We start from the raw sequence: 144,179 nt of genomic DNA on the forward strand, positions 1-144,179 counted from the left end.
AAGTGCTGGAGCCACTTTCCTGTAGGAAAGTTTGTTGGATAAGGAGAAGATGAGTTTTCTCGAGATGTGATGCTGAGCACAGATTTGGGGTGGGTCTTACACCTAAGTAGTCAAAGGATGAAACCAATTCAATAGGGTTCTCCCCAACCAATATACGTCTCATAAATGGCTTTGGGACACCATTGAAAAAGACGATGTGCTTTGTCTTAGTTTTGTTATGCTCCAACCCACGCTCATCACACAAGTATCTAAAATTATTCAATAACTGTTGGAGCCCTTGAGGGGATTTAGGTAACAATAGGGTTTAAATGGCGAAAAGTAGGACCAGTGCCCTCCTCCCTCCAACCCTTGGGGCATTACACCTATCTCTAGCCATGTGGTCCACGACCCCATTGATAAAATAGTGACAACAAGGTGGGGGCTAGACACACCCCAGCCTGACTCGACGTCTGATCTTAAAGGGTTCAGTAATCTGCCCATCCTATCCCCACCTGACCTTAGTCCAGTTGTCTGCATGAATTTTCCTTAGAACGGCCAACAGGTTAGGGGGAATTCCCATCTCACCCGGCACCTTCCAGAGTTTACCCCTGGGCACCAAATCAAAGGCTGTTCGCAAAACCATCAGCACTACACAAAGTTTGCCCTTATTTAGTATCACTGCATCACTTCTTTCCAATAGATGCAAATGAAACAAAAAACCTGGTCCAGTGTACTGATATTGGCCTGACAATCAGAAGGGATGTTTCCTTCTGACATCCTCTTCTGAAGACGTGCTAATGTTTGTTTACAACAAAATGATTGCAAAGAGTCTATTAGAGTAATGGGCCTGTAACTTCCAGGGCCTGCCCTGCCACCTCTTGAAAACTGGTATGATCTCCACCAGCTTCCAAGAAGCAGGGATCTCCAGTCTCAAAAAGACAGCATTGGACAGAAAGTTAATGTAGGCTCCCCACACCTCTGGACCTTCCATATATAGATCATTTGTAATCCTATCTGGGCCAGAAGCTTAAGCTCCAATACATGTCCTAATTGCTGCAAGGGTTTCTTTTTTGTTGATACTGGTTGTTGTAAATAAGTTTGATTCTTCCTCTTCCTCACCACTTCCACAACCATACAGTCCACCAAAGAGTTTCACCCACTTATGGGGCTAAACAAGAGCAGCCTTAGGACCTTTCAAACATATCCCTGCTTTCTTTCAAAAATACTTATTGTCTTTACTTATCAGGGTTATATGAAGAGAAGCCCTGAGCAAACTGTCCCAATCCCTCTTGGCACGATCAAATATTTGTCCATACCTAGCCCTACAGCTCACCAGAACCTGTCGTGAATTGGATCTGGCTGCAGCCAAAAGCTCACCCTTCACCTTCCTACATTCCTGATTATACCCTACCGCCACCTGTAGGAAAGTACCATCTTCCTTGGCATGTTACCCCCATTTTTACCTGTATGTCAGTGTGTATTTGCCTGTCTCACTGGGACCCTGCTGGCCAGGACCCCAGAGCTCATAGTTTATGGCCTAATGTGTGTGTCTGTATAGTACTGCCTGTGTCACTGAGGCTCTGCTAACCAGAACCTCAGTGCTTATGCTCTCTCTGCTTTTAAATTTGTCACAATAGGCTTGTGACTTTATTTACCAATTTCAATTGGCACACTGGACCCCCCTTATAAGTCCCTAGTATATGGTACCTAGGTATCCAGGGTATTTGGGGTTCCAGGAGATCCCTATGGGCTGCAGCATTTCTTTTGCCACCCAGACAAACCCTTCCACAGGCCTGCCATTGCAGACTGCATGAAATAGAGCACACACTATTTCACAGCCATTTTCACTGCACTTAAGTAACTTATAAGTCACTTAAATGTCTAACCTTCACTTGCTGAAGGTTAGGTGCAAAGTTACTAAGTGTGAGGGCACCGTTGCACTAGCAAAGGTGCCCCCACATAGTTCAGGGCCATTTGCCGGGACTTTGCGAGTGCGGGGACGCCATTACATGCGTGCACTACATATAGATCAATACCTATATGTAGCTTCACAATGGTAACTCCGAATATGGCCATATAAGGTGTCTAAGATTATGGAATTGTCCCCCCATTATAAATCTGGTATTGGGAGCCAATTCCATGCATCCCGGGGGCTCCACTATGGACCCCCCGGACTGCCAAACCAGTTCTCTGAGGCCTGCACTGCAGCTACAGCTGCTGCCACCTCACAGACGGGGTTCTGCCCTCCTGGGGTCTGAGCAGCTCAGTCCCAGGAAGGTAGAACAAAGCATTTCCTCTGAGAGCAGGGTGTTACAACCTCTCCCTTTGGAAATAGGTGTTACAGGCTGGGGAGGGGTAGCCTCCGCAGCCTCTGGAAATGCTTTGAAGGGCACAGATGGTGCCCTCCTTGCATAGGCCAGTCTACACCGGTTCAGGGACCCTTTGCCCCCTGCTCTGTTGCGAAACTGGACAAAGGAAAGGGGAGTGACCACTCCCCTGTCCATCATCACCCTAGGGGTGGTACCCAGAGCTCCTCCAGTGTGTCCCAGACTTCAGCCATCTTGCTTTGCAAGGTGTGGGGGCACTCTGGAGGTCTCTGAGTGGCCAGTGCCAGCAGGTGACATCAGAGACCCCTCCTTACCTGATAAGGTAGCCAATCCTCCTCTCAGGGCTATTTAGGGTCTCTCCTGTGGGTTCTCTTCAGATTCTACTTGCAAGTTTCCAGCAGGATTCCTCTGCAACTACTACTTCATCCTCTGACCTCAGATCAACCGCAGCCTGCTCCAGGAACGGCTGTAACAGCAACAAAGTATCCACAAGGGATATTTTTCTTATGCAACTTCAGCTCCAGCCAACAACTGCAAGTTTCCACAGTGTGCATACTCTGAGGACTCCCTGTCTTCACCCTGCACCAGAAGGACTGAAGAAATCTCCAGTGGGGTGACAGAGTCACTCCCCTGTTCATGCAGGTACCTTCCAAGTCAACGACCGGTACTCCTGGACTCCTCTCACAGCGACGAGCGTGCTTCTAGAAACAGAGGGTGGACCCCATCAACACAGACTGTCCTGAGGTCCTGCTGATGCAATTTGGAGGAGGTAAGACCTTGCCTTCCCTGAGAGCAACAGTACCCCTGTGCACCGCGTCTTCTTCATCTCCTGAGGCCTCTGTGCATGATTTTCAAAATTCCTTCATGCACAGCCTGGCCCAGGTCCCCAGTTCTCTATCGTACGACTCTCAACTCACTGAGTTGACCTCCGGCGGCGTGGGACCCTTGTTTGCAGTGTTGCACCAACCACGTTCTGCACCTCCTTTGTCCCCATGTCCTGGGACTACTGTGGTTGCTGTCTGGAATCCTGAGGTCTCTCTAAAGTGCTGAGAGCCTCCTCTTCCTCCTCATGCAACGTTGAGGCCCCCAGGTTCCTCCTTGGTCCAGCCAGACCCATTGTGACACAAAACGCACATTTGTCGTAACCAAGGCTTGTTGGCGACTTCCAACATGAAATCACGTCTGCATCCATCTTCACATCGTGGGACATCTTTTGCATCATGCAGGAACCTGTTGGTATCTTCCTAGGGTGCATTCCTGCAGTCTTTGTCCAACCAGTGATTCTTCTTCTGCACCCTCTTCTGGGTTGACAGGGGCTCCTGTCCTTCCTGGAACTTCTTTCGACTTCTGGACTTGGTCCTCTTCTTTTGCAGGTCTTCAGGTCCAGTAATCCAGCAGTTGTTGTTTGCAGACTTGGTTGGTTACTGCAATAATCCATATCACAAGGTGTAGTGTGTCCTAAGGAAACTTGCAGTACTTTACTCCTGCTTTTCTGGGCTCTGGGGTGGGGTAATTTACTTAACTTTACTGTATTCTTACTGTCCCATCGATTCTGCACTCACTACACTTGTCTAGGGGGGGAATTCATGATTCACATTCCACTTTCTTAGTATATGGTTTGTGTTGCCCCTAGATCTATTTTCTCCCATTGCATTCTATAGCATTTCCTATTATTTGCACTATTCTATGTCTATTTACTTGCCTTATTTTGGTGTCTAGTGTATATATTGTGTATAATACTTACCTCCAGAAGGAGTATTGCCTATAAGATATTTGTGGTACTGTGTCACCCAAATAAACTACCTTTATTTTTGGTAACACTGAGTATTGTCTTTAATTGTGTATAAGTACTGTGTAACTATAAGTGGTATTGCATGAGCTTTGCATGTCTCCTAGTTCTGCCTAAGCTGCTCTGCTATAGCTACCTCTATCAGCCTAAGCTGCTAGAACACTACTACTTCACTAATAAGGGATAACTGGACCTGGTATAAGGTGTAAGTACCCAAGGTACCCACTACAAACCACGCCAGCCTCCTACACCACCTTTGCCAGTTTCCTCCTAGCTTGTTTAAATTGGCCAAGAGGGTTATGATCTGCAAGTACAATATGTCATGAGTGGTTCTCAGTCTTGCTTGTCTTAGTTCATTGGGAAGGGAAGACATGAAATCTATCTCGTTTGCCACTTTATGCTTCACTGTATCTAGGGCCACCTGAGTTTTTTCCACCCAATCCCATCGTTGGGTCCTTAAATTATTATCTTAGGACAGGATGCCCAAATCCCCGAGGCCCCTGGGGACAGCTTTCATCCCTACCATATAAAGCATAGTTAGACTTAAAGCATTGTGATCGCTATCTATTCTTTCAATCACTTCCATATCATGTACAGCCAACCATAGCCTGGATTCGACCTAGCAGTAATCAACATGACTTGAGCATCCAGGTCTATTGTACATCATTTTACCCTTGCAATCCGAGTTGGTCCTTCCATTTGTGGCCCTCAAACCATACTGCAGAGTTAGGGCTAACACATGGGCTGCTTTCAGTCCATCTGACATTAGGGAGTGCAAGTTGAGGGATGTTCTGCATTCTATCTCACTCTAGGGACAGGCCTATGGGGATGTCTGCAAAGGTGAAATTGAAGTCTCCTGCCACCAATATTGGATTACTGCCCAGATATTCTGCAATAGTGGAGTCAAGAATCACCACTGTGCAGTTTTCTGATCCCGCCAATTGTATGCATTGTAAACTCTTATCTTAAAATCCATGGGGTGGGCCAAATAAATGGCCAGAATATCCAGAGAATCAACCGGCACAATCCTAATGGTGCACTGTAGTACAACTTTTACCCATATTGCTAAGCTCCCTGATGGTCTACCTTTAGTTTTCTTGGCCGCATTTAAGCAGCAAAACGTAAACCCACTCAAATGAAAAGGGGCCATACTCCATGTTTCCTGGAACAAACACACTTTGTGGGAATCTATAGATTTGCCCCACTGCTCCTCTTGGAGCATCCTAGAGGTCCCAACTATGTTCCAGACCTAGATTTTGAGCTAGGTTTGGATTAACAGAGCAGAAAGGCCCTGATTTTCGGTCACACTGCAGTGGGTCTCTGCAATAGATTCATTACTAGCCCAACCCTCATTTCTTGATCCCCCATGTCCGTTTACTTGGTTGGCTACTGATATAAGGAGATTCTTAGACAACTCCACACCTGCCAGACAGTCCACCAGTGGCTAAACATGGACCCTAGACGGTTATTCCCTTGCTGCAATACCAGCGGTTAAGTCCCCCCACCCAATCCGCCTGTGGCAACTCTCACCCCCTGACCGCAGTCAGACCTGCTGTTCCATTGGCCCATTTGCTGTGTCTTTTCCACCTGAGTCGGTGGCCCTTTTATTCAAAGAAGTCTCGTCCAAGGTTACATGGTGATCGATGTATTAACAGTAGGGATTGTATGGAAATCTATGGCCATCAGGATAACAACTACTATGGGCAAAACATACTTTCACCATATCGCATCTCTTCTCATGAGTGGTAATCCTCTCAAAAAGACAATGCCATCCCTTATATTAGAATAACAATGTCTAGTTTCACTAAACCAGTGGATGACTTTGTTTTTGAGTGAATCGTGCCCTTCCCTTGCAGCACTTGTTAGCTCAGGCACCTGCATTAGGAAAACTGCTGTTTCCTTCCTCTGGTCTAGGTTCTTGATACAAAACCTATTCTTCACTATCCCCTGAACATGAAATGGGCCAGTCTCAAGGCATAGGTGTCGTCCCCTCGTATATCCATCCCCACTTCCTTAATTCCCCTTCCCAAACCTCCACCCTGAAAAGCCCTTTGAGAGAGTCATAAAAACCATACCTTTCCATGACTGGGCCTAAGGAGGGCAGCAAGGGAGCAGAACAGGGACAGGTGCAGTCCATAGAGGGTTGTTGGTGTTTAGTTGGCGGACTTGTTCTGCTAAACCCGGGAGTGGAGCTTGCCTGCAGATCATTTAATTGGGAGACCCATCACATCGATTTACTGTTGCCTCTTCTTGGTGATCTTTACCAATCCTATCCTCCAAACCCTCCACCATTTTTTCAGGGACGCTACCTGAGCCCTGAGGCCTTCAATTATGCCCCTCAAGCTTTGGAACCGGGCTAGAACTTTCCCTTTTGGGACATCAGCCCGAGCCACATTATGCACCTCTACACAATTGTTATCTACAGATAAAGCTGCATACCTATTGCAACATTCCAATTGTTGAGTAGTTAACTAAAGCCTGAGCAATACAACAATTAATGAACTCCTCACCACCGCCTAAGGTACTGGTGCCTGTACCTATGCAGGCACGCCGGCGAGAGTTGATGAGCATTTTGAGGACACATTTGGTGGTTTTTATCTTTTGCAGGGATGATGAGTAGAACCTCTGGTGTAAATAAAGTTGTAGCATTTGAGGCGTTGGAAGTGATGGGGAGATGGGGGTTAACAATATCATAGCATTCAATTAACAGTGAATCAGTCCGATCCATTACATACTTAACAGATTCCCTTAGAGCACCATTTTGGGGCTTGAGCTCCCCCTACCCCCTTCTTGCACCTTCCTTTTACCTATTACAACACAAATAACGTTTTGACATCCCCAATATTTCCAACATTACCAAAAATGGGAGCTGGAATAGGGTCCATACAAAAAAGGATGTAACTCCGGCGATGCAGCTTTATCAACAGAGGGGGGCCATGCAGCGAGTTGGGCTGAAAATAAACCCTGTCTATCAGAGACATGAATGCAGCTAGGAAGCAGTTAGCAAAAGTACCTTTGGGACAAATACATTTTGTTCTTCCTTTCCAGCAAAATACAGTTAATACTTCGGTGCAGGACCAAGGGGTTGGCCCTGCCTCCTTCTGACGTCAACAGGTGCAGGACGGGCTCGCCCTTGGCCCGGGCTATGCCTGGGCACGGCCCGTGCCACGGGAAGTCTCAAAGTGCTATATAGCGAAGAAAAGGTTCAGTGGTTGGTCGCCCCTCCTTTAGCAAAGCAGTCTGGGACAGTTCAACCCTTCGCCTGGCCCAAAGCATCTTGCAAAGTAACCTGTGCTGCGGGAAGTCTCAAAGTGCTACATAGCGCAGCAAAGGTTCAGTGGCTAGTGGTCCCTCCTCCTGGGGCAAAGCAGGCTAGGACTGTAGTCCACTCGCCTGGACCAGTGTCATGCAAAGGAATGATTAATCAGAGCAGACACAGAAATGCATGGATACATTAAGATCGGACCAACTGTTTTACACATGGACAATAGAGGCTGAGCAGGCAACATGAACAAAGAAAGGAGGGGAGACAAGTAAAAATGTGAATGAAGTGAGTGGAGAGAAATAAAAAAGCGATATGATACTGCCAGCGGTGTCCGCATCATAGCACCTTTTTTTTATGGCAGGTGTAGGGGCAACACGGACAACTGGTGGGAGGGCGGGAGATAGGGAACAATCAAACACAGACAACGGAAGGTGAGAAGGAGCAGAGCAATTAACATGGACAAGGTGAGGGAGGATGGTAGGGAGCAGAAGGACAGGGTAGAAATACAGGAGGGAGGGAGCTGCAAAATAAGCACTATGTTGTACAAAAATAAAAAAGCAGCCCGAGAGCAGGAGTAGTGGAAGGTCGCAAATACTTGGGGCATGCTCCAGTACAGGGCCAAACACAAGTAAAGGAAGTGGTGGTCGCATGTGCTGACAAAGGAGAATCAAGCAAATGAGAGTGGCGCTGAAGCCATCCAATGTTAAGCAAAGAGAGGGCTCTAAGCCCCCTATGTAAACAAAATGTCTTGCAAGTGCGTGCAGTATCTCAAGCGAGTCCTGAAAATGACAAAGGATTGACAAATGCTTCTTTGAAATCTTCAGGTTTAGGTCAGACAGGTTAACTAAGCTGTGTAAACCCAGATTAGGTACGCTTTTGTTCATTTCAATTTTGTATTAATTTAATATTTCCCTCCAATGACTGAAAAAATATTTTGCATAACAGTGGTGTTATTAACTAATATTATCTGAATTAATTTATGTGAATTTGAATTTCTTATGGTGTGAATCTTCTCCAGGTCTGTTATTTTAATTTTAGTAAAATGATATGAAGAATATTTACTTAAAAAGGTGTTCAGACAGCCCACGTCATCCCTTGGTCTGTTGTTGCGTCGTGAACATTTTTCTTCTGGCCACTACAGCATACAGCCTACAGCCTACAGCAATGGGGTCAGTCCACTTCATATACTTCAGCCATTAGTTATTTCCACTGTGAAGGACAGCTTTCTTTTCTTACACAAGGAGCACATCCACACAAAAGATAGGTCCCTTCAGTGCTAAAGACTATTGGGCAATGTGTGCTTTCTGGGACTAAAAGAACGTTTTTCTGTTTTTGCATTTTTACTTTACTATTTTCTAGAGCATGACAGCTCTCACAACTATGTTTTAATAAAAAAAAAATCTAAACAATCATTGGCAAAGCCAAAAATGCTAGCATCCATAGCAGACCAATTGTCTTTGAAATTCTTGTGATGAGATTGTCGATCTCAACAAGATCACTCAGTAAGCTTGAGTCAAACCTGTGAACTGGAACTCATGTTTTTGGGTTGTGGTTTGGAAAGGAGTAGGAGTGAGACATGTTGGTTAATGAAGAGTGTGCAGTGTAGGTCCAATATAGTCAATGCAAGGCAGCCTCCATTAGCACTGAGGTCTTATTTATCACCTGCAGGTGCAAACTGGTAGTGCAGTAAAAATGGCCTGTCTGTCCAGCAAAATTTCTTGTCGCAACCACATCCTCCACTAGAACTAGGGACTATCAATCACATGGTTCTCCTCTTAACCATTTCTCTAAAACCACTTTTGACTTAAGAAAGATTGTTAGTAACTGAATGGATGTTGCCTGAAAAATCTTTTGGTAATTTGGAAAGTAGTTAAATTTCGTATACGTTTACGAGCTGCTAGAAGAATCCATCTCGGTTACGGAAGCACTTGGAGCCCACAGTAATTGCACATTTGTGTTTCTTTTCAATTTTCTAAATCTGTGACCTCAGTTGCAATAAAAGCACAGTTTCAAATTACCATCTTGCAAAATTTAGTGACACGTGGATGACCTTCGGGCTACCTTGTAGTCACTTGAAGAGCCCATGTGTCTAGTCCTGTGGTTTCAGTTGATAAACCAAGGTATTCTGGGAGATGCAGTGTTGATTAGTTTAAAACGTACCAGGTCGTTATGTCGTGGGAAATGAAAGGGCAAGCCTAAGGCCCATATTTATATATTTTTAGCGCCGCGTTTGCGTAATTTTTTGACGCAAAAACGGTGCAAATGCAGCTCTAAAAAAGTATAAATATGGGCCGTGGTTTCTCAACAACTGCAGAAAATCGAAGACAGGTTTCTGAAAGGGTATTTAGCAGTGCTCCTCAACAACACATCAACACTAATGTAAACTACTCGAAGCCCCAGTTAGTCTGCAACTATAACAAGATAGGAGGCATATTTATGAGCCCCTAGCGCCACCTTTGCAGCATTTATTTTGACGCAAATGTGTCGTTAAGGTGGCATTTCCTATGTGCCATATTTACAAAGTAGTGGATTGCTTGCATTGCACCACTTTGTAAACCCTTGCGCCACATTTTTCATGCACCAGGCATAATGTATGGAAGGTGGCATTCCCCCGTTAGGGTGGGTGCTGAAAAAATGGCTCAAGGAAATCTGAGATTTCCTTACGCCATTTTTTCGGCACTTTTAACGCCTGCTTCAAACAGGCATTAAAAGGAAGCTTCCATTATTTAGAATGGGCCCCTATGTACTCTGCAGGAGCAGCGCCAACATTTTGGCGCAACTTGTGCAGAGTACATCAATAGCGTCACATAGAATGGCGCTATTGCCCCCTTCCAAGCGCCACGGTGTGCCGCAGTTTAAATACGGCGCACACATGGTGGCGGTAGAGGGGTGCTGAGGGGTGTAGGGAAAGTGGCGCTGCACTAGGTGCAGCGCCACTTTCCATCAATCTGCCTGTATAGTCACAATGACTTGGGGCACATCCTTCAAGCCGGACAATGCGTGCACCAGTTTTCCAAAATCAAATGTACCTGAAGTAGTAAAGATCTCTCGAACACTACTAACCGCTCGTTCAAACAGGCACATGAAAGCAGCATGTTATTTACAGCGACACTGCTGAGTGTAAATATCAGAAAATGAAAATCAAAACAATGTCCGACTAGTGAAAGGATCCTCGTGACCAGGGTGTGAAGCACCTGACCCACAACAGCGTTGTGAGGCCATGCCGAAGCCATAATAGGCATTAAGAAAAACTATGTACAATATAACATAATATAACTTAAACTTCAATAGATTGATAAAGCCACCGCTCGGTTTATGGAGGATGAAACAAAGCGAACCATGTGTACGTATGTATGTGTGGGGTCGTATAGTGCAAACCTTGCTACTTATCAGCTGAGCACTGTAGTTAATGAAACAAGTGAAACGGCACACCTTTCTTCATGCACTAATCAACCCGTCAAGCAGAGACCACATTACAAAGTGGCAGGATCCGTGCAGGAGGCCACTACTGACAAAAAACATTCACTCTTTTGGAAAGACCCTTCGTGAGAACGCGGAATACCATCTTTTTGCCTAATAACCGAAGGAAGCTCATAAGGTGATCACCATCAGTGGAGGGCTCCATTCTCTTGGACACATTGACGAGAGGCTCATAACCTGGGCTTCCCTTTCCATGATTCATAAATCAGAAGGTATTGGACCCGGCCAAGGGATGAGCTGAGATAGCTCGCACCTTTTTGCTGCTTCCTTAGACAGAGGAAAGAGTTTTTTTTATCTCTTAACTTATTCACGACTACAGTACATAAAGACTGGAACTGGTTAGGTATGGAGCACACTGCCTTTTTGCTTTTTGGCTGCTTTTGTAATACGGAATGGCGCAAAGTCGTTTGCTCCACTTGTTTGCCCTGTCATTATGGTTTCTTTCTCCAGTGCAAAATGTTATATGAAAGGCTAGAATGCAAGTTAATTGTTCATAAAAAGGTGAAGACCTGGCTGTTTAGAAAGGCATATTACAAAGTACCAACAAATTGATCTGTAAGGGGTGGGAAAGTGCTGCGAGTAAAGCAATAAAGCAAACGGTATTTCACCTTAATATCAACTACAAAATATTGTGGCACTAGAATATTTTGATGTGGTCTTAAGAATAATACATGTATTTATATCTATATACTCGTACCTTTTGAATATGTTTGTCCTCGATATTTTGACATACTATTCTGGTACCACGATATAATTGCTGTCGATATTTATACCTACAAACAACGCAAACAACTAGTAAAATATGCAAACAAAACAATACCTGCATTTTTCATTTTTGGTGTTTTGACTAGCAATGTATGACACCCTGTGATCACTTTAGATTGGCAGCCCTCTTAAATCAATTTCAATTGTGGCAGACCATATTTAAGGGCTGCACTTTAAAAAAAATGTTACTTTCATTTAACAAACAAAAAAAAAATGGAAAGACTTGCTTAGCACAACTGATATACCGTTAACAAGATATGCATTGAACTTCTCCACAAAGAATGAGAGCCAAGCCTGTCAGATCTTTGAGAAACCTTGATTGTACATGTTTTTATTGTGGAAGTGAGCTTTAAGTGGGAGCCGGTGATCTGATCATCTGCAGCTACAATGTATAGCACCTTGTAGCCCGGAGGTTCTCATTGCACATCTGCACAGTGATTGTGCCTTTCTGTTCGTGCAAACGTATTCACTTCCCACAGTGGCTTTTGTTTGGTTCTGAAGTTAACTCTTGACCTGTAATCATTTGACTGCCCTTGCCGGGGCAGATAATACATAGATAATGTCCCCTTGCAATGCCCCCCTGTGTTTTGCTTCTAAGCGCTGTCCAACACATGACTGGAGAAGCTGTCCCACCCAATGGTGCAAATCAACCATTTTAACCACTGTTTCATGCTCAAAATCCTCTGTGAAATAACTGAATACATAGAAATTAAAGTATGAGAGTAGGAAACGTTTATTTCCGTATTTATGCTACAAACTTAAAATCAATGTTCCTTTGTTTTAGTCATATGGTACATCATTCTCCACCCAGAGAAGTAACTACCCATCGTGCTGCATTCCTTTTGTTAGTCTTGGGCTGTTAATGGCACTTTTTATTGTCGCAGGCCAGCAGGTCGTTGGCTAACGGATAACCAAAAAGTCTCAGTTTCTCGGTGCCAATAGCCCATCTTGTGGTACATTGTCAGGTCTGGTCATATGATACAGTAGCAAGTTCTCACGTTGTAGTAAACTAGCAGGCCCTTTTGCTTGTGGTTCACAAGCCGCTCCTCATTTCATACAATAGCATACCCATGATGTGGTACACTTGCCGGTTCTGGTCCCTAGCAGTTCTTGAGCTGTGGTACATTGCAGGTGCTTTGCTTGTGGAACACAAGCAGGCCATCTTTTCATGGAACAATAGCAGGACCCATCCTTGTGTATCACTTTCCGGTTCTTGTCATGTGTTAAGACTACCAAGTCTTGTCCAAGTACTGTGGTACAGCAGCAGGTAGACGGCACTTACTACACTAGTAGGTTCGTATTTCTTCCTATAGTAGCAAGACCTCAATTTGTTGTATACTAGAAGACTGGTCACGTGGTACACTAGCGAATTTACATATGTGTGTTACACAAGCAGTAGACTAATAATTCCCCACCATAGGGATCGCTAGCCAAGTGTATTATTATGGGACAACAGCAGGTGAATTCCACGTACTACATTAGTAAGTTGTGTGTTGGTACACTAGCACATCCAAGTCTATGTTACATTAACAGGTCCTCGTCTCACAGTACACTAGCAATTTCTCACCATGGAATACTAGCCAAGCGTGGTCGTGTGGGACACTGTCAGGGCATGTTTTATGGTACACTACAAGGTCCTCACCTCATAGCACATTAGTTGCTCCTCACGGAAACCTAGCACGTAAAGCGCCTCACTTTGAGCCACACTAGCAGCTAATGCTAGTGTTGTTAATCTTGTGCTCAGGAAGTGAATAGTACTTCTCTGAAACTGGATCCAGTAGAACACTGTCAATGTATGGGCTTCGTCCAGTATTTTAACCTGGCCAGCAAGTTTTAAAAGTCACTCTTTAATTTCCATCATTCTTCTACGAACTGGTACATGTTCAAGTTTACGTCAAACTTTGTGCTACAGTGCAAGTATTAAAATGAAACAGAACATAAAATCTCTTGCCAAGAGTCTATAGATGTTTTGGAATCCTTCTTGCTAAGAGCAGATTCAACAATAAAACCCTAAAAGAATAAAAGAAAAACTGTACAAAGCGGCCCCTTGTCTTCCTTCCAAGCATTGACAGCCACAGCTGTTGAGGCTGCACTAAAGGGTCTTGGCGCCACAGACATGACCTTGGAGAACCTTCTGCCTCTGAACAGCACTAGTCCTGTGACAGCAATACGACCCAGGCCAGGAGAGCTGTCCATCAGCCTCAAAAGTTCTCCTCTTGTAACTGCACAGAATAGTCCCTCATCTCGGGGTCTATGTTCGTCCTTTGAAGGTGTTCATACAGGTGTAGGATCCCGAGAATCGGTGGATTTCTTCCAGGGCCGCTGTAGGCAGGATACTGCAGAGGGAGGAAGTGATACAAACACAATGAGAAGCCATGCCAACCTCAGAGTGCCCTTGCAACACTAGGCAAGGTTATCAATTTGGCCACAGACACCCTTTTTAACTATCCGAGACATCTCATGCCTCCCGCTTCTGATAGTAGACAAAAAGGTTTTCTGCCTAAAACAGGGCTCTATTTAAAATGCTAGCACTACTGATCAAGAAACTGCTGGAGGCTGCTCTATATACGTCCCCATACGCTCTCTCGTTGTACTATTACGTGAAGATCACACTATACAGATTGCGACCTCCTAAGCATCTCTTGATGATCCTGCACAACCTGCACATTATGATCGTTTAGCCTCCAAGCTTCCCTGCACTTGTGGTCACTGAAAGCTGCGTGACAAGCAGTCACACCCCTCCTCCCTCCAACACTAGCCCAGAAACTGACCACCTTCTAATGTAGGACCATAACTGAAAACTGTCATCCACCTCTTGTGCCGAACCCCCTCCATTCATGTGACACCTCTTTCTAAGTGAGAACCACAAATGAAAATAGCCAACCACTCCCTTGTGCACAATCACCTTCATCCACCCGAGTCTTCCTTCTAACGCCACTGGTGGAAGACTGTTTGCAATATTATTAATGCCTGCTGGGGATCTCCCTTAAGTGCAAAAACGGGGGAGGCGGTTGCATGAAGAAGGAACAATATGCTTACTGCAGGTGGGGCTCCTTCGCAATGGCAAAGGCACGTCACCCCACGGCTGAGAGCCAGCAGCTGAAAAATAAATAGCTTACTATCGTTTTATTGTTCAACTGCTGGTTCAGCTAGTGTGTAAAGGGAGGGGCAGGGCTGGGCCATGGGAGGGAGGAGGAGTAGTGGAGTGCACTAAGTGCACATGTATGTTTGGCCAGCCATCTTCGGCTGGCCAAACAGCACACTTAGGTTTCTCAAGCCGTGCTGCACAGCCAGGTTGGAGACACTGCACAGACTCCCATGCAGTGTCTGAGCAGCAGAAAAAGCGTCTCAGATCAATCCTGGCACTGCTATAATGCTAGGTATAGCAGGAGAGCAGCACCAGCATTGCATGTGGAGCCTGTACTGGTGTCCCAGGGAGTCCTGGGACACCAACACCATCTGGAGGGAAGACGAGAAGCGAGGTGGCAGACAGGTAAGTTTTTTTTTATTATTATTTTTTATTTTATTGTTTTCCTTTCTTCTTCCCCGTGACCCCCTACCCCCTTTGAAATTTGTGGTGGCTGCCACTGGCCTACTGGCGCCCTAAATAATTTGTTCCCACTCAGCATACTTTTTATTTTTCTTTGATTTTTTTGACTTTGTTTTAAGAAAAAAGTCACCTGCCCTGACATGCACGGAGTTTTGTCTATGTGTGTCAAGGCAATTGTGAATAGCTGCTACGTTTCCAAAGCCCATGTGTGATGCACCGCTCCAGTTCAGGTTACTTCTTTGAATTCTGGGACTTGTAGTCCTGTTTTATAATGAAATAAACAAGACTACATGTCTCAGAATTCAAAGAAAATACCCGGACTGGAGCAGCACATCATGCATGGACTTGGGAAATTGGCAGGGCTGAACTGTGTGTTTTTCCTTCCCTGGAACAAAATGCCACGCATGGCATTTCCTGGCAGGGAATTCTAGTAATGGTTGCACCTACCTTAATAGTGTGTGCCAGTCCCACTATGACTGTGGACTGGGCTTCGGTTCAAGGGAGGGATGCAAGCTCTGCCAGTGGAAATCTGGCAACTCCACTACTCTAAATGGGGTGAGGGAACTAAGTAAGAGGTTGGGCATCGTGGCCCGCATCCACCAACTTCAAATGACTCTTACATCACCAAAACAACAACTTTTAGTCATTTTTCTGAACCAGTACCACAACTCCAAGTGTGCACGGAGTCGTACAATAGAGCCCAGGAAAGGACCATTTGCCCCAAGTGACAGATTCTTTTGGTGGCCTTAAACAAACAAGAGGGATCCTGATGGGCTAAATGAAGCAGGGTACGGAACTTATGCAACACTCTGTGGTCACAAATGCAAAGCGAGGAAGTGGCACCAACGTCCTGCAAATACGAATGAGCTTTGATCCAGTTACTCACACTAAGAGGAAGGACAGCCTCACTTCCTCTACTTGTAACAAGTTGTTTTTCTACAGTTTCACAACTCGGCTGCTAATCTAGGCACTTTGGTTGGTTCATTTATGTGGTTTATGAAGTGAAGCCCTATGTTTACTGCAATTTACACCATATTAACTATGGACACAAGAACTCGATACAAACCTGAGGGCTTCATGGCCTCTTCCGGGGTGTGAAGCGCTATGTAAATACTACAGTGGTGTACACAACATCTCCCTTGTCTTTCCCCACTCAGAAGCCGTATTGTATTTTCTATTTGCTTTAAAAAATCCACTTTAACTACTGGGCCAAACAAATCAACCAAAGTGATCTCCTCTTTGTTCAGGTTTTCTCTATGGTCAATTTGAGTAATTTGTATTATTTTTTCAGGTTTTGATGCATATTTTAACATCTGAGCAGGGTGGGGATTGCTAATCAGCACTCTGACAGATCCAGAGCAGCACAGTTCTGGGCCACTTCTGAAAAGAGGAATCATTTAAATGGGAAATTGGCAAAACAAAATCAGTACAGCCCGAGGCAGACAAACAGGCTGCATCATGTGAAACAGTTTGAGTCACTGCGTGGAAATGTAAATAGGAACCATGGAACTGAACACAGGATGTGAATCAGGAACCAGGCTGGGGGCAGGACTCTCGAGTCTGAGCGAGATGTTATTACTGGGCAGAAGCTCCAATTCCATCCCATGAGCCATGTGATCTTGACAAGTTCCATGAACTACAAGTAACCATTCAGGTCAGTGCTTCAGTTTCGGTACATTATTGCAGAAAATAGATATTTTCTTCTACAATGTTTACAACAGAAGAAAACTGAAATTGGTAAATCAATCTGCAAGAGATTTATGCAGATCATCTGTGCCATGCGTCTGCTAAATTGAGGAAAGGTCTGAAATGCGCATGCAACAGTGTTGACTGAACAAATACTGCACTGAAAAGCAGAAACGATTAACATGCTCAGTGGATTAATGGATGGCTGTTATTCCCTTGTTTAAACCTATCTTGTGGCAAATATTCTTTGTGGTGGGTCAAAGATAGTTCAATGAATTGCTGTTAGAATGGATCGGCGATCTAACTATTTGAACTGGCATTTAGTAATCAGGTCGCGAGTTTAAACCCCACCATGATTAACTTTGGCATACTTTCGAGGACAGTAAAATGAGTGCTATTAAATTGAATAATTGGGACCCCTGTTATTTGCAAGGCTTAAAAATTGCAGCAATTGCAGCTGTGTACTTTAAAAGGCTATGCAAAGCAAATTATTATAAGTAAGGGTCAATTTTTAATACTTGGTTATCAGTTACATGTGCTGGGAAAAAAACTAGTTTTCTACAGTTGTGAAAAGTTATCCTGCGGCCTAGTTTCCTTTAAGATGTGACAATCCAAGATTCCCCGAGTTTTTTTGAAGTCCAGAATAATAGCTGCTTCTTAGTGAAGCATATTTATTGTGCGTGATGGGTTTCTGCTGTAAACATTCAGAAGGGTTGATAATATTGTTCTGGTTGTGATTTTCAGGGCCAGCAAGTTAAGAATGGCTTTCCCTCCCATTTTTGTGGTAGTGATAGATGCAAAAGACTGGCATACTGATTTTACGACACATCTACCAAGTTTTGCAAACGACATCTTATGTAGCAGCGAAAGATTATTAAAGTCTATTTGACAGCTTCGGTGATTGTTGCTTACGGTTTATTATGGTGCAAATTCCTAAAATACCCAGACGTGTGAGATGGTCATGATATCCTCATATAACATTTGAGAAACTCGGTGAATTCTCTTTGAATGTAAGAATGTCCATATTTGCTATAGTTCACTTTTTATGCTAAAGGACTATTTGACGTCCATTATAACTATAATATGCTCAAGTCACAACATAAAGTGCTCATGAACAAAACGTAGTAAATATAGCTCAGTATTGTTTATTCTGAGAGATGCGACGCTACAGTATCAACCACCGCTACATGCTCGTTTGCTTCTTTTTAAAACGTGTCGCTCATTAAGCTTAGACATACTTTACACTATATGAATTCACCAGAAAGAGGCAGATAAAAATTGCTGCTAGTTACTTTGCTAGCCCATAGGGAGCCCCCCTTTAATACCATCATTCTTGAGCATAATCATGTGTTTTTAACGTTCCTGCTGTTGAAAAGAGGGTCAGTTCTTAGAAGGTAATTTGCCATGCTATTTGGGAAGCCTTCATAGGACAAGAGACTGGACAATTGCCATTCATCCTTTATGCACTAGGTTCGGGGAGGATATTTACCTTTTTAAGATAACAAGTAGATGCATGGTCCAAGGAAGGAGGAGAATGGCCTGGTTCAATTTAACTGCTTCCACAGTCTTCCGGGCCACCATCTCTGGTTTCAGGGATGGAAAAAGGTTGGGAAACCTAAAAAAAAACGCAGCACAAGTTATTTTAGAAACGCCAATGGTGTGGAATATTGTTTTAGCTGTGAATCAATTTGTGGACTTTATAACTGATATCAGGGATTTCAAACTTAGCCACGCACTAGTAGCTATGCCGTTCTATATCAGTTTGTTTTCTACAAGTAAAGTTTCTGTGAACTGTCAGAGCAAGTCAGGTTCATTCACACAAGTCTGTTGACCCCCATTTGAGGTTCTTCTTCACATCCAAATGACATGTCTGCAGCCTACTGTACTCTGGTGGCTGAAGGGCAAAGTTTTGAGACACATATAAGGCCAATTTAGCAAGTCAAATATTTTTCATCACTCCAAGTCTCCTCCACTCTTTCCTTACCAAGCCCAATACCACTCCGTCCCGAGTGGACAGGAGTGGGCTGTGGCTATACCATGGACACAAAACAATAACTATACTTTTCTGCACCTCTGTCACATGAAGTTCCTTTACACCTGATGTGTGCCTGAGTAACCTAAAGTATTTTAAATTTCCCAGAAGCAGTAAGGGGTGCTTTTAAAGCATTCAGGGTATTGTATACCTGCATTTATTTGAACTTCCTCCAACTACAAATAATGAGGCATTTGTAAAGGCCACACTAGCACACACCCAAAATTGTAGTAATTATCCACTATACATATAGTATAGCCATGCTTGTGGTTCATTTTTAAGTCCCACGTAACCACTCTGAGTAATAAAAGCACATGTCTGCTGGATATGCCACCGTTTTGGAGGAAGGATTGTGGAAGGGGCCAAGATATTAGATGCTATAGACCAGTTTCCATTTTATCACTCCTCTGTCTTAGTAAAAGGGCTATATTTCATACTTCAGCATGCAATATGGGGCCTCCCTGCTAGAGGCAGAGTTAGCACCGACTCAGTTAGCCTCCACATAGCATTTGTCCTTATAAGAACCAGAAAAGCACAGGCATGTTTTTTACTGTATAAGATTTCACTCTCTTTCAATAAGCAGATGTTTCTAGTCAAGTATGACTGAGATCCCAGATATTCGCACTTGTAAAAAAGTAGGTAAGAAAAACCTAAATTGATTTCTGGAAGTCGAGCTTGAGCTGTAGTAAAGGAGATTAATACACAACAGTGTAAGACAATCAGTGGTGGGACGAAATCCGTTGCTTATTGGTTGTCGGACTAATGGGCTGAGCTGGCACTTACCTCACTTTCATGCCTTGAAACATCTCCGTGCTGGTGTGGAATGGTAAGACTGTGGTGGCATGGACACCGGGGCAATCCAACAGCCCTAAAGTCAAGCTCTCCATAAAGGCAAAGGAGGAGGACTTTGACGTGCAGTAATCGATGGCACCAGGAATGGCAGATAAGGCCAGGACGGAGTTCAAACACACAATGTGGCCGTTTTGCAGCTCCAGCATTCTTGGGAGGAAAGCTTTAGTGGTCTAAAACAACGCAGAAAAATGCTGTATGAGCTCCAAGAAGTAACAATAGTGTCACAACAAGTTAAGCGAAGCCTGGATCTCTGGGTGTTTCAGTAACATCTGATGTTATCATAATAGTTGATCTTAACTGAAACAGGCTTTATTTTCCAGAAAGTAAAACTCGTGTAAGTGACCAGTATCTGTTTTTCTCACAAAATGAGGTGACCATACGATTTCTGCCTGCCATGGATTCTTCTTCCCCTTTTATCTCTGGACTCTCTGACCTTGTGCTTGGGATGTGGACATTCAACAATGAATTGTGATTGATATAGCAAGCATCTTAAAAGTTAATATGCATTTATTCTTTAGGTCTGCTCTTTCGGGCTACAATGGTACATATTGTATTTTTTACTATATGCCAAAGGGCAACTATGTTACACTTTTCTGATCTTCTCCTAAATCTGTACTTCTAGATAGTATGCGTCCTACTCCACGTTATTATTAGCTCTCTCAGATGTGAAAATCAGATAGCATTAATTGTTAGGAAAGTCAGTAGTCTTAGTTTTATCATCAGGTCACAATTTCCGATAACCTCAAAAATCCACACAGGTGAAATCGGGGCAGACACTAGCAGAATACAGTGATGAACAATATAATCGAAAGGTTCAGCCCTACCAGTGTATGCTAATGGATATGTGCCAATGGACAGGATTTAGGCCTTTCCAGGGAAAACAATGTCCAGAAGTTCCTGGTTAATGGAAATTGGACCTAATTTGAAATTACCTTGTGTTGCTTAGAGCAATGAGTATGACAATTTTCTGCTTTACCTTTTGTCTTCGAAAGGGGGTCTGCTTGCCATGTGGAACTAAGTTTTTGAAAATTGTGTTTTCAGTTAACAAGCGTCAACCTTTCGAGGCCAGGGACATTTGGAAAAATGCACTGGAACCATAAATTCAAGACCACTGTGTATAAGAAAAAAAACACTTCACAAGTAGATGTCAGGATTTAAAATGATTAGTGCACAGACTGAAGTCTAGAAGTAGCATAATTATTTAACAGTCGTTCGCTTTTAAAAAAAAAAACATGCTGAAGCGATTATGTAGCTAAACTCTGAATCGAGCCTTTGTGCATTCCTAGCACGTTCAAATACAGGGAACGTAAGCCAAGTTTAAGCCTGTGCATCGGTGCTTCTGAGAGATCCGTCTCCATATGTTACTTCGCTTAGCTGTGCAATGGAAAACACACCGACCGCAGGCGGCATATTTTATTTCATAGGCTATATAACTTGTCAGCTAACGCTCTCAACATGGGCGCCCTTCCTTCACTATGCAACGGCCATAGAATGCGAGGGTGACATACTGCTGCGTTTGGCGTCACTGGGTCGTCTGTCTGACGCGGCCCAATGCCGAGCACACCGTGGCACTAGCCACACACAAATAACACAATTTTATGCAGGCAGTAAAGGAAGGAGCTTGGATTCAGTTGCCACTGTGTGAAAACAATTGACTGCAACTTGGCAAATGCCACCGAAATCCACTGAGCATGTATTTTATAAATCCCAGTTCTCCTTTCACAACTTACTGAATTACTAAAGGCTCACACACCATGAACAGGCATAATTGATTATTGAATCAAATTCGGAATTTTGATTGGGTGGCATAGCCCGAGTGAGACAAATGTCTTTTTCAAGGTCGTTGTAAACCAGACCACACTTTCTCCATCTCAGCCAACATTTCGAGCACAAATCAGCTCCAAGTCCTTCAGGGAAGGTTGACTGGTATGCACATACAACGTACATTTCTTATTTTCTCTTGAATGAATGGAAATGGCTGTTAGTGTGGAAGTGTGCAATCTGTCAGTAGTGAAGTAGAGCACTTACGTTGGTGTCTCTTAATTCTAATCATTAACCATGCTAACGAATGCCCGTGATTGGTTGACTGAAATGTCAAATTAAAGAGGTTGGTTAACAGCCTCTCGAAATTCATCTTAAAATAATAGTTATCAGTTCTCTTCACTTGTGTGTAGACATCATCCTTCATGACAACTATACTTTGTTCTTTCTTTTTTGCACAGCTTAGATATCGTGATGCATGCTTTTTCTACATGTATTGTTATGGTATGAGGCCTTATTAAAAGAATATAATTCTCTAAGATTTCTGCTGTGCATGGACAGGCAGTTGCTGCTTCAAGCCATCTGCTTCAACGTGCTGTCGGGCGAGGTTAGGGCTAGAATTCAGAAGGCCTCCAGATGACTAGAGGAAAAAATAGAGACTATTTTTGTGTGCTGGATGCTGGACTTGTATTGTGATAAAATGTTATTCAGAGTGGCATGTGCAGAGTACAACCATTGGACTGTGTTGGACAGATCATCAGTGAAACTGCAGCAGCCACAAAGGTTTGTGGGCAGGAGCGCGGCCCAGCCCGTGCACAAAACCAGGACTACTGTGAGGGAGATGGCAAATTGCTTATCCCAACTTCTCTGCCCTCCACTGTTGTGACATCCCATACCCCATGGCCCCTGACCTCCATTGAACCAGTCTTGGTATCTTCCACCTGCTCACAACAGGCAGAAAATGTCAACAGATTTCTTCCTAGAACTGGCTAATAAACACCTGAAAAAGTCCTACTATTCCAACACTTTCTACCAATTCCAACACAACACTTGTACATGCCATATTTTACCACTGGGATTCAAGCCGAATCTGGAGATTGCACCCCCTCAGAATTCTTGTACCAAACTCGTGGTAAATGAGATCATTAGTCTCCTGCTCTGTTGTGTGTGCATAAGCACAGTTTAATTCCGGTGCACTATTTCTACTTGCTGGATGTTCTTGTTCTCTAATACACGCAAGCCCTGAAAGAATTTCTCCTGCAGATGTGGTTTTATTCTGAATATGTGAGGAAGGAGGCTTTGAACGAATTACATGCGTCTAACCCAGGATAATGATTATATTAACTACTTACATGGCACAATTGCAACACAACAACAGTATGCTAATATCTTTACTCCTCTTCTTACCCAAAATTGACCCAGCGTGTTAACATGTTGGGATTTAAGAAGTGCATCATCGTCACTGTCCATCAGGCTTTTCCCATGAACCACTGCTGCGTTGTTGACCAAGATGGTAACATCGCCCACCTGCCAAAAAGAATAATACGGACTAGTTAAAAACAGATACTTCACCAATCTTTTGCAGCATCCCCTAACATGGCGTTGTTTCATATTCTAGATATAACAACTGTTATCTTTGTTTGAACCTCTGAAATTTATTAAAAAATACAGCACTTGCTGGGCCATAGATACCTATTTTTTCCATCTAAGGATTCTCCATGGAAAGATTAGCTTCTAAACAGCATCAATGCATTTCCTTTTGCCGAGTCAGAAAGTCTACACATGATTTAGAAAAAGACAACACCCATGAAAAAGTCCTCAGTAGAAAAGTAAAATAAAATATAAATAGAAGGAAGATGGAGCCATATCAGTGGCTTATTTACAAGATCAAATACAGTTAACAAATATGTATACGTTTCTGTAATATTATTCATCCAGCACTATGCACCCTCTCCATGAACATGTGCCAGTGTGCATCAATCAAACGATTTACAATGTAACCATCAAACATACATACAAAAAGCAAACTACAAATTACAGTAAACCGAGTTTGCCTTTGTTATATAGATAGTGCAAAATGCTTTGAGGTCTTTCTTGGAGGTGACATGTAGTTTCCTTTTTCTCAGATTTGGGCTTAATCATGTTCCTGGTGCAGCATTTGTAGCTACATTGTTCAACATATCTTGCAATGTATTATCTAGCCTGGACAATGCTGGTTTTAAGCTTCAATTATTGAGATTTATTCCTAAAGGGCACTTTTATTAGACTGATATTAAAATTTGACAGACTGTGTTCAGCAGACAAACACGGTATTGAAATTTTTGACGCAAGTTTCACATGGTTGGGACCAGCTGCGGCCCGTCCTAAGGGGTGAAGGGGCCTCGCCCCCTAAATGTTTGCCAAACAAGAGAAGTCTCTGTGAGGCTGAGCAGACACTTTGGCCCATATTTATACTTTTTTAGCGCCGCATTTGCATTATTTTTTGATGCAAAAGCGGTGCAAACTTACAAAATACAAATTTATTTTGTAAGTTTGAGCCACATTTGCGTCAAAAAGTGGCACAAATGTGGCGCTAACAAAATATAAATATGGGCCTTTATTTTCAGGTCAGGCAGCCAGGTGCTAGACATGAGTAAAATGCCAGGCTGAAGATGTCAAAGCTCCTCTGGGCATGACCTCCTAAGTGTGGCACAGCACCATTAGGCCCTCCTGCTAATAACGAGGGTGAGAATCACTGATTGCCTCGGACCTGGGTGCTTTAGTTTTAAGCCCTAATGTGCCCAGAACATCAATCACTGACACCCCGTCACAGAGTGGAGTCGGCAACTCTCACTGACCCCATCTCACTCTGTAATGAGGAAGGAACTGCTGCCTCCCTTATTGGCTGAGCTATGGTCAACCAATGAGAGAAGGTAGCAGTCCCAACCCGCCTGGGACCTCCAAGGCAGAGCTGCGCAGGTGTGATGTTTACTTCAATTTTTTGTGCAAGCATGTGTGTCTATGTATGAATATTTGGGAGTGAGTGTTGTGAGTGGATATGTGTGCGTGTGTGTGTGTGTGCACCCATACATTTATGAATGCATAGGTGTGAGTGGGTGTTATGCATGCGTCTGCCCACCTCTGTTCTAAAATGACTGGCCACCACTGGTTGGAACACTTCAGAACTCAAATGAGTGTAACCACTCAGACTTTCAGCACCTGAAATGAAACTTATACTTATAGAGCACACAATTGCCCAGAGGTGTCTTGACGCTGCCACTACCTCAAGATATAAAGATGGAGACTTGACAAGAATAACTATTGAAGAACAACCACATTTTTAGAGCTTTCTTGACCTGGTGGAACTCAGTCATTTTCTTGAGTTTAAGAGGAAGGCTGCTCCACTGTTTAGCAGTGCTTGAACGTTTTGCTATAAAGCTACTATTGATATTTTTCTAAAGGAAGGCATATTATTTCAGATTTTCCATAATTATTATAGGAAAGTAGCACATTTCTAGCACAGTTACCCCTGGTTGGTGTCAGTGTATTTAGATTGTGGTACACTGGGATCCTGCTAACCAGGACCCCAAGGTCAGTGCTCTCTCCCCTAAATTTGGTTACATGGTAACTTTTACACCCCACAGTTGGTTGGCATGCTGGTGCACCCATCTAAGTCCCTGATATATAGTACTAAGGTACCCAGGGCATTAGTACACCAGGGGTCTCCCAAGGGCTGCAGCGTGTATTATGCCACCCATGGAAGCCCATGCTAACTGTGTCTGCAGTCCTGCCATTGAAGCTTGCGTGAAATTGAGCATTCACCTTTCACTTTAGATATAAGGCTTGCCTTATATCACAGTCACTGCACTCGGACACTGTAAGTCACCGCTATTATAGGCCCTTCAGCCCAAGGGCAAGGTGCATGGTCCTGAGTGTGAAGGCACCCCTGCATGAGTAGAGGTGCCCCTACAAACCTCAGACACCATTCCCTGGGCTTTGTAAGTGTGGGCAAGCCATTTTAAGGTATGTAGTGGACACTGGTCAACACGAGTAGTCCAACTACATAATTGCTTCAACGAACCTAGGCATGTTTGGTATCAAACATGTCGGAATCATGCAACTACACAATTCCAGTCTTAACTGCATGATACCATGTACTCTGGGGGTTCCATTGCAGACTCACCCAGATCTGCCTGCACAGATTTACAGGGTCCGCATGTCAGCCCGCACTGCTGCCGACCCTAGAAACTCTTCTGCCCTCCTGCTGATGAGCCTAACTCAAACAGGAGAAGGCAGAACAAAAAATTTCATGTAGGGAAAAAGTGTGATCACCTCTCCCCTAAAAATGGGTGTCTCCGGGCTGGGTGGGGTGGGCGCTCAGCACCACCAGACTGATTTGAAAGGCACATTTGTTGCCCTCCTTGCATAAACCTGATTTGCACCTGGGAGCATCTGACTATTAAGCCAGGTGGGTGACGTCACTGACCCCCTCTGATAGGTGGGTCACTGCAGATAGTTTCCAACCCCCTTTTAGGGTTACGTAAGGGCTCCCCTGAGGGTGGGTCCCCAGATTCGTCGAGCAAGACTCTATAAAGGAACTCTCTGCAAGACTTTTCTTCCCCTGGCCTTCAGAACCGGTGCTGGTCTGCCCTACGAACTGAAAAAAGACATTTCCAGTTGGGAGGGCTCCCACTGCAACATTATTTATCTGGCTCTTGCAAGAATTCTGCAACATCCGTGGCTGTGCATCCTCCAGGGTCACAAGGACTCTATGTGCATCATGAAGCAAGAAGGAATCTCCCTTGGAGTGAAGACGTCACTCCCCTGTATCCACAGGCACCTCAAGATAAAAATGAGCGGCTAGTGGATCCTGCTGTACCACAGACATTGAAAGGCTCTGCACCATAGGACGTGGTTCTGTGATCCCCTCTGGGTCCAACTTGTCTTATGACCAACTTGGGAGACAGTGGGCCATTGTTGCAGCCACTGGAACGGAATGGAACACCTGTGCACAGCTGTTGCTCTTACCAAGGCTTGTTGGCTCTTCCTCTAAGAGATATTCAAGCTCCAAAAAGCCTTAGCTTCCTGCACCCTGCAACTCCAAGAACAGCCTCCATCCTGCAACTCGTGCCGCTGAGTCCTCCCTGTGGCGGCTCCAATGATTCCTGGTGGCTCTCTAGTGTGCTGAGGGTCAGCCCTCACTCACCTCCAAAGGTTGAGTCTCTTGGACCTTGTGGTCCCCAAAAACCTGAAAACTTCTCTGCAGCTTCTTTTGTATTTGCCAATGCTTGCTGGTTGTCCTGCTGACCGCTGACACTCCTGCAATCTGGTGACCTAAGTGGAACAGCTTGTGGGCAACTCCAAGGACTGCCTGCATCCCCTGGACTCCGCAGCCGGACTTCTTCCTTCACCGACCGGCAGAGACTTCACCTTTTAGGAGGGTGGGCATTGCCTACCTGCACCACCTGGACATCTCATAGTGTTCTGGACTCTGTCCCTTTCTTTTTCAGGTTCTTCTTGTCTGGAATCCATCCCTGGGTTCCATCGACCTGATCCATGGGTCGCAACAGCAGCTGGACAAACAAGGCTCCCATTGACTCCAACGAAGGTTTCCAACGTTACTTCACCCCTGGGCTTCCTGTTATAGATACTCCACTCTTCTGTCTATCCACGGGTGGGGGCGGTATCCAAACTTCCTTGTGCTAACTGGCTTCCTCGGGGTCCTCTGGGAAGGGTCCTGAATCCTATCAACTCCAACAGCGACTTCCTATGTTAGCCTATGGGATGACTGGGAAGAAAACCACTCAGCACCCGGCACTTAGCACACTTCTGGCACTTACCTTGGGTGTTTTCATACTTTCCGTGCTCTTAGCCTCCTAACAGTATCACTATGGGTTGCCTGGACTCAGTATAAGGTGCCACACCAAAAATGTACACTATAAACTGAGTTAGTCTCCTACAATTATAATCAGGAATTTTAAAGTGTTCTGAAAAGTGCAAAACCTGCACGAGTTATAGAAAAACACACTGAAATCAAGAAAATTAGTACATGAAGACAAGTCAGATCAATAAGAAAAGCATGGAACTCCCAAATCTCTTGCCCATCATGTTTGACACTTGGGCCCTCGTCTGGCGGTCTACTGACCGCCAGACTTGCGGTGGCAGTCCCACCGCCGCCGGGCCGAAGGTGAAGACCCCCAATATTACGAGTGTGGCGGTTTGGCCTGTGCCAAACCGCCACTTTCCGGTTCCTACCGTCAGGGCGGTCGGACCGCTGGGCCGGAGGTAAGCATCTCCGACCTGGCGGTCCACCAAAGACCTCCTTCCACCAAGGATTTCGTGGCGGTAGCACGAAATCCCTTGTGGAAGGGCTACAGATGACAGGAATTTGCATTCCTGTCACCGGTAGATGACCCCCCCATCTACCCAAGATTCCCCCATCCCCCTTCCCTTACATTACCACCACCCACCCACTGAACCCTCAGTACCTCCACACCCCTGCTCCCAATAACTCCCCTACCCCCGCATACACGTACTTACCCCATCCCGATCCCTGTATTAATCCCTGCATACACGCACGCACCCACAGACATGCACACCCTGACACTCACTCACTCTCACAACACCCGCTGTAAGGAAATGCCTCCTTGGCATGGTTATCCCCTGACTTTTTGCCTTTGCTGATGCCAAGTTATGATTTGAAAGTGTGCTGAGGCCTGCTAACCAGGCCCCAGTACCAGTGTTCTTTCCCTAAACTGTACCTTTGTCTCCACAATTGGCACAACCCTGGCACCCAGGCAAGTCCCTTGTAACAGGTACACCTGGTACCAAGGGCCCTGATGCCAGGGAAGGTCTCTAAGGGCTGCAGCATGTCTTATGCCACCCTGGGGACCCCTCACTCAGCACATGCACACAGCTTGCCAGCTTGTGTGTGCTGGTGGGGAGAAAATGACTAAGTCGACATGGCACTCCCCTCAGAATGCCATGCCAACCTCATACTGCCTATGGCATAGATAAGTCACCCCGCTAGCATGCCTTACAGCCCTAAGGCAGGGTGCACTATACCACAGGTGAGGGCATAGGTGCATGAGCACTATGCCCCTACAGTGTATAAGCAAAACCTTAGACATTGTAAGTGCAGGGTAGCCATAAGAGTATATGGTCTGGGAGTCTGTCATACACGAACTCCACAGCACCATAATGGCTACACTGAAAACTGGGAAGTTTGGTATCAAACTTCTCAGCACAATAAATGCACACTGATGCCAGTGTACATTTTATTGTGAAATACACCCAGAGGGCATCTTAGGGATGCCTCCTGAAAACATACCCGACTTCCAGTGTGGGCTCTGTAGTTTTTGCCAGCCTGCCACACACCAGACATGTTGCTGGCCACTCGGGGAGAGTGCCTTTGTCACTCTGTGGCCAGGAACAAAGCCTATACTGGGTGGAGGTGCTCCTCACCTCCCCCTGCAGGAACTGTAACACCTGGCGGTGAGCCTTAAAGGCTCACCCATTTTGTTACAACGCCACAGGGCATCCCAGCTAGTGGAGATGCCCGCCCCTCCGGCCACTGCCCCCACTTTTGGCAGCAAGGCTGGAGGAGATAATGAGAAAAATAAGGAGGAGTCACTCCCCAGTCAGGACAGCCCCTACGGTGTCCTGAGCTGAGGTGACTCTGACTTTTAGAAATCCTCCATCTTACAGATGGAGGATTCCCCCAACAGGATTAGGGATGTGCCCCCCTCCCCACAGGGAGGAGGCACAAAGATGGTGTAGCCACCCTCAAGGCCAGTAGCCATTGGCTACTGCCCTCCCAGACCAAAACACACCCCTAAATTGAGTATTTAGGGGCTCCCAGAACTAAGGAAGAGAGATTTCTGCAACCTAAAGACGAAGAAGGACTGCTGACCTGAAGCCCTGCAGAGAAGACGGAGACGACAACTGCTTTGGCCCCAGCCCTACCGGCCTGTCTCCCCACTTCAAGAAAAACTGCAACAGCGACGCATCCAACAGGGACCAGCGACCTCTGAAGCCTCAGAGGACTGCCCTGCATCTAAAAGGACCAAGAAGCTCCCGAGAACAGCGGCCCTGTTCAACAAAACTGCAACTTTGCAACAAAGAATCAACTTTTAAAGACCACACGTTTCCCACCGGAAGCATGAGACTTTCCACTCTGCACCCGACGCCCCCGGCTCGAACTGCGGAAAACCAACACTACAGGGAGGACTCCCCGGCAACTGCGAGCCCGTGAGTAGCCAGAGTTGACCCCCCTGAAAACCCCACAGCGACGCCTGCAGAGGAAATCCAAAGGCTCCCCCTGACCGCGACTGCCTGCTTCAAGGAACCCGACGCCTGGAAACCACACTGCACCCGCAGCCCCCAGGACCTGAAGGAACCGAACTCCAGTGCAGGAGCGACCCCCAGGCGACCCTCTGCCTAGCCCAGGTGGTGGCTACCCCGAGGAGCCCCCCCTGTGCCTGCCTGCATCGTTGAAGAGACCCCCGGGTCTCCTAATTGATTCCTATTGAAAACCCGACGCCTGTTTGCACTCTGCACCTGGCCGCCCCTGTGCCACTGAGGGTGTACTTTCTGTGCCTGCTTGTGTCCCCCCGGTGCCCTACAAACCCCCCTGGTCTGCCCTCCGAAGTCGCGAGTACTTACCTGCTGGCAGACTGGAACCGAGGCACCCCTATTTCCATTGAAGCCTATGAGTTTTGGGCACCACTTTGACCTCTGCACCTGACCGGCCCTGAGCCGCTGGTGTGGTAACTTTGGGGTTGCCTTGAACCCCCAACGGTGGGCTACCTTGGACCCAACTTTGAACCCTGTAAGTGTTTTACTTACCTGTGAACTTAACATTTACTTACCTCCCCTGGGAACTGTTGATTTTTGCACCCAGTGTCCACTTTTAAAATGGCTTATTGCCATTGTTGCCAAAACTGTACATGCTATTGTGATAGTTCAAAGTTCCTAAGATACCTGAGTGAAATACCTTTCATTTAAAGTATTGTTTGTAAATCTTGAACCTGTGGTTCTTAAAATAAACTAAGAAAATATATTTTTCTATATAAAAACCTATTGGCCTGGAATTTGTCTTTGAGTGTGTGTTCCTCATTTATTGCCTGTGTGTGTACAACAAATGCTAAACACTACCCTCTGATAAGCCTACTGCACGACCACACTACCACAAAATAGAGCATTAGAAGTATCTCTTTTTGCCACTACCTTACCCCTAAGGGGACTCTGTGCACACTATTTCTTACTTTGAAATAGTATATACAGAGCCAACTTCCTACACCCGTACACTCACACTCACATACGCAACAACCCCCAAATCCATACACACATACACGCACAACACCCCCACTCACACACACCCTCACTACTTCACCCCCATTGACACACTCCACTCCATCCCCTCCTTTCCTCAACGTACATACACACACAACCGCCACCCCTGTCTACATGCATGCACACACGCACCCCGACTCAGCATTCACATTCACCCACACGCATCACCATCACCACATTTACACACACACACATGCACGCACAAACACTCTCCCTAGCTCCCCCTCATTAATGACACACATATACACACACTCACATACATTTATTCACACACCCCAGACCCCTCCCCTTGCAAACGACACTAACCTCGCCCGACAAGGTGCTCCTCCCTGAGGGGACGGGACCCGGGACCCGGCGCTCACACCGCTGCAGCACTCCGCCATCAGGACACCGCCAGACTGTATTACAGGTCGTAATAAGGCCAGCGGAGTCCACCTCTGCACTGCCGACTGCCAGAATGACTGCTGGTGACTTTCTGCCTTAAGAATGGTGGAAAGCTGCCAGCAGTCATAATAGGGTGGTCTGCAGACCACCAGCACTGGTGGTCTAGTGGTGGCTTTGGTGGTCTTGGAAATAGACAGTCAAAGTCATAATGAGGGCCTTGGTGTTAGAAGTGACCTTGATGGATAACCATAAAATCATTAAGTCCTTTCTCTATGAAAAAGGCACTGGAGAAATCACACCTAAGGTGTAATATTAAGATTTTCCTGAATAAAGGTAAAGATAAGCTTAACAGTGAATTATATCAGTGTATTGCATTGCAAAATGTCCAAGTTAAGATGTATTCTTTGGTCCATTGCCAACAGGCTCAACAGTTGAATAGCTCAATTGGTAAATGCTATTCAACATTAAGTTTACAGACAAAAAAAAGTAGGATTGTTATGTGGAATGTCCTGTGGAATGCAAAGCTGGGAGTTCAGTTGCTATACATCCCAATAAAAATGTTTATGCATTTGTATAGTTTTACATGCCAGTATTGTTGCTTCTAAGCTCTGTGAGAAGATAGACAATATGCTTTGATCGTCTTGCAATTCCATGTCAGGTTGGCAAAGTCCACCTGCTCAGCTCTACACTTGGGACAATGATTTGGTCTAGTGGGGTCAAGTTTAGCTAGGACTTTGGGGGTGGTGTATGCCCTCTGTCGAAAGGTGTAATGACAGAGCTTGTAACGATGGTTGGTCGATACAAGTTTGGTCTGAGAACAACAATAGTACCATGTCTTATCCGGGAGGGGGTGTCCCAGATCATGTTCCCAAGCTGCCCTTGATTGCTCTTCACTGACTGGCCGACATCCGCACCGAAGTGCGACAGAGCTTAGATATAAGAAGGCAGCGGTCCGGTGTAGTGATTACTGATGTGAGTGGGGGAAAATCTGGAGGTTCCGCAGAGTAAGTCGGTAAGATGTCACAGAGCGTGCTATGTAAGCGGTGGTATATAAATCCATCTATATGAGGCTGAGGCCCCTCTTCCATCATCGTAGAATAGGCTTGAGCACGTTGTTGACAAATAGGTCACAACACCTCGTATGTTATGTGCAACAAGGGACCGCTGCACCAGACGTTTCTGAGTGAAAGGTAGCCATGGGTTGTTTGTAAAGGGTTGATGTGGAGAGTATAGGATATGGCTGCCCAGGTAACAAAAGTTTAGACCAAGATTAGCAGGTGGTCGATAAGGTTTGTATTTCAATGGGGTTCCGAGAGAGACCATTTGACAGCAGAAGGAGAGAGGGGAGTCTGGCACCTGAGCCCACTCAGGTTTAAGGTAAGAAAGTCTAGCGTTGGGATGATACCAGTAGTGTGCAAAATGTGGCTGGGCCACTAAGTAGTATTACTGTGGGTTGGCAGTCTAAACCCCCCCACGATCATAAGGAAATGTAAGCGTATGCCATCCAATGTGGGATGGCGACCAGCCCAGATCAGTCGCATGAGTAACCCCCTCGGGGTGTTGAAGAAACTATTTGGTAAGGCAATAGGCATATTCAAGAAGAGGTAAAGAAATCATGGAAGGACCACCATTTTAATGATGACCACGCTCCCTGCCATTATTAGTGGCAATTTGGTCCAGCGCTCAATATGATTCATGAGTCTATCTATAGTTGGGGCATAGTTACGTTGTATGACCTCCGCTTTGTCCCTGTGAAGGTATATGCACAGATATTTGGTCCTGCCTGTACACCATTGAAGGTGGGATTCTACGGCACAGGGAGTCACGGCATCAGTAAGAGGAAATACCTCTGATCTATTCCAATTTACAGATAGCCCAGAAAAGGTTCCTAAGCATATCACCTCGCATTTGAGGGGAGCAGATTTGTTTGGAGGTTGTGGACAAATAGCAATTTATCATCAGCGTACAGAGACGCCAATATGTATCACTGCGGAAGCCAAGACCTCTCTCCAGATGTCTCTCCTGTAAATGCTGGACCAAAGGGTCCATAGCAAGAATGAATGGTGGGGTGTGGGGGCAACTTTGTTGGGTGCCTCTCGTCCAGGTGAATGGTTTAGTGATTGTACCGTTTAATTGAAGACAGGCCATAGGGTCCTTATAGAGTAACATAATGAGATGCCCGAAGCCATGTGAAATTCTTGATTTAGTAAAATTTTTGATTTAGTAAAAGTGGCAGCGAGGAAGGGCCATTCAAGAGAACAAAACACTTTTTCAGCGTCTAGTAGTACTACTTCAGCAGATATAGTGGGCAGATCTGGTTTATCACTGCAAAGAGAGTACGGAGATTTATTGAGGTAGAAGGATGCAGAATAACCTGATTGCATGGGGGAGACTATACGTTCCATTAAAAGAGAAAGGTGGGTAGCTATGACCTTGGCCAATATTTTATTGTCATGATTCAGTAGCCATAGTTGCCTGTATGAAGTGCAATGCTGGGGGGCGGTTCGTTGGTTTTAAGGAGCAGGGTTATAATGGCTTTGCGCATTGTGGAGGGAAGAGTCCCTCGTTCTAAAGATTCAGCGTAATTCTCTAGTAAGTGCAGGGCCAGAATCGCCTTAAAGGCTTTGTAGAAATTACCAGTGAAGCCATCCAGACATTAGTACCGCTCAGGGCGTTGATCGCTTGTGCAATCTCCTCGCAGGTGATAAATAGAAGCTGCAAGGAATTATTGCTGACCAGGCTCGAGCCAGACCATTGCTATTTCGGACAGACAGTCGGCCAAGGCTACCTGACTGCCATGCACATGGGACGTTTAGAGGTGTTTACTGTACACCAAGATTTTTTCTACGCGCCGTCAGTAATAGCTGTAACATCAGTCCGTTGGTAGACCGGTCACATGCATAGCCTAGTATGGGGGCCCAAGAAGAGGGGCTAATCAACTATTACAAAATGTTTTGGATATTCATTTACTGACTTATTAAAATTACATTACAAATTCAAATGTTGGGCAAAATCTTTGGTTTTATTCTCTCACTCTCTCTAGAGCACTCTATTGAGTTAGGATTTAGAGATGGTTAGAACCCGCACTATTACCCACAGTACTCATACTTTTACTATAAGGGGACTGAGTGTATTGAATATACCAACCTTTTCCCGAACGGCCTTCGCCTGTCTGTACACCTCCTCTCGGTTGCCCACATCGCAAATGAAGTAGTGACATTCTGTGCCCATCATCTTCACTTCCTCACAAGTTTCTTTCAGACACTTCTCTGTCCGTCCCCATAAAATTACCTGCCGTAAAGGAAGCAATGGTGTGACAGAGTCAGTGTTGCGTGTGAAGGGAAAGGTTTCTTGATGCATGAAGTTACAGAAATTACCAACACGCTGATTACCAAGTAGCCACTAAGAAGCAAATGATACAGTAGCATGCTTGCACAAATTAGCAATTTTTTCATTTAGAACCTGCACAATTTGCTTTTTATTTTATCACATAAGCTTCCAAAAATGTTTTAAAACTAAAATACAGAATACAAATATTATGTGTATACATAATACGTATGACAACAACTGTGATTGTGACTATCCCAAAACATACATCCTTAGATCACCTTAGGCCTCTCAATCGTTTTGCATTAGGTCTGGAATTGGACAAGTCCTTCTCATTTAAATAAGATTACATACAATCACATAATATGCTAATTCACAGGGGCTTTCAGTCAGCCCTCTTCATCCATTCGTTGGTTGTTGTGTCATTTAAAATTTTCTTCCGCCCACTACAGAATTTCTGCTTTTAGCCAAAGTTGATTATTTTAGTGGGAGCCTGAAAGTCCCTCCAATAATAAAGCTGTAAAAAAAAACCAGTAAGGGGGTTATTCCAACTTTGGAGGAGGTGGTAATCCGTCCCAAATGTGACGGATTTACCACCAGCCGTATTACGAGTTCCATAGGATATAATGGACTTGTAATACGGCTGGTGGTATATCCGTCACTTTACCGTCACTTTTGGGACGGATTACCACTTCCTCCAAAGTTGGAATAACCCCCTAAGTGTTGACAAAGCTAAAAGACGGCAATCAATGCCATACATATCTATTGGCTTTGTCAATGCTTGTATCGCTTTCTTTTGTACTGGAGTGCAGTTTCAGTGTGTTCCAGTGGCAACTAGGCAGCATGCCAGCACTAATCTTTTTGGTTCTTGATAGGGCACAAGCCTAGCTCCAAGGATCATATTTAGAGAGAATATTATTTTATTTAGAGGAAGCCCTATATGAAAAAATTTGACAACCTGGATCTGATTTGAGACTGGCTCTAGAACCAGAATGTTTTGTGGGACCAAGGGGTAGATGGAAGCATGTATCTGCAACAATACACATTAGTGCATTGTACAGTTTAATCTTTTCCCATTCCACATAGCTACATAACGTTTGCATGTGAAAGAAAGGAGAGAAGACTGATTTTCCCAGATCAGATGCAGATTTGCAATTGCCAGGGCCTGATATTGAGTCAAGAAATTCACACCTTTCCCTTGGGCTATGCTTGTATTTGGAATCTTTTGGGACAAGAATGGGCCCTAGTACTTTTGAAATATTTCAATTTTGCAATAGAAATTCAGGCTTTAATTAACCAAATTTGTTGGAGGTTCAAACAGTGTATGGATAAAAATCAGCGTCTCTTATATTTACAGATTACATTTAGAAATTCGGCATGGCAGGGTGACCTTCCAAGTGCCCAATACATTTGAAAGTTTGAGAAGGCCGATCCCTTTCTGAGCAAACAGCCTCTCCAAGGAGCCTGATATGCAGACAAGCCACAATTCAACATACACCAACTCGTGTAACCTTAAAGAGTGTGCCTCTGTAAGTGCCACCAGTCATTTTGCCTAAATACCAATCAAATACTGTGCCTAAAATAAATCTGCCTAGGGCTAAGCACATGCTGCATCCTAAAAAGATTGTGATTTTTTATAAATGAGGCATGGGTGGAACCTCACGGAATTCCGGAGTTGATTTACAACTTCGTGGAATTCTGCAGATGCGGAGTTCCATGAGGGAGCCACTGCACCTGCCCTAGTGGCACCTTGTCCTGAATGCGCCCTATCTGGGAAGAGCTAAGCAGGGCCAGACCCGACCCTGTTTAGAGCTTCCGAGTTCGGGCGCATTCAGGAGAGGGCGTAGGCAGTAAAAGCTGATGTTTCACATCTCTTGTGCACTGGCCTGCCCCGTGTGCACTGTACACCAGGCAGGCCAGTGCACAGAGTCCTGGACAGACCAGTGTACAAGAGGCCTGAAAATGCAGCTTTCGTTGCCTACAGCCCTGGCGCTCATTCAGCTGCCGTTTCAGGCCTCTTGTGCACGAGTGTGCACATAAGAAAAAATAAAAAAACAAGGACCTAACTGGGTCCTTGTTCTCGCGGCCTGGCTCTCTGCCTCCCTCTGCCCCCTTCTCCTGGCCTGGGGTACTGGCGGAGGGAGGCCTGGAATCCAGAGTTGCTGAGCTGGGCCACCAGCGAGTAAGTCCATCGCTGACGTTGGATGAGTGAGCACTGCAGCCCAGTTATGGGCCACACAGCGCAAGCACAGACTGTCTGGCTTGCTCCGTGTGGCCCATAACTGGGCTGCAGGCCGCACGCTGTGAGCTCCGTTCCGCTGGCAGGGCTAGCGGAGTTTTTTGCTGAACTCCACACACCAAGCAGAGCGCAGAGTGCCAAAAACTCCTTTGATGCTGCCAACGGAGCAGAGCTCACCACCCTCACCTAATATAAAGGCAACAGCAAAATACAAATCGACCAGGATGACCTGAAAAAGATAGGACGGGACATATAGCAGCCCTCAACTGTGCAGGCTCCTTGAAAGAGGGGCTCTCGCCACGACTGGTGGAGTGCATGGGCATGTTGTTCCCAATTGTTGAGGTGCTGGATTTGGTTATTGTAAACTATCACCCTTCCCCCCCTCACCGTGCATGCAGGGCCTAGATCGTTCTTGTCAGACACATGCCAGCTAGAAGCTCACACACACGCACACATACCCAAGTGACTCTTCCAAGTCACCTATACTATGAACCTCTGCATTCTCCAATGTACTGGTCCACGTGATACATCTATTTTCCTAGGTGCCCTTTCAGCAGTCAGATTATCTGCCAAGTGCCACAAAAAATACCAGTCAGGTCTCATAATCTTGCCCACACTAAGGATGGAAACATGCCATCTTGAACTCAAGCCATCCTAGACAAGTGCCAACTATACATTGGGAAGGTTTCCACATCTCTGTTTCCGGAAGTTGAGTAGGATCAAGTGGATAAAGGTAAGGGTGTCACCTGGGAGCTCTGTTTACTCACGCAGTCCATTGCCTCTACAGCCTTCTTCTGTCTTTGTTTCAGTAGTCTGCCTTTGTAGGTTGTTACAGAGACCTGTTGAGCACCAGCCAGGTTTCCTGACAAGCCAAACCACTGCTTCATTACACGTATGCTTCAACTCATACCTTTTCTGCTTCAGCCACTTTAGTAGCTGCCACTACCACTGCACCAAAGTCTGTGGTCCAACAAACTTCCATAAAGATTACTCAAGATATACATTTTCAAAATTATGTTTGCACTTTTTTCTTTTGCTCAATGCAGTCACTGCAATTACTTTATTTTATATCCGATTCTTTCTGTGCAGTGCTTCCTTTTTGTGGGTCTAGTTGATATTTTATAGAAACTTTTTTTAAATAAAAACGTTTTTCTGTGATTCACTTTCTCGCATGTCATCTTTTACCTTCCTCATCACACCAAATCAGACACAAGCAGCAGGGCAAGTGAAGTAAAGATGACTTAAAGCTGCCTTCGAAAATACAAGGTATCTGTGACTCGTCTCGTCAATTTTCTTCAATGTGGAGGTCATAGTGGCAGAAGTCTGTACAGACAGATGTAACTTCACCCCCGATTCCTTAGCGCTCTGGTACCATTTGAAGGAAATGGCAGCAACTAAGGCAAAGCATCCAAGGAATAACAGACTAAATAGTGACTCTTCATTAGTGTGCCTGGACAGGCTTGCCACTGTGGTGGTGCCCTTCTAGAGCTGTACTGACCTGGAAGAAAACATGTCCAGAAATTGACATGGATACTACACACATAAATACAGAACAAGGACTAGAGACGCAACAATAAGGCAGGTATCACAGCCAGTGCAAAAAAGTGAAAAAAGGTTCCCACTCATACTACCCTACCTCGCAAAACCTGGCGAGGGCCCACTAAGATTTCAGTTTCTCAGATGTAGAAATGCTTAACTTCCAAAAGGCTGACTTCGGCTGAATGGGGTCACTGACTAGAGATACCCTTGTGCAGCAAGACTGTGATAGACTGATAATACAGATAATGTGTGATTTCAAAGAAAAAGTACAACACTAGGGGTAACACAGGAAGGTGTGTGCAGTTCTAAGAGAACTGAGGATAACTGAAGCAATTTCAGCAGTGCTTCATATATATATATATATATATATATATGATATATATATATATATATTAGTAAAAGGCAAAGGACACGTATTTTTTAAAACCCCACTGCCACAGATGGCCTATGAAGACTTCCGCTGCCTTACAATTCATCCTGAGCCCTGCTTTATCCCTTTGCCTGTTTTTCTTTCACTTCCTTCTGCATGTTGTTTTTTCTATAGTACTCCCTTTTGCTCTCTGTCAAAGTTTGACGATGAAAAACAAGTGACAGACCTCAAGAATGAGTCTCTGTGCCAACTACCTGCAAATATAGACACAAAATCAGAAATGCATTCGAGAGAGATGTTGGGCTTTCAGTATTGGAAGCGATTTGAGTGTCAGTCTCGGGATCAGGAACATTTCTAACCAGACAGTGTGTGCTATAAAGGATTCCACACACTGCTTATAGTAAAATCTGACAGCTTGCACTACCACAGTCACCTTTGTCTGACCTTCCCCATCCTCCACCCAATCGCCCAACACAGCACACTACTCTTTGAAGCCCTCCGAGCTCATGTCCTTAGGGAAGTGAAGTGCTGAAAGAAGCTGTACAATGGGGACAGAAGCTCCATTACACAAGTCCTTGTAACTCAATCTTTCAGTCAAACCAGGAACAGCAGCAGCAGAAGGAACAGCCGAGCCAGACAGGGCCATTCATCACCGGCTGACAGATCTGCAGGCCAGGCAGCCCCCCAAGGAAGAACCAACAGACAGCTCACCAACCCGGAGAGCTGTGCAGATTCCCAGGAGCACATTAATGTCCAGAGGGGCAACTCGTGGCCTGTTCCTTTAATTAATCACCTTTAAGTGTTTCCCCAAAACGGAATTTAGGTGTAGAGATTTCTTTTACGTATTTATTTTTGAGCCTCAGTACGCATTCAAAGCTGAAATGCAATTACATCTGGCAGGAAAACTCAAGTTTCTCACGTAGCGTCAGATTCCATTCAGGATGTATTATAAAGGAGGAAATACCGGGGCCTTACTCTTGATGCCAAGTGAATGCGATTCCATCGCAGTGGACTAATATAAGCCCTTGTGCTCTGCTTGTGGTTAAATACCCTAGCTTGTAACTAGTGCACACGAAAGGACTGCATGGCTTCAACTGTACGTGCAGATCAACTGAGGGTAACAATCCATTTATTGCCCCAGCTGCTCGCCACACTTAACCCTGGTGATAAATAGACTATTACATTGTGCATATCAGCACAAACACTATATAAATATACTAAAAATCAGTTAATTTCCTGACAGGCCATTTGCATCTGGCTGTATGGAGAAGGCCAAACGTGACACACAATAAACACAGCTATAAACCAACTGGAATGAACCTGGGCTCGTGCACAATATTTTAAGTGCAAGGTACACACGTACCAATAATACTCACTGCGAGGTACGCTCACTTAAAAAAAACCTGTCATGGAAAACGTGTGCTGTTACTCCCAGGCGGTGAGCTGAGCACTCTGACAATCTGGAACCAATCCAAACCCTTGTCTCCCCGTCACCTTCTGCGGCTGACACGCGGCTCTTTTGGAAAATGTAGTGACCAGAAAATTGGCAGGGGCAACGGGCCTGGTGATGCGAATAATTCCTGCTGAGCAGGGCTTCTTCTACAAGCTTCCTGCCCTGCGCTTATGCCCAGACGACCCTGACGGCCATGTGCCGAGGCAGTGCTCGTGCCCAAGTAACGCACCCTCATTATCAGCCAGAACTTGAGGGATGCAGGAAACTTGACATGCATCCGAAAAGCGGGAAATATTTATTCTCAAGGGGGTGGATCAAATTGATCCTCCCACTGCCAAAAACAAACTCATGTCCTTTGTCTAATAATTCCGAAATGTTGCTCTATGTTGTGTGACTTGTTTCTACTATCTTTCCTTTCAGGAAACTGTTTGTTTAACATACATTAGTCAATAAAAGCTGTTCGTTAAGTTGTATTTTGATTCTACCGTGGTGGGTTGGCCATTCTGCCCGTCAATAATTTGGTGGTGGCAGTGGACAGTGCCACGAATGGTGCAGGAAGAGCACATGGGAGGGTTTGGGGACCGGGAGTCTACTTTTTTCCTTGCCGCAGAGCCCACGTTCCTATTAAGTAAATAGACTACAAGTAGCGAATTGGCCCTGATCACTTTTACTCTTAAAATATTATATTTTGTGATGGCGGGTATGTGATCAGGAAGGCCCCCTAGGTCCCCTGTGGTGTTTAAGTTAAGCGACTCCAGGGTTGCAAGCAGCTGCATACACTTTTGATGTCTCACGCACATACTTTTTAAAGTATAAAATTACTTCTTTGCCTGGGTAAGGCGCTTTTATTTTGAAAGAGCCTAGTACTTATGTCTGCCCCGATCTCATCTTCGTCCCTGGAGCCTTAATGGCTTTCACCACACACTCCCCTGTGACATGGCCTTCCTATATAGATGCTGAGAGAACATGCACAACCGGGGGCGGGGCAGCGCAAAGAGCTGACGCGGCGCTTAGAATAGCGCAGAGATGGGTGGGTAAATGAAAGGTCAAGTGGGAGTCAGGCCATTACACTCCGATGAACCCAAAACACGGGGTCACCCAGAGGGCACTCGGCAACAACAGCTCCTTGCGCTTATCTCCCCCGCCTGCAGTTTGTCATCTAGTTTGTGGGTTTGTACAGCGCAACACTGCTACTTGCTTCTAGGCTCTTTGAGGCCGTCTGGGCCAGGCTGCACATTTATAGTTGGACTGACTTCACTTTTAACTGTTTTCCTAATCGCAGATCGTCCTCGCCGAGTTCGAGGGGTAGCAGCTGAGGTGGTGATCAGTCCTGGATTCAGGACCTGTAGTCCTGCTTATTCATGTCGAGCTTTCACAAAACTCAAAGCTTGAAAATTAAGGTTTATGCAGTGGCATAGCTGAGGCGACACGGGCTGCGATGCAAGCACAAAATACGGGAATCCTAGCTCCTTGGAGGATTTGGATGCAAATACTGACATAATCGACGTGTACTGGGACACTCGCCGCATTGGGGCCTGGTGGCACTGCACCTGCTGCAGCATTGATAGCTATGCCATGAATTTTAAAGCAGCCTAAAAGAATTAACAACTTTCAAAGAACTGGTGTAAAGTTTTAGTAGTATTTGGAGCCTTTGACCGGCGTAGATTTCCAGGAGTAAACATGTGCAACCATTTGTGCATGTCATTGAAAACGTAATAACATATAGAGAACAATGCGTCTACAGTTCATTGGCACTATGCGACTATTTTTTGTTTGTTTTCTCTTAAAAAAGTGAACACATTTTTATTTGTGGAGAAACCAAACCCATCGTACTCTTCTCTACTTTTGCGGTGTTACGTTTCCATTTTCTTCCAGAAACTGATTTCTTCTTGTCTATTAAAATAATAAATATCTCAACGTTTTAATGGTGAAAAAGAATAAGCAACAGGTTTATGAGTGAGAGAGTGAGTTTTTGACGTTCATCAACGGTTGCAGGTGTAACCATCTACAAATCCATCGTGATAAGCAGATCACCTCACAGAATTATGGTGCTCTTTGGATGTAATTTATGTTTAAGAACATTTTATTTGTTAGTGCAAAAGCCAACCATTTTTAACGATTTTGCGTCGATACGTGATGTTATTTTCGCTTTACGTTTGGAAATAGCTTTTTGAACTGGGCTTTCAATGTTCAGCTTCTCTAAAATAAACAGCTAACACTGGTGGTTTATTGGCACTATGCCAAAAGTAAAATGGTGTCTGTAGGAAAATGCCACTGTTGGCATGGTCCCCCCCCCCCACACTTTTTGCCCAGTGTTGATGCCAACTTTGAGCACGTGCTGGGACCCTGCTAACCAGGCCCCAGCACCAGTGTTCTTTTCCGAAAACCGTACAGTTATTTCCACAATTGGCACAACCCTGGCACACAGTTAAGTCCCTTGTAAGAGGTACCCATAGTACCAAGGGCCCTGTGGCCAGGGAAGGTCTCCAAGGGCTGCAGCATATATTATGCCACCCTAGGGGACCCCTCACCCAGCACATGACTGCCTTGCAGCCTTGTGTGTGCTGGTGGGGAAAAAAAGACAAAGTCGACATGGCACCCCTCTCAGGGTGCCATACCCACAAACCACTGCCTGTGGCATAGTTAAGCCACCCCTCTAGCAGGCCTTACAGCGCTAAGGCAGGGTGCACTATACCACAGGCGAGGGCATAGCTGCATGAGCAATATGCCCCTACAGTGTCTAAGTCAATCCTCAGATATTGTAAGTGTAGTGTAGCAATATTGAGTATAAGGTTTGGGAGTCTGTCATTATGAACCCCATAGCTCCATAATGGCTTCACTGAATACTGGGAAGTTGGGTATCAAACTTCTCAGCACAATAAACCCACACTGATGCCAGAGTGGGATTTTTTTTAAAAATGCACACAGAGGGCATCTTAGAGATGCCCCCCTGTATGTTAGCCAAACTGCTAGTGTAGGACTGACCAGTCTGTGCCAGCCTGCCACTTTCACACAAGTTTCTGCCCACACGGTTGAGTGCCTTTGGCACTCTATGGTCAGAAACAAAGCCTGTCCTGGGTGGAGGTGCTTCACACCTCCCCACTGCAGGAACAGTAACACCTGGCTGAAGGCCTCAAAAGCTCAAGCCTCGGATTACAGTGCCCAAGGGCACTCCAGCTAGTGGAGCTGCCCGCCCCCCACCGACAAAACCCCACTTTTGGAGGCAAGTCTGGTGGGAAAAGTAGGGAAAACAGGGAGGAGTGATCACCCCAGCCAGGACCACCCCTAAGGTGTCCAGAGCTGAGGTGACCCCCCCTCCCTGCAGAAACCTCCATCTTGGTTTGGAGGACAGGGACCAATAGGATTAGTTTTGTGCCTCCCTCCCCAAAGAGAGTGGGCAGAAGGAGGGTGTAGCCACCCTCAAGGACAGTAGCCATTGGCTACTGCCCTCTGACCCTTAAATCTAGGATAAAAGGGCCTTCCTCAATCCAGCTCACTAGGTTCCTGGTGAGCTAACAAGAAGAAGCTGAAACCCCAGCAGAGAAGGAGTAAGAAGACAACTGATTTGGCCCCAGCCCTACTTCAAAGAACCTGCAAAAAAGATAGCGACTCATCCAGCGGGACCAGCCACCTCTGCCAAGCTCCAGAGGACTACCCTGCACCCAAAAGGACCAAGAACTCCAGTGGACAGCGTCCCTGTCCAAGAAGAAACCAACAACCAAGGACTCCCACCTCACTCCGAATGCGTGAGTCCTAACTACTCTGCATCTGACACCCATGGCCCGTGTCCAGGTGGTCCAACCAGCTAGAATGGATCCCCAGGCGATTCTGAGCAAGGGCCCACCCTGGATTGACCTTTCCACTTCTCCATGACGACACCTGCAGAGGGAATCTAGAGGACCCACCTGACTGCGAAAGCTCTGGACGAAGATATCTGACGCCAAAGGACCCACTGCACCCACAGCCCCCAGGCCTTGGAGAAACCAACCCCCTGGTGCAGCCACATTCGGCAGGTGGCCCTTCTCCCTGTCCAACTGGTGGTGTGACGGAGACACACCCCTGGACCTCGCCAGAGTCTCTGAGTGACCTGGCATCCCCTCATAGACCAGCATTGGAAACCAAATGTCCTGTTTGCACCCTGCACCTGCCCCCCGGTGCCGCTGAGGGTGTATGTTTGGTGCCTACTTGTGGCCCCTCAAGTGATCCTTTAATCCCCCCTTGTCTGCCCTCTGAGTAGCAGGTACTTACCTGCAGGCAGGCCCGAGTCAGAGTACCCCCTGTCTCCATAGGAGACCACGTTAAATTTGCTCATCTTTGACCTCTGCACCCGGCTGACCCCGTGTTGCTGGTGTTGGGTGTTTCGGGTTAACTTGAACCCCAACCAGTGGACTTCCTAAAACCCAGAGACTGAAACAGTAAGTGTTGTACTTACCTGTAAAATGATTTAACATTTCTTTCCCCAGGAACTGTTTCTGAAAATTGCAGTGTCCATTTTTAAAACAGATTATTGACAATAATTAAAAAACTGTATTACTTACCAATTTCAAACAAAGTACTGTTGATACCTGTGTGAAATATACATATTTTAAGGTACTTAAATTAAGAAAATATATTTTTGCTGTATAAAAACGATTGGTCTGCTGTTAAGTAATTGAGTATGTGCTTCTTCTATTGTCTGTGTGTGTACAACAAATGCTTTGCACTACCCTCTGATAAACCTAACTGCTCTTCCACACTACCACAAAAGAGAGCATTAGTATTATCTACTTTGGCCTCTGTAAAGCCTCTGGGGAAGCCCTGGACTCTGTGCACACTATATCTCATTTTGATATTAGTATATACAGAGCCAGCTTCCTACAGTGTCTCTCCTGAAGCTATAACTTAGGATGTGCTTTACTGTACAGGAAGGTCTTCCATAATGGAAGACAGTTACAAGGATAAATCTAGGGAAATAATCAGGTCCTCACCAATTTATGTAAAAGATCTAAAGAATGGACAGTGAAAGCCAATGTTCCATACTATGGTGGTGCACATGGAAAATGTCTGTCCTCCTGGCTGTAACATTCTTTAATTTGGAATCCACCGCCAACCAGCCAGCCTGCCTCTGACAGAAGCTGCACCTGCTGCACCAATGATAGCTATTGCATGAATGTAGCAGCCTACAAGAATTAATAACTTTAATAACTTTCCAGGAACTCTTGTAAGGTTGGGGATATAGTCAATTTCACAACAAGTTAAATCAGTATTTTTCAGTAGTCGTCTGGGTGGATTACAACAGAAGCACAAGGATAGCCTTAAAAAAGCAAAACAGCTTGCAAAATGTGATTCCTATGGCGGAGTCCATTAAGCATATCTGTGGTTGCTTATGTTCTCAAGCAATTGGGGGGTGGAGGTAAGGCACAGCTGAGTATACCAAGGAGGGGCCAGGGGTAATACACACTAGCCCCAGATTCTCATTTAGTACTACTGACACTGCCCTTGCCTCACCTTGGTCTGCGGGGTTATTATGAAAGAATGTGTTTCTAGTTTCCATTGCTTGCTCTTCCCCTAGACCCTCAGCGGCCAACCGTGGAGCCCTTTAGGGACTATGAGTGGGACAATGGGCTATTCACGAATGTAATCAGAGGTCAGTCCAAGGGTGTGTAATCTTACTTCTGCTACCACTGGCATTTTGGTGAATAGACATCTTGGCCAATAAATAAGTGCTGTGGCATGGTAGTAAATCTGGAATGCTTTCCATTGCTTTCAGCTTAAATTCTTGGGAGAAAATTAATTCTCCATGTATGAAATGTCAGTTCGCAAAGGCTGTGTTTAGTGGTAAAGTTCAGATGGTGACACAGCGCCTGTTAAATACACACAACAAAGAACCATACAGCAGTCTGTCATTAGGATCCGGAGGCCTCCAAAACGGCCCATACTCCCCCCGCCAGGAATACACGAGACGACAAGCTTTACTCGTTGGAAGAAGTATCTTTTATTTCAAAAGACATAATTCAAAATGACTCATAACTTCAATAGGCCAAACATCAAATAGCAAGCATGGCAAGGTTAGTCAACAGGAAAAACAGTTTTTATCTACATGTTACTGAGAAATTCTTGTGACCATAACCAATCTGACAGGATCCCTTCCTGTCCTGAACCACCATTTGGACCACACAGGTGACCCATGTGTCACCTGTATCCCAGGAGGGACGGTTACCCCGACTACACGGTACCTTGTCCTCCAGTTTCGGGTTCCGCCCCCCCTCCAAACACCAATCAGCCCTGGGGTGTAATGGGGGGAGCCAAGAGCTGGAGCCCCATGTTCTCCCCCAGCGATCTGAGGTCTCTTACCCCCTGATCTGGTGTGTACATCCGCTGGTTGGCTCAGAACTTCAGGATCCTATCCCAGATGTCCTCCTGGGGGCCCCACCTTGGGGAACCCCTCCTATTGTTTCTAGTCACATTTTTTATCTCAATTTCCCAACTTCTTTCCAAACTACTAAACATAAAGGAGAGGGTGGGTGGGACAATCGCGGGCCGCACGCCAGGTCCCGCCGCCGCACACAGGAAAAGAAGGTCTAGCCCTCTTGGGGGGGCCTTTAAATAGCCCCCCACCAGTATGCGCCGGCCGGAACCGGCGAACGCCGGCCCCACGTCATGCCCCCTGCAGGATTGACTTCCGCCCTAACGCCTCGCGAGGCGCCAGGGCGGAAATCCGGCCGAACTCCGGCACCCCGGCAGAAGGAAAGGGGGGGAGTGCCCCAGGGCCTTGGAGGCCCCGTCTCCTAACGGGACGCGCCCCCCCACTGCGGGGCGGGCGCTTTTCCCAAAGGGAGGGTTCTTATACCATTAACCTCTTTCCGCATGTCCAAATGTTCTATTGAATGTAGAGCAAGAAAGCACAAAATCCTGAAGCAAAGAATGACTGCTGCTTAAAATTCCAAAATTTAGGAGCAAAATTCTTTGAACCGGTCTTTTGTAGGGGCAGAAGTCAAGATCTGTAATAACATTCCATCAGGCCTGAGGAAACCTCCCTCAAATATCATATTTACTGGTGGAATTAAAGAACATTTATCCCAGCAGTAAATTATCTCTTACTGTCATTCAATTTCTTGGACCATGCCCGATTCTCTACTGTAGTATTATAAATATCCAACATAACTATCTTTACTCAAGTTCCTGCTCTATCTGTGACCTTATATCCACCTTAAACATTTGCTGACGCATACTTTAAACTTTCACTGTTATGCTGCTTAGACCAGCTCTCTAGGGCAACCGTTTATGAGAAGTACTGTCTGCTCAACTGACTTTCTATAAGTACACTATGATTTGCTTATGTCTTTATGTTATATATTTAAGGAAAATGTTCTCCTAATTGTCTCTCTCCATTGTAGAACACTCTGATGTCAACTTAATATGGTGTGCTCTAGACAAAACCTCAAATTAATAAATAAAGCTCATGAACATTTGGTCTCTCAATCTGAAAGTGCACACTAAATGAGAAAAATACAGAACCCACTATGGTAAAAGCAGCAGTAGACTGCAAAAGACGCTAAAGCTAAGTAGTAACATGCTGAGAAGTAGAAGTACTACCAATTACACTTTCTAAAATATAATGGATAATGCAGGATTCCATTGCTATCCTAGGCCTATACTTTGCGAGCTGCACCATACCAAATCGTAATGATAACACTAATTTTAGTGTAATGACTTGGGTCATGTGTATTACAGATCATCATTTCAAACTTAACTAGTGTGACAACATTTTAAAAACATAACGCTGGGAACATTACACAAAACAGAAGTAGGACTACACGTTTGCATCAAATGAAAGGCACAGAAAGACTTGTCAGCGTTTAAGACAGAGAAAATGAGGCATTAGGTTATTAAACATAACATTTCTACATAATATTACTTGAGTTAATTACATTTCTTTCTGAAATGGGTCCACAGGTCCCCTAACGCCTCGTCGGACCCAGGTGTTAAATAATGCTACAGAGCAAGTTTAGCACCATTATTTAGCCCCTCCTCTCCCCCGTGCTTCATTTTAACAGGGGGGATAAATATGGGTCTAGCACCATTTTTTAGATGGAAAGGCAGACCTTGCATTTCATTGACGCACAGTAGGTGGACGCATCCAAAAAATGGTGCAAACTCCTATTTTTACGTTAGACGTGTCTAATGTAAAAATATAAATTTGGAGTTAGGTTTGCTCAGAATTAGGTGCAAATTCTGCGCAGAAGGAGTATAAATATGGGACTAAATGTCTTGATGCTTTGCCGATGCCATTCTGTTGACAATAAGAGTCACCAACACAAAGGAGTAAAAATACTGCATGTACTCCATACACCAATGGAAACCATTCTTCTCCACCCTTAACCCACATATGGGGGAATTTAAATATATACTGATCTTCAGTGCTCAAAAGTAGCACTGTCCATGGTTACAACACTGCCCCAATTACACTAGGCTACTCACTTGTGACAAAAAAATTACTCAAGAAAACTCTGCCAAAATCAGTCTACCAACTAACCAAACTAAATACCTGTTAAACTCTTAAATCAAAAAATGTTGTGAAATCTTAGAGAATGATCCCATGAAGGTGAATGGAAAATGAACATTTTTTGAAAGGTGATATACATTTGAAAAAATCAGGTCACCCTACTTTGATTTTCGATCAAGAGGGCGAATATAAATGAAAAAGGTTGACACAATGCATGTGAGTTAACGGGCATAATTTTAAGGGCTAAGCGTGGCCAAGGGCCGAGGAGCCGGGTTCTGGTACAGATGCTCACCATGGAGCTTCTAAGCGCTAAGCCCCTTTCTGTCCCCCAGAGAGGAAGCCTGCTAGAGTTCATTAACTTCAGTAATCCTGGTAGGTTTGAGACAGGGAATGAATAAACTAATTGTAGGAAATCTTGTTTCACTTCACAGGCGTCGTGCCCCACGCACTGCTTCCAATGGAAACAGAAAAGTGTGGGTGCTCACTACTCAAGAATACCCACCTCCTTGCCTCTGAGAGGTGCTAGTACTATTTAAAAGTATTGCCCCCGTGCTGAGAAGCTTAGGTACTCTCCCGTTCAATTAAAATAAGTGCATGGAGTCGGTACCTGACAGTAACTGCCCATAGAAAGCACTGACCCAACGACCGTTATTTTACCGAAGTGCTCGGCACCCCATCATTTTAAGACCACCACAACGGCCTTTCAAAGTCTTGCTCGTCAAATACTGTGTTTTTTGGTGCCGTCCACAGCCAGGTTAATGTACCATTTGATGTGAACTTTGTACAGCATTTCTGTACTGCATGCTAAACAAATAAATACGCAGTAATCCAATAAAGTGCATGCAGCCTGGATCCTGACAAAAAGTAAAGTCACGGATTTACTTTAGGGCGGAAGAGACTCGGTGATAAGAGATTTCCAAACGGCATCTGATCCTTCAGAGCTGCAGGCTAAAGTGACAGGCTAAGTGGAGCCGGCCCTCCCCTGTTCCCTCAAGCCCAGAGGAGTACTTCCCCTCCGCGACTGGTAAACAAGGGTAATGATGTCATTAGGAGCTGGCTGACCTGCCTGTGAACTCTGGGCTGTAAATGAGATGCAAGGTACCACGCCCCTCGACCCGCCTTCTCCCGCCTCTGACACAATCACCAGTGTCCCCTAGGAGTGCAGAGCAGTCGAGTCTTCGTTTGTTGAAGCCCCGACGATGACTGCTTGCGCCGGAAAACAGCTTAACACGTGCGCAGCTGACGAGTCATTTAAGTGCAGGTGTTTAAAAAATGCATTTTTATTAATTAAGGAGCTATATCCAGCATCAGCAAGTGTCGCCTCGCTGTCACTTCGTAGATTCGCACGGATGCACCGAAATGTATTTGGTTTTCTTTTGCATTGAAGTTGGTTTTATATAGCGCTCCACACCCGCTACGAGGTTCCCAGGAATATTTGCGGGTGGCTAGCAACTTACTCAGGCCCGCACAGGGCCATGTCGTCTGTCGTGCGGCCTGAAAGGGAAGTGTTTTGTAGTGCGACAGCAAACGTACCAAGCTGCAAAGGGAGTACGAATTTAGTTTCTCTATTGACTTAAATGGAAGCAGATACAATTTTAGGAGCGAAATGGGTAGAATAAAGGCTGTTTGGGCTTAAAAAAGTTGGAAGCCTCCAGCCTAAATCGGGACTGCTGGCATGTGCATGTGTGGTTACCAGAACTGTGGTCTTATGATCTGTCGCTGCTCATAGACATGAGGTTGACGCAAAAAGGAGCCTGGGAATAGAGGCTTAATATTATAAAGCAGGTGAGGGGTGGCTAAACAGTGTGTTAAAACATTATGAGCTAGGTGGGAAATGGGGGATCTTGTGGGGTAGCATCCATCGGATAGCCACCCCGGGCAAAATCGGGTGAGTGGTAAATCCCAGGCCCGTTGGGATATTCTGACTGGCTGTCCCTGCTGGTGTAACATTTGTAAATAACCGTTAGTTTTGAAGTGCGTCATTCCGACACTGTGGCCCAGTAGTGCAGGAAAATAAAATTTTGCCCCCAGGGTTTTGGTATTTTATAGCACATAAGCTGTGGCGGATAAGGCAGTGGCTGTTGTAGAAGCACTCAGTGTGCTTTGTGAGGCAGGTGGGGGGAACTTATCCAACAAGGTGTTTTGTTGCAAGCCTGGGTTGGATTGGAACGCCCCAAGCGTGCTGGCGGTGTTGTGGGGGTGATATTAGCGTGCTCGCCGCCGCAGCAACGCAGTAATAAAAATGCGAATGCTCGTTGTCTAGGGGTCGACAGCAGAAGGGTGAAAAAAAGAGGAGGCAGCTCTGGTGCCAAGCAGCTTACCGACTCAGGCATCTCCTGTTTGTGAATGGAGGCGAGGCCTGGGCCGCAAGTGCGCACCAGCGGCTGCTGGGTGAGGCCTGTGAGCGAGGGGTGGGCCCCGGGTGATTTCAGTCAGGAGAAGGATAGCGGTCTGCGGCGTGCAATGTACTAAGCAAAGGGCAGGAAGGGGAGCACGTAAGAGAGCAGCTGCTCTGTAGCGTGACGACACAAAGTGGGAAGGTGAATATACACATTTTCAAAAGCCTTCTGCAACGAACAGATAATATTACAGAAGCCGCTCCAAGCATGGAAAGAGCCTATGAGGCCTTCATGAGGGGAGGGAAGGGCAGGAAATGAGAAGCATCAGAAAGTCAATTATAAGAAAGGGAAAGATACCGGGAAGGGTATGGCGGGGTCCCTGAGGGTGTAATGCAGAGTGAAACTCCCAGTATAAGGAGGCAAAAAGAATGTATAGGGACAGGGTTCAGCGAAGGACTGGTTGAGTACACTGGTGGCTCTTCCTCACAGTCTGGGTTGGGGAGATAGCTTTGGGTGCCTGAGTCTAGTGAGGTGTTTAAGGAGATCTCAAGTCAGGGCAAATCAAAGGCCACAGTCCCTGCAGGTTTTGGCAACTTGCAGGGTGAAATAGGGCGCATGCTGCATGAATAGAGCATATGTAGCGAGGAACAGCCGGCCAAGTTTGGAGAGACTTGGGGAAACCGTCAGGTAAGTGAGGGAGAGGTTCGGAGGAACCGTCCCGACAACGAGGGAGCACCAGCCGTCATCATCTGCATTACAAAAGAAATGTATTGACTGGAAAAGTTTTGATGGGGGTGGGTTGAAGATGGGGAGTGTCCAGGTGTGAGTTTTGCTGAGGGTAATGAGGTCAGGGAATGCGAGTTAGACTATGATGACGAAAGTGAAGAATTGGAGGAAGGGGAGATTGGCAAAAGGATGGAGAAGCAAAATACATTTTGAAGAAAAAGGTGTCGGGGGAGGGACGCTAAAAGCTTGTCCAAGGGTTACATTTTACAGGTTGGAACAAACAATGCTGACAATGCAGAAAAAAGGTGGGATGTTAAGAGGACAAGATGGAAGAATGAGCGGCGCAGAACATCACCGGACACAGGAAGCAAATGGAGTGCAGGTGCGACACAGTGGTGGTGCAGTTGGAGGGGAAGTAATGAACGGGATGAGATTGGTGAATGGCATAAAAGGGCTTTAAGGGGATCAGTGAATAAGAGTGTGGGGACTGAATCTGGGGTTGAGGACAAACCAACGGGTAAGAAAATAACAGAACTAGAGGATAAAGAGGAATCCAGGAGCAAAAGTACAGAGAATGGCAAGGACAAAGCTGGGGGGACAAGGTAAAGAAAGCTGAGGAAGAAAAAACACAAAGAGCAGGACAGAATGTTTGAAAAGGCTGCCATACATGGGGCTATCAATCCCTTTAGGAGCGCACCTGAGCATAGGGATGAAAGAAAAAATGTGGGAAGGGGAATTTGTGGATGTATATAAGCTTCTGCATAAGGAAATACAGTTGAAAGAGGGGTCTAGAGAAGAGGCTTGGGAGTTGGCTAAGAGACCTAGGGAGCGAACTACATTGACACATGGACATCGGCATTCTTATTATTCACCAGTGGGTATTTTTAAGTATATTGACACGATTAGGAAGGATATTATAGAATTTGGAGGATTTACGTAGTTACATTACGATGAGGAGTTTAGGGCTAGGATCGTCCTTTTGCCTGAGAAACCATGGGGGAAGTGGATAATGAGCTAAGGGGCCAGTGGATGTACCCACAAAGGCCTCTACCTATGATGCATACAACTAGTGGTTTGGCGGTGCAGTCTTGACCTTTTCACGGGAAGCCCACCCTGTGAGGGTGGGGGGTGGCAGGAGGACGCATGGTGATGGGGTCAGAATGCCAATTCAGGAGCATGTTGGGGTTTCAATGGGGGTTACTGCCCGACAAATCCATGTAAATACAAGCACAAATGTTTAAAGTGCGCTGGCAAACATGCAGTCTTGGAATGTTTAGTGCGCAAGGTTTTGGTACAGATGGACAAGCTAGGGGAGGGGTGGTCCTTTCAATCTGGACACAAGAGCTTTTACTTCAATTAAGTTGGGAATTCTGAGTTCCTGGTTAAAATTTTACCCCAACAGGGAGGATGCAGTGAAGTTGGAATGGGGGCTTAGAGAATGTTTCAGGTTAGGTTACCAGTGTCCAAGAGCACGGAGTTTTGCTGATAATTTGAAATCAGCACAAGAGCACCACTATATCATAAAAGAAAAAGTGGACAAGGAAGTGGCAGAATGGCAGGCCCTTTAATTATTGGCCTTTACAGGATCTAATGATCTCTGCTTTAGGGGTGTTACCAAAAAAGAACAAGGGCGAGTTTCGGATGATACATCATGTTTCCTGGCCAGAAGGTTTATCAGTTGATTACAGAGCGAAAGAGGATGCTGCAGTTCAATTTGCTACAGTAGATGTAGCTATGGCGCTCATGCGAGCAATGGGTCCAGGGGCTGAACTAGCGAAATGTGATATTAAGTTTAGACTATTGCCCGTGCGTTCTTTGGATTTTTCATTGTTGGGAATCCAGTTTGAGAATCAGTTATACGTTGACAATGTCTTACCAATGGGTTGTGCCATTTCTTGTACTTTGTTTGAATCTTTTCGTACCTTCTTACAGTGGTGTTTTACTTATTCAACTGGAAATAATTCATTACAGACTATTTGGATAATTTGTTGCTGGCAGGTTCAGGTGGAAGTGGGGAATGTACAGAGTCACTGCAACAGTTTCAGTCCATGGCAGGAGCATCTGGGGTACCTCTAGCTCAGGAGAAAACAGAATGCCCGAGTACTCGTTTGGTTTACCTTGGAATTGAGTTAGATACAGTGAAAATGGAAGCAAGGCTCCCACAGGAGAAAGTCTTGGAGATTATTGAGACATTAGAGGTAGCAATCCAAGCACCCAAGTTGCAGTTGCATCAAATACAACACTTGCTTGGTCTCCTTAATTTTGCCTGTGAGGTGGTAAGAGCTGGTAGGTCTTTCTGCAGGAGGCTTGGTTTTGCGATGTCAGGTGTCAGTTTGCCACACCATAGAGTGAGGATCACAGCGGCCATGAGAGCAGGCTTTGTGGTGCGGTTAACATTTCTAAGAGGTTTCAATGGGATAACCATGTGGTTGCCTGACTCAGACTTCGTTTGGATGGTTCAGATTTTTTCAGAGGCAGCAGCTGCTAAGGGCTTTAGGGTGTTTTGGGATGAAAGATGGTGTGCAAAAGAGTGGCCAGAGAGATGGATAAACGAGAAAAGAAGCACCACATTTTTGGAGTTTTTTCCTTTGTTGGTTGTTTTTTAGCAGTGTGGCGAAACGATTTAGAGAACAAAACAGTCACTTTCAATGTAGACAAAAAGACAGTGGTACATTTGGTTAATGGTCAGAGGGTCAAGATAAGCACTTCTTAAGAAAGCTACAAAGGTTTATGCTGGGTTGTCTGATGTTCAATATTATTTTCAGCGTCAAGCATGTGCCAAAAGTAAACAATAATATAGCAGATGCATTATCTCGTTCACAGTGGCGGAGATTCCGTGGTTTGGCGCCAGGAGCGGATTTACTGAAAACACAGGTCCCAAAGGAGGTATGGGAGCTTGCCGATAGAGAATGTTGACACTGATTGAGAAGTCACTAGCGGAGGGCACTAGAAGGGTTTACAGGAGAGCTTGGGAGGAATTCTTGAGCTTAGATGCGGCTCGTAGGCCCCATGATGAACAAGGCTGTTTACAAAGGAGAGGTGATGTGCTGACCTTTATAATGAGCAATATTGAAAAAAGATTACGGCCACAACTACTGATGGTAAATTAGCTGGTTTGAGTTTTTATGGAACATTTTTCAGGGGATATGAGCCTTCAGCTGGGGAAATGAGTAGGAGATTACTGCAAAGATGGGCAAAAAAGAAACAGACAACTCGTTCAGCTAGGGATCCTATTTTCATGAAGGTGTTGGTAAGTTTGTTAAAAAGGTTAGGACAGGTATGTTTTTCATATCATCAGCAAATATTGTTCAAGTTATGTATGTCATGGTTGTTTTTTGGCGCATTTAGAATATCTGAGCTATTGGGTAAAAATCAGGAGGGTGGGTTGCAGGAAGAACATGTCAGGGTTTCTGATGAGGATGTGTGAATATTTCTGGAGCAAACTAAGACAGACCAAAATAAAAAAGGCGCAACTGTGTCGCTGAAGAGGATTAGAGTTATAGTGTGCCTAGTAAATAATTGGCTGAGTTTCAAGGCACTTAAAAGAGGTGAGTTGGGTTTTGTATTTATTCATCAGGATGGCAGTAGATTGACAGCCACACACGTTTTGGGGGTAATGAGGAAGGCGCTTTGTAATGCAGGATTAGATCCATTTCTGTTCGGCATGCACTCTTTCGGTATAGGCGCAGCATCTGAAGCGGCAAAATTGGGGTTTTCGATCAAAGAAGTGAAGAAATTGGGTCACTGGTCATCTGATTGCTGCTTTCGATATATTAGGGATATTGAGGATACTTAACTTGTATGGCATATCTAACATTTTTCTCTTATTTCAGGTTGTTTAGTTGGCCCGGGGGTAGCTTTCATGTCAATTTGGATAGTTGGACATTTGTTCGTTAAGTGTCCGGCAAAGCAAGCTGACAGAAGACCATTTGGAAAAAATGTGGGTTTTAGGAACAATGAAGTAAACATTGAATGGCAGGGTAGAGGAGGGTATGAGATTGGGACAGTTGCTTCCTTGTTAATCAAATTTGGTCTCTGCATGAGTTTGCCCTGATGTGCTTATTTTGAATTTAAGCATAAATTATTTAGTACAACTGTCAGGTTTGGTCTTGATTAAGGAGATGAATAGGGATCTGGACATCATTGGGAGATCTTGGTCTGGGACGAAAGTGGTGGTCACAGCGTTAGTGCCCAGAAGAATTTAGAGGGGGGCGCAAGGTTAACAGGGAAATGCAATGCTTCTGCAAGAACAGGGGGTAGGCTTGGTTAGAGCATCATGACATTGAGAAAGAAGAGTTTCAGTTTTTTAGACAAATGGGGGTTCATCTTTCATTCATGGGGACAGAGCTATGTCTTACTGAAATAAGAGAAAAATTGGCATCAACTTTAGCTATACAAAGGTGGTGCTGGTAAAATAAATACTGGGGGTCAGATTATAGCATTGCTTGAATCAAATGCAAGCCATTTTAACGATGTCTAGCTGCTTTGGCAGCAGTTTCTGTTTCAAGCAAGATTGCTAGTTGTCAAGTCGATTTACAGAACTTACGGGCTTAATCAAAATGTTGTGTTGGGGGGGGCAGGAAATAACTCCTTATCAGGGTTTTTCCTGGTGGCGCAGTATGTAGGAAGGATTGGGGGCATTTCAGAGTAGGGGTTGGCAGAGGATACACCGGGAAGCAATGGGGGAGTCACAGGGAAGGTTAGTGGAGAAAAGAAAAGGAATGAGGAAAAATGAAGCCTGGAAGACTGCTCTGAGGATTTCGGTTGTTTGGGTGGGAGGTTTAAGGGTGGGGTGTTAGTTTTGGATTTTTATTAGTGAGGCCATGGATTATACATTGTAAAATGTTTTAAAGATTTTGGAACCGTTTACCTGTCCAATAAAGCAACCTTTTACTCTCTTGAACACAGCCTGGTTATTTTGCCCTCTCGCCCGATGGGGGCTCCTGGGAGTGGCATCTATCAGATGTCCACCCCCGGGCAACTTCGGGCTAACGGTAAATCCCAAGCCCGTTGGGATATTCTGACTGGCAGTCTCTGCAAGGGGAGGTGGAGTAACGGTTGAAAATAAGCGTTAGTTTTGGAGCGCGTCATTCCGATACTGTGGCCCAGTAGTGCAAGTAAAGAAAATGTTGGCCCCTCCCTCCCAATTTTGACAGGTACCTCGCTTTGCTTTGTTGATTTCAGGTCTGCAGTTCAGAGTATTAGATGTCATTGGACAGGTGGCAGTCAATAGGGGTGCAGTAAGCAGGAAGGATTGGGGCATAACAGAGTAGGGGTTGGCAGAGGGGACACCGGGGAGCGCTGGGGGAGTCACTGGGAAGGTCGTGGAGGTAAGAAAAGGAATGGGGAAGATTGAAACCTGGAAGACTGCTCTGAGGATTTGGGTTGTTTTGGGGTGGGGGTGGAGGAGGGGGTTAATGGTAGGGAATCAGTTTTGGTATTGTATTAGTGAGGCCATGGATTTCACATTGTAAAATGTTTTAAAAGTTTTGGAACTGCTTACCTGTCCAATAAAGCGGCCTTTTACTATATTGAACACCTCCTGGTTATTTCGCCCTCTCGCCCAATGTTTCATTGTAAGCACGTAAGGGGGCTAACGCCCACGTCACTGCAGGATTGAGGTTCTTCCATACAGACGTGCTCTAGGCAATGTGAGAACAGACGCGGTCATACAAGCATACAGGTACATACCATCCTAAAATGGCTTCCATAATACCGTTGAAACCACACTGAACCTCAACTGCTAATTTATCAATGGAAATAAGTGTGCAGGTGTAGTATGGTATATGTAGCAGTTTTTGGATGTTATGCATGTACGACGAGGCTTTGCAAACTGTGGTATATACAAGTGCGTGGCTGTGCTTTCCAAAGCATGTAGGAGCAAAGTGTGAAGTCAATCATAGTTATGTATGTGGATAAATATCTGTGGCATTCTCTGTGTGCACCGTTTAAACCACAAGGCATATGGGCCTAAGTAAGTTCTCACAAATGAAAGGCACCATCTTGAGGAGGTGCAATCTTGCATCAGTGATAGAGGTGGGAAAGACAACAAATTACCAGGGACAGCTGAGCCAGAGCCGAGCCAAGTGTCTAACCTGCTTCTAAGAACCGTTGCACACCAGCCGAACCCTGGATATGTTTGCCACAGAAATCATGCAACAATTATCACATCAATTATGATTATTTTTTTGCTTTAAAATTTAAAAAACGCATTTCGTTAATGTGTCAACTTTGACATTAATTAGTCAGACAGGTTCACTGAAAGATAAAAGGGAATAATAGTGAAAAAAACTATTTGGCTAAAATCATAAATTATGGTTAAGTGGGGAAGCTGGGATTAATCTCAGGTGTACTAGTTTCACTTCGTACAAATCAGCTACTAAACGGGTACCTGTCTCTCTTTACCTCAATTTGTAATGCTTTGTTTTTAACTTAGTGCACGAGGGTAGACCGAGGGTGGCAGGCAGAAGCCACATGAAAGCTCGGCTCGTATTGGGCTAGAGGTTCCAAAAGAACCTCAAGCTAAGACAGAGCCCATCATGTGGCTGGAGCCTAGCTCGAGTTTTAAGTAGTTCGCCCAGCTCAAATCAGTGGGGAGTCAACAGAGGAACATGAGAGAATCAACCTTTAGGGACTATACAACCAGCTGTAGTAAACACTCTAGGGGAGCCAGCGATAAGTGACAAAGCCAGCGGTGTTCGTCCACGCCTCACAAGACATATGGTGCAAGTGATCTGTTATGTTCTTGGCTGCTGAATTCACACCCCTTACACGCGTTTTCTAAAAAAAAAAAATTATTTCGCGGTAAACGGAGTACCATTACATTGAGTAATAATGGCAGCTGATTTATTTACAGCCTAGTAACGGAATCGCCTAACGAAGTGCTATATATAACAAAGTATTAACACGGTCTGCCTTGCTTCCCTTGCTGGATGGCCTTCTAAGGTCCAAGCATGTCAGGTGTTTTTAAGGAGCACCTGCAGGTCATTCTTGGCACCTGTAGGTTTTTCATCAAGTTAATGAATAGGGTGAAAGGACATAATTCTTGGCATACTCCAGAGCACACGCAGAATACAAAAAGACCTCTGTGGCAAACAGAAGGCTCCTTATACTGTGCGTATCCTGAACTCTCGGCCTGACATGCAAAGTTTCATTGAGCGCCACTGTACCCTACTATTCTGGTTGTCCGTCCAGTTGCAAAAAGAGCTCCTGGGGCTAGCAACTCCCACTTGTCACAGTTTACCCCCTATTTAATATTTGAAATATCCTGCCATGTTGGTTCCCGTCAGTCATGCAGTGTGTGTTGTGCCAGCATGACACGTTTTAATATATAGGTTGATACCGCTTAACTAACTGGGTGTATTTGTGCTGCCTAGCATTCACAGTGCTTTGATACTCTCGGAGGCGCTCTCTTCAATCACGACCGAGAATGCCGGGATTTTACCTAATTGGTTCAACGTCCGCATCTAGGTGTAAAGTTTATACCTTTGCCAACAGATAGCGAGCCTCCCACCCCCAACACTCTAACACCGAGGCACAGTCCTATGGTGTAGCGTCAGTTTATGCGCTTCCGCGCGCCTCGTTAGGGGTATAAAGCGCTAAGGCAGGTATAAAACTATAAACTCAGCGTGCAGCTTTGAAATGCTTTGGCTGCAGCATCGACAAAGCACCCAGCCAACTGTGACCAGCGATTAAGGATCACTTTAATCTGTGCTGGTCAAAGGTCGGGCTGCACAGAGATGTGCCTCTGTTCTGCTGGCGTCAGTGCTATCGGCCTCCATCGGCCTCTGAATCCAAGCTCTGTGCACCCGGAGATCCAACTGGCGGTATCTGAGGACACGAAGCCCTAGAAGAGGCAGGGTTATACAGAAGCACTCCTGTGTAGGCTGAGGTTGCCCGGAAACATGTACCCGCGCGCGAGCTCACACACGCGCGCAGTGTCGGGGCCTGCGCCTGCTGTGCTGCGCCACTATACGCTGACGGCCACCTATGTAACCATGTACATGACATTCAGAGTGTGGCCGCGGAGCCTTCAGCCGCTGTACACTAACTGAACGTGACACGTAGGGACAATTTACATGTATCCGCATACAGGAACTGAACCTGTACATATACAGTGTAAGAACGGCTCCTTGCACTGCTGTACACGGTGTTAACCTGAGATGAACCCATAATTTACAGTGCGTTTGCACGCAATGCCCTTACACACTAGCGATGACAGGGCGTTTGCCGTGCACGCTTAGAACAACCCAACCTTACGAACTGTGCACCGAAACCTAGCACATCTACACACTGTCTGAACCGTACCTAAAGTTGTAAATGGATATTAGCGCTTTCTGCACCACCCTTCAAAGTGGCAGAACCTGAGGCACGGGGCATTTAAAGTGAGTGGATGGAACCTTGTACTTCCTACAGTAGTGGGCGTTTACAGTCTGTGGACTGAACCTTGAACCCTTACACTTGGACCTGAACTGTTTTTTTTTTGTATTACAATTCTTCATTAAGATTTTTTCAAAATTACGTAAACAATAAATAACTTTCAAATATCTTCACAATTTTTTTTTTTTTTTGTCAAGACTAAAGTACTCAATTGAAGTGAATTAAGTAAAGTAAAACAAAAAAAATAAGGAACAAAAAACAAAAAAGAAAAGGAAATTTAGTACCAATATCACTGTTTCATACATTGACAATTGAGTGGCACAACAAAATGAAGATATATGTTCACAAAATAAAGAGATATATTCGTTCAAGAACACAATCCCTAGTGTAAACTGATTGACAAATAAGTGTGTGAAATATAATCAAAGTCATCTTGAACTTATAAAAGGACCCCTTGGCATTCACTGCGTGCGTAGAGATAAGATGCCTGTACCCCATACATTTGGACTTGACCTGATTAAAAAAAGTGCAGGACATTCAGAGCGTGTGGACTGAATGAACCTTGTATCCCGTGCAATGAGACTTAACCTGATTCAAAAAAGTACAAATAATGTTTTGTGTGTGGACTGTGTCTGGTACCCATTAGACACTAACTTGAATCTGGCCTAAAGATTCAGAGCGCTCGCGCTCACTGCCCCTAGTGATTTGAAGATGTTCCATGGATTAAAGGGTGTGCATTGAACTCTGCATCTTTGCACTCTAAATTAATCTTGGCTACAAGTGATAGAGAAATAGCAATACTTCACCAGATCTCTAACGTGAGTCACAGCACACTATATGAAGGCAGTGTTGTATCCAGAGAGAAAGTACACTACTTTCAGGAAATAAGTCATTTTTTCCATCATGGCAAATTTTCAAAGGTTGCGTACTAGTTCAAGCGCAGCCAAACCTGGGAAGTTTAAACATGCGCCGGTCAGATGCCTTCGGTCATGATTTTATGAGTCCTTAACATTTGGGATACTTTCAAAAAGTAAATCCGCCCAGCCCTAGAGGCATAGTCAAAGTAGGAAGTCTCCATGTGAAAGGCATTTCTGAATTTGTTTGTTCCCCCACTAAAGAAAAAAATGGCTTATTTGGCAAAAACTGATTTCCACCCAGGCTTTCAACTGAATTAGGCTATGTAATTCATTCGGGCATGAAACAGGCCTGTACCAGGATATTCATGCTGTCTCCATGAAGAACAAGCAGTATGAAATGTTCTAAAACAGGGTATCCATGTGCACCCCATAAATCTGTCTGACCAGTGCTTGAAATGGAAAAATTAAAGTGCCGGTACTCTATATCAGAGTACCTGCTTGTTTCTAAGAAGTGCCGGTACTCTCCAATTGAAAGTATTACGTTATTCTTGAGATGTGCCGGTACTCTCCCTCTCAAAATAAAAAAGTGCCGGTACTCAGTACCGGACAGTACCGGCCCATTTAAAGCACTGTGTCTGACCATGTAATGCTAGGTACGATGTCTTGCATTGAGGGATAGCCTATGCAAGCAAACGCCAAATAACTTCCATTGATAATACAAATCTCATCCTTAGTACACTTGGGTATGTCTGCTCACCAGTGGGACTTTTTGCTCACGATGAAGAGCATGAATGTGATTTATTTGCAGTGTTTTAACTTTTACTGTTCTGTAGAAATCATGTATTGTTCACGTTAAACTGTCTCCCATGGGGCCCCAGTTTTCAATCAATGAACATGCTGTTAATGCTAAAATGTTTTTTTTTTCACTTTTATGCTGCTCTCGGGTGTAATTTTTTTCTGAATTTGGGCACAGTACACAGACCTGGTACCCAGTGCATGTATACAATGTATACAATGTTGCAGATACTCTGGAGGTGTCCCTTAGTTTCAAAAGGTTCGCTTGATTACGCTGGTGTGGAACCCTAAGTATTTCGGGTAGAGGGCAGAGGCGAGGCCTAAGGTGCTAACTTACACTATAAAACACTTCATAACAAATAAAACAAAGAAATGGTCAGCCCAAGTCCCACTCACTGTTGTGTTTGACCGCTGAAGCACCTGCCCCTGGCCCCACACTGAACACCACAGTACCACTGTTGTTGCTTGGAGAAAGATTCTTAAAGCCCAATCAATCCAAAATTTTGGCTGCCTGATGATACTGATCCAACTGCTTCAAAAATGACAAAACATACAATCCAGAAGCTGCAATCAAGAATGTGGAAGAATGCAGTCAAGAATAATGACAGAAAAACCGAACTAAACCAAGGTAGAAAAAACTACCACCTGCCCCCCAAGTTACTAGGCATTAGGGAAAGGTGGGTGGGCAAAAACATCAACATGGATGTCAGGATAAAGCAAGCACGTTGCTGGGCTGCAGTGGGACCAGAAGGAAACGTTAAGGCTTGCATTTGGCCCAAACCAGCTTTAATGCTGCCTGTACTGGGTTCCTTTAGGCCCCCCAGCGGCCATCCCACTGGCAATCCTGCTACCAACACCAGCCAACAGCTGCACACCACCTTTGTATGCCTTTTCCCATGCCTTACAGAAAAAGACAACTGCAGTGGCCGTTGGACATTCCCTCCCACTACCAGGTGTGACCCACACCTGTATGTTGAGGTCCGACTTGGCGGCATCTCCCTTTGCTCACACATTGCATATTAGACCATGCATGTTGGTATGTCTGTGAACCCTGCATCCATAATACATACAATGGAGTATGTCCTAAGGAAGAGGTTTCAAAGTAAGCATAGGCATGGTGTCACCAGTTTTGCACCTGTGACACCCACTTCCTTTGAACACAGGTACAGGCACACAGTACTGTGCAGGTGGTGACTGCTGGTGCTGAAAGCCGCGTGGGCAAGGAGCTTTGCGGGTAGAGGCTGCTTTGTCTGGAGGAGGAATATTACCCTTACACTGAGACTGAGCTTATCCTGACTCTTTTCACTCCAGCAGCCACCTTACATGGCTGTGTGCCACCCAGTCAGCCCCACCCACAACCTCTGCTGCTATTTTGCGGAGACTGCATATTTAACCCATCGAGCCTGCATCTCAATTCAGAATTCCTGGTGTCTGTACTAGGTTGGGTCTGTTAGGTTAGTCTATTGTATTTTAGTTGGGGTTTTAGACTGTAAACTTAGTATATTATTTGGTAGTATTTGGGTAGCGGAGTAGGCTCCTGGTTGGTATGAACCAGGCAAAATCCACATAGCATACTAGGCAAAATCCACATAGCATAGTAGGTCGGATACTATATTACTTGATTGGTTTTACAGGTTAAGGAAAGGTTATCAGGTGCCAGGTGTAGATTCATTATGTGGGTGGCTTTGTCTTTCTAAAGAAGGCCAACTACAGTCCATAGAGTGGGCAGAAATGGACCAGCATCAGTGGTTCAGGTTTTTGGCCTGGTTGCCTGGAGACACCCCATGTAACAGTTGTCAAGGGATGCTGTGGTGTTGTCTGGCATGGTGTGAAGGTCCTTATACTTTCTGGTCTCTGGCGCCTGTTAGATGAGTTAGAATTCTAAGGTGAATTTAACCCTGATTGGAAATATGGCTGAATTTTGCACTTTCACTTGACGATATGCAGTGTCTGATGAACATGAAAGTTCAAGTGAATAAGTTGTTGTTCCACTGCTTGGCAACAGTTAATGTTTTTTTTTTTTTGTGCAAGGTATGTTTTGTGTTTTTTTTGTAATTAACTACGACCTATGATGTTTTCCTCTGTGTCTCACCACAATAGAATGTTTGGTCTTGGATTATTTATATTTGCGTCAGAGACAGCTTCCAAGGAACAGCTCTTCCGTTTCTCATCACTACTGTCCGAAGGCATCTCTCCTTCTCGCCACATGGTGCAGTTCCTGCACCCCCACCAGACGCCCTCCACCCCCCTATTAGCAATGCGAGTACAGTGATAGAAGGTGATCTCTGCGCTGTCTGTGGGTACTATCCACAAATTACAAGCGCAATGCGCATGGTTCCCATTAATACACAATATTGCATATTGTGTCTCCAAAACGTGACACAAAGCTGCCTTGTGTGTGCCTTCTACGCATGACACAATGTTTCAGTGTGTCTTCACTTCATAAAAGAAAATGAAAGCAGTTTGTGGATTACATAAATTACACAATGTTGTAGTGTTTAGCAGACAAACTTTGAATTGTGTTAGTGTGAGTATATAAATGGCACCTGTAAAGAGTCGTACGTTGTATGTGTGTGCTCTAGTGCTTATTACACAGGAGTAAAACAATAATATGATATTGCAGTGCCTGGCTTCTGTTAATGACAGTCGCAGAGTGCACTTCCTGCCATGACATCATGTGCCATATGTACAAACACATTTTCCCATAGACATAGAATGGGTAAAACCCTTTGATACATCTGGCCCTATGTTCCAAGGAGGTTATGTGTGGGTGCTTGCTTGCATCTGGGTGGTTCAAAAAGGCAAATACAGCACAAACTGTAATTATATTAAAACTGAAAAAACTGTCTGTAAATACATCACCAAAGAGAAATAGTATCTATGAAAGAGTAAAAATATGCAAGCCTATGTAAAATAAAATGCAAGGCAAAATTATTAGAATACCATAATCAAAAATAAAGTGAAACACTTACGGCAGGAAAGCACCCTTTTTGGCACCGTTAGCCCACCACTTTTTGCCTAGTATCTGATGTAATTTCAATTGAAAGTACACTGGGTTCCTGTTAACTAGGTCCCCAGTGCCAGATCTATTTCCCCTAAATTTGCACAGTTGTTTCCACAATTGGCACACTCTTAAGCACCCTCTGTAAGTCCCTAGTAAATGGTACACCTGGTACCTAGGGCCTGGGGTACTAAGGAAGGTCCCTGAAGTCTGCAGCACTAGTTGTGCCACCTCAGGAACCCCTCACCAGACCGACAGAGAGCTGGCATTGCAGACTGCGTGTGTTGGTGCAGGTAAAATTTAAAACACGACCTGTCAGACACCCCTTTGTGCCAGGTGCCCTACCACTGCATGTGCCAGGTATAAGTCATCTCTAAGGCAGGGTGCATCAGGACACATGTGAGGGCATATCTGCATCAGCAAATATGCCCCTGTTATGTCTCCGTCGATTCTTAGACATAGTGAGTGAACAGGGAAGCAATTTTAAATGCATGTGCTAGACACTGGTCACTACTAAGAAGTTTCCAGCTACATGGTGGCTTCTCTGAACCCAGGGATATTTGGTATCACACATCTCAGTTTAATAAACTGTCACAGATTTCAGTTAGTGAATTTTTAATGAATGCACCCACAGGGCACCTTTGAAGTGCCCCCTGAAAATCTACCTCTTACTAGTATGTTGATTAACTGGTCCGGACTACTTTGTCACCTTAAGACATGTTTCTGCCCAAAGGTGAGAGCCAGTACTCTTGGCTCTTAAGGGCCAGAGACAAAAGCCTGCACTGGGCAGGGGTGTTAGCACCTCACCCAGACACGATGGACATTCCAGGGCAGGAAACTTCAAAGGCCTAGCCACCTTTGTAATGCGACTCAGGTCTCTCTAGATGGCGGAGACTATCTCCCTGTCCTGACCCCACTTTTGGTGGCAGAATAGGCAGGAAAATTAGGCAGATTAGGAGGTGTGCCCACTTCATGCCAGTCCCACCCCTAGGGTGAATGAGCTGAAGTGGAGACCAATCTTAATATTCCTCCATCTTTGTTTGGAAGGGTTAGGGTTATGCCCACTTCCCAGTGGAAGTGGTCATAGAAAGAGTGTAGCCACCCTAAAAGTGTTCAGCCCATTCACTACCACCTGGCACTCCCTGTAAAACCCCTAAAATGAGTATTTAGGTGGCACCTCTGAAACCTAGAACTCAGATTCTGACGACCTATGGAGAAAAGGACAAAGAAGAGATGCACCCACAGAAGAGAAGAAGAAGAAGCTGACCTGGTACCAACCCCGCCAGCTTATCTGCACTCCTCGTCAGACTCTGCATCAAAAAGATGCCTCGTCCTGCAGCTGAACCTCCAGAAACCTGGGAGGACCTCCAGCCTTTAAAAAACAGACTAAAGTCTTCTGTGAGCAGCGGACCTGCTCTCCTACCAACTCCAAAGAAAGGACTTTGCAGCCTCCAGAACCACAAAGACCCGACACCTGAAGTCACCACTGCACCTGTCGTCACCAACGAGTGAGAGTGGACCTTCGGTGACAACAAGGTCACCCAGCTGTCCAGTGTCTGAGTCCATCGAGGTTTCACCCCTGCTGGACTCTCTGAAGTCGCCTGCAGCCTCTGCACACAGGCCCCCTCTCCAGCAGCTACTACAGCGAGAGAACCCGAAACCTAAGGCAACCACTGCAAGTACTGCTGCTGACCTGAGTGGACCCCTGGTGTCAACAACATCCCACAGCTCTGCTGCGCACAAGTCCACTGTGGTTTCACCCCTCCTGGACTTCACGACGATGCCTGCAGACTCAGACCACAGGACCCCCCAACCTCAAGTGCTCCAGGACAAGGAAACCCAATGCAAAAGGACCCCCCCCTTCATCCATCACCACTGTGCACTGGTGAAGAGGACCAAAGGTGCACCTATGTCTACGAGCACCCCACATTTGTGTTTGTGACCTTCCTGCTGGTTGCCCACGACTGGACGCCCCAGCCGGACCTACAGCCTAAATTCACAGAGACCAATCGCCACTGAAATACACTGGGCATCAGACGCATGCTACACCTCTGCACCCAGTTGCCTTAGTGCTGCCTGGAGTAACCTATTGGTGTGGTCCTGACCCTTGCCCAGTATTTACCTTAAGTCTACAAGATTGGTCCTGTGAATCATCAAGAAGTGCTTGTTTGATGACTGTGCTTTCCTCCCATACGTTGACACTGAAGAACTTAATTGCACAGTCGATTTTTTAAACTAAATAGTATCTATGTTTGAAAACATGCTTACATTTTAACAAATTTTATGTGTTTAAAGCATATATAAAAAGAAGTGTTACACTTCTAAATTGTTCTCTGATTTTGAGTGTGTATCTCATTTATTGCCTCTGTGAGTACAACAAATGCTTAGCACTACCCTCTGACAAGCCAAACTGCTCACCCACACTACCACAAAAAATAGAGCATTAGACCTATCTACTTTTGCCTCCGCAAAACAATTGGGGCTCCACTGGACTCTCTGCACGGGGTACTTCTTTTTAGTACACCATATAGAGAGCCTGCTTCCTACCCTTTGATTTAAAACGAAAAATAAAAACGAAGAGCAACTTCATACCAAATGTAAATCATATGCACGCTTGGATTGGCCTATGGGGCAATGTGGTAGGGCTATAAGGGCTGGTCCTACAGGTCAGTGTGTGAATTGTTTTTGGCTGCCCGTGAGCCTCTTTTATGTGCCAGTGAGCAGGTTTTTAGTTTTGATTTCTCGTATTAACACCACAAACATTGTTTGCAGCAGTCACAAATGCATGCAGTCTCCTATACCATGTGAAACACCTACACTTGTTTCTCCCAAGTTCAACACTGTGCCGATTTACAAACGTGGGACACTTTAAGATATACGATTTGCTATTGGGGGGACTTTTATTTTGATGACGGACCCATTTTATATCTCAATCTGGCCCTCCTCAAATGTTGTTGCACATAGAATAAATGTACAAATTCGTCCACTCCAGTTCTGCCCTAGGATCCTGCAAGGCCCAGCCCAGACTTCTCTTCAATCATGCATTTTTACCAACATTAGCACCACCTATGCCCAGCACGGGATCACAGTTCTGACTAGTGGGCCATCGGACCATTAGTAAAGACAGGGAAAAGACAATGTTTACTATGGAACGAGACAGAGGTCCTGAGTGTAATCTTTCAGGGGTTAATCATTTGAGAATTCCTCCATTAAGTTTTTTCTCTGTGTTCCTAAAGTTATACAATATTGGTGACGTTTCATGAATTGCAAAGTTGAAGATATGTACAAGCTGGAGATGCAAATTTTAAACACAAGAGAGGGATTCATCAAAACTATAAAAGAGAGACACTGGACAGGGAACAGCATGAAACCACCAGAGTCACACATCAAATGAGGAGTGTGCAAATGTCACTTCTGGGAGAGGACATCCAAGCAGAGCACCTTGGGTACAGATGCAGGTTCATAAGGTTTTAACCTTCTGAAGGCAGGACTTGAACAGTAGATTCAAAAGGCTATTTAACGCTCTGGCCTGTACAGCTCTCCCGTCAAACAGCTCTTCCATTATTTTGCCTCATATTTAGCCCCTCAAAGGTGGCTGCCCAGATTGGATCCCTTACTATATATACAATGGGTTTGAGCAGATGATCGTCAGAACTACCAATTAGATCTTACGAGAGGTTGAGATTGGAACATTTAGGATCTTGACAAGGTGTGCTGCCCAGAGTTGAGGAAGTTGACTGAGGATGGGTTGGCTTCAGTGCTTAATTTGTAAAACAATACCACTTCCCTAGAAGCCCTTCCTGCTGCTGCAGAATGTCTTGATCTCAATAACAAGGAAGGCAGTCTTGATTGAATGCCTTTCATTCACTTCCCTTTTATCTCACTCTTTCAGATTCTTTCCCCCAAAACAGAGAGATGGTGGGCCCCACCTCAACTACCTGTGCAAATTAAGTGCTCAAAGTTTGATGTGGGATCCAGTGGGTTATCAAACTAAGCTGTAAATTTCCAGCCAATCAGTTCCTTTGTAAAAACTGCGCCAACCAACCCGGGCTGTTCTGGAGCTCACCAAAGTGCGCCCACCTTTTCCCATTTACAATGAATGTATGGTTGCACAACTGACTGTACATGATGACGAGTGAGGGGACAGGGCATCACCTGCTTCCTGCAAGGCAGCGTACCCGCTCCATGCCACAAGCCAAAATGATTGACAGGTCCACAGACTTGTAGTTTGGTCTGGGGTTGGAAACAAGTGCCACAGCTTGTGAGCCTCCTCTTAATTTATATTTTCACTGAATCCTGCTTTTAAAAGAAAACAAAAGGCTTCCGCTACACACCAATCATCATCACTGATACCGCCAAGCAATTGACAACATTTAATAATATTGAGTAAAAAATATAGAAAGATGTCAAGGTCCAAGAGTCCACGCAACAGATTAGCCGGTTTGGGGGGAAAAACACTTCAACAGAAAAGGTATCCTTCCGGTGCATTCCGGGGCCTCGACTGTTCCAGCGCCAACAGGAACGGATATAAGGAGTTTTCGGCCCCAGTTTTAATCTAAGTAAAGTCCATAACCTGCACCGTCGCTGCTCCTGCCTTTTGCACATGTCCACGTTTAATTCTGACCTATATAAATTGCTTTAAATGTACCTTCTCGCCCGTCGCTTTTCCTCCTCCTCAGCGGACCCCGCCACTCCCCTCACTCCTTGGTAACGGGAGAAGGTCCACATCTACCCGGGAATAATCACACCGTCTGCCTAGATGCTTGCTGGCTGAGTTTTGGAGGGGAAGGGGCTTGGTCGCCGAGGCACCCTGTTTCTCGGAGCCAGGGCTGGCCCCTGATCGGGATGTCCGCCACTGCCACCCAAATCCTTACCAGGGGCTAACAAAGTCTTCTGGTACCACCGATCCCTGTGCCAATCATCACGCATCCTCTGAGGGCTTTGAAATGCACCATACAAGTCAAGGCCACCGGGGTTAACTGAGCATTACATGAAGGGAACCAGATGAGGGGCGTGACTAGGCGGAAAGGCTAAGAAGGAAAGTGAGGCCAGGACTGGGTCACCTGAGTGTTAGAGGAGATTAAATAAGCGCCTGCTAAAATGGTGAACCACAAAACGTCACTGTGGCCTCATTGGCCGCGTCTCTTCCTCCCAGTGGAAAAGCCACAATAAAACCATTGAAATATAGGCCGCAGACTCTGCAGACAGGAACAGCAAGGGAGCCAGGTGTTTTAAGGTTTGAGGCCAGGGTTGCAGACCGGGCCCAATGGCACTCATTTTTAGGGCCAGGCACTTATTTTCCCTCACCAGACTTTGACCCAGAGCAAGAGAGACAGAAATACAAAAGAGGAAAAAAAAAAAGAACGAGAACAACGGAAAAACCGCAGTAAAGAATGAAAGCAGGGCGAAAAACAACAAAGACGAATGAGGCAGGAAGTCTGGTGGTGGATGAAAAGGCATTAACCATTCCACCAGTAACTGCAAATACAAACGACATAATACTAATGGGGTGATACTAATTATATTCCAAACAGCTGGGATTATGGGATTCTGTAGCCCCTTCATTTATATATATTGACGAACTGCATTTGTCAAATAACTCAACATCTTCTGCATAATTTGCAGATTTCAATAAAATTCTGACTCTAAGCATTCCACCTTTTCTGCCTTTAGGATGAATTGCCCCTATGCCAAGCCTACTAAAGTCACTTTAAGGAGACTTGTGGAGCTAAAGGATAATATACACTAACAAGACTTCTTTGTCTTAATGCTAGAAAGGAATGCTTCAGAACATAGAAGTAGGGAGCACATGGTGATTTGGAGTACCTTTGTTACTCAAAGACCGAAATATTTTATTAAGATGAACAAACAAAAAGCGACTGACAGAGGTTCTGTTGGGTGCTGGCATCAAATTAACTCATACCTAGTTCTACACTGGCTATAATTGGCAGTGCTTGATTATAATAAAGTATGTCACTTTTAATGAACGTATTCAAGTAACATTTTGATATTTATTAATTATTTTTTTGCACTGTTGTCCTAAACATGCTTGATTTACGTTGAAGTTATGAGTTTGGTTTGACTTTAAATAAGAAAGTATTTCAGATCTTGATAAAACAAATATCCTAAACTGCTTATGCATAAATTCTTTGAAATATCCTCTTGGTCCTAAATACGGCGAATTTAATTTGTCAAAGTAAAGGCTGATGGTTTCCTCTGTTTTTGAAGGTCTGTCATTAGCCATTTTGAATTCGTTAAAATTATGGCCCGTATTTATACTTTTTGACGCTAAACTGCGCTAACGCAGTTTAGCGTCAAAAAATTTTGCGCCGGCTAACGCCATTCTGAAGCACCATGCAGGCGCCGTATTTATTGAATGGCGTTAGCCGGCGCAAGCAGACCGGCGCTGCCTGGTGTGCGTGGAAAAAAACCACGTACACCAGGCAGCGCCGGCGTAGGGAAAAATGGCGCTAGGGCGTCTTAAAAATGGTGCAAGTCAGGTTGACGCAAAAAATCGCCTCCACCCGATTTGCGCCATTTTTAACGACGCCCAGACGCCATTTACATGACTCCTGTCTTAGTAAAGACAGGAGTCATGCCCCCTTGCCCAATGGCCATGCCCAGGGGACTTATGTCCCCTGGGCATGGTCATTGGGCATTGAGGCATGTAGGGGGGCACAAATCAGGCACCCCATGCCACAAAAAATATTTTAAAAAAAAATATTTATACTTACCTCAATGTCCCTGGGGTGGGTCCCTCCATCCTTGGGTGTCCTCCTGGGAGGGCAAGGGTGGCAGGGGGGGTCCCTGGGGGCATGGGAGGGCAGCTGTGGGCTCATTTTGAGCCCACAGGTCCCTTAACGCCTGCCCTGACCCAGGCATTAAAAAGTGGCGCAAATGCGGGGTTTTCTGCCCCGCCAACTCCCGGGCGTGATTTTTGCCCGGGAGTATAAATACGACGCATTTGCGTCGCAGTCATTTTTTTGGACGGGAACGCCTACCTTGCATCTCATTAACGCAAGGAAGGCGTTCACGCTAAAAAATGATGCTCTTTACTCATACTTTGGCGCTAGACGCGTCTAGCGCCAAAGTATAATTATGGCGTTAGTTTTGCGCCGAATTTGCGTCGTAAAAAACGACGCTAATTCGGCGCAAACGGAGTATAAATATGCCCCTATATCTATAATGCACTTATAGGGGCATTCAGCTAGCCGTTTCACCCACTGGTCCGTTATTGTATAATTCACATTTATTGTCAGCCTATTATGGCCTACAACATGCAGCAATGGGTCAGCCCTCTACAGCAATTTGCTTGCCACTCTTGTGAGTGCAATATTCTTCTCTAGCACAATGTACATTTACATAGAAAAAGTAATCCTCTTGCACAGTTTTAAAAAACAACATTCACAAACATTGGCAAAGCAAAAATTTGGCAGCCAATGCCAACCCCATTGCCTTTTCCAATGCTTGCTAACCACTGTTTTTGCTTTTCTGCTTGCCAGTAAAGGTGTTTGAAGGACAGTGTATGCATCTCACAGCTGACACACTTTTTGAAGTGCAGGGCCTGTGAGTTTTGCCAAAATTAAATTTAAATCACACTGGATTGAATTAAGAGTTTATTAAATCCATACGTTTGACACAGCTTTTATTTTGGTAGCTTATCAAGCGCCAAATGGGCAGCCATGATGTTCAGTGCTGTGCTCTGGCCACGTGCTCAAAGCTTTAATGTGCTGATGGGTTGAGCCAATGACTCATGTGCCATTGGCACATTGCAACTGTCAGAGAAATATCAACGGTATCTATTTTGAAAGAACATGTTTTTGACATGTCTGAGGCAGTGGCAACAAAAATAGCTGTCAAAGTCATACATGCCCCAGTCAAGCAAACCCACAAGGGTTAGATGTTATTGAATTATCAAACAAGGAACCACAGCTGGGGTGAGTCTTGTTAGGTTATAAAACATAACGTTCAGCAATCCCTTTTTATCTTAGCCTTATTGGGAAACTGTGTGTAGACTGGCCCCTGCAGGTTGTTGTTTTCCTAATGGCAGGAGATTGAGGGGTCGGGTCTAGCATCCGGCTACCTTACTTACCCAGACCTTTGTCAGCTGCAGTTTCCAAGTTATTCCCCAAGAGGGGGCTACTTGGAGGTCTCCTGTGCACTTCTTCCTAATTACTCTGTGTGATCAGTGGGGCCTTGTGGTGGTGTGATGGTTGGGTGATATTCCGGCTGTTTGGTTCTTTTACTATTTTCTGAAGCAGTGACTTTACTGGGTTGAGGTAGAAGTTCATTATTTTGTAGTGGCCAAATTAAATTAGAGTTTCAGCTTTCAGCTTCAACTAGAAATCTGTCTGCAGAATAACATTTGTGTTCATTATGCCATCCTTTTCCAACTGTTGAGCAATGTCTGTGTTGATGACAAACACTGGTCATGTGTCTTCACTGGGCAAAGGGGTAAAAAAGTGACATTCTGTCTTCAACTAATATCTATAGCTGATTGGAAAATGGTCAGTAAACCCTATGCAGGTCGGAGCAATAAAGAGACGTCAACAAAATCTTTCAGATGCTGTTCACAAAACTGTAAAAACTCCGAAAAGCATCATAAAAACCATAACCTAACTGAGTACATTTTTACATTTATTCCTGTGATTTGCAGCACACACCTTGTGGAATGAATGGTTTCCAGATGCAATCCCCTTTCTGCCAGTGTGATGCAGGCATGACCAAACTGAGGTTAGGCGAAAGGCCTTCCTAAAGTGATACCAGAAAGTGGACACCTACAATTGGAAGAAGTGGTTTCCAAAACTTCACTGCCCGAATGACTAACTAGGTGGTGTTAAGAGGGTGGTAAACAGAACGTTTGGGGTCAGATGAAGGTAGGCATGTCTAAAGTGAATTATTGTTAAGATTCGGAAGTGGCGGGATTTCTAGATCCTCACACAAGATTGTGAATTTGATGTTTGCTCACAGATGGAGCTGAAGACACCCTTAGCATGAAAATGGGCCTCAGTTTTTGAACCAGGGATAAACTGCCCAAATCCTTTTTAGATATCTTTGAAGTAGTACGTGTGTAAGTGAGTGTAAGGGAGCCAGACTGTCTACTCCAAGCTCGGATTGAATTTACATTGTGGTAAAGTCATTGATCGATCTAACCACACATTCATTGGTAATCGGGGAAGGGGTGGGGTTAGTATGCGTTTACTTACTCGGAACAGCCCCCAGCACAGCAGTAAAGGTCAAATGTTTTTAAACTAAGGTTGAGTATCATCCCCTTTCTTTCTGTTCCATGGGATACTCATCTAGATTGTAAGCAAGGTTGGGGAGGATATTTGCTTTTTATGATGCAACATCGCTGTGACATGTTGGATTTGTTTTTTATCTTCGGGGCCCCGTGATTTTACCGTTGCCACAGGAGGAAAATCATCTTACCCTGAGAAATAAGTTAAAATTCATATGTTCCCCTCCTTCTGTCACCTCAGTCAGGAAGCTCCTGAAAACGTTGGGGTTCACAGTATGGAGCTACACAAGTCTGCTTTCGTCATTTTTAGGTTGAGCATAGCAGCGCGCAAGCGCAGCTCTTCTCGACATTTTGTATATCTTCACATCACACTTTTTTAAAACTCTGTTTATCATATATTATGAATTGCTTCGCTAGTCTGCCAGACATTTTTATGACATGTATCATTTATACGTAGCATTTGGCATTTCTTATCTTCACTTTTTTTATTGTAGGTTAAATTGTTGAATTGTAATTTGTGAATTCTGGTGACCTGAGTTTGTATTTCTTCTTTCTTATCTTTGTGATTTTTTGAAAGGCAATTTTTGTCTAACTAAACAGAAATTAAAATGTAAAGGTCACATGTTAATTTTTTTTTTACGGTTTCTCATTTGTTGTGCCTAAACTAAGATGTAGCTAATGTTTGTACAATCCAGGGGACGCGGGGGTGCCGAAGAGAGGATGTGAGGCATTGTTGTTTAGAGTAAAACATTTTACTATCGACATTTACCAACTAAATATCGGTCTGATGACTGATAGTAATGTAATGTCAGAGCACTGGACCATGTTTTGCCCCCTCCCCCACAGGAGAGGTACATGACCAATACGGTATGCTCACAAAGTGAGTATATGTGATGCATATTGGGAAAATTGATCCATCATATTATGAAGGCACATATGTGCTATATATTGGCTGTACAATTGAGATATGTATTAAGACAATTTATACTTTAGAGTATTTCTGGGATCAGAATTAAGCAATTTAGCGCCTCACATTCTGGGATATTCTGCACTACAAACGATTTTTGAGGTTATACAGAATTGGAATTTGGGTGCCCTGCAAGTCATATGCAATTGTAGTCATTTTTGTTGGATATAGATCAGTGGTCCCATAAGTGGAGTTAATACATGTGCTCGCAATCGGTCCACTTCACAATGCCTGCCTTTATTTATGGTGGACACCGGAATAATTGCCAGCACATAGGAATACTGACATAAATAGTCTGGCGTGCTGCCGGCATATTCACTGACAGGTGTGTCCGCTGGAACAACCCAGATACACCCAAAGTGACAGCTCTTGCACCATAACAACACAGACACTCCACCTAGTTTCCATCTCATTAAAGAACCTTGTGGAACATCGTGAACATTTGTGAGGAAAACACAGCACAACAATATCTGTATTTTTACGTGGTGCACCAGAAACAGCTGATGGCAGTGAATATGTTGGCCTGGTTGTTGGGCTCCAAGCCCCTGGAAGAGTGAATCTCTGCTCATACAAAGTTGCAAGACTAGAGCATACTTGTTTTGTTTCATATCCATGCCATGATAAGCCCAATGAAAAATGTGGCCCGAGAATCTTTTTGATGATTCACTGCCAGGCCTTTTCCTTCTCTTGTGCCAGGCCTTTTTTTGCCTATTTGGAATAGTTCTCGCTTAGGCCCTCATAACGTTTTGTCCACATAAGCTACCCACGCCAAACTTGCGTCCTTTTTTTCCAACATCCTAGGGATTCTAGAGGTACCCACACTTTGTGGGTTCCCCTGAAGGAGACCAAGAAATTAGACAAAATACAGTGAAAATTTCGATTTTTAAAAAATAAAAATTGGAAAAAAGGGCTGCAGAAGAAGGCTTGTGGTTTTTCCCCTGAAATTGGCATCAACAAAGGGTTTGCAGTGCTAAAATAATCAGCTTCCCAGCTATCAGGAACAGGCAGACTTGAATCAGAAAACCCAATTTTTCAACACAATTTTGGCATTTTACTGGGACATACCCCGTTTTTACGATTTTTGTGCTTTCAGCCTCCTTCCAGTCAGTGACAGAAATGGGTGTGAAATCAATGCTGGATCCCAGAAACCTAAACATTTCTGAAAAGTAGACAACATTCTGAATTCAACAATGGGTATTTTGTGTAGATCCTACAAGGGTTTCCTACAGAAAATAACAACTGAAATAAAAAAATATTGAAATTGAGGTGAAAAAAAAAACAGCCATTTTTCTCTACGTTTTACTCTGTAACTTTTTCCTGCGATGTCAGAGTTTTAAAAGCAATATACCGTTATGTCTGCTGGACTCTTCTGGTTGCGGGGATATATAGGGCTTGTAGGTTCATCAAGAACCCTAGGTACCCAGAGCCAATAAATGAGCTGCACCTTGCAGTGGGTTTTCATTCTAAACCGGGTATACAGCAAATCATTTGCTGAAATATAAAGAGTCAAAAATAGGTATCAAGAAAACCTTTGTATTTCCAAAATGGGCACAAGATAAGGTGTTGAGGAGTAGTGGTTATTTGCACATCTCTGAATTCTGGGGTGCCCATACTAGCATGTGAATTACAGGGCATTTCTCAAATAGATGTCTTTTTTACACACTGTCTTATATTTGGAAGGAAAAAATGTAAAGAAAGACAAGGGGCAATAACACTTGTTTTGCTATTCTATGTTCCCCCAAGTGTCCCGATAAAAATAATACCTCACTTGTGTGGGTAGGCCTAGTGCCCGCAACAGGAAATGCCCCACAACACAAAGAGGACACATCACATTTTCTCAAAGAAAACAGAGAGAGGTGTTTTTTGCAAAGTGCCTAACTGTTGATTTTGGCCTCTAGCTCAGCCGCCACCTAGGGAAACCTACCAAACCTGTGCATTTTTGAAAACTAGAGACCTAGGGGAATCCAAGATGGGGTGACTTGTGGGGCTCTCACCAGGTTCTGTTACCCAGAATCCTTTGCAAACCTCAAAATGTGGCTAAAAAAATACTTTTTCCTCACATTTCGGTGACAGAAAGTTGTGGAATCTGAGAGGAGCCACAAATTTCCTTCCACTCAGCATTACCCCAAGTCTCCCGATAAAAATGGTACCTCACTTGTGCGGGTAGGCCTAGTGCCCGCGACAGGAAATGCCCCAAAACACAAAGTGGACACATCACATTTTCTGAAAGTAAACAGGTGTTTTTTGCAAAGTGCCTACCTGTGAGTTTTGGCCTCTAGCTCAGCAGCCACCTAGGGAAACCTACCAAACCTGTGCATTTTTGAAAACTAGAGACCATGGGGAATCCAAGACGGGGTGACTTGTCGGGCTCTCACCAGGTTCTGTTACCCAGAATCCTTTGCAAACCTCAAAATGTGGCTAAAAAAACACTTTTCCTCACATTTCGGTGACAGAAAGTTCTGGAATCTGAGAGCCATAACAAGTCTCCCGATAAAAATGGTACCCCACTTGTGTGGGTAGACCTTGTGCTCACAACAGGAAATGCCCCAAAACACTATCTGGACACATCAAAATTATCAAATAGAAAACTACCTGTTTTTGTGTGTGTGTGTGGGGGGGGGCGGGGTTACCTGCGTTTTTGGTCCTAGGCTAGGGAAACCTACCAAACCCAGACATTTCTGAAAACTAGACACCCGAGGGAGTCAAGGGGGGTGTGACTTGCGTGGATCCCCCAATATTTTCTTACCCAGAATCCTCAGCAAACCGCAAATTTAGCTAAAAAAATCACATTTTTCCCACATTTCTGTGTGGGATCACTGCACCGAGACAAATTTCCTACCACCCAACGTTCCCCTCAGTCTCGGGGTAAAAATGATACCTCACTTGTGTAGGTGGGCCAAGTGTTTGTGACAGGGAAGACCCAAAAACACGTTGAAATTGAGGGGGAACCAAAGTGGGTCCAAAATGGCAGTTTGAAAAAAAACATTTTTAGGCTGACAAGTGCAGCAGAAATGTCATCGGTATAGATGAGACAATGCTGGGTGGTAGGAATTTTGTGGATTACTGAAGATTCTGGAAGGTTCCATCACAAAAATGTGGGAAAAATGTGTGCTTTCCAGCAAAGTTGCAGGTTTGCAGGGCATTGTGGGTAAGGAAATGGTGCGGGGTGCAGGTGAAGCACACCACCCTGTAATCAACTAGATGTTTAGTTTTCAGATGTGTCTAGGTCTTGTGGATTTTTCTACATGGCAGCGTCCCAAAGTAAAAAAAAGTGCAGCCCTCACCATTCCAAGTGGGACGATTTTGAGAGTTACCAAGCTCTCATGGCCCAAATGTGAAACAAAAACCAAAAATAATCAAATGTCCTTTTGCTTGCCATGGGATAAGATGTTTTAGTGTGCGGGGAGAGCTGAAAGACTGTAAGCCCCTTCAGTTCGGGTGGGGGCATAACCAGGCCCATTCCATACTGGTTGGTAGCCACCACCTCACTATTTTCTTTAATTTTTTTTATTCCCTGGCATCTAGTAGACTTTCTGTCCCCCCGGGGTGTGGATCGGGGGTAATTGCCCAATCTGCCCACTGGTGGGCAGAACAACTTTGGCCCCATTTATTTGGGGTGGGGGTATGGCTAATAATATTAGCCCAATCTGCCCCGGGGGGGGGGAGCAGAAATGGCCTAGAAATAATTTGCCGCAGAGGAGCGGCCCTTGCCCAAGGGGCCGCTCCCCTTACTTGAAATAGCCCACACAAAAAAATATTCCCTGGTGTCTAGTGGTTCCTGCCCCCCCATGGCAGATCGCAAGGCCGATCTGCCCCCAGGGGGTGCGGAAATGGCCTAATAATGCCGTCCCCCAGAGCTACCCTAATAATATCAGGTCGATCTGCCCCGGGTGGGGGGGGGGGCAGAAATGCCAAGAAATTAATTGCCCCCCGAGGAGCGGCCCTTGCCCAAGGGGCCGCTCCCCTTAGCAGTAAATGTACAAAAAATAATTCCCTGGTGTCTAGTGGCATATCTGCTGCCCGATCGCATCGCGATCAGGCAGCAGAAATGCTCAGAGAAGCCTGAAATTCCTCTCCTTTCAGGCTTCTCTGTCCCCTCCACATGAAAAGCATTTCTCCTCCGATCGCCGAGGGGAAGGCCTCTGATGAGGTCAGCGCGCAAAAGTGCACTGATGTCATCAGACGCCATGGGGGGTTACGGGGGGCGGGGTGGAAGGGGAAGCGGTTCCCTTTCCATCCCTGCCCAGGGGAGGGGGGTGCCTGGCCATCGGGGAGCGCTAGCGCTCTCCCCGGGGGCCCATAGCAGGACGAGGTGGTCTCGTCCTCGGCACCGGGGAACCGGCGCTGAGGACGAGGTCACCTCGTCCTGGGCACCCAAGGGGCTAACTACGCTTTGTTTGCTGCAACCACAGAAGATGTCTCCTAACTTGGAAAATGGATCACCTCAAGTGAAAGTTTGACAACAGCTGAAGAACAACATAATTTAAGTAGTACAGTTATCTAGATCCTGTGTCATTACAATCCCCATTTGTATAACAAGTACAAATGGCAGACTTGATGGGCCGTGTGGTCATTTTGCTGTCATCATGTGGCACACTTTGTCTAGTGAGAATGGAGGCTGACCCAGACAGACTTCAGCAAGTCCAGGAAATCGTTGGGAGTACATTACTGCAACCTATGAGTGTCAGTTTATTACTCATAAACAAGAGCTTTACAACTACTGTGATTTTAACTCTCTATGTATGTGACCTAAGAACTGTGGTGTGACAAGGATTTCATAAGCTGTTATGCATAAAAATGGGGACCTCCCCCCTAATTTGGTAGTTACAGGTGGCCATATATGCTCCTCAAACACTCCAGACCCTGCGTCAGTGAACCTACTCACTAATGATAGCTACACCCATGCTTAATGCTTCTGTTAGTGGCAAAGGTTCATGCTATGCCTAACACATGACTCTGAACGCCCCAGCCCCAGCCCTGTGTCTCTATCATAGGTACCAAATCAGTTTGCAACTAACTCTATCTCTCATGACATGGTACTGCTCAGCCTAACTCCGGAAAGGCCAGTTCACCTCTGAAAACACTAACCAAAGCTACTGCACAAATGAAGGTATTTTTTTTACCATTATTGATTATCGTAAGCCGCAAACGTGTGTGGTGTGCCGTATTTTCAGAATACCTGCAATCTATTCTGTGGGCTTTAACCACGCACATTCCACGCCCATCAGTTTCATTGGTTCCTGGTCCTGCCTTTTAAAAATCCCTTGATGTTGTTGGTAAATGCTTTACATGTGTCCTGTCTTGAGGCTGGTTTGTTACCGCCTTGTAGACTGACCCTTTTACAAGGATCATTGCACGATCGTCCATGTTAATGTGGTGCACTATTTTTCTATTTTGCCTCACTGCTTCGTGCTTTGTGGCCATATGTTGTTTCTTCCTCTTCCTTGTTTTCGGGAATCTAAAATAGCGCTCAAATAGCACTGCTTTCTTTTTTTAAGAGGCCCCCACTTCGAATATCCCCCACAGTCGCTGTCACAGGTGCAAAGGGCTTCCCCATCATCCTCTGGACTCCTGTGTATAATATCACAGCGAGTCTGTAGGAGTGAGGCAAAAACACTCCCAAGATCGTGGCCATTTTGCGTACTCTCTCCTGCAGCGACAGGCCTGGGAGGGTTGCTGTGGCACCTGACATACATCCACTACACTCTAAACCAAAACACATAGGTAAATTACATTGTCATTTACAACATCAATAGCTCTCGCTCTCACAAATGCAAGACCTATTACATTGCAAATGCTTGTTTCATTTACTGTTCCTCTGGGGTGACAAGTTTCTCTCAGCACCTGCAAGCTGGCTAAAGACCTAAAAGCTCAAAGGGCGCCTTAAGCACAACTTAAATATGGGGAGGGGGACTGCATTTACTGCATTACGTGTTTGTGTAAATTGTGAGTTTTTGATGCATGGTAGGTGGCTGCAGTAAACGTTTACATAGCCGCTCGAGACAGGATTACTAGATGCCATTATGTAATCAGGGACTGCTTATTCCAGCTCCCGGCTTCTCTTTTAAAAGTCTTTGTTTCAATTTGTGTTGGTGTAATTGACTCGAGTCAAGAGAAACAAGACTACAACTCCCAGAATGCATTTGGTTGTTGAAGGAACAACCAAACCTGGATATGGTGTTCCTAACCACACAGCAATCTGTTAATCAGGTTTATGCAGGCGGATGCTAATAAATTCAGAGTTAAAGAGCACTGCAAAGTTTACACCCTTTTCTCCACTGCGCAGGACGCCTGATATTTGGATATAGCTGCTATGAATGTGAAGAGCAGCAACTGCACACAAAGATTGTTGTTTGTTGTGGTAGAACAGGCGGGGCACAGAGCAGAGTTATGAGAACGACAGTAGCTGGTGTTACACCCAGTTAATCAAGCTGTTTTTCAGGCACACACGCAGGAAAGAAAACGGAATATCTGGCTCGTCTGTTTCTTTCCATGGTAATGAAATATGACAACTAAATATTTAAGACTGCATAAAATTATTATTCCCCCCCGCTCCAATACGTTGACGACTTCAAACTAAAGGGAAAAAATACATTTGTAGCTGAAGTTCTCTCTTAAACGCTGCCTAACTATAGATCCTGACCTAATTCTTCCAAACCACAAGAAAACAAGGTGAAAATATCACACCAAACTTTATAAAAAGTATCCTCGAGATAAATAAGTAAAAATGGATTCGACTGGCCAAACGGAGAAAATCGTGCACGCCCTCCACTGGTCAGTACTGGAAAAACAGGTTCCCAAATTATTTGGCCTTTAGTGTTCCAGCCCATCCTATGAAAAGATTTGTATGAGAGGCTAATACCTCAAATATGTGACTTAATGTTAAGGGTTTATTTGAATTTTAATCAAAATGTCCATAAAATATTGCGAATCGCGTGTTTTCAAAGCACATGGTCCCCAGAAGGAAATACCAAAATGAATGAATCTAATGAGGAGTACTGGAACACTGTCGAAGGTAGGCAGCTGTGAGGCGATTTAAAATTGAGAGCACAATTATGTTATCAGATTCACCACAGGTGGTACCAGGAAAGCTGCTCTCTCGTGTTGTCTTCGCTACCAAATTAGAGACATTAAATTGGGCCCACCAGTTTACACCATGCTGCAACCGGACGCAGCGTTACAATGTTGGACCAACATAATATACTAAGTTGAATGATCACCTCGGCTTTTAGGAATACTCACCTTACACAGAACCGTCGTTCTAAAGACCGGTCCTTTCTATTGACCCATCAGTCTATTGAGCAATCAGTTTAAAGACATGTCAAGCGACAGACTCACAAACAACAGAGCTCTAATCCATTTATAGATTCTTTGCTTTTATGGATTGCTCCCTTCTATGCCTCTATCAGTCTATGGATTAACCCGCCAAACAAGGTAGTCATCGATTTATTGCACCTTTCACAGATCAATTCCTACTGAGGAGCCATAAATCAATAGATCAATCCATTAAAAAAACCTTTAAGTGAAATTACCCACTTCTCTGAATCCATTCTCACTACTGATTCATTAATCTACGGATCTGTCCCTTATCTGGGCCTGGTATTTTTCCTTATGTGCTCTTTTAATGGATCTTCTAAGAATCTGTCCCTTTTATGGAATTATAGCTACTACCAACATGTTGACTATATGGATCTGCCCCATCTACACAGCTGCATTCCCTGTATTCTCTTCTAACAGCTCACCCTGTCCTTTCTGGAGATCTCTTCTTTCTGCAGAGCCACCCCTTCTAGGCAACGTGTCCATTCAAGGGATCCATCTCTTCTTGGGAGCAATACCTTCTACAGGTCAGCTCATTTTAGGGATTTTTCTCTTTTAGAGATGCCTCTACTCCAGCGGATCTGTTCCCTTTAAGGCTACGCCCCATCTATTAATCTATCTCCTTCCTAAGCTGCATAAAGTGATGACCCTTTACTTCCAAGGACCATTACACCCATAGAATTGATCTGTAGAATAGACCTGTTTGGTCCCACCCATAAATTGTTGGTTAGCTCAATAAAAGGGACCACAGCCACATGGATTTAACGCTTGCACACACAACCACACAACCGGTAAGAGGAATGTGTAATAAAACATATAACTCATTAATAGTGTGACAGATGCAATCCCAGAAGCAAAAGTATGGGGACTGAAGGGTGAAGGAGACGGGTACTCAGTGGCACATGGACCCTGGCCATCAGCTGTATTTTGAAACCATTGAAGTCAGCCAGACCTACCATTTATTTTATGTACTGAGTGGCGACATTGTACTATGACCAAGTTAAAACAACATGCCCAGTTACCCAACTCCCAAGTATGTATCTCGTTTGTTTGGTCAAGAACAGGCTGTCCCTGATTAGACAGGTCATGTTAAAGAAGAATGAGTGCCTAAAGAACATTTTTGTTTAATTTGGCGCATGCCTCTTATTACCAACATTCCACCTATTTCGCGGCTGTGTGTTCTACTGCAGCAGTTTGTGTCCTTTTATCTGGCTTTGGGATACTGACTTTAATACACTGGTGGGGAAGACCGTGAAATGACCATGAAGATTTGCTTGAGTTCAGGGAGGCCTTGGTCGTCCTGAGACCTTCAGGACACACAGGCAAAGACTGGAAGGAAACCAGCTGGGACTCTTTTTGACAAAACCAGTGCTCTTGCCTTTAGATTTAGACTGACAAAGACCAGTTGGTCAAAGTGAGGATGATCAATGAGTCACAAGCGTTGCCTGTCTCACTTTGCAAATACCTCACCCTCCACTCACTCCTACAATTGCACATCACAGACTAATGAGTGCATCTTCCTTTTCAGACCATGTAGTACAGCACTGCATGAACAACAGTCCCACAGCTGTCACCCGGCCCAGTGGACTTGTAGTTTCACATGTTCTACACAAGTGTGTACCTACAAATTCCAAAACACATAATTATGGCTATAAAGTAGGAACTCGCTAACGGTGACCTCCAATAACATGGTAATGCCACACAGCAAAGCATCCCAACTGCACTGGAACATGCCAAACATTGGCTATGTCTAGGCAAGTGCACTACCTCTACAGCGAATAGTGTACTTTGTAAGCTACAGTAGATCTTACTATGGGAAACAAAGTATCCCCTGCGCTCCCTCCACTCCTAACGTCCCCCCAGTGTGAGAACGAATGATGCTGCTTGGAGCTTTCATAATGTTTTGAATCCTGCCTACTATGATGTCCTCAGAACAAGTTGTAACTGGCACAAAGAGTTCACCACATTAACTTCACTCCTTTGCTTCTGTCTGGCTCCGAGGAGATACCTGTCACTTGCTACAAAATGTCCTTCCATATACTGAAAGTACATGTTACCAGCATTTGTGTTGACGCTTTGCATGTTAAAATGTTGCAGTGCAGCCTTTGAGCATAGAGAGATGTGGAGGAGGGCGACTGGGGGTGCACTGGATAAGGCTGGTCAATGGAAGGTGTGGAGAGGTCTATGGCACAAGGTGTGGAGGAGATGTGGACTATGGAAGCCACTGTAGGAGAAGATATGGCAATGTGGTTCGAGGGGAGAACTGGCTTAGGAAGGAACTGTAGGAGTAGGTGTGGTAGAAATGATGCCTATGGGAGATATGAAGCCTGGATTCATGATTGGCCTTCTGGAGGATGTGTGGGAGTGGTATGATCTGCGGGAGTGGTGATGACAGAGATGTGTTCAATAGCAACACCCCTGGCCAAATGGAAGGAGCTTTTTGTGGGACAGATGTGCTCTATATATATAGACGTGGGAGAGATAGTCCAGATTTATGCTAAAGTGGTGCAGCACCGTGCCACTTTCACCAACACAAGCATCCTTGCACAGTAGTGCAAGGGTGTCTGTGCTTAGAGGATAGATTGTTTATGTGCAGGAAGGTGCACACACAGAAAAAGCAGAATGCAGCACACTAAGAAAAAGCAAAAAAACAAGGAGGAATAAAAGCATCCCTCCTCGTTTTGCCAGGCTAATGGCACCCCTGGGATGGCATTAGTTTTTAGCATTGCCTCAGGTTTAGGGCAACTCATAAATCTGAGGCAGCATTGCCTCAGGTTTATGACAACTCATAAATAAATCTGAGGCAGTCGAAAACAATGGGTGTTGCGGTGGAACGCTCAGAGAAACATCCATTGCATGCCCCTCTAGCACAGAAAACTGCGTTAGAGAGGTTTTACGTACAAGTAGGCATAACACCACAAAAAAGTGGTGTTACATTTCCTTATAATTATGGAGCAGTGCTTACAGCCTCGGAGCCTCACTAAAAGTGACGATCCGGTGGCGCTAGGTTCTCTTGAATATGCCTCATAGTGGTTATGTAAAGAGTTAAGGGGTGGTGTGTTTTAAGAATGGAGCTGTGGAGACAGATGGAGTAGTGATATGGTGCTTGACTTGCTCACTATGAAACTAGAACGCCCTTGTTGCAATCTCAACATCCTCAATTTGTTTAAGGTTTCTGGTATTGGGCAAGTCAGGTTATCTCCCAGCGCTCCACTCACACTCCAGAAAAAGTGTCTGCGTGCCAGTCTATTTTTGCGTTATTTAGATCACCAGGCGGGCATGGTTCCTTCCTCAGCCTGCTGTCAGCGGAACCGCGGGCAAGTTGTGCCCCACTGACAACTGGCAAGAAAACACTTTCAGCTGATAACACCTGTACCTCTACTCAGAAGAAACCTGCCTGCACAACAAGCGGTGGATATCGGATGGGAAGTACTGGCCCTGAGATGCAGATCACTCAGCACCCCTTGCAAATGGTAAACAGAAGCGACCAGCGAGCTGCCTCAAACCTGGCTGCAAAAAATGAACGCGTTTGCTTTAAATCCAACAAGTTCACGAGCACAGCACTCTTGCTGGCAGGGGGTCTGGCGCATCGGAGAGGCGGACTTGGAAATCACCAGTTAATGCATAATAATAGCAGGCTGCGCTGCCTCTTCCCCTGAATGCCCAGTGCGCCCCTCTCCCCCTGGCACAGAAGACGTAGAAACCAACAGTAAACGGCGTGCTGATGGAATGTGTGACATCCACATGAGAGATGGGAAAAAGAACTCAAGAGATTCGGGGGTGCCAAGCAGGCTTTTAGTGGTGCGTTGTCCGTGAAGTATGAGTGCAACACAAGCTGCTCTCTGGGGGTGTTGTGTGAGAGGGAAGGGTGCAGTGCGTCCTGCTCTGTGGTGGATCTGCGTGAGGTAAGGCTATAATGTAGGAAAATCTCTTGGGGGGGGAGGGGGGGTCTGTGTGAGGTGGGGAAACAACGCTGGTTGCTCCGTGGGGGAACTCTGAGAGGTGTGACGGCAAACCATACTGCACTGTAGAGACAGAGTCTGAGAGCAATGCAGGGCACTCGGTGCAGGTGGTGTGCGTGATGGCAATGTCGCCACCACCGTGGTGCTCTGTGCGAGTACAGGGAAGGGTGTGGTGAATCGGTAGTGTGGGCAATGAGGCACCTTGCAGGATGCTTGCTCTGTACGGTGCTCTGTACGGTTGTCAACCAGGACAGTGCATGCTCCCCTGTGGGTGGTTTGAAAGGTGCACTGGAGGTGTACTCTGTCTATGTCAGGTGGGTGTGCAGTGCATCCTGCTCTGTGGGGACTCTCCAACACGGCGGATCTGCTGGTTGCATTGTGTGTGCTCGTGAGGCAGATATATAGCCGACAGCCCTGCTGTGTCGGTGACTACGGTGCAGGTCTCTGCTGGGTTGTACTGAGGGGGCGAATACAGTGGTTGCTGCTCTGTCGGTACTGCTTGTGGGTGGCACGGGGCAGGCTGTTCTGTGTATAGAGCCAAGTCCGCCCCTTGGAGCGCTGTGGAGGTGGCTCGACGGCAGGGCAGGGTGCTCTGTGAGGAGTACAGCATGCCCTACGGTGTTCTGTTTGTGGATGGCTACACTACAGACTAGCCTGTGTCGGTGGTGTCTGCGAGGTTCGGAGCGCCAAGTCTGCTGTGCGTGGCGCTGTGTGGGGTCCGAATATAAGGGTGTTGTGAGACCCAGCGCCCCTTCCCTGACCTCTTACCTTCTTAGCTCTCTGTCTGGCGAACTCGTGGGCCAGGTGGCGTCCGATGCCCCTTCCCCCGCCCGTAATGAGGACCGTCTCCCCGCTCAGCTCCCGGGGTCGGGGCGGCCGTACCATGCGCACCGCCGCTTTCAGCACCAGGTAAAGCATGTGCAGGGGGAAGAGCAGGAGGCTGCCCAGAGCACGGCACTCCATCCTCGGTGTCCCCGGAACAAGGTCCAACTGCGCAGGGTCAGGACACCCAAACAAAGTCCGCCTTCGGGGGATGAAATGACCACAGGGGGTGGGGCACTGCTGCGCAACGTGCAACTCTTACCGAGAGGCAGCACCAAAGTACCTAAAAAAACACCACATTTCAAGTGTCCAAAACGAAACCTCCGGAGATGTTAAGTGCCGAGCGGTTTGGTGCAGTCCTGAAAGCCCTTCTGCAGGGGGGCGGCTGGTCGGTGAGGGTGGTAGGCCCTCTTGGGGCACAGTCAGGAGAGGAGCCCTCACCCGGGGGAGGTGAATGCTCGGCCTGCTGCCTCCCCTGGCACAGAGCTCAGCCTGCCGTGCCCGCCGCTCACTATTCTTGGAGCCAGGAAATGGCTGAGAGAGACCCGGGTGCACAGTTTAAAGAGAGGCTGTTCACTCTCTGCTCCGTAGATGCCCCGGGCCAGGGAGGGGGCCCAGTAAATACTGCCTCTTCCCCCCTCTCTGGCGGGGGCCTAGAGAACGCTGTCAGCGACGGCTACTGCCTCCACCCCCTGGCAGCCCGGCCAAGTTCAGATTTCAGGATTTGTAGAAAATAACTGCCACCGTCTCATTCATTGGATTACCCCCGCTCTCTTCCTCTTTCGCGCTCTGTTGCCGACGCTCTCTATATTTTTCGTTTATTCCCCTCTCCTTTTCAATATCGTTCTCTATTCTTCTTTTTTTTCTTCGCTGCTCGCTTCCTTCTTACTTGTCTCTCACTTCGCCTGTGTTCTCTCGGTTGCTTGCTACTTGGAGTTTTATACCCCATTAAGTCTGATTGACAGTTAAAGTGTTAAGAATATTTCACTACTGTTTCTGTGAGTGGCTGCTGCCTTCTGCTGGCTCCCACCCCCGCCCTCCCTCGGCGCTATCTCTGCTGCGCACACAGAAGAGGGTGGGGTATAAGGGGCACAGCAGCAGCGTGCCCTTCGGAGCACGCACCATGACACCCCCCCCCCCCCCCCCCCCCCCAGGCCATCCCAATGCGCTACCCTCCTCACCCAGAGCAGACAGCTAGTCAGCGGGGGCTGAAGCTGGTACTGTGCACGAGACACAACGTGTTAGGCGCAACACTCCTGCCAGCGGCGTCGCCAATTATATCCTTCTAATATATTTATTATTTTAATAGAAATCGTCAAAGTAATAACACGGAGCGCGCCCCTGCAGCGTTGCGCGCTGTTACCGCTCCCATGAACGCCTGTGCCACGCGAGGCTGGCATGTATTTGGTGCTCGCCTTGAAGTCTGTGAGTTGTGAAGGGGGGATTTACCCTTTTGCAAGCCAGTTCTCGGGGTCGTCATCTCCGAGTTGGTCACGTTTGTGCGTGCTTAAGAGGGCGGGAATGATTCTCGTTCCGGGGCCAGCTATGATAGGGTCGTGTGAGTGATTGCTTTAGCATAGTGCTTCGTACTCTTGACGAAGCAACAAAGCACATTATCGCAGAGGTAGCACGCTGCGCTACACCATTAAAGAGTGCTTAGCTGAAAGGTTATGTTTACAGTGAGGTGCATGTCGCTAGCAGTTTTTGTGTGAGAGGCTACATTGGTGTTCCCATGCAATGGGGTCGTGGCGTTCAGCGGCGTGATGGCGGGAAAAAAGTGGGAAAAAGCGTTTGCCGACACCCTCTGATTCCAAACTTACCTATGCAGGTCTGATGGAATTTGTGACTACCCCAGGCTTATGTTCACTTTAGGTACGAACACAAACTATCAACTTTACCTAAATACACGAACATAACCCCTAAAATGCGCCATATATTTATACTACCTGATGTTTAGTGGTTGGTATAGTGGTCACTGCAGAATTTAAATTCTTCTAGGCACTTAGAAGAGGGGAATATGGGAGAATACTCCGGACTTCTCACCGCAAGAGAGTGGGGGAAAAAGCATCATGCAGAGGATCGTGGTCGTTTTATAAAAGTGTCACAGATCTTTGCGACAAATCTTTGAATACAGGCACTGAAACAACTAGGAGAGATGGTGGTATGCAGTGTATTGGGATACTTAAAAGAGATATGGTGTGATCTGCTTCACCCCAGGGATCTCATAATTATCTTGTATTTAGGATTTAGACAAGGAAACTTTCATCTTAGACCTGAAAACCTAAAGGTGTTTAGAGCTGGCATGGGGACACTAACAAATTTAACAGCTCTTTGTCTCTTAGTAGAGAATGCCATACACTGAAAATCACGCCCATTTGCTTGCTTTGTAGACCTCAAGTCTGCCTTCGATCGGGTCTCTAAAGGCTGACTTTGGTCTAACCTGGACAAATGGGGAATCCCAAAAGAACTCTTGAGGTCAGTTATAGTACTATACTCTGAAACTTGGGTACAAGTCAAAATAGGGGATGGCAGCAGACTAATGAGTAAAATACCGCTAAAATTGGTCTAAAGCAGGGTTGCGTCTTGGCCCTCTACCTATTTCATTTATACCTGGCAGATCTCGCTGGGGCTCTCTCACAGGGCAACAGCCACCTGCTAGTACTAGCCTCAGAAACTAGGATGTCCACAATATGCTGATAATATCGTTTTGTTGAGCCAAACACCAATAGACCTGCAATGCAGCATAAATGCCCTAAAAGGGTTTTTGGATCTGCAAGTTCTTAAACTAAATTTGAAGAAAACAAAAGTGATGCAGTTGTTGGACTCTAAATTCAAGTAATTTGTCTGGTTTTAGAAGGCAAAAAAGTGGAAGTGGCCCCTACATACAAACACCCAGGAGTACATCTGGAACCTCAAATGATGGGGAAACACCAGCTAATAAATAGCTATGCAAGTCATAACATTTACTAAGCACTAAAGAAGAACCTTAATTGTCCATCTCTGAGTCTTCTTTTCACAGCGATGTCGGCACAGCTGCTGCCCACAGGGTCCTACGACGTGGAAGTCATGTGGATCCGGGAAATAGGCCCATTAAATAAAATTCAAATAAAAACATATAAAGCTGTTTTTAGCATCCCAAAAAGTGACTCCTCTGCTCAGGTTTGGCTCGAGTTTGGACTAAAAAATCTTTTTTTTTTCAGAGCAAGGATACGTTCATCAAACTACGTTGGAAGCTATGGGAGTCAAAAGCGGTCCATCACTAACATATGATGGCTGGAACTGGAAGACCAATTAATTAGCAGTATAAAAGGCTCATGAGGAAATTACCTAAACCTGGTTATTCAGGACCTAGGTATGAAAGAAGCATGGGAGACCAGCATGGGGAAACAAGATTTTAAATAAGCAACAAATGCCTTGGTTCGTATCATATCAAATGCTATGGACAAAAATATCCTGGCACGCAGAATGTATGCATGGGCTGTCAAAGGTTTGTACTCCACATTGAGGCCGTAGGATTATCTGTTAGTGCACTTGTCCACTCCCATAAAGCATCAGTTCATGTTATTTCATTTTGGGTTTTTAGAGACCAAAGACTTTTGCTCTACTTGGAAAAACCATCATACAAATCAAAATTGGCGTCTATGTGGAGTCATTAACCCATATTTTCGGTACATGTCTGGTGCCCAGGGCAGAAAGGAAAAAGATATTGAAACCATTTTTTGTAATCCTGCTGATCTGTTCTTGAAGGCAAGAAATTGGTCTAACGCAGGGTTGTGTCTTGACCCCCAGCCTTGCTGATTAAGTGGCAAGTCAACTCCCTTAGTCTGCAAGTGGTTGATATTCTTAAAACTGTTCCTTAAGGAGCTGAACTAGAGAGATACAGGATCAAGGCTAATCGAGAAGCAACTCTAGTGGGGAAGTAGACATCCCCAACCCTTAGAAGGATCAGCCGCAAGGACAAGCTCTAACTGATAATCGGCGGCTATGTAGACAAGGATGTAACCAAGTTAGCCTATTCGAAATGGATGCAGGTTTACATTAGGCACTAGCACTTCAATATTGGGTCTAAGAGGTTGGGGGCAAGTCTTGTGTGAAACAGGGGTGAGGTGCTTACAGAGGAAACACGGACGGGTGGAGAACTTGTAGGTTTAAATAAAGAATACACACTTTACCAATGACACAAGCCCTTTAATGTAGGGAAATGGAGGACTGGGTGAGTTTCGTGCAAAACAGGGATTAGGTGCTCATAGTGGAAAGACGAAATGTTGGAAATGTTGAACGTTTACATAAAGCACGTGCATTTTACCTATGGACAAAGTATGAGCCATGAAAGGGAAACAACCAATTCAGGCGGCCTCAGTACAAGAAGAAGTGTTCGTTTTGTATTTCAACGAAGTTTAGTTTTATATTTTTAACTGTTATGCATTGGTTTTAATTAACTATGCAAATAAAATTTGAAATTTGCATAATGAAGGGGGTACGGCTCACACTTTGGAGCGCACTGTTCAAAGGGCGTTGTGCGGCTGCTGATAAAGTCTTTTATCTTTGCTTTTATATCAAGTTGCAGGGATGGCAAGAAGGTGGCAGGAGGCTTGGTCTGTTCTTGGAGGTACTTAGGCATATACCTTCAAGGCATTTCTAAGACAGAAAAGGTTTTGAAAGATAATCTGCCCACTGGGCTGTCATTTTTCAACTAGCTACCTAGTGTGCAGACTGCCATGCAGTGTTTTTTTAGGAGTTTGAGTTGAAAAAAAATGTATTTGACTTAAGCTACATTTGGGCGTTGAAGGTGAAGTCAGTGTCATATTTAGAACACTTACATTTCTTTCTTGTGATATTTAGGGTTCTGTTTTTAGCGATAGCAGTGGGAGAGAGGAGTTGATTATTAGGTGTAACGAGGGGCTGAATTGGGTTTAGCACTAGTATTTCTGTTTTGAGTTATGGGCTGTTCTTTCACATCTGTGTCTCAGTGGCCTTACCACTCAGATAATGAATGAGAATTGATCAGTTGCATGAGGCCAACGTATCGGTTGTGAACATGGATAAGATGTGTCAGGGGTTTAATGCACATGTTAAGGCAAGATGGAGTGCCCTGCATGCTTCAAAAATGACATAGTAAAATGGGCAGGGCAATCCGACTAGTCTCACTATTTTGCTGTGGTTGGACAAGAAGGTTTGGCAACATTTGAAAACTGTGTTACAGTCTTCACAAATTGGGGACAATTGAAGAGCATTCTTATGGTTAAGACAATGAAATGAAGCAGAGAGCTCTTTGAGGATCAGCATGCTGAAGGATGCTTGTCTAGCAAGTTCCAATAGTTCTGTCCATACACTGACAAGGACAGTTTCCATTCCCATGTGTGGGTAGAAACCTCTTTGGGAGACACCAAGGAGTTGGTGGGTTTGAGTGTGGACATGTAGTTGACTGTCTTCTGGAAGATGTTGGCCTTCCATGGAATAGCAGCTTTGGGGAGGTAATAGCAAGGGCCTGTTTGATTAAGAATGGCTTTTCCCAAGAGAGGTGTTGTTAGAGAGTAACTGTGGGCCATTAGGACAACTTTTGCTATCAGGGAGCCGTTGATGAGAGCTGATGTAAGTTTTGCCTGGATCACTACATGGGGGCTGTAACAATAGTGTGGCAAGGGTTACTAGAGTTCTTGCTTGGCCTGAGGCATTTTATTAGCTGGTTATTTTCGGTTTGGATGATAGGAGTGAAGAAACTTTTGAACAAACATCGATTTACCAAAATGCTTTGGGTAGCGTGAATGATATCACACACCCATTGACCTTAATGACATCATCAGTGGTGACAACACAGGACATTTGGCCCTGAATTTTCCCACAAGTCGTCACATGACCTTAATCCTGATGACATCACAATAAGTGATATTGCTTAAGTTCCATAATAAATGCATGTTTAATTTAACAACACAACATGGACAAATGTTTATTTTAGATATCACCTACATTAGGGTGCTGACGTGATCCAGAAAGGTTCTGCGATGTAATATCAGTCCTGAATTGTCACAACTGAGTGAAGTCAGTAAGTCAGGCCTCTTCTTGAGGGGCTCAGAAGGTCCTCCCAGCTGGAATAACTTTGAAAAAATGGGGGTTGAATGGTGCATTTTAAAACACAACTTTCTTAAATTTGCTATAAAAGCCACATGCCCTGAAAGGGCTCTCATTAAATACTCTAGCCTTTCATTGAGGTGCCATGCCAATGAGTCCTAACACTTCCCGGGAGTTTAACCATTTTTTAAACAAATGTGTTATGGGTGGCCCTGTAGTAGATCCTATTTAGTTTTATTGAGAATCAAGAGTTCGCTTAGCCTTCTGGCTTGCAGACCTGTGCCCCCGTCACCTAGTGACTTTTAACCTAGTTAACCTGCTCTGTTTCAGCACATTTATTAATTATTTCTTCCAAGATGGCTGCAATTTTTATAGTTAGGAAGATGTTTTGATTTCACGTTATCAGTGCCACTCTGTGAAAGCGTCACTATCAGCATCAAAGACAAGTGATATACGTACACGCACACTTCTGCTCCGTGGATCCATCTTCCAATCCTGTCATTGATCTGACATCTGACAATGTGGATTCATTCCTGGATGCTCTTTCTTTCGATGACTTCGGAGACATTCTCCAAGATCATGACTGTTGTTAGACACATTTGACCATTGGCTTTATTCTAAAATGTCAAAGTCATGCCAAAATTGTCTTTTGACCGAATTAACTTTGGCCTGCTGTGCTTGTCATAGTCGACATTTTATCTCTTTATATGTTTTAGCTATTTTTCACTAGATTGTATTTAGATTTTAATACTATTTTAATAAGATTTTAGCTTGTTTTTACTTCAGAGCATTTGAGCTCAGGCTCACATACTTTCTCAGGCATCATCACTGTGGCATCATATTTGTTCAGGCAATGAGGAGGGTGTAGTGGATCCTATTTAGTTTTATTGGGAATCAGGAGTTCTCTTAGCCTTCTCACTTGCAGATCTGTGCCCCTGTCACCTAGTGACTTTTAACCTACTTAGCCTGCTCTGTGTTAACGCATTTATTTAATTATTTCTTCCAAGATGGCTGCTATGTTCATAGTTAGGAAGATGTTTTGATTTCACGTTATCAGTGCCACTCTGTGAAGGCGTCACTATCAGCATCACAGACAAGAGATATATGTAGGTATTCACATCATGTCCCTTTCCTACTTATGTGTGACAGGAACATAATGTATTTTTGGAGGGAATTGTTTATGCAGTTGCAACACCAAGCATGCCTTCTTATCCATTGTTTGGGAACATACCTGTGGCAGGGGGTTCTACAAGATATGTATAAATACATCTCACACAGAAAAGCTTATCAGAGGGATTCCTACCAGATGCCATCAACACTATCTATGCAACACGTCGCTTTGATGCAGACCCAGCCGTCAAGACTGATCTGAAGAACTAATTCTAAGGTAAGGATCGTTTGGGGGCTCTTCTCATGGACATAGTACTGGCAGATTAGGTTTAACACACCTGACTCTCGTTAGGTTAGAGGTTAGGTCCTCCAAGCTAGAGTATTAGGGCCTATTTTACATCTTATATTTACTGCAACATGGCGGGGGTCTTTGTATCCACGACTCTCATTTTCATAATTATGATTCTTGCTCTGTGCATTATCCTACTCATTGTAGCTCATGCATTTTACAGTAGATTGTAGTCTTGTTAAAAAACCTATTAAAAAACTTACTGCATCTCTTTCATTGCCTGTGTGTGACTGAGACTTGTTGCTCAGGTGAGAAAAGGATTAAACTCTCAGTTTAACCATGACACCCCAGAGATGTCGCACTCTTGAGTTCATGCATAAAGGATACCTGAAATCTCCTTTTACTGTTTGAGTCTTTAGTGAGGTACTGCTTGTGAGCCGGAAAGGTTGGGCTGACAGTTGTGACTTGTTGTAGGATTGACTGAGTCACCTACAAACATAAGTGCTTTTATCCCTAAACCAGCAGTCTTGCCTAGCGCAAGAGTCCAACTACGACATGGCGCCACCAACAGTGGTGTTTGGCACTGATTGACGGATGCCCTGAGTATCTCTGTCTCACACATAATAGGTACCCATAAGTACCATTGTACGGAGACGTCCATGGCCTTGGGGATAATCCTGCTCAGCTGAACAGGGAGCACCTACCTAGGCTGTAGGTTGTTCGAGCTCGAACTCTTAAAAGGCCTTTTGTCCCCATTTGGTGTTCCATCTCTTTACTCATTTCACAATATGGCTAACGCCATAGACATTCCCGATAATGTCAGACATGCATTAACCCCACATCTAATAGGGCATGGCTTAACAGATGAGGGAAGGGATGTTACATTCATAGTAGAAGCTCACAAAGCTTACCAAACAGAAACATTCTATTCCTCTGTCACCTTTCCTGAGGAAGACTGTAGAACATACACATTCCACACATACAGAGTTGCAAATGTACCACAACTGTACAAAGCATACCAGTATCTTAAAATACCGATTACTTATCAAGAACATCAGAATTGGTTTAATGGCACCCTACCACACGTAATGCAGCCCATGGGATCAGGGGCCATATGTACGAACACATTTTCCCATAGACACAGAATGGGCAAAACTGCTTGCTACATCTGGCCCCAGGTCCCTTAGGTAATGATGGACCAACATGGCCAATGTTTGCCACATATACACCAAACCCTGGTGTACAAAACAAGCAGGCAGCTGATCTGCGCAGTCTTTACAATGAGCTAGTAACATTATACAGACAACTTGTTCAGTTTATAATGCAAACTTTGAACACAACACCAGCGTGTCCAGCACCACTAGCACCCACTCGATATCAATTTGCCTTAACTGGGATTAATCCACAAACAGTGCATTCCATCGTGGGCAAGGAGCCCACATAACAAGAAAACATATCTTATTGGATAGTCAAGAAAATTAATCAGCTGGAAGCTGTGTTTCCCTATACAGGACAACAGGAGAAACATAGAATTCTCACAATGTGCTTGCCATTCGGAATGGTTCCCCCAGTGGACGACTGCACCACATGGGGTACAGTCTTTGCTGCAAAATATCCTACCACACATGGTACCCCAACACTTGCCAATTTAACAGAAGTGTTAAAATAAATTCATAATGAACATGGGGCTGCACCAGCCCTGGACTTGGAGATGAAATTGATGCGTAATGTTTGACTCAGTCTCCACAATAATTCTCAGTAATATTGAGGTGGAAGCAGGAGCATTGGCCAATCACTAGCGGATCTGGGAGATTCCACACCTGGAATTGGAGAAACAGCTACAGAAAATGATTTCCAATACCTATACCTGTATATGATGGGATAGTTTGGGAGCCAAGCCAAAAAAGCCTGAAATTCAGACTACCACTCCTATGGAAGGTACCAAACAAGCACAGGAGGGTTCTAAAAAGTGGTGGGATAAACAAAAACAAAATAAAGACAGGTGAAATCAGACAGCAGACTCTCCACACCCGGAGAACCCAAAAGGAGATATAATCTCAGAAATAGAGAAAATATAAAAGCTCCTGACAGATATACTGATTCATGTCCCTCTCGTTCCTTTCGGGACGCACTGGATAAACATAGTGAGAGAGTGGGCCAGCCAGAGCAACATACTGTCTGTGAAACAGAAGAAAGACTCACAACCGTCTTCAGAATAGAAAGAAGACAAATGCTGTCAACAAAAACCACAATTTAAAAAGCAAAAGGTGGCAGCAATTTCAATTAAACATGCCAGCAAACTTGAGAACTTTGCTGAAGAACAAGATGTGGGCAGTGACCCTGCTGGACAGTGCGGCAGAAGTCACAATTGTCACCAGAGTCTGAAAGTACATCTGGATGTGACAGCAACTAGCCACTTTATTGCAGTCTTCCACCTGACATGGTTTATGATTCAGACATCTAAATTGAGGGAGACATATAGCGCACCATTAGAGTAATATTCTGGGATGAACTTAGTTGTGATATCCTATTTGTCGAAAGAGACTGGCCTCCTGAACACGTCCGTAAGCTCCTACATGGGAAGATGTAATTTTGGCTTCTTTCTCTGATCTTGTTCCAGAGGCGGTAAAAAAAAGCCTATGCTTTCAACTAGGCTATAGCACAGGCACCTGCACTGAACCACAACCTTGTAGGTTAAGATAAGGATTCTGCTTACCATGTAATACCGATTAGATCTACACCCCAGCCTCAGCCCCAATATCCTGTTAAACACGAGGCTAAAGCTCCAGTGAGGGAGATCCTCACTCAGCTCAAGTATCATGGTGTCTTTGAGCCCTGTTTCTCTGCAATGAATAACCTGTTATTTCCTGTTGCAAAACCTGACCATTCATATAGAATAGTCTTAGATTACAGACACTTAAACAGTCACACATGCACATATGCAAAACAAAATTCACACAGCACAGCACTTATTAACAACATAGTCTGTAGAAAATACAAAACAACCTTGGATATCTCCAATGTTTTTTCTGCCAAAACATAGCACATGAAAGTCAGTCAGGATCTGAGTGCATTCTCATTCGGCTCACAAAGACGCTTCTGTTGTTTTGCTCAACGCTATAAGAACAGTCCATGGCTGTTCTTAGCCCGTGTGACATCAATAGTGCATGATATTGAAACTGAGGTGTTGAACTAAAAGGATGATATATATCTCACAGATGACGACCTCAACATTCATCTTGCCAGACTGTTCTAGGATTCGCAGCCCTTGGCTACAAAATCAATTTTAGGAAAACTAAAATAGTCTTTCTCAGTATATTGTTCCTGGGATATGAGCTATCAAATAAGGGCAAGAGCCTGGCCCGCACGTTTTAGAAAAATTTGCTCAACTCCAACCACCAAACACTATCAAGAAAGTGCAATCCATACTTGGTTTATTCAATTTTGTCAGAACGTATATTCCTAACTTAGTACAACACATCAAGCCTTTCTGTGACTTAATACGCCCAGATTTCTCGAGCAGGCACTGGACAATTGAACACACTTGCATCCATAGAAGATTACAGCAAGATATGCTAGAAGTAAAACACTTACACACCCATGACAACAAAACAAATTTGGTCATCAGAATAATTGCTAGTGCCACTGGGTTCACTTACGTCATCTTTAACGAAGGCGACACTGTGCCCTTAGCATATAAATCACATTTATATTTCAATGCAGAACAACGCTTTGCCCCCACAGAAAAAATTCTAACCCCAGTACAGATGGCTGTCATCAAGGAGAGGCACTTGGCTATAGGAAACTGTAAAGAAATGGCTCCCTGTTGCAGTTACCCCCCACTTTTTGCCTGATATTGATGCTGACTTGACTGAGAAGTGAGCTGGGACCCTGCTAACCAGGCCCCAGCACCAGTGTTCTTTCACCTCAAATGTACCATTGTTTTCACAATTGGCACAGCCCTGGCACCCAGGTAAGTCCCTTGTAACTGGTACCCCTGGTACCAAGGGCCCTGATGCCAGGGAAGGTCTCTAAGGGCTGCAGAATGTCTTATGCCACCCTAGGGACCCCTCACTCAGCACAGACACACTGCTTGACAGCTTGTGTGTGCGGTTGGGGAGAAAAAGACTAAGTCGACATGGCACTCCCCTCAGGGTGCCATGCCAACCTCACACTGCCTATGGCATAGGTAAGTCACCCCTCTAACAGGCCTTACAGCCCTAAGGCAGGGTGCACTATACCACAGGTGAGGGCATAGGTGCATGAGCACTATGCCCCTACAGTGTCTAAGCAAAACCTTAGACATTGTAAGTGCAGGGTAGCCATAAGAGTATATGGTCTGGGAGTCTGTCAAAAACGAACTCCACAGCTCCATAATGGCTACACTGAATACTGGGAAGTTTAGTATCAAACTTCTCAGAATAATAAACCCACACTGATGCCAGTGTTGGATTTATTAAAAAAGGCACACAGAGTGCATCTTAGAGATGCCCCCTGTATTTTACCCAATTGTTCAGTGCAGGACTGACTGGTCTGTGCCAGCCTGCTGCTGAGAGACGAGTTTCTGACCCCATGCGGTGAGAGCCTTTGTGCTCTCTGAGGACAGAAACAAAGCCTGCTCTGGGTGGAGGTGTTTCACACCTCCCCCCTGCAGGAACTGTAACACCTAGCAGTGAGCTTCAAAGGCTCAAGCTTCATGTTACAATGCCCCAGGGCACTCCAGCTAGTGGAGATGCCCACCCCCTGGACACAGCCCCCACTTTTGGTGGCAAGTCCAGGAGAGATAATGAGAAAAACAAGGAGGAGTCACTGGCCAGTCAGGACTGCCCCTAAGGTGTCCTGAGCTGAGGTGACTCTGACTTTTAGAAATCCTCCATCTTGCAGATGGAGAATTCCCCCAATAGGAATAGAGGGTGTAGCCACCCTCAAGGACAGTAGCCATTGGCTACTGCCCTCCCAGACCTAAACACGCCCCTAAATTCAGTATTTAGGGGCACCCCAGAACCTAGGAAACCAGATTCCTGCAACCTAAGACGAAGAGGACTGCTAAGCTGAAAAACCCTGCAGAGAAGACGGAGACACCAACTGCTTTGGCCCCATCTCTACCGGCCTGTCTCCCCACTTCTAAAGACACTGCTCCAGCGACGCTCTCCCCAGGGACCAGCGACCTCTGAAGCCTCAGAGGACTGCCCTGCATCTAGAAGGACCAAGAGCTCCCGAGGACAGCGGCCCTGTTCACCAAAGACTGCAACTTTGAAAGAAAGAAGCAACTTTGAAACAACTTGCGTTTCCCGCCGGAAGCGTGAGACTTGACACTCTGCACCCGACGCCCCCGGCTCGACTTGTGGAGAACAATCACTTCAGGGAGGACTCCCCGGCGACTGCGAGACTGTGAGTAGCCAGAGTGGCCCCCCTGACCCCCCACAGCGACACCTGCAGAGGGAATCCCGAGGCTCCCCCTGACCGCGACTGCCTGCTTCCCAGATCCCGACGCCTGGTAAAGACTCTGCACCCGCAGCCCCCAGGACCTGAAAGATCGGAACTCCAGTGCAGGAGTGACCCCCAGGAGGCCCTCTCCCTTGCCCAGGTGGTGGCTACCACGAGGAGCCCCCCCCTTGCCTGCCTGCATCGCTGAAGAGACCCCTTGGTCTCCCATTGATTTACATTGGAAACCCGACGTGTGTTTGCACACTGCACCCGGTCGCCCCCGTGCTGCTGAGGGTGTACTTTCTGTGCTAACTTGTGTCCCGCCCGGTGCCCTACAAAACCCCCCTGGTCTGCCCTCCGAGGACACGGGTACTTACCTGCTGGCAGACTGGAACCCGGGCACCCCCTTCTCCATTGAAGCCTATGCGTTTTGGGCACCACTTTGAACTCTGCACCTGACCGGCCCTGAGCTGCTGGTGTGGTAACTTTGGGGTTGCTCTGAACCCCCAACGGTGGGCTACCTTAGACCCAAACTTGAACCCCGTAGGTGGTTTACTTACCTACAAAAACTAACAAATACTTACCTCCCCCAGGAACTGTTGAAAATTGCACTGTGTCTAGTTTAATAATAGCTATATGTGATTTATTTGAAAAGTATATATGCTATTGTGATTATTCAAAGTTCCTAAAGTACGTACCTGCAATACCTTTCATTTGAAGTATTACATGTAAAAGTTGAACCTGTGGTTCTTAAAATAAACTAAGAAAATATATTTTTCTATACAAAAACCTATTGGCCTGGAATTGTCTTTGAGTGTGTGTTCCTCATTTATTGCTTGTGTATGTACAACAAATGCTTAACACTACTCCTTTGATAAGCCTACTACTCGACCACACTACCACAAAATAGAGCATTGGAATTATCTCTTTTTGCCACTATCTTACCTCTAAGGGGAACCCTTGGACTCTGTGCATACTATTCCTTACTTTGAAGTAGTGCATACAGAGCCAACTTCTTACAGAAACGCATTGTTGTTGTTACTCCGGGGCCAGCCTTATAGGCTGTCACCAAAGCAAGTGTTCCTAACTTTTAAGCATTACATCCACATTTGATTCAATGGGCAACCTCCCTAACTGCCAAAGATGTTGATTACATCTTTGATCCAAAACGTCAGACACAAGAATTTCTCCAATACAGACAGGAGTACCCCGCACCTCTTAACATCTTGCCACTTGACAGATACCACACTGTAATTTACTCTGATGGTTCTGCACAACCAGCTGTAGGGACAAAACATCAATATTCAGCTGCTTGCGCAGCCATGAGCTGATTGATGAAGTATGGTATATACCACCCTCACAATACCTACATGCAGACCCTAGGGTACTGCACAGCACACTTGGCTGAACTCAAAGCCCTCACTTTGGCACTGGAACAGATGGATCAAAGACACCTTACATTGATAGTGTGTGATTCGTACTACTGCATCCAGTACTACAATGATTATCTTAATCATTGGTTGTTGAACCGGTTCAGAGACTTAAAGGGGAACACCATAAAACACAGAACTCTGTGGGCGAGGGTACCTGATCTTGAGGATAAGCTACCTGATGCTCATGTAGTCCATACATTGGGCCACTAATGTGTAGGTGTATACGTTATTGGCAACACTTTAGTTGATAAAGAAGCCAAATCCCCAGTAGCTACGGCTTTTGTTGCTGCAGTGACTCGTTCTCGGATGAGATTGGATAATGAAATTCTGGCTGCAGTGAAAGCCTCAGCTGAAAGCAAGCATCTCCCAAAAGGATACCCCACAAAATATTCATACCACATCAGTACCCCGCACCTCTTAACATCTTGCCACTTGACAGATACCACACTGTCATTTAATCTGATGGTTCAGCACGACCAGCTGTAGGTACAAAACATCAATATTCAGCCACTTGCACAGCCATGAGTAGATTGATGAAGGATAGTGTATTCCAAACTCACAATACGTGCACGCAGACCCTAGGGGACTGCACAGCACAGTGGCTGAACTCAAAGCCCTCATCTTGCACTGGAACAGATGGATCAAAGACACCTTACATTGATAGTGTGTGATTCGTACTACTGCTTCCAGCCCTACAATGATTATCTTAATCATTGGCAGTTGAACGGGTTCAGAGACTCGAAGGGGAACACCATAAAACACAGAACTCTATGGGGGAGGGTAGTTGATCTTAAGGATAAGCTACCTCATGCTCATGTAGTGCATACATTGGGCCATCAACGGATAAGTGCACATGTAATTGGCAACACTATGCCTGATGAAGAAGCCAAATCCGCAGTAGCTACAACGTTTGGTGCTGCAGTGACACGTTCTCGGACAAGATTGGATAATTAAATTCTGGCTGCACTGAAAGCTTCAGCTGAAGGCAAGCCTCTCCCAAAAGGATACCCTACAAAATATTCATATCACATCAGTGCACAGAATGTTGCCTTTGCAACAGTTCCTGGGGTTGGGGATCGAGTGATCCCCAACCGGATCAACCAAGACAAGAGATTAGATTTCATCAAACAGCGCATGAGGGTGTTGCGTCTGCTCATGCTGGTATGGCGGCCACAATATACATTTTACAGAAAAGCTTCTGGTGGTCAGGCCTATACAAACCAACCTTTGCAGTGACATTTGCCAGCAGATTAAGTGCTCAAATGTCAAACATCTTCCACAGAAATCCCTCTTAGTGTTCTACAGGCCACTACAATGTGTGTACCAGGACCACTGTGGTTCGTTACAATCTTATGTTGCATACAAATACATCTTAGTCACTTTGGATTTTTGTTCTAGATTCCTGTGGGTATGGCCACAGTGGTCGACTAGGCTCGAACTGTTCTAAAAGACTTGCTGATCTTTATTGGTACATATGAGGTTGCAGCATTCCATTCAGACCAGGGCCCTACTTTTGCCTCCAAGGCATTCAGGGACACCGTGAGGACGATGTGTATTGAACTTCATTACTTCTCGCCCTACCATCCCACGGGTAATTTGGTCATGGAGAGCAGTCCTTAACAGTTAGAGTATTAGGTTCAGGACGCAGTTGGATTCATCACTTATATGGGTTCCAAAGAGCACTGAATAATCTGCCAAGACAGTCCTTGGGAGGACGCACTTCTTACGAGGTCCTCTTTGGGATACCTATGGATGTCCCAGATCTAGATGGCCCGGGTTTGGTGGCAGCAGATACACCTTCTGACATAAATGAACGTCTCACTGTCTTAGAGGAGCTTCAGCAATTTTGTGTTGATAATTGATCTTCCAGTACTGCCACCTTAGGAATGAGGGATTTGCCAACAACTTCTACAGGCTGGATTCCTAAAGTTGGGAATCTGGTTTGTGAGAAGATTGCTGTGAAGAAGGAATTCAGCCCATCATACAGAGCACTGGTCCCAGTCCTGGGAATACAAGGTATCAGAACTGTCATCCTACCACTGCTGTCTGGTTCTAAAGCAAACAGGTTTGTCTCCGTCGACAACATCAAATTACATCATGTGGCTGATCACAGCACAGTAGACTCAAAGGTCCCTTGCGGTAGCTTCCAGTTCCCTCTCACTACCCAACCAGATATAGCTCTCCATTGAAGAAGGAATAACTCTTCTGGATACATCAGCATGTACAGCACTGCTACAAATGCCTCCTTGAGCATGGGGAGGCCAGAAAAAAGAGCTTCTGCTAATTCCTGTCACCATCTCCCTGAGAAGGACTGTCCAAGATGTGTCCTCTACACCAATTCGGCTCAAACTGACAACACCATCTACTATAAGCCTCCATGTGAAGTGGACCCATCTACCGGTAATGTAGAGACTGCTTGTAGAGACTGCTTCTGGTTACTTCATCGACCTTGATAACTTCTCTTCAACTTTATCTATACCTACAACTGAAACTGTTTCAAAGACATGTAAGCTGTACCTATGGCTTAAAAATAACTATTTAGTTTATCCATGTAATTGTCTGTGGACATCTTTGAGATTGCTAGCTTTTCTGTTATGGGTTGGTTTTGTGATTGTTCTCTTTCTCCTTATTAATGGTCATTATCTTCCTGAATGCTTTTCTGTCAAGCCAGCGGATGATGTTCTGACTCGTATCTTTCCTCACATAAGGTCCGAAGAGACTTGTCCCTTGTGAACATTTCAGTGGTACCAATTCCGGATGGGATTGTTTGCGATAAAGTTCCATTTTATATATATTGGCCTACTGATGTCATTCAAATTCCATACGAATTTATAGTTTCAAGGACTGATATAATTACACCAGGTGTTGTTACTGATGACTGGGATGTTCAAACAGTTGATTCAATGCTTGCTAAGATGCAAGACTATACTGTATTTGAAAGTGATTATGTGTATACTAACACAAAGAATAATGGGAAAATATTCTGTTACAAAAATTGGGGACATTACTACCTGTACTGAGCAACAAGACATAGATCAGTATTTAATTACACACAGTAGGAACACTGGGGAGCCCAAAGCATTATTCAGATAAATTAGCATAATTTCCTGGGCATGACATTAAAAATGCAGAGTCATACTATTCAAGTTACCACTTCTAAAATTAGGAAGATTTTGCTAACAAACACTAAATTGATCTATTCAGATTCATTTGATTCCAGACTTGCAGTTGAAGGATACAAATACTGGAAGAACACTATTGATGTAAAAAGTGTATGGGGGACACAAATTTGGCAAACTCAGGGTAGGGAAGTTTTATTTAGAGCATGCCTTATTCCTGTTGAAATGATCTTTTTAAATGATGCATTTTACCAGACATTCTGTCAATGGTTGGCAAAAATAAAATAAATTAATGCGGCTAGTATCCCCACACCAGCTAAATTCACTAATTGGCAATCCTTCCTAAACGTCACCAAAGAAGAATTAGATGCAAAGTTTCAGGCTGGTACCTATAATTCTTCACTTCCTAGTCCCAGCGTTTGGGTATTGTGGCCAATAGACAGAAATGGGTGTCAGGCGCGTTTTGTTAATTCATCAAGGGGTTTCAAGATTAGCTGGCACGACCCTTGCCTTTTCTCAGGTCAACACCTGGGTATAGTTACAACATACATTACGGGTAAACTACCAACAGTAGTACACCTGGGTATAGTTACAACATACATTACGGGTAAACTACCAACAGTAGTTACAGACTTAGCAGCAGTTAAAGAACATCTTAATACGCTATCTGAAGAAATAGACTTACAAGATTTCTTGTAGGTTCCAGAAAGCCACGCTCTAAACGATTCCTGTATGCCATATACAATGAGATCTAGAAGCTTTCTCAAATAAAACCAGTTGCATGTTTAAGGCAGATAGATAAAGAAAATTTGGAAAAGGCTTGAGCTGTTGTTAATAATGACATGAATACTCTGTCTAACATAATGTACTCTCTTAATAACATAGGGCCAGATGTACAAAAGGATTTTACCCATTCTGTGTCTATGGGAAAAATCTTTCGTACATATGGCCCATAGTGTCATCCGCAATTGACATCATTCAGAATGACATGACCTTTTTACACCCTGGACAAAGTCAACTGTGCTCCATTATGCAGTTAGGTTGGACACTACAGATTCTGAAGAATGGCCAAGTTCCATTGAAATACATTAACAGCAGTGATCTGTTTGCTAGTTTGAATTTATCCAGGGAACAACAGACAATGGTTAAATGAAGTAGATTTCACCATGCTTCATATAGAAAGGTTAGAAAAGCTACCTTTCACGGTTGCCGAAAGTCCATCAACAGTATGGCTCGTACATGGCATTATAAATCTGTCCATTTTCACAAAATGCTTGAAACATCTTGCCATGGGCAGATACAAGCGGCTAGGAGATAGCTATATTAAAGAAGAGTGGGAGTTGCCCTTTGAATATAAATGTCTGAACGGGAAAACAGAAGTCTTTCTCAGCGGTATGGAATGTGAGACTACTGTTAGTCATTCTATGATTTGTAAACAGGTGACCCTTGTGACCTGTGCAGTTGTGGGGTTCGCAAACGTGGCCTGTTTTCTGAAGGGTACTCCCGTCCCTTTGATCTGTCCAGCGTTTCATATACTTTCAGATGGAAGTTATGTGGTCCTGAACTAACAGAGCTGTTGCGGTATGAGACCAGGAATTGCCTACACAGTTTCAGTCTCTAAGATTGTAAGTTGTGGACATGTTTTATTTCCTCCAACAGATGAGATAAGAGTAGCAGAAATGTGGCCTCACATTGATACTAGTAATGTAAATTACGACAATCTGAGCAAACTAAAGGCGCTACTGTTCCAGAAACAAGTTGTGTTGACATCGGCTAGAGCAGTGATGCTCAAAGTAAGGCCCGGGCGCCGTGTGCGGCCCTCCTGACCTTTACATGCATCCCCCAGATTAACAGCAGCACCAGGATGCTCGTTAATTGACTCACACTAACATCAAAAAGATATTGTTTAAACAAGCAAGGATTTATTCAAAAGATAATTGAAGTTAAAGAAAGGAAGTGACTAGGGTCCAATGCACAGCTTAACTTTAGAAACACTTTCATTTTTAAAGATATTTTGTAGCAAAAGTGTAAAACTATGATTCGGTCTCTTCAGAATTTAAAAAGTGCATTTCATTAACAAGCAGAACAGTTTCACCTTAGTACTTCAGTTTATATCACTGTACTGAGAAGTATTTTTTAAAAGTGATAGTTTTCAAACACGAATTTGGAAACATTCACCCCCTACCCTGACAATAACACTAATAGTGAACCAAGAGGCAAGTCAGTTGTTATACTCACTCTTTGAGTGGCCTGGGTTCCTTTTCTACATGACCAACATGGGTCATGTATAAAAATCATACACTGGAAACGTTTTTGTACAGCACATGTCTCCTAATGTCATGTATTTTGTTGTCCTCTTATAGGTGATAATGAAGAAAAAGGAGGGACAGAGAAATAAATCACTTGCCTAGGATCACACAATTTGGCTAAGTAGGGAAGGTGAGATTAATTCCAGTTTTCTTGTTTCTTATTGTGAAATTCAGCCACTAGATCTAAATGCTTTGCTTCATCTATACTCACCTTACTGCCAACCCTCCCACGCAAAACCCTGACCGCAACATAGCTGGCATAATTGCGACCCTCAGCCATATCACAGATCAAATGTTTTGGCTCCTGGAAAATATCTGTGAGTACCCATGAGCTAGAGAGATATATGTTCTCCAGATAGCAAGATCATCAGCCGAGATACAATCTCTATTAAATACCATCTTTCCCAAGCACATTGGAGGGCTGGTATCCAGAATATTCAACACTTCAAGCACCACGGGAATGTGCACTTCTTTAAGGCTGTCGGATCTGGATTCGTGTCCATCTTCCAGACTGTTTTCGGAGTCATTCCTTCAGCCATCCAATCACTCTTTTCAGGTGTGTTTGGCGGCTTTCCTGTGACCTTGGCATTGATTGGCAAGATACTGATGCTGCTCCTGATACGCAATGGTTGTGCCTTCCCAGCTTAGCGGAGTGATGGAGCTACTACCACCAGCCCAGCTGTGCCATGATCACATGGTGCAATTCTTTTCTTGCTACGTTGCTGGAAGAATTTGAGCATGATTGGTCACTGTCATTCTGACCAGTCTTGTGGTGTGTGTAACCAGTCTTTAATTGCACCTTGTGCCTCTTCGAGCATCTACCTTCAGTGTGCTTTGCTGTTCTGCCAGTGCCTCCTGTGTCTATGAGCTGCTAATGTTCCTGATGAGGGTTCATCCACAGTCGTGACCCATTAGACTGCAGCTGATTTGTGAGGCAACTTATGAGCCACCCTCGATTAACTATCTGGCTCCTTTAGACACTTAGGGTAGTGCTACCTTTGCAGGTGATCCTGCGCTTAAGGCTGCTGCACACTTCTGCTCCGTGGATCCATCTGTCAATCCTGTCATCGATCTGACATCTGATGATGTGGATTAATTTCTGGATGCTCTTCCTTTCGATGACTTTGGAGACATTCTCCAAGATCATGAATATTGTTAGATAAATTTGACCATTGGCTTTATTCTAACATTTCAAAATCATGCCAAAATTGCCTTTTGACCAAATTAACTTTGGCCTGCTGGGCTTGTCATGGTCGACATTTTATCTCTTTGTATGTTGTAGCTATTTTTAACTAGATTTGAATTAGATTTTAATAAGATTTTAGCTTGTTTTTTTCTCCAGAGCATTTTAGCTGGGGCTCACGCTCCTTCTCAGGCGTCATCTTTGTGACTTCATACTTGTTCAGGCAATGAGGAGTGTGTAGTGGAACCTATTTAGTTTTATTGGGAATCAGGAGTTCGCTTAGCCTTCTGGCTGGCAGATGGCGAAGCAGATGTCTTAATTAGAAATTATTAATGAATGTTTACATATTTTGAATAATGAGTTACATAGAAAAATGAATAACATAGAAAATTAATGTACACGTTTGAAAATGTGACCTCGAAGAATGGCCACCAGTGTTCATGAAATCTACTAAATAATTATTAATCCATATGGAATATAAAAAATTCATTAGATTAATGTAGTAATATGTCATATTAAGGAATATGAATTATGTTCTTGCTTATTAATTGTTGGCCTTAACTTAACAAGTGTCTTGGCCTAGTTTGCCAGGCCTCATGCAGAAGCTGTATTTCTTAGCGATTAATGGAAAAAATGCTGACAGAGTAAACTAACTGTGAAATGCTCATTGTCTTGTTAAACTGCTTAGCAGAAACTTTCTATGGGAACCAATGGACAGAAGATGATGTCTGTAGTAATGTAACAAAACGTATAATATGTGCAAGAGGTTCTTTCCCAGGACGCAAACAATGAAGACACTGACTGGAGATGAAGATGCAACAAATTCGATACCTGACGAGCTGGATGATGAGAACATCATAAAGCAGACCAAACAACAGCATGTGAAGTGTGAAATATTAAAATTCATAGATTTGGTATATGAAAATCATTGGACAGAGTAATAACGTACGATTAATTAACCAATTTGGAATTAGGGGATAGTTTGAGTGATTTTGATTTAACATCGTGACAGAGGAGAACTCAGAACGATTGATCTTACCCCGTTATGAGATGCGATATTGATTTAGAAGAGATTTGAGATTCTTTCATTGGGCTCATACTCTCTGACTGAGAGTCTGATGCATTGCTGATCGATTGATGACCTGAGGACGAAGACTGATTCTGCTTGCTGACCCATACAGTGGATAGGTAGATATAACAATGTGACTGAATTGCATTTTTATGCCTTTCCTTTCTAGGTTCTAACTGCGCTGTCTTAATAGTTTCCTTAGGTAGATGTTTTCAAAATTTGTGTACTAAATTGTTTTTGCATGAGGCCCCACATGCTGATGTTAATCTGAGTTAGTTAAAGCTATTCACATTACGACTGACAAATTGCAGGGACAAATGGTTGACAAACTATTCTGCTGAACTCTATGGATATTATAGTCTTGTTGAAAATAGTTTTACTAATGATTTGTGCTGATGTTTTAGAATGCATTGTGATTCAAGCTATGATTAGATCATGTTTCTTGCGTCTTTTTGGTTAACAAATATTATTAATTTGCTCTTGATGGATGTAAAGATGACTTTAGTTTTGTTAATATAAGGGAAATAAACTTACTAAACTTTTACTAAAGGTGTGGTTATTCATGACCTTTCAGTCATGGTGTGTGAATTTTACTGACTCCATTGATTATTTAATTGACTTATGATTATTGTGCATTGTGCATTGTGCATTGATCATTGTGTTTCTGCTGTGGAACCATGGTGTCGGAAGTTGGCTTTGTATATACTATCTCAAAGTAAGAGATAGTGTGCATAGAGTCCAGGGGTTCCCCTTAGAGGTAAGATAGTGGCAAAATTAGATAATTCTAATTCTCTATTTTGTGGTAGTGTGGTCAAGCAGTAGGCTTATCAGAGGGTAGTGTTACACATTTGTTGTACACACACAGGCAATAAATGAGGAACACACACTCAAAGACCTAACTCCAGGCCAATAGTTTTTATAATAAAAAATATATTTTCTTAATTTATTTTAAGAACCACAAGTTCAAGATTTGAAGTAAATACATAAAATGCAAGGTATTCCACACAGGTAAGTTAGGAACTTTGAATTAGAGCAATAACATATACAGTTTTTGTTAAAATGGCAATAAGCTATTTTAAAAGTGGACACAGTGCAAAAATCATCAACAGTTTCTGGGGGAGGTAGGTAATGGTTAGTTTATCAGGTAAGTAAAACACTTACAAGTCTAAGTTCCTGGGCATGGGCAGCCCACCGTTGGGGGTTCAAGGAAGCCCCAAAGTTACCACACCATTAGCTCAAGGCCAGTCAGGTGCAGAGGGCAAACAGGTGCCCGAAACACATAGGCACCTATGAAGAACAGGAGTGCTCCGGTTCCAGTCTGCCTGCAGGTAAGTACCTGCGTCTTCGGAGGGCAGACCAGGGGGGTTTTGTAGAGCACTGGGGGGGACACAAGTAGGCACACAAAACACACCCTCAGCTGCACAGAGGCGGCCGGTTGCAGTGTACAAAGCAGGCGTCGGGTTTTGTATAGGATTCAATGGAGGGACCCAGGGGTCATCTAGCGGTGCAGGCAGGGCTCAGGGGGGCTTTTTGGGCCAGCCACCAACTGGGCTAGGCAGAGGGTCGCCTGGGGGTCACTCCTGCACTGAGGTTTGGTTCCTTCTGGACCTGGGGGCTGCGGGTGCAGTGCTTGGTCAAGGCGTTGGGTTCCTTGTTACAGGCAGTCACGGTCAGGGGGAGCCTCTGGATTCTCTCTGCATGCGTCGCTGTGGGGATCCACGTGGGTCGTCTCGGGCTACTCACGAGGTCGCAATCACCTGGGAGTCCTCCCTGTGGTGTTGGTTCTCTGGAGCTCGAGCCGGGGGCGTCAGGTGCAGAGGTTGAAGTCTCACGCTTCAGGCGGGAAGAGTGAAGTCTTTAGAAGTTGAAAGAAAGTTGCAATATTGTTGCTGTTGTTGAGTGGAGCCGCTGCTCACTGGAGTTTCTTGGTCCTTAGGTTCAGGGCAGTCCTCTGAGGCTTCAGAGGTCGCTGGTCCCTGTTGGATGTGTCGCTGTTGCAGTTTTTCGATTTAGGAGACAGGCCAGTAGGGCTGAGGCCAAAGCAGTTGTCGTTTTCTGTTATCTCTGCAGGGCTTTCAGGTCAGCAGTCCTTCTTCTTGTTTCAGGTTGCAGGAATCTGATTTCCTGGGTTCTGGGGTGCCCCTAAATACTGAATTTAGAGGTGTGTTTCAGTCAGGAGGGCAGTAGCCACTGGCTACTGTCCTGGAGGGTGGCTACACCCTCTTTGTGCCTCCTTCCTGAGGGCAGGGGGCACATCCCTAATCCTATTAGGGGAATCCTCCAACACCAAGATGGAGGATTTCTAAAGGCAGGGGTCACCTTAGATCAGGGCACCTTAGGGACTGTGCTGACTGGTGGGTGACTCCTCTTTGTTTTCCTAATTATCTCCTCCAGCCTTGCCGCCAAAAGTGGGGGCAGTGGCCGGAGGGGCTATCTCCACTAGCTGGGATGCCCTGGGGTGCTGTAACAAAAGGCATGAGCCTTTGAGGCTCACTGTCATGTGTTACAGTTCCTGCAGGGGGAGGTGCACCCAGTAAAGGCTTTGTCTCTGTCCTCAGAGAGCACAAAGACTCTCACCCAAGAGGGGCAGAAACCCGTCTCAGTGGCAGGCTGGCACTGACCAGTCAGTCCTGCACTGAAGGATTGGGTAAATTACAGGGGCATCTTCTAAGATGCCCTCTGTGTGCATTTTGTAATAATTCCAACACTGGCATCAGTGTGGGTTTATTATTCTGAGAAGTTTGATACCAAACTTCCCAGTATTTAGTGTAGCCATTATGGAGCTGTAGAGTTCGTTTTTGACAAACTCCCACACCATATACTTAATATGGCCACACTGTACGTACAATGTCTAATAATGGACTTAGACACTGTAGGGGTATATTGCTCATGCAGCTATGCCCTCATCTGTGGTATAGTGCACCCTGCCTTAGGGCTGTAAGGCCTGCTTGAGGGGTGACTTACCTATGCCACAGGCAGTATTTTGTGTGCATGGCATCCTGAGGGGGATGCCATGTCGACTTTGCCTTTTTCTCCCTACCAACACACACAATCTGCAATGGCAGGGCCCCTGTGTTAGGTGAGGGGTCCTTTAGGGTGGCACAACCCATGCTGCAGCCCTTAGGGACCTTCCCTGGTCACAGGGCCCTTGGTACCACTGGTACCTTTTACAAGGGACGTATCTGTGTGCCAGGGGTGTGCCAATTGTGGAAACAATGGTACATTTTTAGTGAAAGAACACTGGTGCTGGAGCATGGTTAGCAGGGTCCCAGCACACTTCTCAGTCAAGTCAGCATCAGTATCAGGCAAAAAGTGGGGGGTAACTGCAACAGGGAACCATTTTCCTACACATGGTAAGAACATCCTAAACAAGTCAAAAGGTTCATCGATCTATATGTGTCCCCTTGAAAGTTTACTTATTCAGGACTGACGCACTAACACAGATCTGTACCCCAGTCACTTAATGACCTTTAGCCTACTTAGCCTCCTCTGTGTTAAACCATTTATTTAATTATTTCTTTCAAGGTGGCTGCTATGTTTATAGTTAGGAGGGTGTTTTGATTTCACGTTATCAGTGCCACTCTGTGAAGGCGTCACTATCAGAGTCAAAGACAAGTGATATACATAGGTATTCCCATCATGTCCCTTTCCCACTTATGTGTGACATGAACATAATGTATCTTTGGAGGGAATTGTTTATGTAATTGCCACACCAAGCATGCCTTCTTATCTATTGTTTGGGAACATACCTGCGTCAGGTGTCCTGCAAGATCTGTATAAATACATCTCACACAGACAAGGTTATCAGAGGGATTCCTACCAAATGCCATCAACGGTATCTATGCTACACATTGCCTTGATGCAGACCCAGCCTTTGTGTCACCAAGGAGTCTGATCTAGAGACCTCATTCCAAGGTAACGATGGTTGGGGGGCTCTTCACATGGACATTTTTAACACACCTGGCTCTCATTAGGTTAGAGATTAGGTTCTCCACGCTAGGGTATTAGGGCCTATTTTACATCTTATGTTTATTGCGAGACGGTGGGGGTCTTTGTATTTACCACTCTCATTTTCACAATTATGATTCTTGCACTGTGCAGTATCCTACTCATTGCAGATCATGCATTTTACAGTAGATTGCAGTCTGGTTAATAAACCTATTGAAAACCTTACTGCATTTCTTTCATTGCCTGTGTGTGACTGAGACTTGTTGCTCATGTGAGAACAGGATACTTCCTGTTTAAGCACCACTCCCAAGAGATGTTGCACTCTAGAGTCCAATTGTAAAGGCTGCCAGAACTCAACTTTTACTGTTTGGGTTTTTGGTGAGGTACTGCTTGTGAGCTGGGAGGGTTGGGCCGACAGTTGCAACTTGCTGTAGGATTGGCTTAGTCATCTACAAACAAAAGTGCTGTCATCCCTAAACCAGCAGCCTTGCCTACAGCAAGAGCCCAACTACGACAAAACACAGCAAAACATACTTAAATTGTCCCAGGGCCAGCATTTTGTGGTGGGTGCCCTCACATGCCACTGGACCCCTCTTAGGCTGAAAAGTGTGTACAACATATCAGAGTCAGAACTTTACCATTAATACCAACCATATATATGTACGACCCTTCGGTGAAACATTATCTCAGTATGTCAATCCAGAATTTTGTCATGGTTGACCCCCTTCCATATGCCACAATTGTCTTTCCTGCCAATAATTACTTCGAATGTGCTAGTGCCAGCATTTTGCCCTCGTTGCCCCAAGCCAAGAATTTCCTCACAGTATTGAGATCCAGAATTTCTCGCAGGTGATGTAAATACCTACAATTAACTACAGTTTGCAAGTGATAGTACTATGTCACAGGTGCCTATCCTGGTAAGAATTGCCTCTAATATGCCAGTGTTAGTATTTTGCTATTGGTACCACTGTAGTACAAAAATTACCTTCAGTATGCCAAGACAAGCATAATACCAAATTCTAATGGAGGCCCACTTGTTTTCCCTAACCCACACTCTTTCTCTCACACATTCACTTTTTCATTTTAACTCACTTGCACTCATTCTTTGTTACTCTCTCCTGTTCACTATTTCGCATTCACTCCCAATCTCACTCACTCATTTACCCATTCTCACTCTGACTCACTCACTCATTCTTTCTCAATCACACTCACTTGCACTCAAACTCAATCTCAGTTATTACTCAGTCTTACTAACTTATTCATTCACTTACTTTCACTCACAATCGTTCTTACTCTCATTCACTCATGCTATCTCACTAACACTCACTTGCACTCACTCCTACTGTTACAAAATCTTTGTTCTCACTCACAGTCAGTGACTTGCACTCGCTCCTTCCGTTACTAAATATTTGTTCTCACTCACAGTCACTCAGTCATTCTCACCCAGTTACACTCACTCATTGTCACTTTCTCTCATTCTCACTCACATTGATTCTCACTCAGGTTTTTTAGCACTCATTCATTCTCCCTCACCTGTATTCAATCTTACTGTCACTCAGTCTCACTCACTCACACTTTGTTACTAACACTCAATCGCATGCATTTTCACTCACAATTTGTCACTGAGTCACTTGTTTTCCCTCTATAGACATACTTCCATAGTCTGATACAAATACGCACACATACATATGCTCGCTCTCATACTAATACATTCACACGTACAAGCAAGCGCACAACATATATTTAAAAGCATTAATCGCTTATCTCAGCTGTCAGTCAAGTTCCCATTTCAGCTAATTGTACTCCACTTTTATTACACTAGTAGTGACTGCAGCCTTATTCACTATTTATACATAAAAAATTGGCAGTAAAAGAGAGGAGTGAAGCCCAGATGTACATTCATAAAGGGCGAATAACCATTATATTGTTGTCACTGATATTTCCACCTCCAAGGCCAGTGTCACAAACGCTGGGCAAGGGCTTGGAAGTGGCCAGCCACTGGTGGCAGCTCTGATACGTGGCGACTCCTGATGACCTCCATGAGAATTTGTCGTGTGTCCTTGTGGATGTGCCTGAGGTGTGGTTAGGTTGCTTGGGCAGGAGGTTTAGATAGAAATTCTGGGAGATGTTTATCAAGATATTGCCTTTCCTTTGCACAACACAAGGGCGACGCAAGAGCTAAATGAGATTTACCAAGCGACGCAGGGTCACCTTGCATGGCTTGATAAATCTAGAGTAACACAAGGCAGCGCAAATCGTTGCTTGCATTACTCTATTACAAAGAGGTGTGTCACAGGTGGAGCGTTGGTGTTCCCACGCATCTAAACATGTGTTCTGGCACATTCCCATATTTGCCAACACTTTTAGACCTTGGAATGTGTCAGGGTTGTAGGCCTCCCCTCCAGAGGTGCAATGAGGAGAAATATCTTTACTTACTTGTTTCCTCTTTCTAAGTGTGCTACATTATGCTGCATTATGCAGCACACTTAGAAAGAGGAGTATGCCTCTGAGGGTTGTTTTTGTGCTGGAAGGTGCCCCTCTGCACAAAAACAATTCTGCCTACAATGCAGACACCCTTGCACAAGGGTGCAAGTTGCCTGCATTGGTGACAAGCAGCAGTTTGAGTGTCAGGGCAGCTCGAGAGCAGGAATCCGTCATATAATGTTAAATATGGCAAATTTCTGCCCTCTAACTTTCACACAGCGCAGCAAAGTGGTTTGTTCCATTCCGTGAAATACTGATAAATATGAGCATTTGTTCTTTTACTTTTATGCATGACCAAATCTCCAAATGTGCTGCTGAGTTCATGAGCTTAGGATATGGTGGTTATTTTGCTGGTAAGAGGCACAGATTTCTTGCTACACTGAAAAGTCTGTGTGGGCTTCTAATGGCTCTCATGCAGATGTATTCCTTCTTGGCTTAATCTATTCCTTTATGGCAAGAGATGCAAGTGACCTAGGGTGTGTTCAAAAGTGTGCACACAAAGGCATGCTAGTTTTTTTTGTAGACGCTTAACCACGGCGAATCAGAGGCCCCTCCAGTGGGGGGTCCCCCAGGCTTACTAATAACTGAAGTGCAGCAGTGACAGAAAACTTACCTTGAAGCTCGAGAAAAAGACTGAACTAGAGAAAAGCTTGCATTGTTAGCTTTGCATTGAGAAATTGAGAAGCCAGGTCTTTAGTTTTTTCAAGAGTTAAAGATGGTTGGATTTGCTTCAAAGAGATGGCTGGGGTATGTTCAATAAGCCTAATGGACGGTGTTATCTCTCCACCTTGTTTGTGTAACGTGGGACTCTATTCTTTAGTACTGCATTAACATTACCAACAGAAGTCACTCTGTTTAACTCACTGCAGCATCTTTCATTGATTTCATACTATAGGTTCTGCAAGACATTGTTTGGATCTTTGTATTCTTGATAGAAAGGATTTCACACTGATTGCCCTGATGAAGGCTCTTTTATACCATTTCTGAGCTGAAATGCCATTGATGCAGTTTGCTGATATAAAAGGATTGTGCTGCTAAACCATTAAAATACTCCTTATTATACATTAAGACATCGTTTTCATTGTACGATATAAAACAATCTCTGTGTTCACTGTTGAAATGTAGTGCATATTCGACATGTCTCTATAGATAAGGTGTCCTGCAGTTTGTGTTTTATATGCTTGAATATTCACATAATCAGCAAGGTTCTTTGATACGTGTTTAGTTGGTCACGACTGTTGTAGTCCATTTCATTTAAATATAGTTTTATTTAGTTCAAAACATAACATCATAAAACAAAAAGACAAGATCAAATTCAGTTACTATTTGCTGAAATAATAAAAGAGGGTGCCACGGTTTCCTAACTTTTCAATTAAATCTACAGGCAAAAGTTAATTATTCCACAAGACAAACCATATGCGTTTCAGAGCAACCCAACAATTGCCTTCAATCAATCAATAGCTTCTATTACAGAAAAACGGCCCCTCACAAACACTGCGTTTACTTTAGTGTTCTGTGAGTTGTACTTAGAGGTGCCTGATTCAATTTTCTTATAATGATTAGTTCATAGCCAGTCACCGTGTTACTGGAGGTTCCATACAAATTACTTATGTCTGAATAGTTTTGCCACATAACTGGGCCCTCATTAACACAAACATTCCACCCAAGGTTCACTTCTAAGTGATCATGGAGAAACAGAAGAGGCAGGGGAGTGAAGGATTGTAGGAAGCTGGCTCTGTATTTACCATATCAAAGTGAAATATAGTGTGCACAGAGTCCAGGAGTTCCCCAGAAGCTTGACTGAGGCTAAAGTAGACAATACTAATGCTCTATTTGTGGTAGTGTGGTCCAACAGTTAAGCTTATCAGAGGGTAGTGTTAAGCATTTGTTGTACACACACAAGCAATAATCAGAGGGTAGTGTTAAGCATTTGTTGTACACACACAAGCAATAGAAGAAACACGCACCCAATGATTTAACTCCAGACCAATATGATTTTATATAGAAAAATATATTTTTGTTACTTTATTACTAGAACCATAAGATTCAGTTCAGAAGTAAATACTGTTGCATGGAAGTACTTAACGTAGACATCAATGTAACTTTGTTTCACTTTAGTCAAGTGTAGGGAAATGCGTCCCTGATGCCAGTTATGATTGAAAGTGTGCTGGAACCCTTCTAACCAGGCCCCGGCACCACTGTTCTTTCCCTAAAGTGTACCTTTGTTCTCACAATTGGCACAGCCATGGCACAGAGATAAGTCCCTTGTAACTGGTACCCCTGGTACCAAGCACCCTGTGGCCAGGGAAGGTCTCTAAGGGCTGCTGCATGTATTATGCCACCCTGGAGACCCTTCACTCAGCACATGCACGCTGCCTCACAGCTTGTGTGAGCTGGTGGGGAGAAAATGACTAAGTCGACATGGCACTCCCCTCACAGTGCCATGCCCTCAACACACTGCCTGTGGCATAGGTAATTCACTCCTATAGCAGGCCTTACAGCCCTAAGGCCGGGTGCACTATACCACAGGTGAGGGCATAGTTGCATGAGCACTATGCCCTTACAGTGTCTAAGCCAAACTTTGGACTTTGTAAGTGCAGGGTGGCCATAAAGAGTATATGGTCTGGGAGTCTGCCAAACACGAACTCCACATTTCCATAATGGTTACACTGAAATATAGGAAGTTTGGTATCAAACTTCTCAGCACAATAAATGCACACTGATGCCAGTGTGGGATTTATTGTAAAATACATACAGAGGGCATCTTAGAGATGCCCCCTGAATACCAGCCGACTCCTCATGCTAGGCTGACTAGTTTCTGCCAGCCTGCCACAACCAGACAAGTTATTGGCCACATGGGGTGAGTGCCTTTGTCACTCTGTGGCCAGGAACAAAGCCTGCACTGGGTGGAGGTGCTTCTCGCCTCCCCCTGCAGGAACTGTAACACCTGGCGGTGAGCCTCAAAGGCTCATGCCTGTTATTAAGCACCCCAGGGCATCTCAGCTAATGGAGATGCCCGCCCCTCCGGACAAAGCCCCCACTTTTGGCGCAAGTCCAGAGGAGATAACGGGGAAAACAAGGAGTCACCTACCAGTCAGGACAGCCCCTAAAGTGCCCTGAGCTGAGGTGACCCCTGCCTTTAGAAATTGTCAACATCAGGACAGTGCGCGCTCTACGGGCAACAAAAAGGCAAAATCACAGTCTTTATGCAAGAGCATAGTTCATGCATTGTGTTTATATGCAGTTTGTTAACCTTTTGCATTGCAGAGTTTAACCTTAGAAAGCACTATTAATGATGTGTGCAATAACTGTTCACTTGCAAGGTATTGCTGCAGGCTTACTGAGTCTGTTAGGGTGTGGTCCCTTTCTAGGACCTTCTAGAAGCTTTCCCTGCAGCATGACTGGGTGTGGCTTGTGGGCTGGGCTTGACTCTATATAAGGGAGCCAGCCCAGCTCCACGTGCTCACTATTCAGAGGTCCCGGTGCAGAGCAGCAGCAACTTCCTGAGCTCCTGTTCCGGAGGCCAGAGGCCTACCTTGATATTCAAGGCCTGCCCTCATTATATTGGTGATCCTTGAGCAGGGCAGTAAGGCGGAGGTCGGGCTGTGCCCCCGACCCCCGTTCTCAAAGACATTTGAGTTTTGGGCCTAGTTGTGAAACTCTCTGGGTGCGTGAGTGTGATTTCATGGCATTTGCATATTCTTGTTCGAATAGGCAGAGTGCCCGATTCATTCCTAACATGTAAATCTTGGCATTCAGATTGGCAACAGTGTGCGCGATCATTTCATGGCATTTGCATATTCTTGTTCGAATCGGCAGAGTGCACGATTCATTTCTAACATGTAAACCTTGACATTCAGATCGGCAACAGTGTGTGTGATCATTTCATGGCATTTGCATATTCTTCTTCGAATCGGCAGAGTGCGCGATTCATTTCTAACATGTAAACCTTGGCATTCAGATTGGCAACAGTGTGCACGATCATTTCATGGCATTTGCATATTCTTGTTCGAATCAGCAGAGTGCGCGATTCATTTCTAACATGCAAACCTTGGCATTCAGATCAGCAACAGTGTGCGCTATCATTTCATGGCATTTGCATATTCTTGTTCAAATCGGCAGAGTGCGCGATTCAACCCTGGCGTAAAAAGCTTGGCTTTTAGATCAGCAGTCCGCGCGATCATTTCATGACATTGAAAACTTTGGTGTGCCGTGTTTGTTGAGGTGCACACATTTATCCTGAGCTTTTGGATTTCTTTGAAACGCTTAATTCAAAGTGCAACATTCTTTGTGCATATTAACCTCTTAAGTGCGGGCGTCGGCCACTGGCCGACGCCCACACACCCTCCCTGGTGCGGGTCACGACCAGTGGCCGACACCAGGAAGGGCATTAATAAATCCTCGGGTGCGTCGCACCCGAGGATTTATTTATTTATTTTTTACTCCCCCCGGGAGACACGGAAGCTACCGTGTCTCCCCCCGCCCCCCACCCACCCCTTTGTGACATTGCAAAGGTGTTTTCCCCATGAAAGCAGGAAGCAGCCTTGCGGCCGCTTCCTGCTTTCATGGGGAAAACGGCCTTTTACACGTTCGGGAAGGCCTCGTAAGAAAGGGGAGTGTCTCCCCTTTCTTACGAGGCCTTCCTGAAAGTGTTTCCTGGCCCCCGGTCGCAGCAGTGCTGCGATCGGGGGCCAGGAAACACTTTCAGGTTTCCTGGCTCCCCCGATCGCAGCACAGCTGCGATCGGGGGGGTCAGGAAACATTTTGAAAAGGCCTCGTAAGAAAGGGGAGACTCTCCCCTTTCTTACGAGGCCTTCTGAAACGGTTTGCTGGCCCCCGATCGCAGCACAGCTGCGATCGGGGGCCAGGAAACCCCACTAGACACCAGGGATTTCACTTTTGGGGGGCGGCCCCCCCCCGGAAAACGGGCCGCCCCCCCGGCATAATTTTATTTAAAAAAAAAAAGGTAGGTGCCCCCTGGGGGGGGGGGGGGTATGGGCGCGATCGCGCCCCCCCCAGGGGATTTATTTTTTTTCAAAAAATAAAAAATAAACAAAAAAAAATGAAATGACAGGGGGTCGCCCGTGGGCAGGGTGACCCCCTGTGGGGGCAATTTTTTTTTTAGATGTTGTAGGGTTTCCCTGGGGGCCATTTTGGCCCCCAAGGAAACCATACAACAACTAAAAAAAAATATATGTATATATCTATATATATATATCTATGTAGATAGATATATCTAGGTACATGGATATATCTATAGATATATCTATGTAGATATATATATATATATATATATACTTATATATATATATATATATATATATAGGTAGATCTGTATCAAAGAGATTTATAAAGCGCGCTACTCACCTGTGAGGGTCTCAAGGCGCTGGGGGGGGGGACGGGGGGAGGGAAAGGGGCTAGGAGGTTCACTGTTCAAAAAGCCAGGTTTTGAGGCCCTTCCTGAAAAGAAGTAGGTTTTGGGTCTTGCGAATGTGGGTTGTGAGTGCGTTCCATGTTTTGGGTGCAATGTAGGAGAAGGATCTGCCCCCGGTGGTGGTGTGTTTGATGCGGGGGACAGAGGCGAGAGAGAGGTCAGCTGAACGGACGTTTCGTGTGGGGGTGTGGAAGGTGACTCTTGTTGAGGTAGGCAGGGCCTGTGTTGTGGAGTGATTTGTGTGCGAGGATGAGGATCTTGAAGGTGATCCTTTTGTCAATGGGGAGCCAGTGGAGGGATTTGAGGTGTGGAGAGATGTGTTCGTGTCGGCGGAGGTCGAGGATGAGTCGTGCTGCTGAGTTCTGGATGCGTGTAGTTTGCACTTGAGTTTTAGAGCGGTGCCGGCGTAGAGGGCGTTTCTGTACTCAAGCCTGCTGCTGATGAGTGCGTGAGTGACAATTTTTCTGGTCTCTGTGGGGATCCATTTGAATGTTTTTCAGTATACGGAGTTTGTTGAAGCATGAGGAGGTAAGAGCGTTGATTTGTTGGGTCATAGAGAGGGAGGAGTCTAGGATGATGCTGAGGTTGCGTGCGTAGTTGGCGGGGGTGGGTGCAGGGCCTAGTGTGGTGGGCCACCATGGGGGGTCCCAGGTTTTTTTGGTGAGGGCCAAAGAGGATTATTACGGTTTTGCTTGAGTTGAGTTTCAGGTGGTTGGCTGTCATATATACATCACTTTTGTCAATATGTGTGTGGTTTCCCTGGGGGGAAAAGGGTCCGACTTGTCTAGTGGCAGTTTTAGTGCCATAAAGAAGCGCAGAAGGTTTATATGCCTACTGCAAAGAGCACATCTGTATTTTATGTAAATAGCTGAGTACATTAGTAAAGTCTATGGAGAGAGGAAGGGCACTTTTGCTGGGTGGTAATGAGGGAATCCGAGGAGGAGGGAGTGGGAGCACCAATAATGATTGTTGGACTGGGCGCAGGAGGTGCTAAAGACTGTGACGAATGGTATGTGACAAGGTGTTTTTTGAGTGTCTTGAAAGTACGTGCTGATTGAGGGAAGAAGCGCAGGTAAGGTGGCCTCTACTGTTGCACGTATCTCACACACACCATCGATTTTGTGACTGTCTACGTAGGCTAGTGTTTTAGAGCAACAGTTTAGCCAATAGCAGAGATGGCATCTTGATGGATGACTGCTGCCTGCACTCGGGTTATAGAGGACCGCTCTGACATAGGATCAGAGACTGAGACATCAGATACTGAGACAGCATCTGAGGGATAGGACAATGGCGCAGACTCTGGGAGTGATTTTTCAGTCAGAGGAGTCCCATTCGAAAACTCCTCTTCCAGTACATTATGAGGGAGGTGATGAGGACAGTCCTGCTGTCCCTTCGCAAGCTGTTCGTGCAACTGGGTAATAGTGGGTTAGGCCAACCCAGAGAGCAGGTGAATGCGGCGGCAAGCAGAGAGAGAGTGCTCTCTTGGGAGCTCACCAATTTAGTTCAGCCCCAAATTCCACCACCCAAATCATATTGTGGAGACATCAAAATTGTCTATGGCAAAACAAACTGGTTTTGTAAGGCAGGCACCTGTGTTTTTGGTCCTGGATTCGGCGGCCATATAGAGAAACACACTAAACCCAAACATTTCTGGAAACTAGACATTCGGGGGAGTCCACAGAGGTGTGACTTGTGTGGATTCCCCAAAGTTTTCTTACCCAGAATACCCTGCAAAGCTGAAATGTTGAAAAAAACCTCTATTTTTCTCGTATTTCTGTCACATAAACTACAGGAATATGCTGGGACCCACAACATTCCTACCACCCAGTGACTCCTCACCTGTCCTGATAAAAACACTACCCCACTTGAGTGCCTACACCTAGTGCCTGTGTCAGGAATGGATCACCCCAGGGTCAACAGCTGCCTCACGTAAGGACCAACATAGACCGTTGTGTGATCTATTCCTGTCGCAGGCACCAGGCCTAACCACACAAGTGAGGTATCATATTTATCGGGAGACTTGGGGGAACGCTGGGTGGAAGGAAATTTGTGGCTCCTCTCAGATTCCAGAACTTTCTGTCACCGAAATGTGAGGAAAACGTGGTATTTTAGCCACATTTTGAGGTTTGCAAAGGATTCTGGGTAACAGAACCTGGTCCGAGCCCCACAAGTCACCTCATCTTGGATTCCCCTGGGTTTCTAGTTTTCAAAAATGTGCTGGGTTGCTAGGTTTCCCCAGGTGCCGGCTGAGCTAGAGGCCAAAATCCACAGGTAGGCACTGTTTTCTATGAAAAAATGTGATGTGTCCACGTTCTGTTTTGGGGCATTTCCTGTCGCGGGCGCTAGGCCTACCCACACAAGTGAGGTATCATTTTTATCGGGAGACTTAGCGGAACGCCGGGTGGAAGGAAATTTGTGGCTCCTCTCAGATTCCAGAACTTTCTGTCACCGAAATGTGAGGAAAACTTGTTTTTTTAGCCACTTTTTGAGGTTTGCAAAGGATTCTGGGTAACAGAACCTGGTCCGAGCGCCGCAAGTCACCCCTCCTTGGATTCCCCTAGGTCTCTAGTTTTCAGAAATGCACAGGTTTGGTAGGTTTCCCTATGTGCCGGCTGAGCTAGAGGCCAAAATCTACAGGTAGGCACTTCTCAAAAAACACCTCTGTTTTCTTCCAAAAATTTGGATGTGTCCACGTTGCGCTTTGGGGCGTTTCCTGTCGCGGGCGCTAGGCCTACCCACACAAGTGAGGTATCATTTTTATCGGGAGACTTGGGGGAACGCCGGGTGGAAGGAAATTTGTGGCTCCTCTCAGATTCCAGAACTTTCTGTCACCGAAATGTGAGGAAAACTAGTTTTTTTAGCCACTTTTTGAGGTTTGCAAAGGATTCTGGGTAACAGAACGTGGTCCGAGCCCCGCGAGTCACCCCTCCTTGGATTGCCCTAGGTCTCTAGTTTTCAGAAATGCACAGGTTTGGTAGGTTTCCCTAGGTGCCGGCTGAGCTAGAGGCCAAAATCTACAGGTAGGCACTTCTCAAAAAACACCTCTGTTTTCTTCCAAAAATTTGGATGTGTCCACGTTGCGCTTTGAGGCGTTTCCTGTCGCTGGCGCTAGGCCTACCCACACAAGTGAGGTATCATTTTTATCGGGAGACTTGGGGGAACGCCGGGTGGAAGAAAATTTGTGGCTCCTCTCAGATTCCAGAACTTTCTGTCACCGAAATGTGAGGAAAACTTGTTTTTTTAGCCACTTTTTGAGGTTTGCAAAGGATTCTGGGTAACAGAACCTGGTCCGAGCCCCGCAAGTCACCCCTCCTTGGATTGCCCTAGGTCTGTAGTTTTCAGAAATGCACAGGTTTGGTAGGTTTCCCTAGGTGCCGGCTGAGCTAGAGGCCAAAATCTACAGGTAGGCACTTCTCAAAAAACACCTCTGTTTTCTTCCAAAAATTTGGATGTGTCCACGTTGCGCTTTGGGGCGTTTCCTGTCGCGGGCGCTAGGCCTACCCACACAAGTGAGGTATCATTTTTATCGGGAGACTTGGGGGAACGCCGGGTGGAAGGAAATTTGTGGCTCCTCTCAGATTCCAGAACTTTCTGTCACCGAAATGTGAGGAAAACGTGTTTTTTTAGCCACTTTTTGAGGTTTGCAAAGGATTCTGGGTAACAGAACCTGGTCCGAGCCCCGCGAGTCACCCCTCCTTGGATTCCCCTAGGTCTCTAGTTTGCAGAAATGCACAGGTTTGGTAGGTTTCCCTATGTGCCGGCTGAGCTAGAGGCCAAAATCTACAGGTAGGCACTTCTCAAAAAACACCTCTGTTTTCTTCCAAAAATTTGGATGTGTCCACGTTGCGCTTTGGGGCGTTTCCTGTCGCGGGCGCTAGGCCTACCCACACAAGTGAGGTATCATTTGTATCGGGAGACTTGGGGGAACGCCGGGTGGAAGGAAATTTGTGGCTCCTCTCAGATTCCAGAACTTTCTGTCACCGAAATGTGAGGAAAACTTGTTTTTTTAGCCACTTTTTGAGGTTTGCAAAGGATTCTGGGTAACAGAACCTGGTCCGAGCCCCGCAAGTCACCCCTCCTTGGATTCCCCTAGGTCTCTAGTTTTCAGAAATGCACACGTTTGGTAGGTTTCCCTATGTGCCGGCTGAGCTAGAGGCCAAAATCTACAGGTAGGCACTTTGGAAAAAACAGCTGTGTTTTCTATAAAAAAAATAGGATGTGTCCATGTTGTGTTTTGGGGCATTTCCTGTCGCGGGCACTAGGCCTACCCACACAAGTGAGGTATCATTTTTATCGGGAGACTTGGGGGAACACAGAATAGCAAAACAAGTGTTATTGCCCCTTATCTTTCTCTACATTTTTTCCTTCCAAATATAAGAGAGTGTGTAAAAAAGACGTCTATTTGAGAAATGCCCTGCAATTCACATGCTAGTATGGGCACCTCGGAATTCAGCGATGTGCAAATAACCACTGCTCCTCAAAACCTTATCTTGATCCCATTTTGGAAATGCAAAGGTTTTCTTGATACCTCTTTTTCACTCTTCATATTTCAGCAAATGAATTGCTGTATACCCAGTATAGAATGAAAACCAACTGCAGGGTGCAGCTCATTTATTGGCTCCGGGTACCTAGGTTTCTTGATGAACCTACAAGCCCTTTATATCCCCGCAACCAGAAGAGTCCAGCAGACAAAACGGTATATTGCTTTCAGAAATCTGACATCGCAGGAAAAAGTTACAGAGTAAAACATAAAGAAAAATGGCTGTTGTTTTCAGCTCAATTTCAATATTTTTTTATTTCAGCTGTTATTTTCTGTAGGAAAACCTTGTAGGATCTACACAAATGACCCCTTGCTGAATTCAGAATTGTGTCTAGTTTTCAGAAATGCTTAGCATTCCGGGATCCAGCATTGGTTTCACACCCATTCCTGTCACTAACTGGAAGGAGGCTGAAAGCACCAAATATAGTAGAAATGGGGTATGTCCCAGTAAAATGCCAAATTTGTGTTGAAAAATTTGGTTTTCTGATTCAAGCCTGCCCGTTCCTGAAAGGTGGGAAGATAGTGATTTCAGCACCAGAAACCCTTTGTTGATGGCATTTTCAGGGAAAAAACCACAAGCCTTCTTCGGCAGCCCTTTTTTCCCATTTTTTTGGAAAAAACTAAATTTTCACTGTATTTTGGCTATTTTCTTGGTCTCCTCCAGGGGAAACCACCAACTCTGGGTACCATTAGAATCCCTAGGATGTTGGAAGAAAAGGACGCAAATTTGGCGTGGTTAGTTTATGTGGACAAAAAGTTATGAAGCCCTAAGCGCGAACTACCCCAAATAGCCAAAAAAGGGCTCAGCACTGGGGGGGGGGAAAGGCCCAGCAGCTAAGGGGTTAAGTTCCTAATACTGTTCCTGTTGTTTTCAGGGAATGTTCAGATAGCCTTTGTCCTCATGTAAAAATGCAATGTTTATTCTGAAACATTATTGATCAAGGTTCTTGTATTCTAGACAGTATGTGATATTTCCTGAAAAGCTCATAGGAAACATTGTATTAACCCATTCTTGATTTTTCCAGGTACCTAGATTTCTTGAGGTCTAGTTATAGTCATTTCTTAAGTTATCCATGATTACAGTATAAGAACTCTTAGAACCATAGTCTATTGAAAGTCAATGTGATTATATCTTGACATTGTGTTGTTTAACCTCTTGCTCTTTCCCCCCACTTGGACTATCTCAGGCTCTGTGGTATATCTGTTGGAGCTTTGGAGCTGTCTAGTGGTGGACATGTTGGGAACGTGCGCAGGCCCGAGGATCTGGTCTCCCTGACAGAAATCTTGATTTTGGAGGATTTCCCCAATAGGAATAGGGATGTGCCTCCCTCACCTCAGGGAGGAGGCAGAAAGAGGGTGCAGCCACACTCCAGGACAGTAGCCATTGCCTACTGCCCCCAAGACCTAAACACCCCCCTAAATTTTGTATTTAGGGGCGACCCTGAACCCAGAAAATCAGATTCCTGCAACCTACAACAAGTAGAAGGACTACTGACCTGAAAGCCCTGCAGAGACGACATACGACAACTGACTTGGTCCCAGCCCTACCGGCCTTTCTCCAGACTCAAAGAACCTGCACAATGATGCATCCAGCAGGACCAGCGACCTCTGAGGACTCAGAGGACTGCCCTGCACCCAAAGGAGCAACAACCTCCTGAGAACAGTGGCACTGTTCAGAAACAGCAACAAACTTGCAACTTTGAAACAACTTTAAAGAGACTCTCACTTCCCGCCAGAAGCGTGAGTCTTCACACTCTGCACCCCATGTCCCCGGCTTGAGTTCAGGACAACAAACACTGCAGAGAGGACTCCCAGGTGACTCCAATGATGTGGACACCCTGAGGTGACCCCCCTGTACCCCCACGGCGACGCCTGCATAGATAATCCAGAGGTTCCACCTGACCGCGACTGCCTGTAACAAAGGAACAGGGCGTCTGGGCCAAGCACTGCGCCTGCAACCCCCAGGACCGAGAGGAACCACCTACCATTGCAGGAGTGACCAGCAGGCGGCCCTCATCCTAGCCCAGTCAATGGCTGTCCATAGAAGCCCCTCTGTGCCCTGCCTGCATCACCAGAGTGACCTCCGGGTCCCTTCATTGCTTTCAATAGGAAGCCTGACACCTACTTTGCACACTGCACCCGACCGCCCCTGTGCTGCTGAGGGTATGTTTTGTGTGCTTGTGTGTGTCCCCTCAGTGCTCTACAAAACCCCCCTGGTCTGCTCCCCGAGGACACAGGTACTACCTGCTAACAGACTGGAACCGGAGCACCGCTGTTATCCATAGGCGCCTATGTGTTTTGGGCCCTCATTTGACCTCTGCACCTGACCGGCCCTGTGTTGCTGGTGCTGTGGCTCTGGGGCTGCCTATGCCCAGGAGATTGACTGTGTAAGTGCTTTCCTTACCTGAGAAAACTAACCAAACTTACCTCCCCCAGGAACTGTTGATTTTTGCAGTGTCCACTTTTAAAATTGCTTATTGCCATTTTAACCAAAACTGTGTGTACTGCTGTTTTAACTCAAAGTTCTATACTTACCTGTGTGAAGTACCTTACATTTTATGTACTTACCTAAAATCTTGAATCCTGTATTTCAAAAATAAATTTAGAAAAAATATGTTTCTATATAAAAACCTATTGGCCTGGAGTTGTCTTTGAGTGTGTGTTCCTTATTTATTGCCTGTGTGTGTACAACAAATGCTTAACCCTACCCTCTGATAAGCCTACTGCTCAACCACACTACCACAAAACAGAGCATTAGTATTATCTAATTTTGCCACTATCAACCTCTAAGGGGAACCCTTGGACTCTGTGCACACTATCTCTCATTTTGAGATAGTATATACAGAGCCAACTTCCTACATTGGTGGATCAGCGGTGGGGTCTAAGACTTTGCATTTGCTGGACTACTCAGCCAATACCTGATCACACAACAAAGTTCCAAAAATGTTCATTAGAAATTGATTTTTGAATTTTTGACTAACTTTTTTAATGTTTAAAAGTCCTGCTAGGGCCTTGTGTAAGTCCCTGTTAGCATTTCTTTTATAGGATAAATGTTTGTAAAAGTTAGGATTTAAGTTCTAGGAGTAGTTTTTAGATTCTTAAAAAGTAATTCCAGCTTTTAGAGTCATAATGAGTCAGACAGATGAGATGGTGATAGAACTGAATCTCACCCCTTACCTGCATCTAGGGATGTTAGAGTTAAGGTCTCTCTGTAAAATAAAAAGGATAAAAACTGGGTCCAACCCTACTAAGGCAAAGCTCCAGGAGCTCTTGGCAGAGTTCACAAGGGACCACCCCTCTGATGTGGAGGATGCTCCTTCAGATGGGGAAATTAGTGAACAGGAGGACGAACTCACCCCTTCGTCCTAATTAGGGAGAACAGGGTTCACAGAACCCTGACTCCACAAATCATAGTCAGAGAACCTGGTTCTTCCACAGGGGAGACCAGTGCCTCTGTAAGCATTGAGGACAGCCTCAATGAAGAGGACATTCTGTTAGCCAGGATGGCCAAAAGATTGGTTTTGGAGAAGCAGCTCCTAGCCATAGAAAGGGAAAGAAAAGAAATGTGTTTAAGTCCCATAAATGGTGGCAGCAACTTAAATAGGGTCAGAGAGAATACTTACATCCTAAAAATTCCCAAAGCGATTGTAACTAAATATGAAGAGGGTGATGACATCACCAAGTGGTTCACAGCTTTTGAGAGGGCTTGTGCAACCAGAAAAGTAAGCAGACCTCACTGGGGAGCTCTCCTTTGGGAAATGTTCACTGGAAAGTGTAGGGATAGACTCCTCACCCTCTCTGGTAAAGATGCAGAATCTTATGACCTCATGAAGGCTACCCTGATTGAGGGCTTTGGATTCTCAACTGAGCAGTACAGGATTAGTTGAGGGGGGCTCGCAAATCCTCGAGCCAGACCAGGATTGATTTTGTTGACTTCTCAGTCAAAACACTAGATGGTTGGATAACTGGCAGTGGTGTAAGTGATTATGATGAGCTGTATAACTTGTTTATGAAAGCACATCTGTTAAGTAATTGCTTCAGTGAGAAACTTCGTCAACATCTGGTAGACCTAGGTCCAATTTCTCCCCAAGAATTGGGAAAGAAGGCAGACCACTGGGTCAAGACTAGGGTGACCAAGACTTCCACAGGGGGTGACCAAAAGAAAGGGGTGACAAAGCCTCCCAGGGGAAGAGAGGTGAAACATCCAAGGGCAAAAGTAAAGAGTCTTCTACAGGGCCCCAAAAACCTGCTCAGGTGGATGGGCCCGAGCCTCTTCACAGTCCACAAATGGGTATAAGGGTAAATACTTTAATACCAAGAAGGCCTGGTGTCAAAACTGTAGACAGCATGGACACCAAACTGGAAACAAGGCCTGTCCAAAGAAAAGTCCCACAACAACAACTACTCCAGTTAGTACTGGAATACCCAGACTTCAGGTGGGATCAACAGTGTGCCCAGAGCAAATCAGGGTTTACATTGAAGCTACCTTAGTCTCAGAGGGTGGGCTTGCTGCCTGGCTGCCTAACATGCAAAAATACAGGCATCAGCTCTTGATAAATGGGACTAGAGTAGAAGCCCTGAGGGATACAGGTGCCAGAGTCACTATGGTGACAGACACACTGGTTTCCCCAGGACAGTACCTGGCTGGACAGACATATCCAGTCACTAATGCTGACAATCAAACTAAAGTCCATCTAATGGCAATGGTAACTTTAGAATGGGGATGGGTCACTGGCCTGAAGCAGGTGCTAGTTCCTCTGCAATTTCAGTAGAATGTCTGCTAGAGAATGATCTGGAGTCCTCAGCATGGGCTGAGGTTGAGCTCAAGACCCATGCAGCCATGATGGGTATCACTGAACTGGTGTGTGTCAAGACAAGGGCACAGAGCAGGGCACAGGGTGAAAAAGAAGTGTTGGAGTCTGGAATAATGGCCCAACCTTCCAAGAGGAAAGGAAAGAAGACTGAGGAACCAGCTTCTGTACAGCAAAAGAAACAGAACCCCTCTTCTCAGGAAGATGTTCTATTCCCTGAGGGAACCGAGTCCACAGAGCTGGAGCCTTATCAGGTTGAGCTCTCGGGCCCAGGGGACCCTCAAGGAAACAGCTGTGTAAGGGACAAAAGAGTTGTTTCACTCTTGAAGGCCCAAGACAGCAAGCAGCTGAGCAAGAAAAAGTAACTGTCAGTGGAACCCACAGGGTCTATTGAGAAGATGGACTCCTTTACAGTGAGGCAAGAGATCCAAAACCTGGTGCCACTAGGACAGTGGTAGTGCCTCAGTAGTTTAGGGAGTTCATTCTGACGTTAGCCCATGGCATTCCCCTTGCTGGGCATTTGGGACAAACCAAGACTTGGTGGAGATTAGTCAACCATTTCTATTGGCCCAATATGTCCCAGAAGGTTAAGGATATTTGCACCTCCTGTGTCACCGGTCAAGCCAGTGGTAAGGCAGGTGGCCACCCAAAGGCCCCCTCATTACACTTCCAGTGGTGGGGATCCCCTTTGAGAGAGTGGGAGTGGGTAGTGGGTCCACTTGAACCTCCCACAGCATCAGTGAATCAATATTTCTTGGTAGTAGTGGATCATGCTACCAGGTACCCTGAGGCTATTCCCCTTAGGTCCACTACTGCTCCTGCAGTAGCTAAAGCACTCACAGATATTTTTACCAGAGTGGGATTTCCTAAAGAGGTGGTTCTGACAAGGGTACCAACTTCATGTCAGCTTACCTAAAGCACATGTGGAATGAGTGTGGGGTGACTTACAAGTTCACCACCCCATACCATCCATGAACCAATGGTCTTGTAGAAAGGTTTAACAAGACATTGAAGGGCATGATCATGGAGCTCCCTGAAAAACTCAAAAGGAGATGGGATGTCCTATTGCCATGCCTGCTTTTTGCCTACAGAGAGGTGCCACAGAAGGGAGTAGGGTTTTCCCCCTTTAAGCTTCTGTTTGGCCATCCTGTAAGGGGACCACTGGCACTTGTAAAAGAAGGCTGGGAAAGACCTCTCTATGAGCCTAAACAAGATGTGGTGGACTATGTACTAGGCCTCCGCTCTAGGATGGCAGAGTACATGGAAAAGGCAAGCAAAAACCTTGAGGCCAGCCAACAACTCCAGAAGTTGTGGTATGACCAAAAGGCTGCTATGGTTGAGTTTCAGCCAGGGCAGAAAGTCTGGGTTCTGGAGCCTATGGCTCCCAGGGCCCTTCAAGACAGATGGAGTGGCCCTTACCCAGTGCTAGAAAGGAAGAGTCAGGTCACCTACCTGGTGGACCTGGGCACTAGCAGGACCCCCAAGAGGGTGATCCATGTTAATCTCCTTAAACTCTATCATGACAGGGCAGATGTAAACATGTTAATGGTTACAGATGAGGACCAAGAAGCAGAGAGTAAACCTCTCCTTGATCTCCTCTCCACTGACCCTAAAGATGGCTCAGAAGATGGAATTGTCTACTCAGACATCCTCTCGGGCCAACAGTAAGCTGACTGCAGGAAGGTCCTTCAACAGTTTGCTGAACTCTTTTCCTTGACCCCTGGCCAGACACACATGTGTACCCTTGATGTGGACACAGGAGACAGTATGCCTGTCAATAATAAAATATTCAGACAGTCTGACCAAGTCAAAGAAAGCATCAAGGTGGAAGTCCACAAGATGCAGGAGTTCGGGGTGATTGAGCACTCTGACAGTCCCTGGGCTAGCCCAGTGGTCTTGGTCCCCAAACCTCACACCAAAGATGGAAAGAAAGAGACGGGGTTTTGTGTGGACCACAGAGGGCTCAATTCTGTCACCAAGACAGATGCTCACCCCATTCCAAGGGCAGATGAGCTCATTGACATATTAGGTGCAGCCAAATTCTTAAGTACCTTTAACTTGACAGCAGGGTACTGGCAAATCAAAATATCACCTGGAGCAAACGAAAATACAGCATTCTCTACACCTGATGGGCATTATCAGTTTACTGTTATGCCCTTTGGCTTGAAGAATGCCCCTGCCACCTTCCAAAGGTTAGTGAATCAAGCCCTTGCTGGCTTGGAGTCCTTTAGTGCAGCATATCTAGATGATATTGCTGTCTTTAGCTCCAACTGGCAGGATCACCTGGTCCACCTGAGAAAGGTTGTGTAGGCTCTGCAAGCAGCAGGCCTCCCTATCAAGGCATCTAAATCTCAGATAGGGGAGGGTACTGTGGTTTACCTGGGACACATTGTAGGTGGAGGCAAAGTTCAGCCACTTCAACCCAAGATCTAGACTATTCTGGACTTGGAAACTCCAAAAACCCAGACTCAAGTCAAGGCATTCTTTAGCTTGACTGGGTACTACAGGAGGTTTGTGAAGGGATATGGATCCATAGTGACACCCCTCACAGAACGTACCTCCAAGAAAATGCCCAGAAAAGTTAACTGGACCTTAGACTGTCTGAAGGCCTTTGACACACTGAAATAAGTAATGGGTTCAGCACCAGTTTAGAAAGCTCCAGATTATTCAAAGCAGTTCATTGTGCAGACCGATGCCTCTGAGCTTGGGATTGGAGCAGTCCTGTTCCAAACAAATGACGATGCCCTTGACCAGCCTGTTGTTTTTATTAGCAGGAGGCAACTCCCCAGGGAGCAGCGTTGGTGTGCCATTAAGAGGGAGGCCTTTGCTGTGGTTTGGTCCCTGAAGAAGTTGAGACCATACCTGTTTGGTACTCACTTCATAGTTCAAACTGACCACATACCTCTCAGATGGCTGATGCAAATGAAAGGAGAAACCCCTAAACTGTTGAGGTGGTCCATATCCCTACAGGGAATGGACTTTGTAGTGGCACACAACCTGGAACTGCCCATACCAATGCTGATGGCCTTTCCAGGTTCTTCCATTTACAAAATGAAGACCCTCTTGGTAAAGGTTAGTCTCATCCTCTTTCATTGGGGAGTTGTGTAGGGAAATGCCTCAGTTGGCATGGTTACCCCCTAACGTTTTGCCCTTTGTTGATGCCAGCTATGATTGAAAGGGTGCTGGGACCCTGCTAACCAGGCCCCAGCACCAGTGTTCTTTCCCTAAACTGTACCTTTGTTCCCACAATTGGCACAGCCCTGGCACATGGATAAGTCTTTTGTAACTGGTACCCCTGGTACCAAGGGCCCTGTGGCCAGGGAAGGTCCCTAAGGGCTGCAGCATGTATTATCTCACCCTGGAGACCCCTCACTCAGCACATGCACACTGCCTCACAGCTTGTGTGTGCTGGTGGGGTGAAAATGACTACGTAGACTTGGTACTCCCCTCAGAGTGCCATACCCTCAACCCAATGCCTGTGGCATAGGTAAGTCACCCCTCTAGCAGGCCTTACAGCCCTAAGGCAGGGTGCACCACACAACAGGTGAGGGCATAGTTGCATGAGCATTATGCCCCTACAGTGTCTAAGCCAAACCTTAGACATTGTAAGTGCAGGGTAGCCATAAAGAGTATATGGTCTGGGAGTTTGTCAAACACAAACTCCACAGTTCCATAATGGCTACACTGAAATATGGGAAATTTGGTATCAAACTTCTCAGCACAATAAATGTACACTGATGCCAGTGTGGGGTTTATTGTAAAATACACACATAGGGCATCTTAGAGATGCCCCTGAATACCAGCCTGGCTCCTAGTACTAGGCTGCCCAGTTTGTGCCAGCCTGTCACAACCAGATGAGTTTCTGGCCACAGTGGGTGAGTGCCTTTGTCACTCTGTGGCCAAGAACAACACCTGCACTGGTGGAGTGCTTCTCACCTGCCCCTGCAGGAACTGTAACACCTGGCGGTGAGCCTCAAGGGCTCCTGCATGTTGTTACAGCGCCCAGAGCATCCCAACTAGTGGAGATGCCCGCCCCTCCGGACACATCCCCCTCTTTTGGAGGCAAGTCTGGAGGAGTTATTGAGGAAAACAAGGAGGAGTCACCTACCAGTCAGGACAGCCCCTAAGGTGCCCTGAGCGGAGGTGACCCTTCCTTTAGAAATCATCCAATTTGATTTTGGAGGATTTCCCTAATAGGAATAGAGCTGTGTCGCCCTCCCCTTAGGGAGGAGGCACAAAGAGGGTGTAGCCACCCTCCAGGACAGTAGCCATTGGCTACTGCCCCCAGACCTAAACACACCCCTAAATGTAGTATTTAGGGGTTTCCCTGAACCCAGGAAATCAGATACCTGCAACCTACAACAGGAAGAAGGACTGCTGACCTGAAAGCCCTGCAGAGACGACAGAGACAATAACTGATTTGGCCCCAGCCCTATCGGCCTGTCTCAAGACTCAAAGAACTGCACAGCGACGCATCCAGTGGGACCAGCGACCTCCGAGGACTCAGAGGACTGCCCTACACCCAAAGGACCAAGAACCTCAGAGAACAGCGGTACTGTTCAGATACAGCAACAAACTTGCAACTTTGAAACAACTTTAAAGAGACTCTCACTTCCTGCCAGAACCGTGAGTCTTCACACTCTGCACCCGATGCCCCCGGCTCAAGTTCAGGACAACAAACACTGCAGAGAGGACTCTCAAGCGACTCCAACGACGTGGACACCCTGAGTCGACCCCCCCTGCACTCCCCGGCAACGCCTGCATAGAGGATCCAGAGGCTCCCCCTGACCGCGACGGCCTAGTAACAAAGGAACCCGATGCCTGGACCAAGCACTGCACCCGCAGCCCCCAGCACCGACAGGACCCACCTACCAGTGCAGCAGTGACCGGCAGGCGTCCCTCATCCTAGCCCAGTACTTACCTGCTAGCAGACTGGAACCAGAGCGCCAATGTTCTCCATAGGCGCCTATGTTTTTTGGGCCCTCCTTTAACCTCTGCACCTGACTGGCCCTGTGTTGTTGGTGCTGTGGCTTTGGGGTTGCCTTGAGACCCCAACGGTGGGCTGCCTATGCCCAGGAGACTGACTTTATAAGTGCTTTACTTACCTGAGAAAACTAACCAAACTTTCCTTCCCTTAGGAACAGTTTTTTTGCACTGTGTCCACTTTTAAAATAGCTTATTGCCATTTTAACCAAAACTTTGTGTACTTCTGTTTTAAATCAAAGTTACTTACTTATCTGTGTGAAGTACCTTGCATTTTATGTACTTACCTAAAATCTTGAATCTTGTGGTTCTAAAATAAATTAAGAAAATATATTTTTCAATATAAAAACCTGTTGGCCTGGAGTTAAGTCTTTGAGTGTGTGCTCCTCATTTATTGCCTGTGTGTGTTTACAACAAATGCTTAACACTTCGCTCTAGTAAGCCTACTGCTCGACCACACTACCACAAAACAGAGCATTAGTATTATCTAATTTTGCCACCTCTAAGGGGAACCCTTGGACTCTTTGCACACTATCTCTCATTTTGAGATAGTATAAACAGAGCCAACTACCTACATCAAGTAAACAGTTTTTAAGACAACAGAGAACATCTATTTTAAAAGTGGACACTTTGTGCATTTTCTGAAAAGTTCCTGGGGGAAGAAAATAAAGTATAGTTTTAGAGGTAAGTAGATGACTTACAGTTACAGCCTCTGGGGTATAGGTAGTCCACTGTTGGGGGTTCAAGTTAACCCTAAACACCCACCACCAGCAACACAGGGCTGGTTGGGTGCAGAGGTCAGAGTTCAGCAATTTTAACGAGGGTTCCTATGGAGACATGGGGTACTCGTAATAAGGTCTACTAGCAAGTAAGTACCCGCGGCTCGGATGGCAGACCAGGGGGGATTAGAAGAGCACTGGAGGGGCCACAAGTAGGCACAAAATACACACCCTCAGCGGCACAGGGACAGCCGGATGCAGTGTGCAAACAGGATGTCGGACTTCCATTGCTGGTCTATGAGGGGACCCTGGGAGTCACTCAGAGGCTGCAGGCGAGGACCAGGGTGATGTCTCGGGCACACCACCGGTCGGACAGGGAAGAGGGACGCCTGTTGATTGTTGCTGCACCGGATGTCAATTTCTCCTAGGGCTGGGGGCTGCGGGTGCAGTGGGTCCTTTGGTGTCGGATATCTTCGTCCAGAGCTTTCGCGTCGGTGGTGGTGGGGGTCCTCAGGATTCCCTCTTTAGGTGTTGTCATGTAGGGGTCAACCCAGGGTGGGCACTTGCTTGGAATCGCCTTGGGACCCTCTCTGGCTGGATGGACCTCCTGGACACGGGCTCTGGAGTCGGGTGCAGAGTAGTCAGGACTCGAGCTTCTGGAGTGAGGTGGGAGTCCTTTAGAAGAGGTTTCTGTGAGGTCATCAGGAATCTGGTGAGTTGGGATCAGGGAAACCCTTAAATACAAGATTTAGGGGCGTTACAGGGGTCAGAGGGCAGTAGCCAATGGCTACTGTCCCTGAGGGTGGCTGCGTCCTCCTTCTGTCCACTCCCTTTGGTCCCTGTCCTCCAAACCAAGATGGAGGGTTCTGCAGGGAGGGGGGTCACTTCAGCTCTGGACACCTTAGGGGTGGTCCCAGCTGAAGTGGTCACTCCTCCTTGTTTTCATAGGTTTCTCGCCGAACTGGACGCGAAAAGTGGGGGCTTGTCCGGGGGTCGGGCATCTCCACTAGCTGGAGTGCCCTGGAACACTGTAACACGAGGCCTGAGCCTTTGAGGCTCAACACTAGGTGTTACAGTTCCTGCAGGGGGGAAGTGTGAAGCACCTCCACCCAGAGCAGGCTTTATTTCTGGTCTCAGAGAACGCAAAGGCCCTCACCCTACGGGGTCAGAAACTCGTCTGCTAGTGGCAGGCTGACACAGACCTGTCAGTCCTACATTAAAGGATTGGGTAACATACAGGGGGCATCTCTAAGATGCCCTCAGTGTGCATTCCTTAATAAATCCAACACTGACATCAAACTTTCCAGTATTCAGTGAAGCCATTATGGAGCTGCGGAGTTTCTAATGACAAACTCCCAGACCATATACTTAATATGGCCACACTGTACTTAAAATGTCTAAGAATAGACTTAGGCCCTGATTCTGACCTTGGCGGACGGCGGAGGCCGTCTGCCAAGGTACCGCCGCCAAATGACCGCACCGCGGTCAGAAGACCGCGGCGGCCATTCAAACATTTCCTCTGGGCCGGCGGGCGCTCTCCAAAAGAGCGCCCGCCGGCCCAGAGGAAATGCCCCTGCAACGAGGACGCCGGCTCAGAATTGAGCGGGCGTAGTTGCAGGGGTGCGACGGGTGCAGTTGCACCCGTCGCGTATTTCAGTGTCTGCAAAGCAGACACTGAAATACTTTGCGGGGCCCTCTTACAGGGGCCCTGCGGCACCCCCTACCGCCATCCTGTTCATGGCGGGTTTCCCGCCATGAACAGGATGGCGGTAGGGGGTGTCAGAATCCCCATGGTGGCGGAGCGCGCTCCGCCGCCATGGAGGATTCCCCCGAGCAGCGGAAAGTCGGCGGGGGACCGCCGACTTTCCGCTTCTGACCGCGGCTGAACCGCCGCGGTCAGAATGCTCGTGGGAGCACCGCCAGCCTGTTGGCGGTGCTCCCGTGGTCGCCGCCAGGGTCAGAATGACCCCCTTAGACACTGTAGGGCATATTGCTCATGCAGCTATGCCCTCACCTGTGGTATAGTCCACTCTGCCTTAGGGCTGTAAGGCCTGCTAGAGAGGTCACTTACCTATGCCACTGGCAGTGTTTTGTGGACATGGTGCCCTGAGGGGGATGCCATGTCGACTTTGCCTTTTTCTCCCCACCAACACACACAATCTGCAATGGCAGTGTGCATGTGTTAGGTGAGGGTCCCTTGGGGTGGCACAACACATGCTGCAGCCCTTAGGGACCTTCCCTGGTTACAGGCCCCTTGGTACCAGTGGTACCTTTTACAAGGGACTTATCTGTGTGCCAGAGGTGGGCCAATTGTGGAAACAATGGTACATTTTTAGGGAAAGAACACTGGTGCTGGGGCCTGGTTAGCAGGATCCAAGAACACTCTCAGTCAAGTCAGCATCAATATCAGGCAACGGGTGGGGGGCGGGATAACTGCAACAAGTGACAGTTTCCTACAAGGAGGGATGAATGGAGGGAGAAAGTGAGAAAAGAAAGAAGGCAGGAAGAGATAATTGAGAGGGGGCATAATGGAGTGAAAAATTACTGAAGCAATATAGGAATGGAGTGAAATCATGTTATGTCAAACTGGGATATCGTCAAAGCAGGGGAATTAATCTCTGTGTTCTGTTGACCATTCAATAGGATATCATTTCGTGAACCTGGAAAGGATCAAAGTCTGAGTAGGAGTTGACCTGATCTAAAAGCATACCCAGATGTGGAGCTAGGAACTACCTAACTAACCCAAAAACCAGGAAATTGAACCAAAATAGACAACTCTGTCCCGCCTTTGGCTTCCCTACTGCCCCAAATGGATGCATTAGGCCAAGTCCTAATAATGTAATGGCACAAGTGGAACACTCTGTTCCTGTGCAAATGATCGTAAAATGGTAGAATTAATCACTGCACCCTATGCCCTTGTGTGGTGCGACTTAAGCCTGTTGGTAGCCTCCTGAAGCCTCCACAGGGTCTATTTTGCAACTGAGAAAATATTCCAGTACAGTTCAGACAGAATCTGACTAAATACTGCCCACTTTACTTCTAGCCTTGGAGTTGCTTGGGTAGTTTGAAGAGCAAAACATCTCTGAAGACCAGAAAGCCCGTAAAGGGATTTCATAACCACCACCAGGCTGGTAAAAAATTAAGGGGCATAATAAACAAGTTGCATCACTCTTGCACCGCACAACTGGGCAAAAAAAATGATGCAGCTCTTAAGTTAGAATTCTCAAGCCACACAAGGCCACCTTGTGTGGCCTTGCCTGGCTTGATAAGTCTAGAGAAACGCAACGTAGCACAAATCGCTGTGTTGTGTTACTCTGTCCTGGTAAGACATTCCATGGGTGGAGGGTGGGTGTTCCCGTGCATCGACCCATAGGTTATGGTGCATTCCCAGATTTACCACTACTAGTAGGTCAAGTAATGTGTCAGAGTCCTATGCCACCCCGGGTGCTGCATTCTGCAGCACACATAAAAAGAGGAAAATGCCTCAGTATTGTTTTTGTTCAGGAAGATGTCCCCTCCTGCACAAAAACAATCCTGTAAAAAACAATCGTATATGGAATGCAGGCACCGTTGCACCATGGTGCAAGGGTGCTTGCATTGGCACTAGGCAGGACACTGTGTGCCAGCGCAGGAAAAAGACTGGAATGCGCCACACAGTACTAAGTACGGAGCATTCCTGCACTTTCTCTATCACGCAGCTCAGCACGGTGACTTACTGCTCTGCATGATTTTTTGTTAAATATGCCCGTAACTTCTGCTGTGAATGAAGTGGATGACAAGAAAAAAGGCCAGCTTTTGAGTACAAGGCAAAAGTTGCAGAAGAATTCGAGTCTCTCTAGAAAGGCCTGACACTGCAGTAAAGCTGACATTCATTTACAATATTTAGGACTGTTACAACCACCTTCTACTAACCTTATTGGCATTAATGGTAAGTGGGCAGAAATGTATTGTCCTATAAGTTCAGATCTTGCCCCCTCTTGGGTTATAGTCAAACATTCAGATTTAGAAAAATACATGAATTCAACATATTTTAGGAACTGATTGAGACTATGTAAACAAACCAAAGATTGAACCTACTCAAAGGTAGTTCATGTTTTTATTTAATTCTGAAATGCTTGTTTGGTGCACTGAGCTGGCTTGAGAGTACCAAACATGCTTCACCTTTCTGAAGAATGATCTCTTGCTGATCCTAACAAAGTATAGCCAGGATATATTTTAGCCTGCATAGAAAGAGAATGGCATAATGCCTCAAGAGGAAGAGCAAAGAAGCACAGGTGCCTTTATTTAGAGAGGTATGCCACACAGGAAACACCAGAAATCATTCATAAAATTCAACACCTCCAAAAACCTGGCAGAGGTCATCATGACAATCGCCATAAAGGCAGCTGAAGCTCTAGTTTTCACACAACAACGCATATAAGAGGATTACCACTAATTGATCTACTGATGGTAAATTAGGGTCAGGGCGTCTTCAAAGTCTAGGTCGTCGAGTTGCATCTAAGGTGTCTACTAGATCCTATTTCTTCTCCCTGCTGTGGATGTCTTCATGATCCAGTTTATGGACAGCAGAAAGAGAAAAGGGGAGACCAGAGCCCAAGACAGAAATGGCTGGAGAGTCCTGGCTGACTTCCTACATCCGAGAAGGGGTAGTAGGCATAAGTAAGTGTAAGTAAGTAATGCTACATGCCAGGCAACAACTGGAGAAGAAGGTACAATAAGAAACCATAATTCCAGTCTGTGGTATGAAAATATATCATTCCAGAACCTCTCCTCTAAACATGACAGATCACCAAATGCTGACAATTTTCTCCTTGCATATGTCTATATTCTACCCCATTACAGATATTTAGAAGGATATTGAAAATACCAGCAAATTTCCATTCTTATTCACCATCTGCTCAAAATAATGAAGGTTATCACACCTAGTGAGTTTCTTTCAATTGCTGCACATGGTGGTGAAAATATATAGCAGAAATAAAAACCTATAATGTTATGTTTCCTCATATGTGAATATGTTTTCCAGTTGCAGATGAGCATGTGGTGGAAATGATGACTGTGCATTGGAGGAGGCAATGAAAGTGGACCAGTCCCAAAGATTTGTCAGCACAGGGTGTTGTTACCTGTACATTTTACTTGGATGACGTTGCTGCGGTGAAATTTACATTTGTAGCTTAGAGCCTTGGTAAGCAGAAGTAATCATTGACTGAAAGGATTCATTTTTCATTTGACCTATATATATTTTCCAGACCCCTTGTATCAAAGTCACACAATGCAACACCTTAGCTACTTTGGGAACCACTTCATTTGAATGCCAAGCCTCATGGACTGCAGGCTGATGCTTGGGGTATACTGCATCAATATGCCCACATTATCTCATAATTGAAAATTCGTAGCAACAAACCAGGACCAGTTTGGCATTAACCAATTCTCACACAAGGTTTAGTGAATTGGCATACCCATGATGTGTGCAGACAGTGTGACAGGAGACATACAAATATGTATTTCAGGATATATATTAAAACTAATAGTACCCACTATATAAGTATTCCAGGTTAGTTTTGCACGTATTAATGTCATGATCCGAATATTTTACGATGATCAGGATCCTGCTGGGTGACTGAGGAAGACATTAGAATTAAAATATGAGGTTTGAAAGTGTTGGGAAGTTTACAACTCAGTAAAATATGAGACAGTGTTGAAAGAAGTCACTCCAAGGGTGGAACTGCAGAAAGATTAAAGTAGAATCTGTTTTAGCTTTGGCTTTCAATGTGACTCCTGATTTCACTGGGTCCTGGATGGGAGGAGAGCCCTACACTGATAGGAGAGGGGGTAGTGACCTGTCCTTTCTAGGCACACAGGAGGAGATGGAGTTAAGATTACTACCACAAATGATTGTATGAATCATATTTGCATGATTTGAATAGACAGTGAGAGGTATACGAAGGGATAGACTGCGGTGCAAAAAAAGCACAGTTTCAGAATCTACACCCACTGCCAGATAATGGTTACGGTTCATGTAGGCAGACAGCAGAAGAAAAGACACCTCACCTACTGTGGGTTTATTTCTCCTGACAGGGAGTTAGCCATTAACTGAGTTAGAGGAGAGAGGGTTCGGGTCCAATGATCCTTTGCTAGCGTGAGGCACTGTGAGCAGGTGGAGAGGAAGAGTCATGCCTGGCAACCATTTGCAGACATAACACTATAACTAGTGAAGAGTTTATCTAATTCAGTGAAGAGCAACAGCCTTGACCTTGTTTTAGGTGTCATAAAATTAGAAACTCCATCTTTTTCCGCTGTGTTCACATGACAGATCGTAGGTACATTTGGCATTAACATTGCATAAACTGCCAGATGTTGAAAGTGTGATGCGTAGGGCTACACCACCTTTTCGTAAAATCCAAAGCCTTTCATTTGTCCTAAGAGTTTTAAAGTGGGCATTTAATTAATTTCTGGTTCCTGTGCCTTTTATCTAAATACAAAGTTCATCATTTCCACCCTAGTATTGTTCTAATAGCTTAAAGTGTATTGTTCTGAAGGAAAGAAAAATATATTTACTTTTGTCCCGAGTTGGTTGCATTTAGCTGAAAACACACATGCTTTGTTTGGTGCACCTTTACATAGATACACAAGTTTTCTTGTTTTTTTTAATTCAATTTTTAATGGTGCCTGTGTCATTACGTACAGTTGTGCACTCGTATATATTACTTGTTGTTAAAAAATAAAGCAGGCAATTACAGAACACCTTCTGTTTGCGTTTTGCTATTTTGAAAATTGGTGTGAGTCAAGGTAAAAGGTACATTTTCTTATTATACTTTTGTTTGCATTCTACCGGAAAAATGATTGCAGTTTCTTCTTTTGTCCCCTGCCCCATTAACTATTCCATTTGTTACGGTCTGAAAATAGTTTTTTAGTCAAGTATATGTTTTTTAGAGAGCAAGAATATTTATTAATTCTATTTGATTCTTCTTAAGTAGCAACAAGGCAAACCCAAGAATAAACAAACAAGCCAATGTTGAACTGGATTACTAAAGTAAAGACATTTATTGACGACCAAAAACAATTTTAATTTGGAGAGTGGTATGGAATTGAATAATTTGCAAAGATGAATCCTGAGAAATGATTTTTGATTTTTGCTGAATGATCACATTCCTTTAATCACATAAAGTACAGTAGTTCAATATCGTTATATTGTCAATATGCGACCCTACTACGTCCCAACTAGTGGCATGCCAGAATTACTGTCCTGGTTTAATTGTGGGAGGATCATCCTAATAGAAGATGAAGCCTCATACACTTAATAGTGCCATGCTTCAGTCTTGGCAACCTCCCCTCACCCTGGTAGGACAATGCCATCAGGGTGGACTCAAACCTCTAGACTGACTCTGACTGGAGGGAGTTCTTATAATAAAGGATACTGGACACATGCGGGATCCAGATTACTTCAGAATGCCTTGAGAAATCCTGGTATTTCACCTTTAATAGTGGGGTTCTCAGGTATGATTAAAAAACGAATTGGGACTGTGGTATTAGGGTCAAAGACTCAATCAGTCCTCTTAAGCCAACATGTTTCTGTCCATCTATCTAGCCTTAGCAGGCCTGGGGCATTCATCAGGGCTGTGGATCCCTTGTTTATTCTCAAATACTAGCGTTGAATCAAAAATTTAGATATAACAAAATAACCCAGGTGAGTCCTACCTGTGTGCTGGAACTGGATATTAACCTGTCAATTTTCAGAAAATAAGAGATAGTTGTTTAAATAAGTCTTTCCTCCTCCAGGGAACTATTCTAAGGCTTCCCTATGCGATTATTCATATAAAAAGGAGTGAGGCGTGGGCATGCTTGTGACTTTTCACTGCAACACAGCACACATGAAACATGCTTGTGTATGTCGTGCACATGCTACAATTTCAGCTCAGACTATTCGCATCAGTACAATACTATAAAATCGAATTCATTCTTCAACAACAGGTACATAATTTGCAGAACCATCTTCAAAGATTCACCCTCTATGAACTATCCATTTCCCTAGACTTTAGGGGATACCACTTCTTGATCTGGGAGGGGGATGGTGTGCTTTGTAGTCACACACTACGTTCATGATGTTATGGGACACAGAAATAGGAGAATACCTGTTAATTTACATGACTGTTCCTTGTAGAAATTGTTATTTCATATTAGTGCAAACATTGGTTATCGAGTAACGATGTCCGGTAAGGATCATATGTTAGTACAT

At 45.2% G+C, this 144,179-nt stretch overlaps 1 protein-coding gene across 1 annotated transcript; it reads right to left on the minus strand.

Moving 5' to 3' along the window:
- Window positions 1–12,320: 12,320 nt before the first annotated feature.
- On the minus strand, window positions 12,321–88,453 carry DHRS3 (dehydrogenase/reductase 3). Its single transcript, XM_069240752.1, has 6 exons — window positions 86,966–88,453; window positions 34,351–34,494; window positions 22,894–23,013; window positions 19,657–19,895; window positions 18,331–18,456; window positions 12,321–13,941 (listed from the first exon to the last, which is right to left on the minus strand). Exons 1-6 carry the CDS (start codon window positions 87,158–87,160, stop codon window positions 13,857–13,859), a joined length of 909 nt encoding a protein of 302 aa, XP_069096853.1. The 5' UTR covers window positions 87,161–88,453; the 3' UTR covers window positions 12,321–13,856.
- Between the last annotated feature and the right edge of the window lie 55,726 nt (window positions 88,454–144,179).

The sequence above is a fragment of the Pleurodeles waltl genome, chromosome 6, assembly GCF_031143425.1.
Source record: "Pleurodeles waltl isolate 20211129_DDA chromosome 6, aPleWal1.hap1.20221129, whole genome shotgun sequence".
Taxonomy (NCBI): Eukaryota; Metazoa; Chordata; class Amphibia; order Caudata; family Salamandridae; genus Pleurodeles; species Pleurodeles waltl.

Coding starts and splice junctions, on each gene's coding strand:
- DHRS3 (XM_069240752.1), bottom strand. CDS start 87,160: ATGGAGTGCCGTGCTCTGGGCAGCCTCCTGCTCTTCCCCCTGCACATG. Junction 23,014..34,350: donor CGAAGGCCGTTCGGGAAAAG/GTTGGTATATTC, acceptor TCTTTTTGGCAG/GTGGGCGATGTTACCATCTT. Junction 13,942..18,330: donor CTACTTGTTATCTTAAAAAG/GTAAATATCCTC, acceptor CTCCCTCTGCAG/TATCCTGCCTACAGCGGCCC.